This window comes from Quercus robur, chromosome 2 (genome assembly GCF_932294415.1).
Source record: "Quercus robur chromosome 2, dhQueRobu3.1, whole genome shotgun sequence".
Taxonomy (NCBI): Eukaryota; Viridiplantae; Streptophyta; class Magnoliopsida; order Fagales; family Fagaceae; genus Quercus; species Quercus robur.
In genome coordinates, this window is record NC_065535.1 from 17,117,711 (window position 1) to 17,235,965 (window position 118,255).

The 118,255-nt window shown below is 36.0% G+C and overlaps 8 protein-coding genes across 12 annotated transcripts; 4 read left to right on the plus strand and 4 right to left on the minus strand.

Moving 5' to 3' along the window:
• Positions 1-2,013: 2,013 nt before the first annotated feature.
• LOC126712691 (uncharacterized) lies at positions 2,014-7,156 on the minus strand. The gene is made up of 3 exons (XM_050412132.1): positions 5,864-7,156; positions 4,534-5,220; positions 2,014-2,928 (listed from the first exon to the last, which is right to left on the minus strand). Exons 1-3 carry the CDS (start codon positions 6,995-6,997, stop codon positions 2,344-2,346), a joined length of 2,406 nt encoding a protein of 801 aa, XP_050268089.1. The 5' UTR covers positions 6,998-7,156; the 3' UTR covers positions 2,014-2,343.
• An 18,354-nt stretch (positions 7,157-25,510) lies between these two features.
• LOC126702711 (indole-3-acetic acid-induced protein ARG7) lies at positions 25,511-26,547 on the plus strand. Its single transcript, XM_050401533.1, has one exon. The coding sequence runs from the start codon at positions 25,638-25,640 to the stop codon at positions 26,004-26,006; it is 369 nt and encodes a 122-aa protein (XP_050257490.1). The 5' UTR covers positions 25,511-25,637; the 3' UTR covers positions 26,007-26,547.
• Positions 26,548-31,577: 5,030 nt separating this feature from the next.
• LOC126712692 (UDP-rhamnose/UDP-galactose transporter 2-like) lies at positions 31,578-35,957 on the minus strand. 3 transcript variants are annotated; one of them, XM_050412133.1, is made up of 7 exons: positions 35,798-35,957; positions 35,225-35,689; positions 34,778-34,962; positions 34,314-34,514; positions 32,756-32,917; positions 32,259-32,601; positions 31,578-31,858 (listed from the first exon to the last, which is right to left on the minus strand). In XM_050412133.1, exons 2-7 carry the CDS (start codon positions 35,352-35,354, stop codon positions 31,800-31,802), a joined length of 1,080 nt encoding a protein of 359 aa, XP_050268090.1. In that variant the 5' UTR covers positions 35,355-35,689; positions 35,798-35,957; the 3' UTR covers positions 31,578-31,799. The 3 variants fall into 3 exon arrangements, with proteins under 3 accessions (XP_050268090.1, XP_050268091.1, XP_050268092.1); XM_050412134.1 differs by lacking the exon at positions 31,578-31,858 and adding an exon at positions 31,875-31,975; XM_050412135.1 differs by lacking the exon at positions 31,578-31,858 and having other exon boundaries at positions 32,001-32,601.
• Positions 35,958-48,434: 12,477 nt separating this feature from the next.
• LOC126712694 (chaperone protein dnaJ 10-like) lies at positions 48,435-65,559 on the minus strand. Its single transcript, XM_050412136.1, has 10 exons — positions 65,259-65,559; positions 64,353-64,412; positions 55,866-55,948; positions 55,545-55,704; positions 51,916-52,042; positions 51,150-51,308; positions 50,419-50,597; positions 50,243-50,323; positions 49,988-50,146; positions 48,435-48,956 (listed from the first exon to the last, which is right to left on the minus strand). The coding sequence occupies exons 1-10, from the start codon at positions 65,343-65,345 to the stop codon at positions 48,858-48,860; spliced, it is 1,194 nt and encodes a 397-aa protein (XP_050268093.1). The 5' UTR covers positions 65,346-65,559; the 3' UTR covers positions 48,435-48,857.
• Positions 65,560-67,777: 2,218 nt separating this feature from the next.
• LOC126695645 (uncharacterized) lies at positions 67,778-69,046 on the plus strand. Its single transcript, XM_050392476.1, has 2 exons — positions 67,778-68,116; positions 68,228-69,046. The coding sequence occupies exons 1-2, from the start codon at positions 67,778-67,780 to the stop codon at positions 69,044-69,046; spliced, it is 1,158 nt and encodes a 385-aa protein (XP_050248433.1).
• A 19,636-nt stretch (positions 69,047-88,682) lies between these two features.
• LOC126712695 (peroxisomal nicotinamide adenine dinucleotide carrier-like) lies at positions 88,683-99,971 on the plus strand. 3 transcript variants are annotated; one of them, XM_050412139.1, is made up of 12 exons: positions 88,683-88,809; positions 88,931-89,089; positions 89,168-89,281; positions 89,364-89,438; positions 91,673-91,803; positions 92,074-92,128; positions 92,816-92,968; positions 96,770-96,838; positions 96,919-97,026; positions 97,208-97,276; positions 97,583-97,637; positions 99,341-99,971. In XM_050412139.1, the coding sequence occupies exons 2-12, from the start codon at positions 89,000-89,002 to the stop codon at positions 99,529-99,531; spliced, it is 1,110 nt and encodes a 369-aa protein (XP_050268096.1). In that variant the 5' UTR covers positions 88,683-88,809; positions 88,931-88,999; the 3' UTR covers positions 99,532-99,971. The 3 variants fall into 3 exon arrangements, with proteins under 3 accessions (XP_050268096.1, XP_050268094.1, XP_050268095.1); XM_050412137.1 differs by having other exon boundaries at positions 88,689-88,839; XM_050412138.1 differs by having other exon boundaries at positions 88,698-88,823.
• Positions 99,972-100,927: 956 nt separating this feature from the next.
• LOC126712696 (protein ACTIVITY OF BC1 COMPLEX KINASE 3, chloroplastic) lies at positions 100,928-106,185 on the minus strand. The gene is made up of 7 exons (XM_050412141.1): positions 105,704-106,185; positions 105,396-105,623; positions 104,409-104,744; positions 103,744-104,299; positions 103,135-103,321; positions 102,660-103,026; positions 100,928-101,427 (listed from the first exon to the last, which is right to left on the minus strand). Exons 1-7 carry the CDS (start codon positions 106,043-106,045, stop codon positions 101,299-101,301), a joined length of 2,145 nt encoding a protein of 714 aa, XP_050268098.1. The 5' UTR covers positions 106,046-106,185; the 3' UTR covers positions 100,928-101,298.
• A 7,749-nt stretch (positions 106,186-113,934) lies between these two features.
• LOC126712697 (NAD(P)H-quinone oxidoreductase subunit U, chloroplastic) lies at positions 113,935-117,341 on the plus strand. Its single transcript, XM_050412142.1, has 5 exons — positions 113,935-114,317; positions 114,542-114,603; positions 114,699-114,788; positions 114,923-115,063; positions 117,088-117,341. Exons 1-5 carry the CDS (start codon positions 114,059-114,061, stop codon positions 117,181-117,183), a joined length of 648 nt encoding a protein of 215 aa, XP_050268099.1. The 5' UTR covers positions 113,935-114,058; the 3' UTR covers positions 117,184-117,341.
• The last annotated feature ends 914 nt before the right edge of the window (positions 117,342-118,255 follow it).

Consider the following 118,255-nt stretch of genomic DNA (forward strand, 5'->3'; position numbering starts at 1 on the left):
AAAAAGAATACTAGCCCAGTAAATCAAAAAAAAAAAAAAAAAAAAAAAAAAAAAGAAGAAGAAGAAGAAGAAGAAGAAAGAAAGAAAGAGGGAGGGAGGCAGGCAACGCCTGCCCAGTAAATCAAGAGTAAAAAGGAAAAAAGAAAAAGAAAAAAAGAGGCAGGCAACGCCTGCTCAGTTAAAAAAAGAAAAGAAAAAGGCAGGCAACGTAGGAAAAAAAAGAAAAAAAAAAGAGTGAAGAAAAGCAAAGCGAGTGAAGGTGCAATTGTAGACGGGCATTTTTGTCCAAATGTGATGCCCAATTTCTCCCTTTAGTTTTTTCTCCATTTTGGAGAGAATTTTTTGGTGGGGCAAGGAGAAAATATCTCCCTTTAGTTTTTTCTCCATTTTGGAGAGAATTTTTTGGTGGGGCAAGGAGAAAATACTTGGACCCTATTATTTATTTTCCTTTCTCCCCACCCAACCAAACACACTTTAAAAAAGTTTTCCTTCTTATTTTCTCTCCGAAGTTTTTCATTTATCCTATTTCACCTCCAAACAAACACAATCTAACAGTAAAACGAGGAACTTGCTAGCAAATATATATATATATATATATATATATATATATATATATTTATTGGAACTACAAAAAATACGAATTTTGATAATTTTATTGTTGTATATATTACACCTTGAACGTTGTGAAATAGTTCTACTAGACAGTTTCTAATCATCATTTTGTATTTTAAAGAAGCCTTAACAAACTTTCTTTCAGGACAATGTCCACTCTATTTGTGTCGAACTATCCCCACAGAACTGGGTTTGAATTTATTCTCCGAGGCCCTTCTTGTTAAGATCCAATCCCTATTTAGTGAGGCCTCATGCAGAACCAACAAGCTAATCGTGTCTCTCATCAAACAAAACGAAAAAGAGACAGAAAACAACGTTTAAGTGAAAGTTCCCCCAACACCACCCCCAAAACCAAAAAAAAAAAAAAAAAAAAAAACGTTTTAAGTGCGAGTTACACTCGTTCCTCAAAAAAGAAAAGTGCCAGACGGCCAGTTACACTCTCACGGATAGTAGCATCTAGCCAGCTTGAAAGAATCTCACAAAGGGAAGACTGAGGCTTTTGTTCTCAAAGGGTACAAATCTTGAGGGAAGCAGTGTAGGACTGAATTATTATTTACTATGCAAAGGTCCAGACTAGTGGCAATTTAACCAAGATTACCAGGCAAAATGGCCAAATATCACTATTTTGTAAAATATTTTACAATATACCACTATATGTGAAATATTTAACAATCTACTATCTTTTTTAAACTCGAGTTTGTTAAACCTAAGTTTGCTGTGTAACTCAAGTTCCATAAACTCGAGTTTTTTGAAAAAATAGCCTTCAAATTTGCCAAAAAAAATTTTATGGTACTTGAGTTCATAGAACTCGAGTACCATAAAAAAATTTCAAAATTTTTCCATGGAACTCGAGTATCATGAAAAGCTCGAGTATCCAAAAAGTGGTAGATTCCTACATATTTTCGAAACAATGGTAAATTGATATATATTTCGGTAAACAGTGCTATTGTGCCATTTTGGCCAAGATTACCAAGTGGAAACTCCTATTTCATGCAGATCTAAATTATCTAATGAAGTATGACCCGGTAAAGGACCGTCAATTGTAGGAAGGAAATTTGTTTTTTATTTTTATAATTCGATAATTATAATAATTCTAAGAAATATCAGGAGGTGCCAATTCAGGTAGAAGGCTCTTGGCTACAAGAAGGAAATTGGTACTGCTATAAATTTGAAAACAATACCCTTAAGCACATCGAAGCTGGTAATTCAGAGGGATAGGTGAGGTGGCCTGACATGCAAATGAACAAGTATTTGTTAAAAAGATGAAAGAATGAAATATGGCTTAGATGAAATTAATTTAAACTTGATCTCTATTGGAATGAAGTTCTTATTCATCCCAAAAAAAAAAAAGACTTTGGTATAAGACACTTATCTCGGCATAATAACTCAACAGCAAATAAATAGCGCACAGAAAATCATTCAAAATTAAAGATGAAAATAGACAGAAGGTCTAGATCCCAAACCTGTAATCTTCAAAATCGTAGTGATGCACAAAATCTCACATCTGAAGACATCTAAGGGTTGGATAAATCATGTATAACACAAAAGAACACAACAATCCCTATCATGCTTGCCAAAGTAGTTCTAGCTTCTCATAATTTTCAAAATTGCTGATTATCTTTGTTTATCAATAGCTCTTCAATTGAATATCACCAAAATCTTTGCATTGTTCCCGCTAATCATCATGATGTAGATTATCTCCAATAGTATTCACGTTGGTCCTTCTAATCATTATGATGGTGAAGAAGAAACAACCGCTGCTAATTCTGCTAACTGCTTACTGCCAAGATTGGATACAAGTTCCATGGAGATGAAGTGTTTTGGAAGATTTTCAAATTCTTCCACCTTGAAATTGTATATTGGTTGAAGTTTTTTAGCTTCAGAATCTGCTGCTTCAGCCTCTGCAAGTAGAAGGTTAGCTTCTTCAAGGTCACCAAATTCTAGAGCAGCATTTCTTTCTGCTGTGGCAGCACCGGCTATCAAAAGCAACCTCTGGAATCTAGCCATTGCTACCTCTTTTTCCTTGGATAAAATCTGCCCCTCAGTGTCCTGCAACCTGTTTACGGTGTCTTTAATCTCTTCCTCAAGCTTCTCAAGCTCTGAGGTGGTTGTTTCCATGTCATTCTGTATGCCTTCTTTTTCAACACTCAATGATTTTGCCTCAGCAGCTATTCGTGCAGCTTCCTTAAAGTTTCTCGCAGAAGCAGCAATTTTCTTTTCAGCTTCCACCTCTGGGACTCTTTTATTTATAAAAAGAATTCGCTGCTTGAAGGATGCAAGATCCTGCTGAATGTTTGACTTTCTTGCAGATAGTTCCTAAAAAACGTGAAGGAGATATGTTCAACAAATGGCATGTTGAAACAGGGAAGAGAGCACGAAACGAGGGGAGGGGAGGGGAGGGGGAGGGGGGGGGGGGGGTGGGGGAGAAGAAAGACGGAAAGAGTATTAAGTCGATTGGCATATGTTCATATATCAGAAAGCTGATAATTGAGTATGAAAGAGTATCTATGATTTGTGATGCTCTAGCAAATGCACAAGCACAACACTATTTAGCCAAAGCAAAAAGAAAAAAGAAAGAAACTGTAAACACAAATAAAAACAAACAACACCAATGGAAAAATGCAGTAACTCTCTAGGCCAAATTATTTTACAAGGACTATAAATCATTAGTTTATCACAATGTGGAAGGGATGCAACAACAGGGCTTCACCATAACAGCAACACCTAATCTGATAATGCAACACCATGGTGAATAATAGACAGTTCAATGTTTTTATGGAATTGGAATTTCCATGTAAAGGATGTGGTAGTTGTCTACAGGTTTGATGATGACAAAAAAAAACAATTTTTTTCAAAGACCAGTTAAGTCCATGAGAAAGGACAAACATCTAGATTTTAAACAAAATAATTGAAAATTGTCTCGAATTCCTATTTTGAATTAAAAACCTATTTGGGTTTTTTGGTGTGGAAGAAAAGTATATTCCTCATCAAAGAATTAATTTGGTATTCCTTGTCCACCAAGGAGTATGGGTCGAAACTTTATCTATAGGTTGTACTGTAAAAGGTTTGAAGGCTTTGGTCCAAGTGGTCCTCCATATGGGTAGAGGAAAACTCTTAGAAGAATATGGAGTAGGTTTTTTCAAACAGTATTTTGATTGTTCTTTTGGAGTTTGAAAGATGCTTGCCAATTTTTGGGTTGAAATACATGTATGTAAGTAATAATAAACAAAAGAAAAGTGCATGTGAATTAAGTGTTTATCTATTGTTTGAATGAAAAGTACTGTCGAGTGTATTTGTGTTTTGAGCTTGTGAGAGAGTCACGTTTGTGAGTTTATATTGAGAGTTTGTTGTGGGTGCAATGAGATTTGTGTTAGTTTGTACTTATGAGAGGTCTTAAGTGTGTGTTTGTGTTTCTGTTTTTAAACTTTATGAGTGTTGTTTGTGAACGTGATTTTGATCCATATTGCCAATAAAGGATTTTGGTTGGTGTTATCAATGGATGTAGGTACGAAGTTGGCTGAACCACGTTAAACTATATGTCTTGTATGTATGCTTTAATTTTTTGTTTGTGATGAATGTGCTCATGCTAGCCTTAAATTCCAACATAAATTTTTCACATCTAATTAATTAGAAAGGATCATTTGATGGTGTTCCTCAATCCTCTACACATTTAAGCAAAAGCCATATTCAGAAACAACAATTATAAGGGATCTAAGTTTCACACGTAAGTTATATTAGGTCTCAAAAAAATAAAAAAAGGGATATGTAAATACTATCATTAAGCTGTAGGTTTCCAAAGGTGAGAAGTCTGCCATTGATATATAAATGGGAAACATCTTCTAGGGTACTGATAGCCATAATAAAGAAAATCTAGAAGTGAGTTCTCAAAATAGAAATATAAAAGTAAGCTAGAAAATTAACCTGTAGAGAAGCTCTTGCAGTGGAAACTTCCTGTTGGAGCACTTGAACATCCTCAGAAAGCTTCTCCTCAGCTTTTACAAGCCTCATTTTATCTTCCCTCGAGTTCAGCATGGAGGACATCAGAGTTTTTCTCAGCTCCACAGTTTCCTGGTATGTTTGTGCTTCCTCTGCAGAAGCGCTGGCAAGTTCCCTCAGCTTTGCACCTTTTTCTTCTTCCTGCTTAAGGAACTCGTTAATTTCTTTCTTTTTCTCTGATAGAGCTTCACTTTCCAAGTCCATCGTGGAAAGACTTGATTGCAAGTTATCGCACTTTGCATCAATGTTTGATTTCATCTCCTGAAAACCCGAGACCACATTGCCGATCCTTTCCTCAACTTCTTTGATTTTAGAATCATTTTCTGAAATTTCCTTTTCCTTCTGTTTCACTAATTCAAGTAGTTTTTCCAGGTCATTTCTCAGCATATCCTTTTTACTACAAAGCAGTTCTTGCTCCTTCCTGTCATCTTCAATTGAATGCTCAATGGAATTATTAAATACTTCTCGAGCTTCATTTATTAAATGTGATTCAATTTCCACCTCCATCTTCTTGACTTCCAAGGCTTCAGTTGATGAAAGCCATTTGTCCATCTCTTTTGAGGATGCTACTTCTGCTGTCTTTAACACTAACTCCGCATTATTTGCAGCATCCTGCAAAAAATAGACTACAATTGTCATTTTTGTTTTCTCTAGTCAAACTAACAACGACAACAAAGCCTTAATCCCATCATTTTGGAGTCAGCTATGGATTCTCAATAGATTAGTTAGAGTCAGTCACATATATTTTTTCCATTATTCTATTCTATTTGAAGTCATACTCTCTGTTGCTTTAAAAAAAAAAAAAAAAATTTTTTTTTATATAAATAAATAATAAAGTCATAATCTCTACTACTTACTTAGGATTGATAGTTTATGAAACTATTTGACATGATGGTTAAATGTTACATATGGGATATTGGTACAAATAATCAATACAAAATATTGGGAGAAAATTGACACAAAGTGCAACAAAAATCATTTATGATGTAACAGAATGCTTTGCTAATTTTACTTGCAGGCTAGATCCAAGAGCACCAGAATGCATTATACACCATATTCCCATTTGTAATATTTAAGATCCATATTCAAGCAAGGTAATTATATCGGCAATGTGATTGGTAGTGTTTGTGGTCACTTATTATATCCTTAAGAAAGTGATGCAGATATTAGTAGGTATCCAAAACAAACATTAGAGTCATGCACATGTTTTTAGTAAATATGCATAGTTTGGGAAAGAAAAGAAAAGGGTACTGACTGTTGCGAAATTGTGGAGTAGGGAGACACAAAGTTCCTCAGCAGCAATCTGAGCTTGAAGAGCCTCCTGCATATTGGATTCATTGGCATCAGATTGTGCCTCTGCCTCTCTCAATGCAATGAGGGAACTTTGTTTCTCCTCCTCAGCAGCGGCCAGGGAGTCGCTAACACGCTCGGCCCTCTCGAAATCTTCGGCCTCACATGCTTCTTCCAACTCCTTCTCCAAATCCCTGTGCTTGATTAATGCCACATTCAAATTCTCAGCTGCTTTTCTCCTCCTCCTTATGGATTCCTTCCTCGCCGCAGATACAGACGCCACCAATTCTCGAGCACCCTTCAGCTTCTCAGCTATTTGGGCCTTAATATCCTCCAAACTCAACTCACCCTTTTCCTCTTGTACTTCGTTTGCTTCTTGCTGCTCTTCTTGTTCTTCTTTTGATTCTTGCTGCTCTTCTTGTACTTCTTTTTCTTCGTGTTGCTCTTCTTCTTGAACTTGTGTGGTAGATTGATTATCATCATCATCATCATCATCATGATCAATTTTAGTCGGTGTAGAAGAGACAAGGTTGTGATCTTCAGTATGAGGAAGATCATCGAGCGCATCGGATTGAATAGAGTGAGAATCCGAATCGAGATCCGACGGTGAAAAATGAGAATATGCATCTCTGCTTCCATCTCTGCCATATCCGATTCTCAAGCCAGCTCGTTTCTTCTTTCTCGAAACCTGTCGAGAAATCGAGGGAATTGCTCTTGTTGTTGTCGTTGTTGTTGAAATCGAAGGAGTAGAAGAAGAATTCTGGGATGGAGGAAGGGTTTCGAGAGGAGCTACGATGGTGAGATCAGAGAAGAGATTTTCGTCAAGGGGCTGAGACGTTGAATGTGAATTCGAATTTAATGATGACGTTGTACTTTCAGAATCAGCTGTAGTGGTTGGAGCATCGATTGGAATTGGAGGAGGAGGGTTTATTGGATCATGATGATTGTCTTGATGGTCTTGCTGTTGTTGTTGTTCTTGATGATGGTCTTGTTGTTGTTGTTGTTGTTGATGATGGTTTTGTTGGTCTTGGTCTGAAGCCAATTGGGAAGGGTTAAAGAGTACCATGCCCTCAAATAACGAATCCATTTCTTCCTCCATTTATTTTCTGGAATTTGGTGTTAAAGATCTCCCCACGTCGAATTATCTCACTTCTCTTTGGACTTCTATTGTATGCAACTTATCTATTCTCTTCTGAATTTTTGCATAAAAATAAGAAGAAGAAGAAGAAAAAAAAAAAAAAAACTCTTCTGAATTCTGATAAAATATCTAATTATATCCTTAAGTCTAATACCGGCGAGGGATGACCCCCAAAATTATACATTGACAGTACTTGACAATCGTTTACTTGCCATATTTGACCCGTTTACTCAATTTTAAAGAGATGACATTTCAACCCCAGACATCCAAAATAATTAACATTCTGCCCATTAATTCCGGCAAAATTTGCCAAATAGTAGATTTTTAGAAAAAATTTTGTTAGGTAGCATGCGAATGAAACATTTTAGTTAGTTGGACTGTTTTTGAAAATCGAGTTCCAACTCTTAGATGAAGTCTGAAATGGACCCAAAAAAAAAAAAAAAAAAAGTGGAACTCAAGTTTCCTAAACTCGAGTTTCTGTGTGAAAAAACTTGGAACTCGAGTTTCAGAATCTCGAGTTCCTTTTTTTTTTTTGAAAACAGTCTAACTAACTAAAATGTTTGACGTGCATACTATTCACCAAAAAAATTTCTAAAATCAGTCTGAATAGCAAATTTTGCCCATTAATTCCCCTAATGACAAGTTGACACACAAAGTATTCCTTTCTTATTGATAAAGTATAAATTCATCAGTCATAATGAACACGTCTAGATGGAGTTTGATATTCGTCAGCGTTGTCGTAGAAATAGCAATCTCTCATGATGGTCACCGGCGTGGTGCCTGCCACAACACCTCCGATACCAAAGTTAGTATAAGAAGTTTATAGTGAATAACAGAGAATAAAAATAACTTAGGATACTGTTTATGTGTCAATGTACCTTCTATTGGAGGGGTGAGGGCTATATATATACATTCTCTTAGCTCCTAGCCGTTATGGCTATTGTGGTGGTTTTAATGCTCCTTTGGGTAACGCCTCTTCCCCAGTAATGTGGATTTTAATGGTCTTCTAACGGTTTGCCCAGCTGGCCTCTTGATTGCCTGCCTTATTTATTAATCGTATTGAATGGCTTCTTTACCTTTGTCAGAGGTGTAGTTGTTTCGTCTGTCAAGGTTACTTCATCAGTATCAATGACTTCGTCCAAGGAGGTTGACTTCGTCAGTCCCGTCAGCTGCCCCTGAGGTTCTATGGTTGTCGTGACGTGTCATGACGACTATAGAAGATGAAAGGTTTTTATGAGCTGTCTATGACCCTTGGGGTTTCGCTCCATATCAAATGCACAGTGGCGGTGCCACACACATCGTGGCCACATGGCACATTCTGATCTATGGAGTTAATGTTCCAATGACTCTTGGGTTTCCCACTGAATTTCAGTTTTTTGAGCTTTGATTTTTAAACTTCTCTCCTTCTCATTTTTTACTTTTCTCAAAACTTCCAATCATTGCTCTGAGTATTTTCTTTCCTAACTTCCCTCTGCAACTCTTCTTCAAGCCGGTGTGTAGTGCGGTGGTGCCTCCCTCATCTGCCTTTTGAGGTACTCTTCTTCTCTTTTTCTTGCTTCCTTTTTCTTTTGTATTATTGCGATACAACCTCTGATCTCTTTCTTTCTCTCCTTTCCTTTTCTTTTGGTGTTTGTCTTCGATTTCTTGGGGATTTAGCTTTTATTTCTTCCCTTTGTGTTTTTTCTGGTTTTCCATGGTTGGTAGCTCCGAGGTTCGGATAGCTTGCCCCTCAATTTCTTTCCTTTTTGCGCGCTTAGGAGGGTCTTTAAGCTTTTTCCTACACCTTGAGAATTTTGTTTTTGATGGTAACAGTTTGAGCATTGCATTGGCCACTCTGTTGCCTTTGCTACGTCAATCAATTGATTGGTTCGAGAGTTTGGTTCGAGAGCGGGAGAGAATGTCTGAGGTTAGGTCTAGTGAACTCGAGACTGAGTTATCGTCTAGCGGTGATATAGTGGAGGGAGATACTACCTTCTCTACCCCTCGAGAGGTTAGGGCTTTTCGTGCCTTTAAGGAGGAGTGTGGACTGGATGCTGACACTCTGGGTAGATTTAAGGATAGATTCCAATTCCCGGAGCGAGTTAGGGTTCGTCTACCCATTGAAGAGGATCGGGCCTGTCATTTCCTCCCCGGGGAGGTATGCTTTTACGAGCCTGCCTTCATCTGTAGGTTGAGGTTTTCCTGTTCATCCCTTCCTCATGGAGCTATTGGACCACTTTGGTATTGCTCCTGGGCAGCTTATGCCCAACTCGTGGAGGATAGTGATCAACTGTATGGGGATATGGCTGGCCTTTACGAACGGAGGTATGCTCAAGGTAGACGAGCTTGTCTACTTATATCGCTTGAAAGAGTCTAAGGAGCATGGGTACTATGAATTGATGCCCTGGCAAAGGAAGACCAGGATCGTCAAGGGTTTACCTTCGTCTTTCAAATATTGGAAGTCCAAGTTTTTCTTTGTGTCTGGGGACGATTTTGAGACTCCCTCTGGAGAGGTTTGGGAGGATCTCCCGAGGTTGCATCATCGGTGGGGAACCCCGACCTTAGGTGCGTCATTATTTCTTCTCGTCATTTAAGTTTTGTTGCGTTTATCGTTACCGCCACTGACTCCTTTACTTTTTGCTTTGCGCAGTTAAGAGACGGTCTAAACTTAAGAATAGGTATAAGGGGCGTGTGGAGAACAAAGAAGGAAAAAAGCATAAGTGTTAGGTTTGTTAGTACTGATTTCCTTAGATATACTTGTTTTTCTTTTTCACAAGTGTTTTCTTCTTGCAGAAATGACGACCAAATTTAACAAAGATTTGTATGCAAAGATGAGAACAAAGAAGGACGAGCCGCTGTCCAGCCTCGGGAAAAGGACAGTGCGTATCACAGGGAAGGGCCCCTTGGTTACTCCATCGGCCTCCGTCACTCCCATTGTCTTTGGTACCGAGACGGTGAGGATGGCCTCTCCAGCCACTTCGGTTGAAGAGATCCCTACTCCTGCCTCTAAAAGGTCTCGGGTGACCGACAAAGGGAAGGAGAAAGCCGATTCTCGTCCGTCTTGTGTTTAGGATGACTAGGGTCTAGTGGTGGAAAGGGCGCACGGGGTCGTGACTGCCGAGGACTTGAAGGCCATTTCCAGTGTGTCCTTCAACGAGGTTGCGACTCGCCACGTCCATAAATTGGTTTAGGTAACGTGCTTGTGCAAGTTTTAGTCTTTTTTATTTATTTTTTATTTTTTATTTTTATCGTTATACTGACGGCTTCAATGCTCTTTCAAGTGTTGGGGGAGAGCTTTCATATTACCTCTGAGTACCTTACTCAAGAGACCAAGGTGGCGTCTCTAACATCCAGGATGGAGGCTTTAGAGTCGGAGAATTCCACGATGAAGAAGTCACTTATTGATTCTATGGACGAGGCCAACACTATGAAGGAAAAAATTAAGACCTTGAGTGACGACATCAGGGTTGAGCGTCAGTTGAACCTGGAGAAGGATGAGCAGCTTCTAGGAGCCAAGGAGAAACTCAAGACCATTATTGCTCGGTCCGTCGAGACATTTCAGCAGACTGACGAGTACAACACAGTGCTCTTCAGTTGGTACTTTAAGGGGTTTGAGCTTCTGAGGAGGTACCTCGTCAAGCATCCCACTGGAGTTGACTTGGAGAACTTGGACCTTGAAGAGGTGGACAAAGAGATGGCAATTGACGAGGCTGCCCAATCCTTGGCTCTTGAGGGTGACGCTCCTGAGAATGTTCCTATTGATGATGCCCCTACTGGTGACGATGCTACTGCTGACGCTTGAGCTAATTACTGAAAAGATTTTCCTTTTTTTTTTCTTTTTTTCTTTTTTTGGTGCCCATTATGTTTTGGGCCTTTTGTAAGTCTAACTCCAGAACAATTTCTTTTTCTTTTTAATATGTTTTGAGAACAATATCTTAGCCTAGTGTTTATGGGCCTTTGGTCTAGCTGTTTTTGGGCTTGAATTAAATTAGCAATTGCATACTTACTTGTTTGCCGTTTCTGTTCTTGTAGTTTCCTTTTTGTGTCAATGCTTTGTGCTTAGCAAAAGAATTTTTAGTTGAGACCCTTCCCCTTCTTCGTCAACAACTTTTAGTCGTGACCCTTCAAAAGATGCTCTCTCTTGAGCATGTTTGTTGCAAGATTCTTGTCTCTTTTGAATTCGTCAGTAACTTATATCCATCAAGACGGAATCTTGTTACTTAGCTATTTTTTGTGTGACTTACACCCATTTAAGGGATTTTGTCATATTTATGGATTTGTCAGTAACTTACATCCATCAAGGCAGAATCTTGTTACTTAACCAAAATTTTTGTGACTGACACCCATTTAAGGGATCTTGTCATATTTATGGTTTCGTCAGTAACTTACATCCGTCAAGTCGTGACCCTTCAAAAGATGCTCTCTTTTGAGCATGTTTGTTGCAAGATTCTTGTCTCTTTTGAATTCGTCAGTAACTTATATCCGTTAAGACGGAATCTTGTTACTTTACTATTTTTTTGTGTGACTTACACCCATTTAAGGGATTTTGTCATATTTATGGATTCGTCAGTAACTTACATCCATCAAGGCGGAATCTTGTTACTTAGCCAAAATTTTTGTGACTGACACCCATTTAAGGGATCTTGTCATATTTATGGTTTCGTCAGTAACTTACATCTGTCAAGGCGGAATCTTGTTACTTAGCCATTTTCTTTTTCTCTTTTTTTTTTTTTTTTTTTACTGGATCTGCTTACACTAAAATATTGGTTGAATAGTCCCTTTTATTTCTTTTAAGAATGAATACAATTGTCTGTTACATCTATTGGTGGTATTTCTTCAAGTGCTCAATGTTCCATGGTTGTGGAAGCCTCTGCCCGTCTATGGTTTCCAGGTGATAGCTGCCTTGCCGGGAGTAATTAACGACCCGGTAAGGCCCTTCCCATGTGGGGCCGAGTTTTCCTTGGGAAAGGTCTCTAGTTGCTGGGGTGACCTTGCGCAGGACGAGGTCTCCTATGTCGAGTCGTCTGAGCTTCACCCTTTTGTTGTAATACTCAGCCATCTTCTGTTGGTACTTCGTCATCTTGTCAAAGGTTTTCTCTCTTACTTCGTCTAAGCAATCCAGGTTGACTCGTAGCTGGTCATCATTATCTTCCTCATGGAGCATTTTTCGCTTGGTGCTAGTTATTCCCACCTTAACTAGGATTATTGCCTCATTACCATAGGTGAGTCGGAAGGGGGTTTCTCCTGTCGGGGTTCTTGCCGTGGTCCTGTAGGCCTACAAGACGTTGGGCAATTCTTCCGGCCAGGCACCTTTTGCATCGTCTAACTTGGCCTTGATTATCTTGAGTAGTGTCCGATTCATTACCTTCGTCTGTCCGTTTGCCTGTGGATGTCCTAGGGATGAGAACTGGTTCTTGATCCCTAGGCCTGAACAAAAGTCCTTGAAGCTTTGACTGTCGAATTGTTACCCATTATCTAATATGATCGTCCGTGGAATCCCGAACCTGCAAATTATGTTTTTCCACACAAAGTTCTGGATCCTAGCTTCAGTGATGGTTACTAGCACCTCTGCTTCGACCCACATTGTGAAATAATCAATGGCGACTAGAAGGAATTTTACCTGTCCTTTACCCTGAGGCAGTGGGCTAACGATGTTGATTCCCCATTAGAGCATCCACAGCAGTGGAGTTAAAAATTTAGCTTTTTAGCTCCACCAAAAGTTACTTTATCTATTTTATCTACATACATGCTGCAGCAGTGGATCTATTTTAGCTTTTAACACAATAAAATAATATATTCACTACAATAAAATAATATATCTTATACAATAAACAACAATCACAACCATCTTCAACCGCCACCGCCGCCGCCGTTGCTGCCGACTCTTTTACCGCCGCCACCGACTCTTCCGCCGCCGCCACATGATAGCAAATAATCGTCTAGTTTTAACAAGTGATTTTTTTAACCCCAAATTATACTTATACATTTTTTTTTTACTAAAACAATTTCTCAATTGTGAGTCAATTTCTATATCCCCGTTCATGATACCCGTGATAAATGTTAGGTCTCTACGTAACTCTGTGTCCCTACGTGACTCCATAAAATTAGAAAAAATATATATAAACTTCCCTGCACATAGAAAATTCTCAAACTAACATTTATATCAATACAACAAATTATAGAGACATTTATAGACATTTACAGAGACAAATTACACAACAAACTTACATTTATATTACAGAGACATTTATATTACAGTTATAGACATTTATATTACATTTATAGACAAATTACAGAGACATTTATAGACATTTATATTACAAATTACAGAGACAAATTACACAACAAACTTACATTTACAGAGACATTTATATCAACACAACAAATGTAAACTTCCCTGCACACAGAAAATTCCCAAACGTAACTCTGTGGTTTTGTGCAACACAACAAATTACAGAGACAACAAAACATGTAAACTTCCCTGCATAAATTACAGAGACCACAGAAACCACACAACAAATTCCTGCAAACAGAAAATTCCCAATACATTCCTCCATTTAGATGTTATACCCAGCAAAAACAGCAAAAAAATAACACCATTTGCCCAAAACAACATAGCGACAACACCATTTTTCACCACAAAATAACACTAAACCCAGAAAAATTAAGCCAAAACAACAAACACCTAGATGAAAAAATTCACTACAAAAGAAGAGAGAGCATTAACCTGAAGTGGATCGGCTGGGACGGCGTGGGCTGAGGCGTGGGCTGGGACGGCGACGATGTGGGCTGGGATGGCGTGGGACAGCGACGGCGTGGGCTGGGAGATGAGAGCTTGATGAGAGAGATGAGAGCTTGACAGACGGCGTGGGCTGGGATGGCGTGGGACGGCGACGACGTGGGCTGGGAGATGAGAGAGATGAGAGCTTGATGAGAGAGATGAGAGCTTGAGAGAATTGATGAGAGCTTGAGAGTGATGATGAGAGTGCACGGTGAGATAGGATAAAAGAAAAGAAAAAAAATAAAGTGAGTTGTATTATTTTAATCGGAGTTGGAATATATATATATATATATTTTTTTTAGATGTCTGCTACAGTGCACATCTATCAAATCAACTAAAATTTATAAGTTTGCCTCCATTGCTGCAAGCCTTTTTTGGTATATTGGTGGAGCTAAAATAGTATTATAGCTTTTTAGCTCCACTGCTGCAAATGCTCTTATGCAAAGGGCCAAGGGGAAGATATCGTCGTCAGTGTTTCCGCTGGAAGGCGTTGGACGTTCCCAAACCTTTGGCACTTGTCACATTTCTTGACGACCTCCCTTGCTTCTTTCTGCATTGTGGGCCAAAAATAATATGTTCTGATAATTTTACTTACCTGCGATCTGGGGCTTTCATGGTCTCCGCAAACTCATTCATGGATCTCCTCTAGAATATATTTGGCTTCTTCTTCGTCCACACACTTTAGGTAAGGCATGGAAAAGCCTCTCTTATATAGTGTGTCATTAAGAATCGTGAATCTGGCTGCTCTCTTCCTGATCTTTCTGGCTTTCTTGACATCTTGAGGGAGGTGCCCATCTTGGAGAAAGGATATGACTGGTGTCATCCAGCTACCTATGCTCTAGATTGTGAAAGTGGAGATCTCCTCAATGCTGGGGCGTTTTTGGACCTCCATCATCAGGCCTGTGCTCGCCGCTCATTCTTCCGACGAGGCTAGCTTTGCAACTTCGTCTGCTACCATGTTCTGGCTTCTGGGGATCTGCACAAATTCTACATTATCAAAGTCCTGAGTCAGATGTTTCATCAACTTGAGGTATCTCTACATTCGCTCCTCCTTTACTTCGTATTCTTCCTTAATCTGCCTTATCACGAGCTTTGAATCACTCTGGACTAGCAAGTTCTTAGCTCCGAGTGCCTTACCAAGCCTTAATCCTGTTAGTATTCCTTCATACTCAACCTCGTTATTGGTGGTTGGAAATTTTAGTTGAACTCCATATTTGAGCACTTCTCCGTCAGGGGTGGTTATGATAACCCTTACTTCTCCCCTCTTTTGGGCTGATGAATCATCGGTCTGTATTATCTACTGCTCTGTTTCATTGGTAAGGTTGTCCTCGTCCAGGAGGGTGAATTCAACGATGAAGTCCGCCAGGGCTTGTGCCTTAATGGTTGTCCTGAGGTGGTACTCAATATTGAGCTGGCTGAGTTCAATTGCCCACTGGACCATTCTCCCTGCTACTTCAGGCTTGTTCATGGACTTCCTAATGGGTTGATCCATCATCACCAGGATGAGGTTCACATTGCGCGAGGCTACTATTAACGCAAATGCAATTTTTTCAATCCTTAGGTATTTAGCTTCGGCACCTTGGAAAGCTTGATTGACGTAGTAAACTGGGAGCTTCTTCCTTTCCTCTTCTCGAATGAGGGCTACACTTACGGCCTTGGTTGAGACTGCCAAGTACAAATACAAATTTTCCCCCTCCTTGGATGGGCTCAAGAGGGGCGGATTACTCAGGTATCATTTGAGTTCCTGAAAGGCTACTTCACATTTGTCAATCCAAGCGAAGGCCTGCTTCAATGTCTTGAAGAAGGGCAGACATTTGTCTGTCACTTTAGAGATGAACCTATTGAGAGTTGCAATTCTTCTTGTGAACTTCTGGACCTCTTTGACGGTCTTGGGTGACGTCATGTTGAGTATGGCTTGCACCTTCTCCGAGTTTGCTTCTATCCCCCTTTAGGACACCATGAATCCTAAGAATTTCCCCGAGGATACACTAAAGGCACATTTGCTGGGATTCAACTTCATCTGGTATTGCCTGAGGGTGGCAAACATCTCCTTCAGGTCGTCTAAATGGGAAAATTCTTCTCTACTCTTGACGAGCATGTCATCCATATACACCTCCATGTTCCTGCCGATTTACTTGCTGAACATTTTGTTCACTAACCTCTGGTAGGTTGCTCTTGCATTCTTTAGCCCAAAGGGCATCACCTTATAGCAATAGAGACCCTGACTTGTGACGAAAGCGGTTTTCTCCTAATCTTCTTCGGCCATTTTTATCTGGTTGTACCCTGAGAAAGCGTCTATGAACGTCAGCAACTTATGCCCGCTGTAGAATCTACTAGCTGGTCTATTCTTTGCAAACAAAAATTGTCTTTCGGGCAAGCTTTATTCAGGTCTGTGAAATCCACACACATTCTTCATTTCTCATTTGCTTTCTTCACTAGGACAACGTTTGCGAGCCAATTAGGATAATAGACCTCCTGGATAAAGCCTGCTGACAATAGTTTGTTAACCTCGTCTGTAGTTGCTTGGTTCCGTTCTGGGGCAAAGACTCATCGTCTCTGTTGGACGGGCTTTCTCTCCAGGTCCACATTCAGTTTATGCTGTATAACTTTTGGAGATATGTCTGGCATGTCTTCGTGAGTCCAAGCGAAGACGTTCAGGTTTTCTTTAAGGAATTGGACGAGGCTTACTTTCATCTCGGGACTTAGTGTCGTCCCTATTCTTGTCGTCTTGGTTGCCTCTCCTTCGACCAATTCTACTGTTTCCAGGGCTTCCACTTTATCTTCGTTCTTCTTCTCAATCATCCATGTATGGTTTTCCTTTACGGCCAGCACAGCCTGGTAGCATTCTTTGGCTAGAACCTGATCTCCTTTTACTTTGCCGACACCGTTCTCAGTTGGGAACTTTACTTTTAAGCAATAGGTGGATGTGGCTGACTTCCACCAATTGAGCGTGGGTCTTCAAATGATCACATTGTAAGATGAGGGGCAGTCTACCACTAAAAAGTCTAACTGACGCGTCAACTGTTTCGGGTAGGTCCCCACTGTTACTGTCAAAGTCATTATACCCTTGGGATATACTATGTTCCCACTGAAACTGATGAGGGGGGAATCAAATGGGCGTAGTCTCTTTGGATCTAACTTCAGCTGCTGGAAAGCGGGAAGGTAGATGATGTCCGCGGAGCTACCATTGTCCACGAGGATTATCTTGGTATTGAATCCTTCTATCGTGAGCATTATGACCAGGGGGTCATTGTGAGGCTGCTTCACTCCCCTAGCGTCTTCTTCGCTGAAAGACATGTCCTGGTTCATCCATCTCTATTTAAACGGGGGTGTCGTGTGCACGCTGTTCACCTGCCTCTAACATGCTTTCTTGAGGGACTTGAATGATTCGCATGTGAATGGCCCACCTGTGATCGTCCTTATCTCCCCTATCATGGTTTGTGATCGTTGAGACGTGTGATCCTCGTCTTTGGGCGAGAACCTGCGCTGGTTTTTATCATCGTCTTTGAACTTGCTGGATTCTCCCTTCTTCACATACTTCTGCAACTTTCCTTTCCGTATCAATTCCTCTATCTGCTCCTTCAGGTCCCGGCAGTCTTCTGTGTAGGGACCATGGTCCTTGTGGAACTGACAGTACTTCTTCTTGTCTCGGACGTTGGGGGACGAATGTAATGGCCTTGGCCATATGAGGTAATATTTATCCTTAATCTGCGCCAAAATTTTGTTAACTGGCATAACTAAAGGAGTGAATTTTACCGTTCGAGGAGTTTTTTTGTCTCTCCGTTTACCTTGTCGCTGGTCCGGTAATTTGTGCGTTCCCTTTTTTGTCCTCTACGATCGTCCTCCTTTTTTCCCTTGTTTGTTGGCTTCTCTACGTCTCTTATGGCGGCTAGTGCTTCTTCAACATTCATGTACTTCTGTGCCTTTAGGAGCATCTCTGCCATCGTCTTAGGAGGATTCTTCGCGAATGACATCACGAACTCTCTAGACTTTAGCCCTGTCTTAAAGGTCGTTAACTGCACTTTGTCATCAACTTCGTCTACCTCCAAGGTTTCCCTCGTGAATCGCTTCACGTACGACCTAAAGGTTTCTTTCTCCCCTTGTCTAATAGTAAGCAAGTGGTCCGTTGGCCTTTTGGGGCATTGTCCTCCGACGAGGTGGCGTAAGAAGGTGTTGCTCAATTGCTCGAAGCTATCGATGGACGAAGTTGGCAACTTTGTAAACCACTCCCTTACAGCTCCTTTGAGGGTGGTAGGGAAGGAACGACACAATATTTCATCAGGAGGTTGTTGAAGGCCTAGTGTTATCTTGAAGGTGTTGAGGTGGTCCTGGGGGTTCTTAAATCCGTCAAACGGTTCAAGCTGGAGCAATCGAAATTTTGATGGCACTGGGCACTCCAGGACGGCAGTAGTAAAGGGAGAGTCTGTTGCCTTGACCATTCTATCCAGGCTCCAGTCTATCTTCTCCTTAATGGCGTTCCTCAACTCGTCTATCTCCTTCCTCATCTCTCGGAGAAGATCTGAGTTTTGATCATCTGGAGTAGCAGGCCGTCGACGGTCACTTCTTCTACAGCTATCTCCCTCCTCCTCCTGATTGACTCTGAATTAATTATCCTCATGTTGAAGCCGCAGCCTCATTTCTTGATTTTGCCTAGTGAGATCTTCAACGGTGGTCGCTAGAGCCTGGACTTGTTGAACCAATGCTGTTAATTCCTGATTAGACTCTATCTAGATATATAGAAGTTGATAGGAACTACGTTTTCGAATTGGAGCACGAAAATGTCACGTTTTCCCACAGACGATGCCAAACTGATGAAGTATAAATTCATCAGTCATAATTAACACGTCCAAATGGAGTTTGTTATTCGTCTGTGTTGTCGTAGAAATAACAATCTATCACGATAGTCACCAGTGTGGTTCTTGCCACAACACCTCCAATGCCAAAGTTAGTATAAGAAGCTTATAGTGAATAACAGAGTATAAAAATAACTAGGGATACTGTTTATGTGTCAATGTACCTTCTGTTGGAGGGATGAGGGCTATATATATATATACATTCTCTTAGCTCCTAGCCGTTGTGGCTATTATGGTGGTTTTAATGCTCCTTTGGGTAACGCCTGTTCCCCAGTAATGTGGATTTTAATGGTCTTCCAACGGTCTGCCCAGCTGGCCTCTTGATTGCTTGCCTTATTTATTGACCGTATTGAATGGCTTCTTTACCTTCGTCAGAGGTGTAGTTGTTTCGTCTGTCAAGGTTACTTCGTCAGTATCAATGACTTCGTCTAAGGAGGTTGACTTCGTCAATCCCGTCACTTATCATAAATTTAGTTAGAGGGATTGTCGTAAATGTGAGAGAGGAAAAAACTACTTCATGATATTCCATAATCACCTAATAATTATTCTTAATTTTAGTTAGGCATACTTAATACAAATAAAAAAGAAAAGGAAAAACACTTGATTAATTGGGTTTTTTTTGCTCGCTTGCCATGTGTCAAAAATTGGTTAAACTCTCCTAATGACTTGGATGATATTTGAGGAGTCAAGTTCACTACTCGTGTCCGCATGAATAATGAGGAAGGCTAGTGGTGCACTCTTCAATCACATAACAGCTAGGTCTTAAAAAAATATAAAAGGGAAGAAAGAAGTTGAAGGAGAAAAGGAGAATCCTTCTTTGTGCACCTGCTGAACATAACCAAAGTGTCTCGAGGTGCATAAAAAATTATAAAGAATCTCAAGTGTTTCAAGTGAGTGTGAGTGTGCTGTAGTTTTTCTTTCAAAGATGATTGCAATATCCCCTTGCATTGGGGGCGTTTGGTTCGCTGTAATGTTACATTATGCCGTAATATTACGTTATTGTAATCTTACATTAATGTAATCTCAATATAAGAATACAACATTACATTATTTAGGAAGATGATGAGATTAAGATAATGTAATATATTTTGTAATTTAAAATTATGGTAATGTTAGAAAAAATAAAATAAACCAATAATTTTAATATCACATCATCGTAATGTTCATCACATCAATGACACATCACAACTAGGGATGGCAATTTTGCCCTGTCTTGCTTGACCCACCCCTCCCTACTTTGCTCCACGCGGGTTTTCCTTGCCTCGCAAAGGTGGTGGGGCGGGGATGGAGCGAGATTTTAGTCCCACACCATGGGGCAGGATGGAGATGGGTTTAGACTTTTTAAACTTGCCCCGCATTGATAAGGATTAAATTGTAAATTTTTCATAACCCTACTATTTAAGCAAGCATATCATCAGCTTATTTTATTCTATCCAACAAGGCTTTCTACCTCTTTTTCTTCTCTAGCAAGGTTGGAAATAAGATACAAATTTTAACATTTTCTTGTCTTTATTATAAACAAATTTATATACTATTGAATTATTGATTTTGTATTATGAGATTTTTGTTTTTGTTGTGATATTGTTTTGTTAAACACTTTAATAATATTTTTCAGTTTTTGCTAAAAATTAGTTTGATTTGATGGGATAAATTTATTTGTAATTTCAAGTATATTTTTATTAACGAAATAGGTTTTATTAAAAACAATTGTAATAGTTGGGGGCAAATTAACAAGAAGTAGAATTTTACGGAGTGGAGCGGGGCTTCGCAGAGCCCCAAGGGGCAGGGATGGGGCAAAAAAAATTTCTCCATCATGCAGGGCAAGGTGGGGATAGGGTAAGACAAAACCATGCAGGACGGGGCATGAAGACCCCATCCTTTGGACTTGCCCCGCCCCACTGCCATCCCTAATCACAGTGAACCAAACGCACCCTGGGTCTTTCCCTTTTATAGTGATGTTAAGATTAGTTTAAAACATGTTGGATGAGTGGGACAACAAGAAGGGCCACTTGGTTGGTTTGTTGTTGAGGAGGTAGAGTTCCTCCTCAAAAGGGGTTACTGTCACTGTTTTTCCTAAAGAGGAAAGATCCTCATTGAAATTTGCTGGAGCTTTTAGCTCTAGTAACCCCTCATTAAATGTCATTTGATTTTTGACTTTAAGAGAGAAAAAGATGATGTAGGGTGGATTTTGTTATCCAGTAGGAAATATTTTGTTTTTACGAGTAATTTGTTTACACATGACACCAACAAGGATTCATTGGACTCTCAATTGTCCCAAGCTCTTTTGTAAGACTTTGAACAAGTCCAAATTGATGTAGAATAACCCTTTATTCCTTCCAATCCACCCCTCCTTACCATTTTCCCTTGGCTAGTTAAAAGACTTGGATTTGAACTTGATGCTCGTCTTAATCACAAGCTTTGATCAACTTCTTGTTGATTTATTTCAGCTTTAACAAGCCCAGCAAGTAGTTCTGTCATTGAATTTTCATAGGATCCATTTTTTGCTTCTCATATGTTGGTACAACCAGCCACACACGTAGGATGCACCTCACGGGCTGGACTTGACTCATACTGTTCCAACTTTCTCTTTTCTTTTGGGCCAACCACAAAAGCAACCCATGGGTATTTTGTCTAAGCACTTGTGGCCTAACTCACTTGAGTGTCAACCCAATTAATCACATAGCCCAGGTATGAACAAAATCAAGCTGTGAAGCTTGTTTAGGCCATCGGCATGGGCTGTAGGGCCTTGAACAACTTATGGGCTTTATTTTATTGAAAAGTTCTTGGGCTGAAATATGGGTTTTGATTAGTAAATTTTTGGGCCTCAAGAGATTAATTTAGTGAAACCTATTTGAACAAGATGTGGTGTTTATTTTCATGGACGTTGGGCTGTGAAGATGGGCTTTGAATTGACTGTGGGTTTTTAGCTTTGCTGGTTTTGTGAAAAAAAAAAAAATCTCTACACTCTCTACCATTTCCATTATCTCGTTGGACTCTCATCTACAATCCTAGAGATCTTTACGGCGACTATTGTGTGTTGAAATTGTAGATTCGCTGGCAGTAGTGATAAAAATCACAAAATTGATTCTTGACAGCTGGTCCGAATTGATCTATTTTTTTATTTTATCGAATCAAGTAAGAAATTATTAAGTAAACTTTTGGAATCTTGGTATCAATTTCAGACTCAGTGTAGAAGGAATGGAGCAGGATCGCCGAAGGCTGTTCCTTTCCATGGGCTAGTTCTAAATACTAAATAGTTAGCTCATAAACCCAAAGGTCTCTGTTTCCAGCCCCATAGGCCCAATTTAAAACCCAGCGACCTTAAGAAGAATTGTACTTTTTTTTTTTTTTTTAAGTAAACAATAATGTAAGGACCAGATTTGAGACCCTAGCCCAAAGGATGAACGAACTTAGGCCCAAAAAGCCTAATACAATGAATTTGTAGAGAGTGGGTTGGAAAACAGGGTTTTAATGAGTTGAACAACAAGTAAAGTGGATCCAGATGACAAGAAAAGTGTAAGTAAGCTGGTTTAATCTAAAGAAAATTGTTTTTAGTACTGTCCGAGGAGATCAATTCTTATATATTGATTCTCAAGTTTGATTAGAAGTTCAGTTCTTGATTGCTATAGTGTTTTTTTTCTTAATTTTCCGATCCCCCATTTCTCAAGGGTTTCTTACATTTTATATTTCCCTTTGAATGATCTTGGCCCTCCATTTGTCGATCGTCCAAGCCATTGTTCGAGTGGTTGTCCCACCGGACACTCTCACAGGCTCTTTGTGAGTTGGAGCTATCAAAGCAACACTGTTCAGTGGAGTCTTCTCCACATAAATGCAGCCAGAGAGTCCTCAAACTATTGAGCCTTCTCGATCAAGCCCAAGGCCCAACATATATTTTGGGCCCCTTGTCCCTACAAGTAATATTAGTATTTTAAACCGAGTTTATAATACATTATTTTAACCAGAGTACAACTACAAAAGGATCTAACCTTTCTAATTGTAGATTGGGATTACAAATGTACACACGAAGAATTTTAGGATTGTTTGTTTTTTACCTGTACAAGATCAAAACGATGGAGTGAAAAAAATAATTAAAGCCCCTTTCCCCCCCAAAAGAGAGATTGAATTATGAGAGAGAGGAGAGACATAATAGAAGGACAAGTCATCCATTAGCTAATTTCCTCCATCTATTACCACCGGGCCTTGTGCCTGAGTGGTACCCGGACCTTAGTGCCTTGTTAAGCTCGGGGGTTCGATCCCCCTATAAATCAATTACCCAACAAAAAAAAAAAATAATAATAAAAATAAAATAAAATAAAATTTCCTCCATCTATTTATTGGTGTCCCTTTTTTCGAGTTAAAATTGGTTTTCTTCATGATAATTGATAATTCTTGCTTGTACAGAAAGCTGACTCTCAGTTACAGTTGCCACCTGCTTTGCTGGCTGTTTTATGACCAAGAATTGACTGACTTGCTCATTTACAACAATAAGCCAAGGACATAATAATTTTCATAATTGCTGTGCTGAAGTGGCGATTAGTGTATTGTAAAGCACTAAAACTGATGTAAGTAATAATCGAAGTGATGTTACGCTTACCTGCCACCTAGTATTGGAATAAAAAATGTTATGAAATTTGTTGCATAAGTAGAGTTACAATTACGAGTGATAATAGGGATATTATAATTTTATAATGTAGATATAAAGTATAATAAACTAATATGTTACCAATCATAAGAAATAATTTAAATACTCATTTATTATCTCGTTGAGGTGGCACCAATTACATTCATATCAAGTCAGTTGGTGAGCTTAATAACTTTAGCATTTCCCTTAACTGTGTTTTGGTGTTTTGGTGTTTTGGTGTGTCTTCCCCTTTTGGTGACTGATTCAGTTCAAGGTGAAACTAATCAATTGATGGCAATCACCATATATGTATTATACATGGTAATAAATATTACTCCAAACAAATAAATAGATTAATAATTTGATTAACAAGTGTGGAAGTGCATTGACTAAGGTTAAGTTTTTTATTACAATCGATCAATTTTTTTTTTAGAGAATCCCATAATATTTAGTTAAAAATGTATTCATTTATTTGTTTTTGTTACTTCTCAATACAATATGATCAGTTGAATTCCTTCTTAACAAGTTCACTCAAGTACCGTTAATATATTCTAGTAAGTAAATAAATAGTCAGTCATCATCACTCACCAACCAATATCATATATGTTCATACCTGTGCAGTTTACATGCATGCATCATGCATGATATAATCTTGACCAGATCATCAAACTGTTTCATTATTGAGTGTAATGATAACAAATCAAACGGTTCTAACTTCTAACTGACCACACAAATGATTGTAGGGGGAGTTTCTTTTAAACTATGTAATAATTAATTAAGGAGCTTTAGATCACATGGGTGATGAATCACAACTTTTGACTTATGAAATGAATGATGATGATATTGCCTTTTTGACAATCGTATTATTTATTTAAGCAACTTATACACACAAACACAGGTATTCCTTTCATACAGTGTAGTTAGTATAGAAATGATGATTAGAGCCTTTAATGTGGACTCACCGCCTTGCTGAGTTGACCGTTGAGTACTGAAGCTGAGATAGTGCGGTGATAATAATTGAGGTTCCCGCTTCAAACGCGGTTTATTATAGCTGGCTCTGACTTCCGTATCAAGTTTCTTGCCCCTCCATAGCAAGTTCTGTACTTTGAAAAGTTCACACCTTGTGCCTTCCTCGTTGCCAATTTGTTATAATAATATTATCTTATCATGCATGGATCTATTATGCGAATAATGACAGCACATCAATTCAGCTCCATACTCTGTTCTGCCTCATCAGCTTGGCTCCTTCCTTCCTTGCCCCATGCATTTCCAATGTCTCCTTTGTCTATGAAAAGGTAGAGTAAAATTTGCGCCTAGCTCAAAAGTGAATGTACATTATATACAAATAAGTGAGACATGGCTTGTTTATTGAAGGATAAATCTTGTTACATACTTTTTATTGCATTTTTCTATACACACTTTATGAAATTGTGATTTAAAAATACAATTTCATTTATAATTGCGAAAATGGTGAAGTAGTGTTATGAAAACAAGAATTCACAATTTTAATTGAAATCATGTTTTTTGACGTGGTATTGTGTGTCTCATATATACAATGTATAATTAATTAACTATCACCATTCACCACTCTTTATCGAAAATGTTATTCTTTTGACAGAAAGAAATGTTAAGGTCAAAAATTTTTTTTCTTTTTTTATATAACTTTTTTAATAACTTGTTAAGAGAGTAAATTATGATGATTAGATTAATAATATTTTCAAGTACAGTGCTACAATATGTAGCACGCTATTTCTCATTTAGGATGGCCGCTCACCTCATTTTGACATAATACAATACAAAGAAAACTCAAATCATGTCTAACACACTTTTGATACTAACCTATTAATTATGTTTAACATAAACACACCATCGATACTATTTTTATTATATACTAATCACAATATATTATATTTAACTGTTATTAAAAAAAATTATGAAAAATATTGTGACATTAGATTTTTGGACTGAACTAAGGAAAAGGTAGTATAATTATTAGATGTCGGTTAATTTCACCAAAAAAAAAAAAAATTCAGATTGTCTTAATTTCACGACCCCCATTTCCCCGATAGCCAAGCCAGCCAGCCAGACAGCCAAACGCGTCCGCGGGCTCCACCTCTAATTCCATATTTCCTTCCCGTTTACTTAACAGCACACCATGCACGCAGTTCATTAATTGCTTCTTGCTCTATAAATGTACGCTCGTTATGTATTAGAGATATCTCATATCTGTTACATTAAGGAACAAAGCACAAGGTACATAACCAAAGACAAAGCAAGAGGATAAGAGATTGTTCCTCCAAGTCGATTTATAATTAAAGAAGATCAACAAGAAGCACGAGAAGAGGTTTATCAAGAGATATAAGAAACATGAGGAGTAGCATTGTAAAGAAGCTGTTGTGCTGTGGAGCTAAAAGCTTCCCATCAGAATCCTCATCAGACGACGCTGTCCCAGAGGGTCATGTTCGCGTCAACGTTGGAAAAGACATTGTTTGCAAATTCGAGATGGAAGCAAACTACCTCAACCACCCTCTGTTCGAGAACTTGCTTCGGCTCTCCGAGGAAGAATTCGGGTATTCCTACGATGGAGCACTGAGGATAGTCTGCGATGTCGATCTCTTCCAATACCTTTTACACCTCCTCAAGACCAGTAATCCCTCTGCCCATTACATGGAGCTTCCTGATCTCATTTCCAAGTTCTATAGCTCCAATGCCACACATTTACCTGCTGATCAATAACATACACATATATATACACTAAGTATATTCATATTTCTCTCTACTTTTTCCTGGGGGGTCATCAATTTTTTTTTTCTTCATTTTTTGGACTTTCTTTTTAGATAGGGAATTATATTCTGTCTTGAATACACATTCTTGGTATGTTCTTTGACATTACTTTGATGTAATTAATGCTCGAAATACAACGAGCTAACAAACAACAACCAGCATTCCTTTCGAATTTCGGGTTAATGGAAATTTCAAAGTAGATGATCATTATGATGGAAAGGGCATGAATAATGAATTGCCTCAAAATATCTGTTGTCCCATGTCAAAGACACGAGGATGCGCATGAGCCCTGGTGCTCGCAATGCAAGAGGGAAGTTTCTGATGCTGCAAATGATGCAATCTTCGGCACCCCTTCAAGAGGAATGGATGAACAAAGGCGAGGTTTTAGCAGTTAAAAAAGAAAAGAAGGAAAATACTATAGTCATTATAAATTTTTTGTAAAATGTTTATAAACTGATGTAACAGTAAATGTGATTTGTGAATTTCTTAACATCAAAATGAATGAATGTTGGAAATTTTTATTTAAATGAATGAATGTTGGAAATTTTTATTTCTATTTTTTTTTGTGTGATAAATGCCTCACATGTTTATAAGTTTTATGTAGTTAAATTTATAGTAACTCAAAAATTTGATAAAATGATTATAAAAAATAGTTATAGTCACTTTTTTTTAGAAGAATATATAGTTATAGTAACTTAGGGGCTTATAAATTCTTCAATTAAATTTAACAATATAATTGTATTGGCCAATAAATCACATGGTTGAATTTAATTGTCTTTTGGGAAAGATTCTCATTTTGAGTGTTTTCACTTTATGTTCTATTAATCACAAATTGTGGTATCTTATATGTCATTTTTCTTTCCTTATAAAATAACCAATATTTAAAATTAAAAAAAAAAAAAAAAACAAAAACAAACAAACACATGAGATATTGCAGTTGATGAAGTATAAAGTAGAACACAAAAAGTGAGACTAATGATTTTTATACATATTTTGACAATAGTATAATTTAACTGGCAACCTAAGTTATAACTTTAAAGAAAATGTAATTAAGTTTTATCTTATAATAAATAATGAAAACAATTACATGGAGTAATTAAAAAAATGATTATTTATGATAATGGGTAATTATTGAGTACTTCCGGAGTACCATAAATGCGTACTCCTCCCCTCTCACATAACTATGAGTCCCACTAATTAAATTTATGGTGGGACCCACAATTCATGTTAAATGGGAGAGTATGAATTTATGGTACTCCCGAAGTATTTAATAATTTTCCTATGATAAGGGGTTGTCCTACCAACCTACTTAAATTATCACTCTATTATTTAGATTTTAATTTAGATAATGGGATGAATATGTATAATTGTTCGTTTATGGGTACAATAAAATCTCACAACATTTTCATAATAACTCACAATGGGTCAAAATAAAATAAAATAAGATTATATTAGGGCCCACCACATGCTTAAAATAAGGGTACTGTGAAAATGTTGTGAAATTTTGTTATTTCCCCTAGGCTTTCTCTATTTCAAATCAATGTCATATTAAAAATTTATACAAAACCAAGAGTCTTGTAAGTCAATTGGCACCTTCTGGTATTTTCTAATGAAGATATTTAGGATTCAAATATCTTTTCCCTTATTGTAATTATTGAATTAAAAAAATATATACACACATATACAAAATTTTAAAATGTAAGTTGTATATTACAAATCCCTCTATAATTTTGATAAACTACTATCAATCTCTTAAATTTGTTCCCAAAAAAATCCAAATTGATTGTTGGTGAGGTCAAATTAAGGGTACGCCACCTCCTTTTTAGGGTAGGGAAAACTCACGTAAGGAAGGAGAAGTGTAAGTCAAGTTTAGGGCAGGTGAGATATATTTTGCCACCCTAATGGGGCATTTTCAACATTAATGAGATTGAGAGGAAATAGAAATGGAGGGGATAATCATGAGAGTGTTAAGAAAGAGAGAAAACTAGTTTTTTGGGGGGATAATAATTGAATATGTCAAAAATAATAATAAATAGGATATATATAATTACACAATTTACACACACACACCCATTTGGGTGGGGAAAACTTGTGTAGAACAGAGCGGGACAAGATGAGTCAAGCGAGATGAGAAATTTTTGCCATATGTGCTCATTATACATATATTAGTTAATGAATTTCCCAATTGCTAATTTTCTTTGCCTACCGTTTTCCTCAATCACATAGGAATATATAAAGTTTTTTATCCTCATCATCTTAAGAAAAAGGAAAACTACTTTAACAATATTAAATATACACAAATGTATAATTGAGATTGATATATTTCAAAATCAGATTTAAATGAGGATGGTATGTGTGTGTGTGTGTGTGTGTGTATAGAGGAAGGTAAAAGCATTTTATTGCAAGAAATTAAACAACAATATCATTGCTAAAGTTATGGTTGTTTTCATGTGTGTTCCAATAAATATTATTGTTTATTCAAAAAAAAAAAAAAAAAAGGTATGGTTGTTAGAATCTTGATTTTGTATCTTAGAATTCCAAGATCCTACGATCCTATCCCATAAAAAAAAATCTAGATAATTATAGAATCTTTCAGGGGGTAGGATCAACATGGAATCGTAATCTTGGATGATGGAATGTAAAATCCTACAATCTTATTCTATAGAATCTTTACAATCCTACCCCATAGAATCAATTTCAATTGGTGTAGGATCATTCATATAACCTTTAAACAACATAATTGACATCCATTAAAAGTTATTATAATTATTTGTATATATGTCTCTTTATGGTGAGATTAGGATTGTCCAACCATATCGATCAAGTTGTAATGGGTTTTGTAGGGTTTGCGGATGCAAAATCTTTGTAACTTTGGAGCTGGATGACTTTTTTTTTTTTGTTTGTTTTGTAATCAATAACAAATTTATTAATTTGGAACTTATATATATTTTTGGTGTTGGAAATTGTAACTTGTAAGGGTTTTTTTTTTTTTGGATGAGTTGTGACCTGTAAGTTTGAAATTTGAAGTTAATTTATTGTTTATAATTCATGTATTGGTAATTTAGTACTAAGTAGTTAGTACCATTTATGAGTAATTTGTGTCAAATTTACTTCTTTTTTCTTATGATCCTATAACATATATAATCATTTCTAATGATTTTTCATTATGTTTTTTTTACGGAAAGTAAAATTTTATCTAATCCACAAAACCCTCTCACCAATCCCATATAGGATACCTTGGCTAGAGCAATGTCTAATAGCATAAACTACGCCCATTGCATCTAGGTTTAGGTGCATTATTGCATTAATACATCAAAAGGAGGAAAATTAAAAAGAACAAATCCTACTTTAATTTTTCGCCCCACTTTACCCATGTTTGAAAGATCCTGCTGAGAAGTTCCCTTCAATCATCAATCAATGGAGAGTTACAACTCACAAGTCATAACTAGAGGATTGGGAGTTTTGTGCAAAAAAATCCACAACTATTTTAATATCTTTTTCTCTTTTTTTTTTTAAATTTTTTTTATGAACTTAATATCTAGTTCTACGTCCACATTCATCATTTACTGCAAATATTTTTTTATTATCAATTAATTAGATTAAATGCCCACAAGGGGTTACAAGTTCGCTAAATTAAATTCAATTAAGGCATTGCTTGTACATGTTACATCAATGTTACACTATGATATATTCAAGAACGGAAATATTTCGACCGTACATCTCATTTGGTCGGTGAAAAAAAAATCACTATCGAATATTCGTATGCTTGTGAAAAATTCCAAAACATTGATTGAGAAAAAGACCGGTCGGCAAGGTTTAGCAAGAAATCAAGATGTCAAAATCTAGAAACCATTAAAGTTCACAACAGTTAATGTACAAAAAATGTTTCATGGTGGGCCGTGGGCCAGGGCCCGGGACCATTCGATTTTTAAATACCGGACAGGTGCTTTTTTCTACTTCTTCTTCTTTTCTTTTTTGCTTTTTTTTCCCAATTGTTTTGACAGGTAATGACACAGGAATCCAGATGGATACTCGTTGATTAGCATAGTTTAGCCTTTTAATTTAGCCATCATCATGAAAAGGATATTATATCATCCTCTTTTAATTTTTATCAAAAAGAAGAAAAAAAGTATATCGCTTTAGGCCAGTGTGCATTAGCTTATTTTGGTGAGATCAAAATAAGGAGGATGACTTCAAAAAAAAATTATGTCAGATGACTTAGAAATTTTTTTTTTTTTTTTAAGAACATGACTTATATAGACTATCTAAGAAAAAGTTAGACATTCAAAACTATAACTAAAAAAAATTTTAACTAGATTATTTATAAATTAACTCATAACAAATGTAGTCACTCCGTTTGTTTTAATAAAATACCTTATGTGAAGATAGTTTTTTGGCATTTTTCTATGTTTGGTAGTATAAAAAAAATGGTCAAAATAAAATTATTTCATAACTTCCTTTATTTAACTTAGCACAAGATAGAGTTGTTTTCCACTAAAATTTTGCCAGGAAACAATACTATCTCACGCAAAACTAAATAAGGGAAGTTAATAGATAGTTTTTCAACTTATTTTAAGATTATTACCAAATATTAAAAAAAAAAAAAACAAAAAAAAAAGAGAAGAAGGAGAAGAAGAAGAAGAAGATAGTTTTCTAAAAAAAATAGAAATAATTTATTTTCTAGAAAAGGTTAATATCAAAACAATGTATAAGTGTGTTTATATAAGATAAAATCCAATCTATATTTCCTGTTTTTAGTCGTATAAAAAAAAATGGTCAATGACCTCATAAACTCCCTTATTTAGCTTAGCATGAGATAAAATTGTTTTTCACTAAAATTTTATGAAAAACAACACAATCTCATATAAATATAAAGTTAATTAAGGGAAGTTAAGAGATAGATTTTCATCTCATATTAAGGTTATTTTCAAATATAGGAAAATGAGATAGTTTTCTTTAAAACAAAAATTGGAAAGGTTAATGTCTAAGCAAAGTATAAGTGTGTTTATATCAAATAAAATAAAATTTATATTTCCTTTAAAACTTCACTTTCTTTAGGTATTGTGCTTTTATCTAGTTTATTTTGTAAGTAAAAAAAAGAAAAAAAAGAACACTAATGAAAACAACTTTTTCAAACAGATTCGATTTTTATGAGGTTTTGACGGATGTGTACAGACTGGCTGTGTTCTTTATTGGGCCCAGGCCTTTATGTTTGGTATAAATAATTAATTAATTAAAAAAAAAAAAAAAACCAAAAAATAAAAGAAGAAGAAGAAGGCCCAGGTTGGGGACGCTCTGCTTTTTCCTTTTTTTCTTATGTGACGCGGACAAAAGACTGGTAATTTTTTTTTTTTTTTTTTTTTTTTTATATAGATTATGTGTCGTAGAAAATAACTTTAAAGAGCAAAACGTTATTCTTGTCGTTTACATAAGTTGTAATCTTTTTTATTTATTTATTTTTTTGGGTAAGTTATTATGTTGTCGTTTATGTTGTCTTTCGTCGGTCATAATGACAAATTAATATTCTATCAAAAAAATATTATTAATATTAATATTAAATAATAATAAAAAGACAAACTAATACATTTATTTGGAGATCCCTTTTTTTTTGTTGTTTGGGTGAATATTAATTTGGAGATCCAATAATTCCAAGGGCACCAAGCTCACCGATAACGAATGTTGCTCTTTTGTGGGTCGCATCCTCTTTAATACTCTTCTTTTGTATTGAGCAAGCTTTTGTCCGCATCAGAAATCAACCTTGTAGGCCCGGATTTTCCTAAGAATCCACTCACTTCGGGAGAGTACTAAACTTGCCAAATGGAATGAGAATTAAAATACTGGATTTAAAAAGGCTATGAGCTTTTAACTAACATATGGATCTTACATTTTTAATTGTCACATCATGATTTCATGTCCTGATCCTAACACATACAAGAGTACAACAAATTTAATTTAAACAGAGCATAAGAATTAAATTAAAACTTATAAATTAAACATAAACACAATTTCTAAGATGGATGTGTATGGTCGGCGGACAAACTCCCGAGTCTTGCCGCTGGATGAGGTAAAAATAAATACAAAATAAAATGAATTGAAACTCATAAAAATACATGAAATTTCTAGCCACAAATAAGCTTTTTCCCCAAACCAACCCCCCCGAATGCTGGCCAAAAATATGTTTATTAACCTATGCTTTAGACTCACCAAGTTCAACGTCCTTGACAGGACCAGTTTCAACACCTTCCTTCAAAAGTCTGATTTCCTCCTCAGTTAGGCTGTTTTTCGTGTGGGGAAGCGTCTTGTTATTTGAATGCTTTTCAGACTCCACAGCCCAACTATAGATTACCATGCCAAGAACGGCAAGAAACATCCCCATGATGTTCTTGAAAGTTAGCTCCGAATCGAAGAGGAGCCACCCCAATGTGAGGACACACACTGTTTTCATGTGACCTAAAACCTGGAAGGAAACGGCTGAAAAGCGTCCAATGCAAAGGTACTGGCTCATGTTGCAGAATACTGCTAGGGAGCACGAAAGAAGTATGAATAACTGCACATATTCACAACTTTTCATTAGATACCAAATTTAAAAAAATCTGACATACGCATTAATGCATAAGATAGCAATTAACAGATGTAAATGGGGTAAAAAAAAGAAAAAAGAAAAAAGAAAAAAGAAAAAAGAAAAAAGAATGATTGCTTACAATGGCACCAGTAGACATTTTATAGTTTGTTACAAATTTGCCACTAAGGAAATAATCAACAAATGGCCCAAGAATAAGGAGAGAAGCGGCTTGAATTGGAGCCGTCTTACTCAACAATTCAAAAGATCCAATTGAGTACTTCTTCTGCAGGGAACCTATTGTCTGTTCCACAAAGAAACAAAATCAGAGAAAGCAAATAATAATTTATTTTCCACAAAAAGTATGAATATATGTAGTAAACTATATATGTGCTTCCAAAAATAAAAAATAAAAGAAATCACCAAAAAGAAATCATTATAATGGATTCCTTAACTTCATGCCCTGACAGAACAAATGATACAAATCCCACGATATTGCAACCAGAAATGGGGGCATCACTTGTGTCCCCAGTATAATAAAGTTTGGTTTCATACTAGATTTATGTTGAATTACAGCTTGATCATTTTCAATATTAGAGGATATGGCACGGTTCTAACAACTCAAAATGTTTCCACTAGAACTATTAAAAAATTTCTGTTTCCAAGTCCTAATTTTTTTTTTTTTTGGTTGGAAATGTCAATACCTAAAAAATATACATGTTGCAGTTGAAATTTTAAAAGTATAGTTAGTCCAATAAATTTCTTTATGTTCTTGCCCATCTATAATTGTAGGAACCACCTATAAAACTACTAGCTGATGAAAACTGACCAACATCTTCATTTCCTAGATTAAAGATTTAACTTATATGGGAAGAAACCCATATTAAATGGTCTATAACCTTAATTGATAACTTGATACCTATTCCCATTCCCAAGGCAAACTATTTGTTCATATAGTATTCAAGATGAAGATCATTCAGTCTGAACCATAACCTAGTTGATATTTTAGTTCAACAACAATTTTTTTGTTAGTTACACAAGCACCTAGTGGGCCTTAAAAGAGGAATCTCACCTAAAGTCTCTCAAGAAGCCCCCCCATCAAACCATCATGGCATATCTCAATAATATTAAAAACACATATGTATCTATACACAGCTTCTGCATTAGACTCCAGATTTGTTGCGTGAACCATTGATTTTTAAACATAAGTAGTTGCCAGGCCATACTAAATTATCTACTGCATGCCCTAGGCCCTGGTATGTAACATCTGTCAAAATGGCTAAGCAATGCTGAAGTATCACCAATGCAGCAAAAAGATAGGCTCTCAGCCAGTCATGTAGGTGCACTGCTTGGAAACATGTCAAGGACGATGATCATATCACATTTGCATTTCTTGCACGACAGAATGTACTCCTATGAACAATTTGTCATGTCTAGGGAGTATAATTATTATAGTTCAGAGATTGAGTACACAGATCCAAAGTTTCTAACAATTAACTAAATAATTTCATATGAATTATCTAATCAAGATGCGGAATGAAGAAGAAATACTTGGAAGGAAAATGAGACAACAGAAGAGAACAGATTTAACAATACTACAGAAACAATAAGAACTGCAAGTAAGTTCATGTCCCCATCCACATTGGAAGAACTTTCAAGAGCTAATGCAAAAATGAGTAATAGATCAAAGAAATACTCACAATTTGCTGCAAAGATGTAGACAAAACCGCTACGCAGGCACATATAAAACCTTTGACATTAACTTTCACATCGGTGACAGTGCAAACACCCACACCAAGGACCACAACCACAACAGCCATCTTGACTTCCCTTGAATACTGCTTGCTGTGAAGTATCCACTCCATGACGCATACCACCGGAATCATGCTAAGCTTTGAAATCTGTGGGCAAGAACAGCACGGTAGAGTTAGAGAAACATGGTTTCTAAAGAAAATAAACACCGACAGAAAAGTAAGATACAAATGTTGATAATTCGATAGTTGGGGGGTAGGGGGATTTGAACCCTGAACGTTTCGGATGGAAATACTAGGGGGTGCCAGTTCTATACAATTGGGTAGAGCAATTTCTGCCCAATATTTATACAAGAGCCAAAAAGACAAGGCATACATAGAAAATGAAAACCTTAAATTAAGTCAAATCGTACTTGGTAGAATCCAACAGAGTTGAGCATGAGACTGAAGTTCATCCCTGTGATGGACATGTTCGCAACAATTGAGAACCAGAAAAGCTCCCAAAAAGGAACATGCTTTGATGCAGAAAAACCAGTCGCATTTGAGACCAGACCCACCAGCGCAGTCACCGCGAAGTGAAACCCAGTTAAGGTTGTAGCTGGTAAAAAAAAAAAAAAAAAACCAAAACACCCTTTATTAAACTCAACGAAATCTTAAGGATTTACGAAAGAGATCGGACATGAATTATAGAGAATTTCAAGAACAAAAATGCCAAGTCAATCAAAATTGCATTAGCAAAAAAATGTGCACAGATCTAACAAAAAAAGTGAGATTAGGTAAGGGGTTGAAGATCTGAGATGAGATCTACAATATATAATTAATTAAAAAAAAATTTTAAAAAGGTAAAGAAAGAGACTAACCGAAACCGAAAGCATAACCGCTGGACGACATAAGCTGTTTGTTAGCCATGATAATTCCGACGGAGCTGACAACGTTCATGGCCCACGCTCCCACATCGGAAACTGACGAACTCTTCTTTTCACTTTCCATTTCTTCTCTTTTCTCTCTCTCACACAAATTACAATTTACAGCTATATGTATATATATAATTTGTGTGTGTATATATATATAGAAAGAAAAAGAAAAGGCAAGGAATTGAAGATCCACTAAATAGATAGCAGATCTCAGAAAGACCCAACACCAAAAATGAGGGAGGAAGAGGATGAGAAGGGATTATATTGATATATGATATGATACCAAATTGAATAATAATAATAATATTCTTATTATTATTATTATATGAAAATGGACCTTTCCTTTTTCTTCTTATACCTTCTTGGCTGGCCTCTTTTTCTTTCTTCCTCTTCCTCTTCCTCTGCTTCTATCTAAAATTTAAAAATTTTGAATTAGAAAAACAAAAAAGAAATACAAAAAGTGTGTTGTTTTTTTTTTGTGTGGTTTACACAATTTATATATATGAAATTGCCACTTACTGTTTCTAATTGCACATGAAATGTAATGAAAGGAAGGAAGGAAGGAAGGAAGGAACGTGAGATGTTTTCCACGCCTAGTTCGAAAGGTATAGGCCTCTTCTCACCTTAGCTCTCTCTAGTTTTTATTGTTGTTCCTAGTTCCCGTCTATCTATATTGTACTTAAAAAAATTTTTAAAAAAAAGTAAAAAATGTCAATGCTAAAAATTTGGGTAACTCCAATGCAGCTCGCGTCGTTTTCACTCGCCGTCGGTCAATATCTTTTAATATTCTTTCATGCCCTGGGGGCTGGGGGGAATAATAAACGGGTATACCTTCCTTCAACTCAGCACTAAAGTGTGTCTCTTTTTTTAATTTGTTACTTCTTCGGTTCTGCCTTATTCTTTATATTTAAATTATAAATTAAAAAAGAAAACGTATTCCTGTTTTTTTGGTAACTTAGTAAACGTCTCTCCCAGTAATAATGAAAATTAATTTTTCAATAGAATGGCGTTCCACTAAGTTAGTCAGGTTATTTACTCAAAGAAGAAGAAAAAAAAAAAAAATTGTTAATCAGGCTATGATTATGGAGAAATTAAAATTATATATATATAATAATAATAATTATAAAAAGGCGTCTGTTTGTCTGGTCATCCTAAGTCCCACAAGTCTTAAGGTTTTTTTTTTTTTTTTTTAAACAAACACATGCAAGGAATAAAGTTCTAGCACAAAACACATCCCGAATTTAGTTGATTTTCAAAAAAAAAAAAAAAACCCCTTTTATTTGTAAGTTGTACTGGTGAAATAGGTACTAGAAAAGCTCCTTATCAATATAACTCCAGTTAATTTCTTTTGTAAAAATTGACAGTAGTCAATTATAACAGAAAATTACTTAGGTAATCTAAGAGTATTAAATAATTACTCAAATGCTATTACTCAAGTGATTTTTTTATAGAAAGTATTACTCAAGTGATATTAAAGTGATCCTTTTTGGAATACTTGTGTATAGGTTCAATAAACTTGTTTTATGAGAGAAGTCCTACATTCCATCTATCACAATATCAATCCGTGAGATTTTTAAATTGCTTTATAATTATAGGTAAGTATTCAAACAGTCTAGCTAAAGATAGGGATTCCACTTTCTTATATAAAAAAATATATTGATATTAAGAGAATATAAACTTTAGAAAAAAGTTAAACTAATTATAAAATTAACATGTCATCTTTTAAATATAAAATAAAAACTAATTCTAACTGTGGGGGTGAGGGCCCAAAATAATATATTGGGTCTTGGGTTTTGTCCGAGAACATTGATAGGTCCGAGGAGTAACAAATAATTATTAGGGGTTCCCAGTTAAAATCTCATAAGTAGAGAACGAATGGAGGATAATCCGAGGAGAAATTCCTCCTCGGATATGATGAATATTGTTCAAAGTACGTATTCCAGCAACTAGAGTGATCCTACAAGAAGCTCCAATGATAGGGACATGCCTCATGAACATACGAAAAGGAAGGAAACCTAAAAATATCAAAGGGAAAGCTGCCACTATCGTATTAAATGCACCGCAGCTACTTTTCTGGCCACATTTATGTAGAGAAGACCTCTGAACAATGCTACCTTGGCTACCACAACTCACAGAAAATCAAAAAGAGTGTCTGATGGGACAGGTACTCAAGTAAGGGTTCGGATGATCAACAAGTGTAGGATGAAGATGGTCCAAAGGAGGATATATAATGTGAAAGGCTCTTCATGAATGAAGATCGGAAAAAAATAGAGAGAAAAAGACTGTAGTAATCTAAATTATCTTTATATCCGTTTGTGATTAATTTATACAAAGGACCTTTTCAGACTGAAAATATATTAAGATCAGATCTCTTATCTGTGTTTGACAGTCGTTGAAATTAAACCTATCCATTGTTCAATTCATTAGAACCTAGTTATTCAACCCGCTTTCTACAAATTTATTGTACTGGACTCATTATGCCAACATCCCATACGTTTTGGGCTTGGACTGTAAATCGAGACCCTACAATAACAAATATTTATTATATTTTTAATGCAATACCGATAATAAATATGACAATATTTGAAACTTATGATGTTTGTTACATGATTATCAAGTCAATACATCAATTAGTTTCCTTTTTGTATAGGTGTTTTCTAATGGAATTCTCTTATTAGACAATACATTACTTTACTCTCTTTTTTTCGGAAAGAAAAATATTTTACTAACTAGAACCACTAATGTAGCCAGAAATTTTAGTTTAGGAGGGTCAAGTTGTGATGCTAATACATTAGTTAAGATAAACCTCCACACACACACAAATATATATAAATATATATATATATATATACACAAATTAATTTACTAAGAGAATTTATCATCTTCTAAATTTTAATGAGTATATAAAAGTCGTGTATTTCTTATATTAGACATGTACAAAAATTTATCATTTTCTACATGGTTTAATTTGTTAAACCTCTTAAATAATATGATTTTAAATATAATTTTTCTTTCTTTTAAGAGCAACATTGAAATGACTCAAAATTTGGGGGGCCAACTTCAATTTTTACATGCTACATTTTTTAAATGTAAATAACATACACACTATAAAATGATTTTTTTTTTTAAAAAAAATTTTGTGGGGCCATGGCCCCTCCACCCTTGTGTGTGGCTCCGCCACTGACTAATGTAGTACTAATTTTGTCAAGAGTCTTATAACTTAATTGGCATATCTTCATGCACAAAGTGCTTAAGGGTCTAGGAAGGGAAAGAGTTCAAATTGCGGTATTAGTAACATATTGTAACTATCTAAAAAAATGTAGTATTAATACTACTTATATTCATTGTTATGGTAAACTTAATATAGTAAAATTGATTAGTAGCTTGATCTTAAAAAAAATTTAACATTTTATGATGATTCCCCTTTAATTAACAAACATTTTCTAATTTATTAATTATTTAATAAGAAAAATATGATTTTTTTTCTAATATTAGAATAGATTAATCTAATTGGAGAGGGTAAAGGTAAAGATCAAAATTTATTATTTATCTTTATTGTGTTTTTTTTTAAACGAATGGTTATTATTATACTTTTCCATAAATTTACACATATACAAAATTAGAATTTGTAGAGATGCCCTTGTTATTATAAACTCTATTATAAACCCATATCAAAATAATATTATTAATTGGCAATGCATATATTAGTCATAACTCATTTAAAAAAATGGTAAAATGCAACAATAACCCTCTAAGTTTCTTTAGATTTTATTTCAGTTTTCTAGTTTTGCTTTCATTCATTTTAGTCTTCTAAGTTTCAGATTTATTCAACTAAGGCCTTTCAGTCAACTTTTATTAAAAAAAATTTGAAAAAAAAAATATGAAAAATATTTTTCAATTATGTTCAACATTTATCAAAAGTTATTTTTCAAATATTTTTGAAGAAAAGTTTAAAATTTTGAAAAATTAATCACAACATATAACAAAAGTTGATAAAAAAGCCTTAATTGAATAAATTTGAAAAATTAGAGGACTAAAATGAACAAAAGCAAATTAAAGAACTGAAATAAAATTTGAGTAAACTTTTTTTTTTTTTTTTGAAAATAAATCTAAGTAAACTTGGAGAGTCAATTTTGCATTTTAGTCTTAAAAAAATTATGAATTCATGTATATCTGTAAACTTTTTTTTTAGAAAGTTTCAACTTATGACATCGGTTCTTGATGATAGCTATTTATTATCAGACCAAGATATCAATCAATTTTTAGTGTATATCTGTAAATTAATTTGTTTTCTTAACATATTATATATCTTCAACTTAACGGGAATTGAAGCAGGAAATAGAAAAAGAAGAACAAATCTCATTCTCCATGATATTTGGCGATGATTCACATGATCGCATCTACCATGTAATAAAAATCAACCTTTTTATTTTCTTTATGCTGTGTGAAATGTGAATATATAATTACCGATTAATTTATGTCAGCATGTCATTTATGCCACGCTCGCTTCTTATTTTTATTTTTATTTTATCGAACACTCGCTTTTCTATTCTGCTATTACATCTGTAATCTTATTCTATATATGATTTAAAAATAAAATATGTGTCTATTTATTATTATTATATGTCTTTTGTCAGAATATAAATACGACAAATTAACGCCATCTCATTGATTTGTCTCCTGCTGATGCAGTCCCAAATCCCAAATTCTTAATTTTCTCTGGCGTCATCACTCGTCAATTGATTCAATTCTCCTAAATTGTTTTCCTGATTCCTCGTTGATGCACTCGACCTCGTTCTACGAAAGAGGAAGATGAATAAATGGATCAGAATTAAATTAAAAATTCAGATTCCAAGAAACTATAAACACTTCATTTAAATTAAAAAGGAGGGGTGGCTGCTTTTAAAGTCAAAGTCCGAGTTATGTATTTTTGAAAATTTTACAAAAAAAAAAAAATTAAGACAATTGACCCAATTTCATGACTTGTCAAGATTAAACAATAAACACCGCCCTAATTTATTAGGGGTGACAAAATGTTGTATTATTTTAATAAAAATTGTTATCGAACTTGTTAAAGATCTTCTTCACTTCGTCCGTGGTCCCCAGAGAACTGCTGCTACTACGTTTAGAGTTTTTTGCAGCCATGGGAGAGACAAAAGAAAGAGATTATCTCTAGGGTTTCTTTTGTCACCCTAATTTATTAGGGGTGACAAAATGTTGTATTATTTTAATAAAAATTGTTATTGTGCCTAATGTCTAATGCCATAAAACTCCTACAAGGAATTGGTAACTCACTTCTTGTACCCGATGTCATAAACACCTATAAAAAGTGATAATAAGTTCTTTTTTTTTTTTTTCATTTTATTAAGCGTTGATTATCTTGTCTTATTCTTATGTTGTTAAGGAGTGTGAGTTAATGGGGGTCGATTTTAGTGTGTTTCTTTAGGTTTATTTCTTTCCTAGTCGGCTAGTCCTAGAATAGAAGGCTAGACCTACAAAGAGCACCCCCTATGGGATCTATTCTTACCACTGAAAGAACAAGTTTCTTTCTTACTTTCCTAGTCCTTCCATCGCCACCTACTCTCTTACATCATTCCACTCATTAAACAAAAGAAAATAAAATCCTTCATATTTTCTAGGTAAAACGATGGGTGTTAATTTTGTGGAGCTTCTACCCTATAAATTTGGGCAAATTTGTTTGGTGTTTAGTGGATGGTTAGGTTTATTGTACCATAGGAATGGCGAGCCAATAACCTCTTTGTACTTGTAATACTACTGAGAGAGCGCAAATCATCTCAAAAAAGCAACTTGATCAGCATTTTAATTTATGTCTCTCACCTCATTGTAACTTATTATTTGTGGTATAACTTTTCATCTTTTTCAATACCAAATACAATTTAAACTTGAGAAGACTTTGTTTTTTAAAAAAAAAACCCTGAGAAGACTTTATTAAGATTTGAACCTTTAGAATTATTTAAAGAAAAAATATCTGTAGTAGAATGAAAATAAGGGTCAAATATAATTATTCATCTTTAAACCATATGGGTATTTGTAATGTGTATCAAACTCTGCAATTAATATCCTAATTTTTTTTTTTTTTTGAGAAACCAGACCAAGCCTGGGAATTTTATTCAAAACCAAAATTAATGAACATCTCTAACCACCAAAGGGACAATGTCTTCAGGTAAATCTTCTAACCAAACCTGTTTTCAATTTATTGATTTTTCTTTTACTAGCCGTGTATGTAACTCTGTGGGAATCGCTTGGATAACTGATTTGATGAGCACTTCCCTACCAGCCTAAGACAAGAGTTTTTCCTTCCACCCTTGGAGTTTCTTCCACACTCTTTCCTTAATATAAATAAAGCTTTGTTTCTTTGCCCTACCTACAAGAGCTGGTAGACCCAGGTATTGTTCATACCGGCGAATGGCCGGAACACCCAGAATAGCTTGGATCCGATCCTTCATATTTGAAGTGGTATTGGAGCTAAAGAAAATATTAGTTTTGTCTCGATTTATTTTCTGCCCCGACCCTTTCTCATAAATAGCCAAAATATCCAGTATCTTCTGACATTCCTCCTCTTTTGCACGACAGAACAATATACTGTCATCAGCAAAAAATAAATGAGAGACCTTAGGTCCATTCCGACAGATAGCTACCCCTTGGATATGCCCTTCCATCTCAGCTGAATGTAGCAAACTTTGGAGGCCCATAGCACACATGAGAAAAAGGTAGGGTGATAAAGGATCACCCTGGTGAAGACCTCGTTCTGGTTTAATAAATCCCACAGGCTGACCATTAAGGAGCACGGAATAAGAAACAGATGATATGCAAGACATAATAAGATTCACCATTCTTTCACCTAGACCCAAATGCCGCATGATTCTCTCCAAAAATTCTCATTCCACCCTATCATAAGCTTTACTCATGTCAAGCTTAAGAGCCATATGACCCACCTTACCCTGGGTTTTTCTTTTAAGATAATGAAGAGTTTCAAAGGCCACAAGCACATTATCAGTTATAAGTCGACCAGACAAAAAAGCACTCTGAGATTCAGGGATAGCCGTAGCTAAAAATTTTTTCAAACGATTAACCACAACCTTTGAGATCAATTTATAGACTACGTTGCACAAGCTAATAGGTAGAAAATCAAAAGCTTTTTTAGGATGCTTTATCTTAGGGATTAAAGCAATGAAAGTAGAGTTAAGGGATTTTGGAACCACACCTGTGTTGAGGGCTTTAAGCACCACTGCAGTGACATCCTCCCCTACAATATGCCAGAAAGATTTATAAAAAACCGGTGACATCCCATCAGGTCCAGGAGCTGTCAAAGGAGCCATTTGTTTAAGCGCCAACCCAACCTCATCTGCATGAAAATCATGCCCCAACACTTCAGCTGCTTCCTCAGTAATAGTTGGATGAATACCCTGTAAAATACTGTCAAAATCCGAAGGGTTTGAAGAAGAAAGAATAGACCTGAAATAATCCTAAAAAATCCCACCCAATCGGCTTTCATCATCCACCCACACTCCAGCATCATCCTCCAAACCTGATATAAAGTTTCGTTGGTTCCTTTGGTTTGCTCGACAATGGAAATAGCGTGTGTTGCTATCTCCCTCCTTTAGCCAAGCATTGCGGGACCGTTGCTTCCGTATACTTTCTTCCCGATATTTAAGCTTCTGAATTTCATCCCTTAACTGATAAATCTTCCCTGGATTTGATACATAGCAGCCTTCCTCTTCAGCCCACTTTAAATCCCTGAGTTTCATAGCCAAAGTATTACGCATATGCCCGAAACAATTCTTATTCCAGATTCTCAAGTTCAATTGGCAAGCCGTAAGCTTCCTGTTAAATCCCCATTCTATGTTAGGGTCGGTCTCACCCTCCCAAGAGTGCTTTATTACTTCTTCACAAGTGTTATCTTTTAACCACATGGCTTCAAATCGGAAGGGGCGGCCTTTCCTGTAAAACCGCTTAAATTCAGAATCTGAACAAAGCAGGAGAGGCTTATGGTCAGAGTGAAAAGCATCCAGATGATGAATACGAAAAGCTGGAAATTGAAGAACCCAATCTACAGTCGCCACACCCCTATCTAGACGGATCCAGGTATTTTGGTCACCAGGTCTTCTGTTACACCAAGTATATGGGAACCCCGTATAGCCCAAATCCTTCAAAGCACAATAGTCCAAAGCATCCCTGAATCCCTGCATTTGCCTCTCCAGTCTGTCTAACCACCCAAGTTTCTCATTAGCAAACAAAATCTCATTAAAATCGCCTATGCACAACCAAGGCAAATTGAACCGATGGCTCAAAGATCGAAGTAAATCCCAGGAGTTTTCTTGGCTAGCAGTATCAGGGTCTCCGTAAAAACCCGTGAACCACCAGGCGTCATCCGCTCCTTGGTTAATAACAACATCAATGTGACGCTCAGATGAGATCTGAACCCTCGCATCCACATCAGCCTTCCAGAACAAAGCAAGACCCCCACCTGAATTAACACGTGGGACAAAAAATAGATTAGCAAAGTGTATTCTTCTACCAATTCTGTCCAAGACAAGTGTTTCAACCTTAGTTTCCATTAAGAAAACTATTTTGGGATCTTTTGTTGTCACAAGGGCAACCGGCTCATCTTCTGTCTGTGGGTTCCCAAGCCCACGACAGTTCCAACTTAGGCAACTCATAATGTTCGGTGGTGATGCGATGCAGCCACCACCTCAATAGATTGGTCATCCACACTTCACAAACATCCATGCATTGTTTTTTACTCTCCACTGGATCCTCTAAGTCAATACTCATACGGCGCTTCCCATTGTCCATTGTGTTCACTGCTGTCTTGAGCATACCACCTTCAACATTTTCCTTCTGACCCTTACCCACTTCTCTAGCTAGTCTCTTCCATGCCCTAGTCAACAAAGTTGGGCCTGGCAACTGAAGTGAAGGATCGGCCAGAGTGGTAGGCTGAGCATCTTGGGCTGAAACAAATACATGGCTGCCTTGTAACTCCATTGTTCCCATCCATTCCTTCCCCAACCCATTGAGCTCACTTACATCATCCTCACTTCCTTGTTGCGCTACATTTACTATCCCTGAAGCATTGCCATTCATAAACACTAAGCCAGCCCCTTCGTCCCCTTCTAGCCATGCTTCCTTATGAACACTTGCATTGGCCGGTTGGTTAAGCTTCTCACCCACTTCATGCGGCACTTTGGATTGAACATTGGAATGCTTCTTCCATGGTACTTTACTGCGAGCTGCCCCCGGAATAGTTGCCACTGTTTTACGGACAGCCCTTATTGAATCCGCTCGAAGCCATTCGTCGTACTGCTGATCTTCCTTACGCAATCTGCCCTTGTTATGCAGCCACATCTCGCATTCTCTTTCACCATGACTGACCCGACCACACCAATAGCAAAAATTTGGGAGCCTCTCATACTTTAATCCCACCCAACCCACAAGTTTCCCTTCTGCCCTTAGCTTGCAACACCTAGGTAATGGTCGTGAGATGTCCAAGTTGATTCGAACCCGCAAATATTCGCCTCCAGCCCCATCATCTTCTGGGTCGGCTACTTGAAGCACCCTACCCAACGTTCTGCCCACAGAATCACCAGTTTCAGTTGTTATAAGGTGTGCAGGAATGTTATGAAGCTGAATCCAAAAAGCTGAACGTGAATAATCAAGTGATGGAGCCGCCTCAGCCACCAAGGTTTTCTGAAACACCAACAGATGTTTATCGTAAGACCATGGTTCCAGTTCTAAAACACGCTCCATATCCAGACAATCCTCAAACTCAAACAGCAATATATTGTCTCCCATGTCCCGGATTTTTAGTTCGCCCCTAGGTCTCCAAAGAGGTTTGAATGTACGAGCCACGGCATCGACATTCAAAACACGTTTTGTGAAGAACTTACCAGCCAAACGGTGGATGATAGTTTCCTCTTGTCCATCAACATCAGCGCCCCTCTCTTCCTCCTCAGACAAAGAAAACCTAGCCCACATCTCCTCAAGACCAGCCATAACCTCACAGTACGCCAAGACACAACCAAAAACGAAACGGACCGTTTGCCACAACACAACCAGACTAAACGGAACACACTCACCCTCACAGAAACACACCGTCCTAAATCCTAATTTGAGATAAATTTATGATGTCCCACATTTCAAATTAGTGCATAAACTAATGTATTAGTGAGCAAATTAATCTTGAATTAAGTCATTGATTATGAGAATTTTGTAGTTTATGGCATAGATTGCAAATGCTTCTATAGTTGAGAGTCAATAATTGCCCATTAACATGTTGATGTGGACAATGATTTGAATAATGTTATACAGATGTTTTAAGGGTGCATTTGTTTCAACATAAAATGTTTTTTCGAATGAAGTTGGACATATTTTTGTGAAAATAATTTATTTTATGGTGTTTGGTTACACATTGGAAAAATATTTTCATGTGTTCATTGGTGGTGAAATGCACTAGAAACACAGCTAGAAAACGCCACTATCATAACCCAAATTCATCATACACAGAAACAATTACACATAATAACCTTGTTTAAAAATTTAAATAGATCAAAATATATCAAAATTTGATTTTTAATGGGTGGGTTGCGTGGCAGAGTTGAATCGGTATGTGACAAAGGTAGCTTGATCTGAGAGGTGAGGAGTAGCAATAGGGTTAGGTGGATTTGCAACAAGGGTGGCTTGCGTGGCGGAGGTGGGTTGATTTGCCCATCCATGAGGTGAGAAGTAGTGACGAGGCAATCAATGACGGTGAGGATCAACGATGAGGTAATATGCAATAGTGGAGCAGCAATGAAAATGTTTTTGGGTTATTTAGGGATGACTAGCGACAATGTGTGGTTGGGTTGTGTGGGTGGAGAGTGACAATGGCGACTTGGTCAGGTTCTATGGTCATGGCAGATTGCGTGACTAGGTTCTATTTAGGTTGTATGTTGTTTTACACCCTTTAAGAACATAAAACAATTTACGCCCCTATGGCTTATATCTTACAAATATTCAATTGGGCCAGACATCTTAAAATGAAGAAAATAATATTATCACCCGAAACTAACGTAGCCAAAATGAATATAAAAATAGAGTAATTGTAGTTTATGATGCACATCACAAACACTCTTATAGTTTAAATGGAACAGCCTACAATTAGAACTAAGGCCGGCCTTAGACATTTTGGGGCTTAAGGCGAGAACTAAAATGGGGCATTTTTTATACTTATATATTAATTAAATTAATATTTTTATATTATAATATATTTCATTTAAAATTTATTTTTCTTGCCTTTTGAGATGCAAATTGATTAATTAAATTTTTGTATTCAAGTTCTTCTAACATCTCCTGGATCTTAAATATTTGAAGGAATATAATTCAACATTTCATTATTATTTTCGTTTTCTTCTAGTTGAACATCATTATGGTGAACTTGTTTATTTGTGACATTTTCATCATTATTTTCATTTTCTTCTAAATTCTTTTGAAGTTCATTGTCAAGATTTGTTGTATTGCAAAATTGAACATTATTATTATCTTGCAATTGTATCATTTCATTATCTTCTAACTCTTTTTGGTGAATTTCTTGCTCATTTGTGATAGTTTCATCTAAATTTTGTGTTGTATTTTGTTTATTACTAATAAAAAATTTATCCATTGATCCTTTTTGAGACTCAATTATTATTTTTTCTTTTTTTAAGTTTTTCATATTTAGATGCATATTTTCTAGTAGACATTTCTAATCAAACAATATATTTATAAAGACTAAAATAAAAAATAACTTTTAAGTGTAGAGCAAATGAGAAATAGAATCTGATTGATATAAAAAGTATTGTTGTAGTTTTACTGAACAATAACAAGTTTTTAGCAATCTCAACCTATATAAATAAATACTTATTCATTATATTATCAATAACTAGAATATATATATATATATATATATATATATATAAACACAAGATTAAAATTAAATAAAAAATTAAAAAAATTAAGCACAGCCATAACAAAAGTACAAGCCTAGCCAAGATGGCCACACAAGTCTTATTAATAAGACCCACCCACCAAAAACATAAAACAAATCCTATTACACCTATAACCCCAAAAAAAAAAAAAAATTGAAGGCCCAAACGTCCAACCATAACTCAATATAAACAGGCACAGTCTTAACAAATAAAAAGTAGAGAAAGCCAAGCCTTATACCTCAAAAGTCAAAATCAAAATCAAAACGCATCTACAACCAAAAAAAAAAAAAAAAAAGGCAGTTGGCAATCCTCACTCCTCAGTTCAGAGTTTTCATATCAAATGTGATCAAATAATTTAGATCGGAGGAAGCTTAAGCCAGGCAACCAACAACAGTGGAGAGAAAGAATGAGAGAGGTAGAGAGCAAGAGCTAAGAAAAAGAAGCAGAGCAAGAATGAGAAAGAGAAACATTAAAATTTTTAGGGATTTGAGGTTTTTATTTGTTTTGATTGGTGATTGTTTTGTGGTTAATTTCTTAGACCGGATTTGTAATTTATCTTGTTGAATTTTGGTTTGTATAGAGGATAATGATGTTGTTTTTGGGACAATTGATTTTATTTAGACCAAAGAATTTTTTTGTGCTACTAATGTTTAACCGGATATATCAAAATTTTTGTTTTTCGGCCAAAAAGATGTGCCAAATTTTTTTAGATTCATCTAAAACTAATTTTTTTCCCCCTACTATGGTACTACCCATTCTTTTTTAAAATTTTGTGGCCCCCCTTCCACTTGGGGGCCTTGGACAATTGCCTAATTGGCCTAGTGGGTTGGCGAACTAAGTTATTTATGAATAACTTGGACTTGGATCCATAATAGATTTGTTTATGTTCATTTATTTAATAAACCAACAAATCTCAAGCCTTGATTTAACCTCGACTATTTAATGAGTCCAACTCAAACATAATAATGTTTTTATGTTCAAAATTTTTAAATTGTACCTTTTAGGTATACTTATATTTTATTAAATATTTCATCGGTCTCAAATTGTTAAAGCCTCTGTTCCATTTTGAGATATCCCAAAAATGAAGTCCTTATAAAGTCAATAAATGAATTTTCTAACAAATTCTTTGATTTATTTAAAAAGTCAATACATCTCTCCAATTTCAGAAAAGCAAGACAACTTTAAGCACCACATTGATTTATAAAAAGGCAAGAGTCGTTTATGATTTCTTAATTTCTTTGTCTAAATCGTCGGGTAATACATTGATCTACAAATGACTAAAATAAATATTAAGCAAAGCAACATCTTTGAAACTAAAATTGAAACTGTGACACCAAAATACAAGAATGCCACTCCATCAAAAAACATCATTCACATTAAAGTGGCAGCCAATCGCAGCCAGCAGTGACAATGAAAAACTACCTTCTACAACCATCTCCTCCCTCACGTTCTTAATTATTTGTCTTCCATAGATACATGACAGCACGCCTGCTCAGCCAGAAGCGGGATATGCTTTTTGGCACAATCATCTACTCATACAATCACAACATTGATACACATGATAGGGTATTTATACACGACAAGCACTTCAAACGAGATATCAAACCTTTCCATCCTCAATCCTTGCCAGTTGAAGGGTGTCTTAGCGCACCAGGTGGTGCTGCTGGCATTGGGAACCGTGAGTCTCCAACGTTTGGGGTCTGCACATAGGGGCTCTAGCACGTCCAATTGTTTCAAAAGCAAAAGAGAGGATAATTAGGTGATACAGATTAAGACAAGAGTGGATGCACAAGGGTTTTCATCTTAAAGAATTAAGTTAATTGACACCATCTTTGACAAAATTATGATATTGTGTGTTCAATCATATGATCTAAAATCATCATCATTTTCAATTTGTTTATTGTGTGTTCAATCATGATCTAAAATCACCGTCATTTTCAATTTGTTTAGCTTTGGCAATCATTATGTTCCTAATAAACAAAAAGCTCTTTGTTTCTTGTTGTAGTCTCCATGACTTCAGAGCATAGAGTCCTTTTTTCTTTTTTTTTGGTATGATACACAGAGTGGGTTTTAAACCCACAGTCTAACCCTCCATCTTGATCTTGCAAAAGGAGGAGATGTCATTTGAGCTAGAACTCATTGGCATAGAGTCTATATTTTCTACCATAGAGAGCTTATCAATTGCCTGAGTTCAATTTCTTTCTCTTGGTAGTCTCATTAAGAAACAAATTGGACAGCTAACTACTAAAATAACAGAAGTTTATGCACCAAGAATTCTGCCTACTTGATGGGGAGCAACGTCAGATTCTGTAATCTTCTAAATTCCTGAAATTCTATTTCTTTTTCTCTTGGTAGTCTCATTAAGAAACAAATTGGACAGCTATCTACTAAAATAACAGAAGTTTATGCACCAAGAATTCTGCCTACTTGATGGGGAGCAACATCAGATTCTGTAATCTTCAAAATTCCTGAGATTTTATCCTCTTGATTTTGCATCAGAATCAGTTAACCTTGATTATAACTTCTCATTTATTTGTTTTCTCATATGCTACACAAGTTAACATCCTCTGATATTCAAAAGTTGAAAAGATATTTCATGAAATTCTACAAGAAAAACCATAGAAATATATATATATATTTTTTTCCATAGTTACTATAAGTCGGTCTTATTTGGCACTGAGCCTGAATTGTATTGTATTCATTAAAAAAATTTGAATGAGCTTAGTTGTGGGAGAAAGAAAGATACCGGTGATGATATTGTGGAATAAGATGACTCTTCCGCATTTGAAGATTTTGGTGATGTACTGGGAGAAGTAGCATCACAACCTGTTTCGCTTCCATTCAATTTATGTACTGTACCAGGTGGCACATTTTCACTCTCATTCCCATTGGTTAATTTAACCCTCTATAAATGATACCACAGCTTCTGTTAGCCATCTAATATAAGAATTTTGATAATAACCACATGAAATTATGGAAAAAAGGCACCACAAAAAAATACCTGGAAGATTTTACCAAGAGTTTTCAACCCCTTAGCTCGTGCACGGAGCTCCTCCTTCTTGGCAATGCTGTCTTGAAGAACCTAAGATAAAAAATGTACAGATTACACAAAACAAACTTCAACCCAGCATCTCGGTGTCAGCCAATTGCCAAAAATAACAAGGATAGAAAAACAACCATCTGACAAACGCGGGAAAGAGTGGCCTCAATATCAGCTACATTCAGCTTCCACAGGGAATCAATCATCAATTTTTTGTGTGACTGTAAGTATTCTTCAAGCTCTTCCTCAGAATAGTTTCCTTCTGCACTGAGTTGCTTTTTCATGTCCTCCTGCAGCTGAATTAAAGCAATTGCACCTAGAGCCACCAGCAAGAAACAACAATTCATCAGCATATACAAATATTTCCCTAGGTATAGTGATCCTAATGCACAATCAAGCACATACACACAGACTAATAGAGTTACCAAGGCATTCTAACAAGGCCCAGATGTAGGGTTTTTCAAGAACAAATAGTAATCATAAGTAAAAATAATGCTAATCTAATGGTTCAACCTTTAGCCTATGTCCACAGAAGGAAAATTTAATTGATTTCAATTGATCAACTAATATATTTCCGAAAAGTCGAAAAACTAAGTGATTGGGGTTTTGTGAAATCTTCTAAAATATTAATGGGTAAAAGGATTGGAGTTGGTTGAATGTATTTACCAAAATAACCTAATCCTTTTTTACTAAGACCCGCATAGAAATATGCTATGGATTGGGCCACATACATTCAGGTCAGATTAGATTTGCCCAGGCTCCCCAGTGAGTATGACAGAAGGATCAAGTCAAAGGATAGAACTCAAGACACCATCACACGACATTTAGACATGGCTATTGGCTATAAAAGCCAGCAATATATACTAACCTGTTGCTGCTGTTACTTGGGACTTAATAAAATGCCCTTTGTTTCTAAACCATTCAGCAATAAATGGCACACCCAAATATATAGCTTTCTTCCCTAGCTCTTTAGCTCCCTGCCTTGCATATATATAGCCAATTGTACTCAACATATCAACACCATAAGCTGTAGGAAACAGAAAATACAATGAATCAGGAAGAACCCTTTTTAGTTGTAACAAAAAAGATTAAAAAAATGCTATATAACAATTTGTAGAAACCAGACAACAAAATGAATCAGAAAGAACCCTATGCAATTGCATCAATAAAGATATAAAAATTAAATACAATGAACAAGGAAGTATATCCTCAAATTGATCTTATCCATATGTACCCTATGCCAATGCGAGAATCGCTTGCTGATATTAAAAGCTTGCAGAAAAACCTCCTTTCAAAGTTAACCAACAGGCCAACAATCTAGCATATATATAGATTAATTATGCAGATACTCAAATACATGACAGATGTAATTTTTTTTAATGGCACCTCTTCGCCTTGCAAGTCCTAGGTGGAGGTTGAGGTCGTGGATTCAAGACACGTTAGGTGCGTAACTTTAATATGTGTGTGTGTGTGTATATTCACAATGAATGCACACCTGACTTAACCTATGGATAAAATTACCCAATATACCTAGTTGACTTGCAAGTTATCAAATAGCATAATGTAGCATCATAAATAAAGACCAGCACTTGCACTAACAAAGTACCCATCAGAAGAATAAAGGCAAGGATTACCTGCATTGGATAGCCTTGTCACTTCAGCTTCAGCATGTCTGACAAACTCCACTTTGTCTTCTTCATATTTTTTTAGTCGATCTTTCAGTATTTGTGCAAGCTTTTCTTCTCTTTCCTTCTGAACAACCTATAGAAATGAAAATTTTGGGAAAATAATCCAAATGAAGATCAGGCTTTGTAATTTGCATATCTAAAATTGAACAGCCATAAAACAAACAGCTCTTTAAGTGTTTTTTTCTTTGGGGGGAAGGGGGGGGGGGGGGGGGTGTTGTGGGGGTAGAAAATTCACACACACATTGGACCAGGACCCATGACCTCACCAACAACCCCTGATAAATTACCAGTTATCCCAATTTTTTTTTTTTTTTTTTTAACCAAATGGTGAATTTAATCATTTAATCTAATATTCCCTTCCTTCACATGTGGGCCTAAACTTCCCTTATTAAGTGGGGCTCAACATATGAAAATTTTTTATAATGGGAGGTAAGGTGGAGACAAGATTTAAACCTAGGACCTTTTGCTCTAATACCACAATAAATTAAAGGTTGTCCCAAAATTTTAAGTTGTTAGAAAATGGTAAATTTAATCATTTAATCTAACAACACCCGTTATAATGAAGGGTGCAAGTGTTGTATGGTAGAAGGCCCCTCGGCCTCTAGATGTACAAATTTCAAGAAACCAAATGAAAACCTTCAATGAACATATATCATATACCAACACATAAGGGAAACAAGGGTTCCAAACATTTTACTTTTTAGGAAGTTTTTTTTGGGTGGGGGTGGGGTTGAACCTTTTAGGAGACCTATTGCATTGTTCTCCACAAAACCGTTACTCTAATGCAAACATCAAAGGAAGTTGTCAGCTCTAAAATGTTCCCCAGGCATGTGATTACACATACACATTAATTAAAGGAGAACATACAAGGAAAGGAATCATGTAACTGCATGTCTCTAAACCAATTACCATTTAACAAAAACTAAATGAAAAAACACATTGAAGAAAGAAAAAAAAATATTAAAACTTATATATATATATATATATATATATATTCATGCCACCAATCTGATAGAGTTCTTTTACAGAAATCTAAAAGGTACAAAATTGAGAATTCCAATACTATCCAACAGACATTAAAGGACTTTAATAGGAGAAAATTGCCTTACTTTATTACCCGATGAGGACAAGGAAGAGCTCAAGGAAAAAAAAAAATTAAATATACAAAGATTCAAGAATTGTGGTCTAGTTTTGATGTCGGACCTTCTTAGCACCTTTGATAGGTCATTTTAGTTATTAGTATTGAGTCTTTTAGGTTGAGAAGCTGTTGGATCAATTTTAATTAAGTTCTATTAGAATAAGGGCAATTTGGTAATTTCCAGAAATTTGGAATGGGCTGTCCTTGGCAGTATCAAAGGCCCTTGAGTCTTATTTTATGTTTACGTATTATTAAGCCTTTTATTTAATTATTATTAGTATTCCTATTAATTCTAGGAATAGGTTATTTAGAGTCCAAGCCCTACTAGGAAAAGGATAACTATAGCCTCTATATAAAGGCTCTTTTGTAGTCATGTTATTTGATAATATATTGTGATTGATTAATAAAATTCAGCAGCTTATTTTAAGCTTAGGTGTGATGCTTAGGAAGACCTAGGTGTGATTGCCTAGTGTTTTATTTATGTTATTTTCTGTTTATCCCCTGTTTCAGCCCCAAACAGCAGTCAACATTCATTCTTTGCTAACCTAAACTCTAAAACATCAATACTTATTCAAGAATTCATCAAGAAACCTAGTATAGTGCTGAACTTCTTAACGGTCCTGCATCATTACCCCAACCAAACCCATGTCTTTCTTCTCTATCCTTTTTTATGTTAAGTAGCAATTAGCATAATCCCCAAAAGGAACAAGAAGATGCTAGAAGAGGACAATAATTATTGGGATCATCAATGCATGGCAGCCTTACGACCTGTATAGGGACATAATGGCATATGTTTGCTGCTACAGCAACCTCAATTGGGTATTGGTTCAAATCCTCAGGGTGTTTTATTAAAGAGAGAAACCCAGCCTTACGATTCACCACAAGTCCAACTTCAAGAACACCCAAAGGAATCCATTATATGGACAATGGAGACCACAAAGGAGAAAACTGAGCATAAGGTTAATCATTTTAATGTTACTACTATAGATAAATTCAAGAAGGAATTCAAGTTGAAAATTCCTCTAGTCATTGATTTCATCATTCAGATAAATTTAATAATAGGGTGGGAAAGAAAACTTTGTCATCCTTAATGTTTCTGACTGTGATTGAAGAGTTGGTGCAATTTTCAAGTTTGAAGGTTCTTATACCCTAAACAATTTAAAAATCGAGGTCTAGTTTTTTTTTTTTTTTTCCAAATGAGGGAGAATGATGCAGCTATGAAAGATTGATGATTTGATATTACTTTGCAAATTTGCCCATTCAAGAATTATTTTATGGAGTCTACATGTGAAGTCCAATTGAAGTAAAAGTTGTTTGGTTTTAAAGGTGTATGAGTCTTTTAGAGTTAAAACAGTTTTTTATTTGGGTTTTTATTATTAGTATGATCAGTATTGTAGTCAAGGGCAAATCAGTAATTTCAAAAATTATTGAGAATTATAGATATCATGATCGTTTAATTGAGTCTAGGATTGTCTACAAGACCTTAGGTTTTATTTTCTTTGAGTCCAAATTAGTCTTTTATCAGGTTTTAGTATACTAGTTAAATTAACAGCCCTAGTACTACTAGTACAAAAAAGTGTATCATACCTATTTGTGTTCAATGTATTCAAAGAGAAGTTGATTAATAAAATTATTGAGAGTTTTGAACATAGAAGCATGTTGGTGTTTGTGTGTTCCTTCCTCCATTTCTCCTTTCTTTTCTTCTTCTTCTTCTCTTTCTTGTGTGATTGTTCACAGTACTGTACAGCCCCTGAACACAATAAAAACCTCTCTTTTTCTTCTTCCTTACAAACCCAAATCAGGCCTTTTCTTTTACCCATTAAAACTGTAAACCCCACACACTTTCTTCTTCCAAATAGCCTCAAATAACTCGTCAAACCACCTTTTAATTCTTAACAAAACTCCATAACCCTTATTTCAACATCTCTAAATCCTATTTCCATATATCCTCCTAATCCTAATCCCATTACAACCACACCTAGACAAATTCTCCCAATTTATCCTACATCAACTACCCTTGAATAACATAAAATATACCATATTAATACCACCATATGGTGTAAATGAATAGTACTTAAGCTTTTTTCCCCTCTCCAGATCTTATCCTGCATCAATCACCTTCGTGATGCATAACTAATGGGGTTGATCACAAGCACAAAACAAATTTAACCATATTTTATTCATAGATTTATGTCAAACACCATCAGTTTTGAAAGTAAATCACTGTTACTAGCTTTCAAACTCTCTTTCCCTTCTTTTTGTTAAACCATTTTCAAGCCAGTTGCTATTATAGACCTAACTTTATGTTTCTGAAAGAGTAACAAGATCTTAGAAACAGGCACAAAATAGAAAAGAAGTGCATAAAGTCCTGTAAAAAAATGTTAAAGAGTTTTAGTATCAAACTGTTCACAAGCACAAGATCTTAGTGAAATCATACTCTCATTTTCTCTTGCAATTTTTTAGTATCTAACTGTTCCCCTTCCGTGAATATGTCTTGTGAAGCCATTGATGCCATGGCAAGCTGACCTATGTATTCCTCAAAAAGCTCACTGCCAAAAAGCATTGCAAAGATTGCAGCAGGATCGATAATTGTATCACTGCAATAAGAAGGAAGCATGCAATTCATATCAGAAAAAAATATATATAATAAATTTTGACAAGAACTTCTATTAAAATCTATGTGTATATCGTACAAAGAGTCAGACACCCTATCAACCTTGAAATTTATCTATTAATAAATTAAGAACAAGAAACTAACGTTGAGATTCCTGATTTCCCGTAAGTGTCATACGCTTGCCGTTGGCTGGGATCACTCAGGACTTGGTATGCCTCACCCAATACCTGAATCCAAATAAATGACATACAAAATATAACTAATGGTTCAAAATAATAACTAAACACATACTCAGATTGTAACAATTCCATTTCCTAACGTTCCTTATGAGAATCCATTTTGGATCAATATTACAATTTTAGTTATTTGTTAATGAGCTTTAGTTCAAATGCTACTTCACAAATCAACTGTGGATGGGATTTGCTTGTAGAATGTTAAGCGAATTGAGAGGCCCAGCTACCTCAAATTAGTGAGAAAGTTTGTTCCCGGTTAATCTTTACTTCTGTTTTAGATCGTTATGGGTGGATTTCGCAGTTTTTTTATTGAATCAAAGTTGTTTCAATTGGTGGTTGAGGAAGGGGGGAACTTTTTCTCCCTTAAGATTTTTGAAAGGGGGAAGTATTTCATGCAATCAGTTTTTATGGGTAGGAATGCAGCACGATGGTTAATGCAAAGCTTGGAACACACGGTGATTGGGGTTAACCCCAAACATTTCTTCACGCTCAAGGAAGGAGACACTGCATACACAGTGCAATGGGGCTCTAACTCATTTGGGCAATATTTGTTAGTAACAGAGTTAAAAGTTGGCGGGATGAGAAGGTCGATCATTATTCTGGCAGGCAAGGCACAACAAGGTTGGAGGGCCTTTGGAATTGAATTAAGGAGAATGTTGGATCCTTCTCATTATGCGTTGGGTGGTCCAAAAGCTTTACCGTCCAAGTCTAAGTTGGGTTCAGAGATTCACCCTTCTCGGTCCTTTGTTCAAACGGTAAAAGCGACTGTACAAGTGAGGAAGCATTTGCACCAGCCCTCCATTAGAGAGACAGAGAAGATTCAAGTAGTGGAGAACACAATGCAGCCTCCGAGAGACGAAGCTGGGATTTAGGTGGTGCCTGTTGAAGTTCCAGCAGTTAATGCTATACCAATTGCCGTGGGTGGTGTGGAGGGGAGTCACCGGGGTATTAATGGAGTTGCTAAGAGTAAGGAGAATATCCCGGAACAAAATAAATTCAGATTGAATAATTTGAATTTGAAAGATGTTGATTCTGGTAGGGAGCATCAATTTAGGAGGTCTAGCTAGTTAGGGAAAGGTTTGATTGTGGAAGTAAATGAATTTGGTAAGAGGCGGGTATCTTGGCAACGTTATAGGGGTGATAAGCAAGCTGGAAAGTGGGTGGCATGTGAGGATAATTCTGCCCAGGCTGTTGTTAAGGGAATGGACAATGGACCTTCTGAGGCTCATGCACCTTGGTTGGGTAATGTTAAGGGTTGGCCAGGCCCACTGTTGACAAGCCCATTTGTTTTTGAGGCAGGTACTTGCTCCAAGCAGTCCCAAAATAAACCCAGCCCAGGTATTACGGGCCCAATTGTTGACAATGGGAATTTAGAGTCAAGCTCCTCAGGCCCGAGCTCAATCTCGTCTGGTGCGAGTCATAAGGTGCTCCCCGCGAGCTCACTGGGTGATTCTCTACCACCAAGGGCGACGGCGATGGCTCCGATGGTCACCTTGGGCTCAAATTCCTCCATATCGGCACCAGAAGTTCCAAGTGGGAGTGGTTTTAGCAACCAGGTGAGCCTGAGCTGGCATACCCAGTCCCTCACCTTGCCGATATTGACAGCGGAAGTGGTCCAGGCTGCATGCGAGCTGGGTTCGTCTCCCTTAGATCCGATATGTTCATCGTTGGAGCCGGTGGGGATGAAGGTGCAGTCATCAGGGGATCCGATAGATATTCCAGTGGAGAAGTCGTCATCTCCAGCGGCGACGAAGGATGAGGATGAGGAATTGTTGGGTCCGGAGGTAAGGGCGACAGTGCATGAGGGTTCTGATTATAAAGTGGTATTTAGTTCTTCTCCCACTATTAGGGAATTGGTCAGTGATTTGGATAAATCATGGGGTAATTCCAAAGAGTGGATGCTACAATTGAGGGATGGTCGACAAATAGTGATTCCGCTATCTCTATATCGATCTCCAGAGAGTGTGTCGGATTGCTCAGTGTTGAGACTGTAACAGGTAATGATTCTTTTATCAATGAAGGTCAGATGGTTAGCTGGGCAGAGGACTGTGATGGGTTAGTTGATTCTTTGTCTATTGTTACTGAGGCAGAGGAGGAGTTGTGGGATTTTGATGAGAGGTCGATGACTTGGGAGTGTAGTGGCAAGCCTTTAGTTGTGGTTCCTTTGGCCACAGAAGTTCCTTTGGAGCTGGAGTGTAGTTCTGAGCTGGGGGTTGGGTGTAAGGAGTCGGTTGATGGTAATAATTTATCACAATGGATAACAAATCAGATTAAGGCCTTTAGAAAATCAGTGGGCACTTCTTTGGAAGGTTTTGAGGAGCAAATTACGGGATTGTTGCTAGCTATAGAGGCTAGGAAAAAGAGTAAAAAGCTTAAAGCAGTAGATGATCAAATGAAGCACGGCAAGTCGGGGCAGAAAGGTCAGCGGGAGTTGAAAAATTTATTGACCTCTATGAATGTCGAGGTTGGTTCAACGAAATCAAGGAATGTAAGTAAGGAGCGGGCTGTGGTGGTTCATCAATGAATTTGAAGATTATTTCTTGGAATGTTCGAGGGCTGAATGATAGGGATAAAAGGCTTCGGGTTCGTAGTATGGTTAGGAGATGGGGGCCAGATGTTATTTGTCTTTAAGAAACTAAAATGGAGTTGATAACTAGAGCTGTGATTCGCAGTTTGTGGAGGGGTCAACATGTTGATTGGTCTTATTTAGGCTCTTGTGGAGCTTCTGGAGGGGTGCTTCTGATGTGGGATACACGGGTTGTGAATAAAGTGGAGGAAGCTGTGGGGTGATTTTCGATTTCTTGTAGATTTACAAGTGTGTCAGATCAGTATGTCTGGGCGTTTTCTGGCATTTATGGTCCTAATTCTATGAGAGACAGAAGGTTATTATGGGAGGAATTAGTTGGTTTGAACAGTTGGTAGAATGTTCCATGGTGTGTGGGTGGTGACTTTAATGTGGTAAGGTTTCCTTCCGAGCGCTCTAGTTCTACCTCTTTTACTGTTGCTATGCGGGAGTTTTCTAGTTTTATTTTTGAGCAAGGCCTCATTGATATTCCGCTACAAGGGGGATCTTTCACTTGGTCTAATTCTCATGAAGTTGTTTCGAAGGCTAGACTGGACAAATTTTTGTTTTCTGCAGATTGGGAGGATAAGTTTCCTTCTGTCTCTCAACAACACTTGCCTAGGCTGTTATCTGATCACTTCCCGATTGTTCTTGAGGGGGGTTCATTTCAAAGAGGTAGGAGGCCGTTTAGATTTGAGAATATGTGGCTTAAAGATGAGGGTTTTGTGGAGAGGGTGCAATCTTGGTGGGATTCTTATAATGTACTAGGAGCTCCGAGTTTTGTTTTGGCCAATAAATTGAAGCTCTTGAAAAATGATTTGAAGAAATGGAATGTGGAGGTTTTTGGAAATGTTGAAGATCAGATGAGAAAATTGTGGCAAGAGCTTAGTGATTTAGAGATTATTAAGGATAGTCAAGCTTTATTGGAGGAGGAAAGGATGGAGTTGGAGAGAGTTCGAGGTGAATTAGAAAAAGTTACTTTGATGGAGGAAATCTGTTGGAGCCAGAAGTCTAGAGTCCTTTGTATTAGAGAAGGAGACAGGAATACTAGATTCTTTCATCGTATAGCTAACTCACACAGAAGATTTAATTCCATTGATAGGCTTATGGTGGATGGAGAATTGTCTTCAGATCCAGAGGTTATAGCAGGTTGTATTTCTCATTTTTATAGGCAGCTATATGCTGAAACGGTGACTCATAGACCTTTATTAGATGATGTGGAGTTCTCTTGTATCTCGGAGGAAGATGTACGTTGGCTAGATAGGCCATTTGATGAGAAGGAGGTGTTTGGGGTGATTAGTGATTTTAAGGGTGATAAGGCTCCTAGTCCGGATGGCTTTTCTATGGCGTTCTTTCAGGCTTGCTGGTGTTTTTTGAAGGCTGAAATTATGGCAGTGTTTCAAAATTTTCATACTCAGGCTGTGTTTGAGAAGAGCCTTAATGCTTATTTTCTTGCTCTTATTCCCAAAAAGGTGGATGCTGTGGAGATCAAAGATTTTCGGCCTATTAGCTTAGTTGGTGGGATTTATAAGATTATTTCTAAGGTGTTGGCCAATCGTCTTAGAAGGGTGGCTCATGGGCTTATTTCAGATTCTCAGAATGCATTTGTGAAAGGTAGACAGATATTGGACTCTTTTTTAATTGCTTCAGAATGTATTGATAGTATTCCAGGAGTGTTGTGTAAGTTGGATGTGGAGAAGGCTTATGACCATGTGAGTTGGGGTTTTTTAATGTATATGCTTCAGCGATGTGGGTTTTCAGAGAAATGGAGAAAATGGGTAATGTGTTGCATCTCTATTGTTAAATTCTCCATTCTGATCAATGATAATCCTTCTGATTTCTTTGGTAGTTCTAGGGGGATTCAGCAAGGGGACCCCTTGTCTCCGTTGCTATTTGATATTCTTATGGAGGGATTGAGTCGTATGTTGGATGTGGCTGCTACTAATAGTCAATTCTCAGGCTTCTCTGTAGGTAATACGGCTGGTAACTCGGTGATAGTGTCTCATCTTTTATTTGCTAATGACACTCTTATTTTTTGTGATGTTGATCCTACGCAAATAGCTAGTTTGAGAGCAATTCTGGCCAGATTTGAGGAGGTCTCAGGTTTAAGGATTAATTTGGGGAAATCTGAGTTGGTTCCTATAGGGGTGGTGCACAATATGGATGTTCTGGTGGGGATGTTGGGTTGTCGGCAATCCTCTCTTCCATTGAGATATTTAGGGCTACCGTTAGGAGCTAAATTTAAGGAGTTGTCAGTTTGGAATCCTATTTTGGAGAAGATGGAAAAGAGATTAGCAGGGTGGAAGAGGTTGTATCTATCTAAGGGGGGTAAGGTAACTCTTATTAAAAGTACTCTTTCCTCCTTACCTACATACTTCCTTTCCCTTCTGTCTTTACCTGGGAAGGTGGCTAATCATATGGAGAAGTTACAACGAGACTTTCTGTGGAGTAGTATTAATGGTGAACCTAAATTACACCTAGTCAGTTGGGCTCAGGTTTGTAAGCCGCTACAGGTTGGAGGGTTGGGTATTAGACGATTGAGGAGTTTTAATTCTGCCTTGTTAGGAAAATGGTTATGGAGGTATGGCATGGAGACCGAAGCTCTATGGAGGAGGGTTATTGAGGTGAAATATGGGAATGATTGGGGTGGTTGGTGCACGAAAAAGGTGACCAGTGCTTATGGTGCTAGTTTGTGGAGACATATTAGGAGTGGTTGGATGAGTTTTTCTAAGCACCTTTTGTATGATGTGGGGGAGGGTACTAGAGTGAAGTTTTGGAAGCATGTGTGGTGTGGTGATTGTACTCTCCAAGAGGCTTTTCCAGAACTTTATTGTATTAGTAGGACAAAGGATTCTTCAGTAGCGGAGGTTATGTGTTGGTCTGGTGGGAGGATTCATTGGGATGCTAAATTCCGTCGTCCTCCACAGGATTGGGAACAAGAATCCTTTGATATGTTTATGGATATGGTCTACTCTACGACGGTACGAGGATTGGGTCCAGATTGGGTTTGTTGGAAGCCAGCAAGGAGTAGAGGTTTTGAGGTTAGAGGATTCTATCTTTCTTTCTACCCTCCTACCATCTTATCCTTCCGTTGGAAAATGATTTGGAAATCGAAGGTTCCTCCAAGGGTAGCTTTCTTTTCATGGTCTGCTTCCTTAGGTAAGATTTTAACAACAGATAACCTTCGCAAACGACGTGTGCTAGTTCTTGATTGGTGCTATATGTGTAAGAAGTGTGGGGAGTTAGTTGATCATCTTCTTCTTCATTGCCCCGTTGCTTGTGAGTTGTGGTTGTTGGTGTTTTGTTTGTTTGGAATTCATTGGGTTATGCCTCAGAAGGTTATTGAGTTGTTTGAGTCTTGGCAGGGTAAGTTTGGACGGCATAGAAATATAGAGTTGTGGAGAATTGTACCTCATTGCTTGTTATGGTGTATTTGGCGCGAAAGAAATGCTAGAAGCTTTGAGGGATGTGAACGCTTTATGTTAGAGATTAAGTCTCTTTTTTTACACACTCTCTTAGATTGGAGTGTGGTCTTTTGTCATTTTTCTTGTTCTTCCCTTCCTGTTTTACTTGATCGTTGTAATCTTGGTTATTGATTTATGCCCCCATAGTACATTCCCAATGTACTCGGGTTGGCTGTTTTTGTTTTTTAATAAAATTTTCGTTACTTATCAAAAAAAAAAAAATAATGTAACTCTTTTAAACTTTAGTCATATGAAGATTGAGAAAGTCCAATTGAGCTAAACAAACTCCAAAGGTCCAAGGCCTAATATAGCATTCTTACCAAACTTTAAGTTTTTCTTTTTATATACACATGAGCATGGAACCTAAAGAAATGCATGTATTGACAGTCCCAAATGCCAAGAAGTTGAATGACATTTCCCAAGATGCTAACAAATATTTAAAATTAATTTTTGTGATTAAGGAGACATTAAGTTGTAGCATTCCACAACCATGGTAGAGACCTAAAACACACCCTAAACTTTACACAAGCATAAAAACAAGGTCTCAATTCCAAATTTTCATATTCTCTTCCCATGATAGTTGAAAACACACATAGTAAATACCTAAAATTCTACAATACTTGACTGATGCTAAATTGAAGGCAATTTAAAATGCCTAGAGGCATTAATATATATATATATAGACACGCATATACAAAATGGTGCTGTCTTGTTTGGCATAGAAAACATGAGCCAGGGCAGTTTGTTAGACATGCATCCACGAGCCAAGGCAGTCAAATTTGTGCTTTAGCTCGTGAGACGTAAGCCTAATTGGAATAAATTTTTCAATTCTCTTTGATTTCAAAATGTTGGGTGTACGTCTGTGCACAATTCTCATATAAATTACTTAATATATTGATAATCACTTTATTAATGGTAAGCATACTCTTAGCAGAAGTTTCAGAAATATGAAAAGTTAACATGATATATATATATATATATATATATAAGTCCAAATGATTTATACTAAATTAAGCAATGCTGATTATCTTTCTTCTGATTTAACTTTACAAAATTCAAATTAAAAGTCTCACACAGTATTATTATCTTTTGAGGGATAAGGGGACCAACATGCATGATGATCTCAGGAGACTTTTTTTTAGTAACAATAACAACAACAAAATAAAAGAAAATAATACTGTATTAAAAGGCTACAAAACTCATGTCCTTAACTACCAACCATACAAGTAGGTGGAAGAAATCAAGACTATTCATTGAAGTGACAATCTTTATGCTAAAATAGATTTATATTAGTGTATGCTCTTGATTTTTATAGTTAATTTGTTCATCTATTTAAAACCAGACTCTTGATTTCAGAGAGGTTGAGCTTATGATTGTCCGATGGTGCAGACCAAAAAAAGTAACTTGGCTTATTTGGAGAGCTTGGCATAACTAACATTAGGTCAGTGACAACACCAAGTTGTACCAAAATATGTTTAAACTTCACTATAGTATTCTCTTGATTTCAATAGTTAATTTATTTGTTTCTTTAAAAGTAGACTTGATCTCAGCAAGGTTGAGCTTATGATTGTTTGATGGTGCTGACTAAACGAAAGTAACTCAGCTTATTTTACAGAGGTTGGCATAACTAACATTAGGTCAATGCCAACACCAAGATGTTCTAAAATATGTTTAAACTTCACTATGCTTGTTATATGAAAAGAGATAAAGATGGTTCTAATTGATGTACTTTGCTTTGTGGGATGATCATTGTCGAAGTTTGAAAGCCATAGCATTCAAACTCCACAACATAGTACGCTTTCTAGTTCTTGTTAATCTTTTTTTGTAAGTACAAAAAACATTCTAAAACGATGGTAACTCTCTCTCTCCCACACACACACACACACACACACACACACACACACCCTTTGGATCATGAACCCATGACCTTACCCTTCTTCCCCTTATTGGGATGAGAAAGTGCCAGTTCAGATAGAGATCATTGGTGAAATTTTCCCTCTACAGAACATTCATGTCATCAAATGATTTGGACCCTTTATTTATTATATATCATTTTATTGGAGAAATGGGTATTTCAACACCCCCTCCCGCCTTCTACCTAAATCAATACTTACAAATAATAAGAAGAAGAATTATTTGGATTGAAAGAAAGGAATAAAAGAAGAAACCGATATTGCTGAGGATCATTTGTTTGCTCAGGAGAGGCTGAGATTATGAATAAAAAGAACTGTGTTTGGTTCGATAAGAAATCATTGAATTTTGGAATCTGTTCAGACACAAGCTTTTGTTTCTTGCAGGCATAAGTAACACCACTTGCATCAAACATTTTTGATAAAATAAAATGTTCAATAATGAGTTAGTAAAATCTTGCCTGAAAATTTTGCGCTGCAAGAGGATCATTTGGGTTTTTATCAGGATGAACCTGTCGTGCCTGCAAGCAAGAAAGAAATATGATCCACAAGAGGTACAGAATCCATCCATTTCCGGCCAGTGATCTTTAACCGTTTAACATAGCATGTCATGACTCAATTATCCGCAAGCACACACACACGCATGCATATAGAGCAAGTAATTCATGATGAGATAATTAGTCTAGAGACTAGAGTCACAGCATATGAAAACATCAGATAACACGCTCTTCCAACTGCATTTTTTTGCAACTCTTATACACTTCAACAGTTATGGCCAAATTAATGAAAATATCCCTATCAAGTAAATCGAACATTTTGAACGCATATACATTCCTTTTTCTGCTTTTTGAAACTTGCTGCTGACATATCAAACCATTTTACCAATCAAGCAAGGATGAAAAATTTCAGGCCAAGAAACTAAATAAAATAGAATGAAAAAAGAAAAAAAGAAGAAGAAGAAGAAGAAGTTAATTAAGCTATTAAATTAAATTGCAGTGTTTCACAAGAAAATTAATGAGTCATTAGATCAGATAGTTTAACTGCTACTCCAAGTAATTAAGAAAGCTGGGAAAGAAAATACTTAAAGAACAAGACTTAAAGGGGGAAAGTCAACTCTGGGAACGTTCAAGGAAAACAACTGAGAAATTTTTGGAATACGAAACACCATAGCAGCGTGGATCCATTAAACTAAAAAAAAAAAAAAAAATTAAAATCAAGATTACTTAGACAGCCCTAAAAATTCTATCTGAGAAAAATCGCCGATCGGTAAAAAAGAAATTGGCAAGTGTAAATTGAAATAGCATTACAAAATATGTTAACACTGAAAAAAAGAAGAGGAAGAAGAAGAAAGGAAGAAATGATTTGACCTTAATGTAATAGGCTTTCTTGATTTCGGTCTCGGTAGCGATTGGACTGACTCCAAGCACGTCGTAGTATTCTGTCTCCTTCACCATCTCCGACTTTCTCTCTTTTTTTTTTTTCTTCCGATCTGATCAGATCAGTTTTTGGCTATGGAGTATGGACTAGTATCAAATTTAAATTTCAATTCAAATTTCTATCTGTGTCCTCTCAACTGAGGAACACGGAGTTTCACACAACCCGAACAGAACGTATCTGCGGATAATTTTATATTATTTAAAAATATATAGTAACTAAAAAAGATTTATAGAGAGAGAGAGAGAGAGACAGAGAGAGCGACTGTGAGAATGAGGACGGGAGAAAAATAAATACGCTCCCTCTCACGCTTTTCACGTCCGTAATGTTTCTTTTCACTCCTACGTACTTGTTTTTACTGCTGATAAAAAAAGACTTATTTTCTTGAGAAAAAAAGTTGAATTTGTTTAAAATTTTTGAATGGCTAAACTAGTACCGTACTACAAATTTTTAACAACAAAACGACCCGATTTTCAGGTGGTGTCATTATTAATAGGAACATACGTAATAATTCAAATTCTATAAAAAAAATTAAAATTAAAATAAGCTTTATTGTTATTAATTTTTTTTTAGAGAGTTTCAATTTATGACGTCCACTTATGATAATAGCTTATTATCTTTTTTGAGTGACTGATAATAGCTCATTATCAACAAATCAAGATACTAATAAGTTTTCTGCAATAAAACAAGTTTTATCATCATTCATAAGAGCATCCACATCGGTGGAGGCTTGGAGGTGTGCGCAGGTCGAATTGGGTGGGTAAAGACCAATCCAATCCAGGATTAGCAGGTTGGAAAAATTCCAATTTGTTATTAACCCACCGAAATCTAAAGTCGACAGATTGGTTACAGATTTTGGCGATTTCAACTTAACAAGTTGGGCGGGTTGACATTATTCTTTTGACAAACTAACCAAATTACGAAGTATACGAAGTTAAGAACCACTAAGAGTATTACACATGTAAAACTAACTCTATTATTAGAAACTAAATGACCTTTAGCTTTTCAATTTTATGTTACATGTCATTTTATATTTGTTTGCATCTTCAATGGATTGATTTGAGTTTGTAGGTATAGCTGGCTTTATATGTTGATGGTATACTATAAATTTAACTCCAAACTCATCCATGAGAGTCATCCAAGACAAGAATGGAAAAATGACCTCATGAAAAATGCTCGACCAGATAAGGTCGTCCATCCAAGAAGTTGTTTGGACAACCTCCATACATCCCAAAGCATCTCTCTATATGCTTTGGACGACCTCCATGTTCTTATCGCGAAACACAAATAAAAATCAAGTTCATTACTACAAAATGCTCCCAATGACGGTTATGGAAAATAAGACCAGAAAATATAACTTCCATGGCAGTTACAGCAGTTAACTCCGAATCTTTCGACCTCCACAAATGTGGGGGGGAGTTACAAGACAAGTAACTGCTTCCATATCATTATATAAGCACTTATCCCTAACAAATAAAGGTAAGTTTTTTCCCTTTAACACAAGTCCTAGAAATTTGGAATTCTAGATCTCAAAGAGAGAAACTAACTTCATCATCGGAGGATTTGTGGCTGGTCAACCCTAGTTTCCTTTAATTCTTTGTTTTCCTTTTTTAGGCCCTCCAAATCATTCAAGTCTGAAACATCCAGTCTACTGATTTTCCGAACATCATCAGTTAACGCCATCTGTAGGAACGTTCGATTATCTTACAATTTGTCTTTCTATGACAAAAGGCTGAATGGTTCAAACTAGATCGAAAGCTACTAGCCCAGACCATCAGGAGAGTAGGGATGCTTTAAGCAATCCCCATCACGATTGTCAATCAGCCCCAGTCATGCAACAGTCCTCTATTCAACACATGTAGTCCATGGCAGCCGCCATGGCAGAGTTAACCTGTCAGAATCAGGAATTAACCAGGGAGATTAATTTGAGGAAGCAATGCTACGAGGGGTACACTGAAGGTCAAGCCCAAAATCAAGAAGATAGAGGAAATGTTGAACCTGAAAGCCAGTCAAGGGGTACCATGTCAAGAAGGGTGCCACATTTGGAGAAGGAAATGAACCAGATGGGGAAGGTTATGGGGAAATAAAGGAGAACATAAGAAGGGCAAATCCAGTAGAGGATTTAGTCCACTGAATAGATTCCCCTTTCACGGCTTCCATCAATGATCACCCCTTGCCACCGAAGTTCAAGATTCCTTCATTGGATTCGTACGATGGAACACGTGACTCATTTGATCATATTGCTACTTTCAAGACTACCATGCACCTTCAAGGGGTCCCAGATGAGATTATGTGCAGAGTCTTCCCTACCACTCTCAAAGGACCGGCACGAGTGTGGTTTAGCAAAATACCCCCGAATACAGTGAGTTCTTTTGAAGAATTGAGTAAGTTATCTGTTAATAATTTCATCGGAGGGCAAAGGCACAAACGTTCTTCATCCAGCCTGTTAACCATGGAACAAGGAGAGAATGAAAGTTTGCGGTCCTTTATCACTCATTTCAATAGGGAAGCCCTGACCGTGGACGAGATGGATGACAAGCTACTCTTGGCGGCCTTCCATGATAGGGTTAATTATGATTTATTCATCCATAAGCTTTATGAGAAAGAGCTTCGATCCATGGCTAAACTCGTCCATTCGGCCCAAAACTTTATGAATGCAGAGGACGCAATCATAGCTAAGAAGAGGAAGAGAGCTGAAAGAATGGAAGCAAACTCCATGTGCCACTCCGAGCAAGGTCCCCATCCAAAGAAGGGACGAACGAAAGATAAGAAAGATCGAGATAACAAGAAGGTAGGCCCTTCGGCACGGAATCAACAATACACGCCATTGAACATGCCCCTTGAGCAAGTTCTCATGCAAATCAAAGATGATCCTTCCTTGAAGTGACCGGAGAAAATGAAGGGAAATCCCAACAAGCGCAATAGGAACAAGTATTTCCGCTTCCATAAAGACCATGGGCACGGCACGGACGAGTGTTTCGATTTAAAGCAGCCGATTGAAAATCTCATCAGACAGGGAAAATTAAGAAACTTCCTTCGACGAGACAATAAGGACAAGAAGTTAAAAGGAAAAGTAGAAGAGTCATCATGCCCTTCGCTCGGAGAAATAAGAGTTATCATAGGAGGAGGTTCAATGGGACAATCGTCCAAGTCAAGGAAAACATACCTGAAGGTAGTACAGAACGTTCAACTCTCTGGACGATCGCCAAGGATGAAGAACACGGACAAACAAGCCATCACATTCACGAACGAGGATGCTGAAAGAATTCACCACCCTCATGACGACGCCATCGTCATCACTCTGCTCATTGCTAACTATACAACCAGGAGGGTGTTGGTGGACAATGGAAGTTCCACAGATATTTTGTATTACCCTGCTTTTCAGCAAATGAGGTTAGGACGAGATATACTTCATCTAATGAATTCACCCTTAGTGGGTTTCGGAGGAATGAAAGTACAACTTGTAGGTATCGTTACATTACTTGTGGTGGTGGGGGCGTACCCACAACAGGTAACCAAGGACGTAAATTTCCTTGTGGTAGATTGTTCGTCCTCCTATAATGCTATAATCGGGAGACTAACTTTAAATAATTGGGAGGCAATTACATCTATTTACCACCTGTCAGTCAAGTTCCCTACGGAGTATGGAGTAGGACAAGTGCAGGGAGATCAGCTAGCAGCAAGAGAATGCTACCTGGCCATGTTGGCCATGGACGAATAGGTTCAGACGATGAACATTGAGGAAAGGAAAATTGTGGCAGAACCCACTGAAGCGTTGGAAGACATTCCCTTGGACGAGAATAACCCTGAGAGGTACACCAAGGTTGGAGCGGATTTGGGAAAGAAGGCAAAGTAGGATCTCGTCAAATTCTTAAAGAAAAGTATTGATGTGTTTGCTTGGAGTCATGAGGATATGCCGGGTATAGACGTTGGTGTCATTACCCACCGTCTAAATGTGTATCCTTCCTCTAAGCCTGTACGACAGAAGAAAAGAGTGTTTGCTCCTGAAAGAGACAATGCCATTAAAGAAGAGGTTCGGAAGTTAACTGTGGCAATGTTTATTCGAGAAGTTTATTATCCGGACTGGTTGGCTAATGTAGTAATGATCAAGAAGGCAAACGACAAATGGAGGATGTTTGTGGATTTTACTAATCTAAATAAGGACTGCCTTAAGGACAACTATCCATTGCCGTGTATTGATCAGTTGGTGGATTCTACTGCAGGTCATAAGTTACTAAATTTTATGGATGCTTTCTCTGAATACAATAAGATAAAGATGGACGAGGCAGACCAAGAGAAGACATCCTTTATCACCAGTCAAGACTTGTTTTGTTATAAAGTAATGTCCTTCGGTCTGAAGAACGCAGGGGCAACATACCAAAGGTTGGTCAACCATATGTTTCATCCACAGATTGGATGGAATGTAAAAGTCTATGTAGATGATATGCTGGTGAAGAGCCTAGACGAGGAGAAACACTTGGATGACTTGCAAGAAACCTTTGACACACTTAGGCAGTACAACATGAAGTTGAACCCTAGCAAATGCGCTTTCGGAGTTTCATCAAGAAAGTTCCTCGAATTCATGGTTTTGCATAGAGGAATTGAGGTAAATCCTGATAAGATACAAGCGATACTAGATATGAAGCCTTCGTGAAGCATCAAAGAAGTCCAATCTCTTACCGGACGAGTTGCTGTCGTTAACAGGTTTGTCTCTAAAACTACTGACAAATGTTTACCATTTTTTAAGGTTCTTTAAAAGGCATTTGAATGGACGGACGAGTGTCAAAAAGCTTTCTAAGACCTGAAGACATATCTCACTACGACCCCCTTGTTGAGTCCGTCTATGTTGGGAAAGGAATTGTACTTATACTTAGCAGTGACTCCACATGCTGTAAGTTCAGCATTGATCAAAGAAGAAGGAAGGGTGCAGAAGCCAGTCTACTGTACAAGCAGAGCACTCAGAGGAGCGAAAGGACGGTACCCACTGATAGAAAAATTGGCCTTTGCACTAATAACAGCTTCTAGGAAGTTGAGACATTACTTCCATGCTCATGTCATCAATGTCATGACAGACCATCCGCTCAAGAAGGTAATGAATAAGTTGGAAGCTACAGGACAACTGATCCAATGGGCTATCGAGCTCAACGAATTTGACATCAGATACCGACCTAGAAATGCAATAAAGGCTCAAGCCCTGACAGACTTCATTGCAGAATTCACTTCGAGTTATGATGACTTAAACGGGGTGGAAAACAGCAAGAAGTAGATCATCCGTGTGGACAGATCGTCTACACAACATGTAAGAGAAATAGGAGTTGTTTTACAATCTCCGGAGGGAGATAAATTGAAGCACAAGGTTCTTCTGCAATATCAAACAACTAACAATAAAGTTGAGTATGAAGCCCTTCTTAAAGGGCTGGAGTTGGCTAGGTTTGTGGAAGCAGAATTGATACTCGTCCTGGGAGACTTTCAACTAGTCATGGGCCAAGTAAATGGGACATGTGAAGCCAAGGAAGAACGAATGAGGAAATACCTTAATAAGGTGGTATGCCTTGTAAAGAAGTTTAAGGAAGCTGATTTCGTTCAAATCCCAAGATAAGAGAACATGGAAGCAGATATTTTAGCGAAGGAAGTCTCAGCGAATGAAGCCATAGACGAGTTTGATGAAATTCAATACATGCCAAGCATAGATTTTCCAGAAGTACAACAAATAGAAGGTGAAGGAAATTGGATGACTCCAATAGTATCATACTTGAAGGATGGAAAGCTTTTAGAGGGGAAAGATGAGGCCAGAAAGCTCAGGATCAGATCGACCAGGTACATCCTCATGGACGAGGTACTATACAGAAGAGGTTTTTCACCACCTTATCTGAGGTTTTAGCCCTGGACGACGCAAATTATGTATTGAGGGAGGTTCATGAAGGAGCATGTGGCAACCACTCAGGAGCCAGCTCACTTGTCCACAAGGTCGTCCGTGCAGGATACTACTGGCCAACTATCCAAGCTGATGCCAAGGCATATGTCAAGGTCTGCAATCAATGTCAATGATTCAGTAATGTCTATAGACAGTCCTCAGAGTATCTTACCCCAATGATGGCCTCATGGCCCTTTGCACAATGGGGATTAGATATCTTAGGTCCCTTTCCTCTTGGAACCAAACAAATGAAATTTTTGGTGGTGGGGATAGACTATTTCACCAAGTGGGTGGAAGCGGAGCCCCTAGCAAAAATCACACAACAAAATGTCAAGAACTTTATCTGGAAAAATATTGTGTGCAGGTTTGGGGTGCCTAGAGTATTGATATCAGACAATGGACGACAATTCGATAATGCACTTTTCAAAGACTTCTACGAGCACTTCGGAATTCAGAATCGTTACTCCTCACCCGCCCACCCTCAAGCAAATGGCCAAGTAGAAGTGGCAAACCGATCCTTGTTGAAAATCATCAAGACTTAGCTTGAAGGGGCAAAGGGAGTATGGCCAGATGAGTTACCAGGCGTTCTATGGGCCTACAAAACGATGATAAGGACCCCTACAGGGGAAACTCCTTTCAAGCTAGCCTATGGAAGCAAAGCAGTGATACTTGTAGAAGTACATATGGCCTTGAACTCTGCAACTGCGTTTCCCTTTGCTTTTTCAAGAAGGGTACTCAACTTGTCATTCCTCTTTTGGAGGTGATCAAGACGAGTGTCCTTCTCTATGGCATCAGTCTTCAACTCCTCAACATGGTTCTGCAACTCCTTAGCTTCTTCCTTGGCCTTGGCCGCCACCTTAGCCCACCTCTTGCACTCATCCCTCACCTTCTGGACCTTCGTCTCCAGTAAGATCCTCGTCTTGTCCAACTCTGTGGCCTGCCTAGACGCCGCAATGAATTTTGACATTCCCTACAAAAAGGTAAATGACAAAAAATGACGGTTAGACGAGAAAAGTATACAGTAACAAAGATGAAGTAAAAATGAAATTACTTACTTTAAAAAGATCATGAACACCAGAGTATTCAAAGTCCTTCAAGGACATGTCATAGCATACAGCTATGTCCTCATTAGACACAACCTTCTCAAAACGTTCCCTGCCTGAGTCGGGTTGTAGCGGGTTGGCAATGTTTCAATCCGTTACCCAACCCAATCTGCTATTTTGGGAGGTCTAAACTACCAATCCAAACCGCCTAACTTAAGGCGGGCGGGTCGGTTGCGGTTCAAGCGGGTTGGCGAGTCAAGTGGATATTTTGCACACCCCTAGATGGACTAGAGCTAAAAAATTTAGCATTTAACACCTTAAAAAACTATATATTTTTTTTAACACACAATTTCACAACACACCTTACATCAATGATCTTATTTTTACCATCAACCAAACACTATTCATTTTTTTATTAATTTATTTCTCACTTCTTCTTTGTCACGGAACCCAACTAAGTGATAAAATACTTCTTCTTCTTTTTTAGCATTCTTGCTATTGGCAATTCACCGTAGCAAGGAGGCAAAAAAAAATTTCCTTTAGCTCCACCAATGTTAAAGCATCAGCATTGGTGGTGCCAAAAATTTAGCAATTTAACACTATAAAAAACTATTTTATCTATTTTACCATCTCACTTTACAAAACATCTAACATCAGTGGTTTTATTTTAGCATTCTACAATAAAATAATATATCTATTACAATAATCAACAACCACCACCACCAACACAATAAAATAATATATCTTTTAATAAAACTAGAGCGCGTGCTCAGAAACTTTTCTATTTTTTGGGGGGTAAATATTTAAGGAATTACTACATTTTTGGGCTAAAGGTTCATTTTTGTGTGTTTCTTTTACACCATTTGATACTTATCCACATTGCATAGTTTGTGTTCTAAATTCAGTTTGTGTTCTACTGTAACAGTAATCAAAGAAAAGCACTGTACTATTGTAATCAAAGAAACACAATGAGTAAGCTTTAACCCACAAACACATATTAAAAAAAAAAGGATAATCATAGGAAAATAAAGAAATGAAGAAGACCCAAAGTCCAAATAACTAGAAGGTTGTTGATTTCTTTATAAAAACAAAATAGAGAAGAGCAATGTAAATGTACATTAACATACCTGTTGAACTGAAACAATTATAATTGCACTTTTGTTTTTGTAAGTAAAGTTTTCCCTTTTTTGGGTTTTGAATTTATAAAAGATGATGATGATAGTGTAGAGAAAAAGAACATAGAACTGAGAGGAATTGAGGAAGAAATAAATTGAAGTAGTTGAGTAACTAATGTGACAGTTGTCCTATTTTGTAGGCAGTGTTTTACATGAGAGTTAGAGATTATTTTTTGCATGTTATCCTTAAGTTTTATCTCTACTTTTTAGTATATTTTTTTCTTCAAAATCAAAATAAAGAGATTTGAGGGGAAGAAAAACCAAACGTGAGATGAGATTAAGGGGCAAGGGAAATTGGGTATTCAAAAAAGATAGTATTTTGTTATGGAAAAGAGAGAGAGAGAGAGAGAGAGAGAGAGAGTTAAGTCTTGATAAAGGAAAAATGGAAAGAAAAGAAAAAAAGAAAAAAGAAGAAAGAAAAGTGAAAACGTGAAGTAATGCTTAGTTTGAAAATCAACTTGCATAGGAGTTAAATATTGCCTATTTTGTAGGCAAGGTTATACGTGGGAGTTAAAGATATAATTTTATTATATTATCCTCAAGTTTTATCTCTACTTAAATTTAGACTCTAGGGGTATTTTAGAACAAAAAAAATGTCTAGTCCAAACAAGGAGAGCCCCTTAAGTACTAGCATAGATATTATTTTTTCTTTTACCATATAGCTCAAAAGCCAAAAAATTTGGCTTTACCTCCACTGATGTAGCCTACTTTTGATATATTTTGATGGTAAATTTAGTATTTTAGTAAAATGACTACACCAATACTAATGCTCTTAAATTAGAGTTTGAAGTGGTAAAATAGCTAAAAGGCTATTTTTTGGCTATTTTACCACCACCAATGGCGATGCTATGTTCTACAACCTACAAGTTATTTATTTATCTATTTTTACGGGAGGTGGTTTCAACCTACAGCCTACAAGGTAATTTGTGATGTATGCATATATTGAGATTTAGTATGCGTTTGTCAAATCACATAAATAATTTTAAATGAAACGAGATTTAGTATAAAAATAAATGTACACACCTACACATGAAATGGGCCCTTTAATAACATTTTGGTGTTCCAAGTTCGATTCTTTTATTCTTTAAAAGTGGTATGGGATGCTTACGCGTAATATATGTGTTCTCTTCTAGTGATGGTTTCACACTCGTACATGAAATAATACTTTTAATACTATATTAGTGTTTATTTTGTGTGCTAGGTCTGTCTCGTCACATTTTTAGTTATTTCAACAGTGGCAAATGCATGAATCTCACTTAACAAACATATAAACCATAAAGCGATAAGAATGAAATTTTTAAGATATATATATATATATATATATATGTGTGTGTGAGAGAAAGTAGAAAATAATTATTATGGAGAAATGTTGACATGTACCCTGTTAAGGATTATTTATTATGAGATCTATTTAATAAAAAATTTGTATAAATTAATAAAATGATTGAAAATATAACAAAATGATAAGTGAAACTTAAAAAATTAGTTTTATTAGCTCTACACCTTATAAAATTAGTAAAAAATCTAACATAAAATACAACAATGTGGTATAAAGTAGTTTTGCCATTATTATATTATTGACATTATTCTTTTTAGTATGTGCAAAATGAAATGATACTTTCAAAGAACAATGACGTCCAAAATAAAAATAACGTGTTATTATTAGTTCTTGAATATGGATTTTGGACTTTTGAATTAAACAAAACTTGACAGACAAGATTCTCTTGTTGTTCCAATGTTCCCAAGTGGCGTAGGCCGTTTCCATCTAGGACGGTGTTATTTTACGCGCAAAGAAATTATTATATACTAGTAGAAAGACCTGGCGTTGACTACGAATTACACGTGGCGTTGTTTTATTGGTTGATATTGTCCCCTCATTTTCTTAAAGCAGAAGTCACTTTGTTCCTTCCCAGCAAGAGCAAGATATATATATATATATATATATATATATAATGTTGAAGACGTTGGAATCATCATCTTTTGACTTTTCGAGGTGACCGATGCCGATGGGGTGGGAAATTCGTTTCGTTTTGTATGAGAAGTTACGTCGATTTTTGTCTTCAAGTGTTCGTTTCCAACTTGCTTTATCTGAACCGCAGATGAGTGACGCAATTTGGAAAAATTCATTTGGACAAAAGAAAATGAAAATATAAAATCACATACTTTTTTCTTCTTGATATATGCTTAGCATATATGTGGGCGCAACATTTAAAGTGATATTCCTATCGTTTTGACAGGACAAACACCAAAAATTGACATATTAGGGAGGTGTTTGACAAAACATAAACCCCGTTTTTCTTAGTTTTGAATCAATATTGAAAAATAAATCAATTCAATTTTGAAGTAGTTTAAGTTTAATTGCAATTTGTCTAAACTTAAATTTAAATTTTGCTTCTTATCTCTTTACATATAATTGGAATTATGGCTCTTTTTTATCTTTTTTTTTTTTTTTTTTTTCCAAGACCATTCTTATTATTTAGTTCAAATTGATTTTCTCAAAACACATTAAGAAAAAAAAAAAAAAAAATTTTTACAAATCTTTAAAGACAATTCGGAATCAAATAAAAAGGTAAGAGATATAGTCAAAATGGAACACACTTTCCCACCCCCCCCCCCCCCCCCCCACCCCCCTCACAAGTTAGCTTTGGCGGTTCTAAAAAAGAGACTTTGGGGAAAAGAGGAATCAAGAGGAGAACATTTCAAAAGTCGATATAAACACAATATATAAAAATTCTCATCAACTAGTGAATGTGTCCAATATATCCTAATTCCTAAGGTCAAATTAATAAATGCCCTCACCTTTGCATCTCCAGGTAGAACCTCCTTAATTGGTTGAAGTTGAACTTACGTATGTTTTATTGGTGAAGGGAGCCATTTGTATTAATTGTCAAATGCAAACGTTATTTCCTGACTCCACACTCCATCTAGGATGCATTTGATGAGATTGGTGTTTCAAGAAAAGTAGTTCGAAAGTATATAGCTTTTTAGGACTCGAAATAGCAAAGAGTTTTGATTGTGGACAATCCTCCAACATTGTCATCATAAAAATGTTAGATTAATGGTCCGTTTGAGAATAACTTAAAGTTGAAAACTTTTTACTGAAAGTATAAGGAAAAAAAAAAGTTGAATAGTACAATAAAACTTATAAATAGTATCAAAAAGTATAGTAAAACTCATAAATAATAGGAAAAATAAACTAAAATTACAAATAAGCTGAAAATTTCAGCCAATCTGAAACCTAGACTAAATAACTTCAAATCTTGAAGGCCCATTCCTCCTTCATTTTCAAACCAACACAACTTAGACCAACCCATCTAATCAATCTTCATTTTCATGATTTTTTTACCCCACCAAAAGTTACTAATCATAGAATTTTTAGTTCATAATGCAACCCCTCTAAGAGCTTAAAGTGGCCAGTGGCATATGTGGAACAGCCTGTGCCACCGCCTAAATTAACACTTTTGTACTTGCTTTATATAACAATTTCACTTTCCAACCATGAATCTTTATCCACGTACGCCTAAGTTTTGATATCCTCAAAAGCTTTCTCTCTTGCCATGCCTATTACAGTTGGTAAACTCATATTACTTCTCAAAATTAGTAGTTCTCATGACATCCATGGTATAGGTGATCTTCTCTGCAATCATTTACCCAACACTTTGACTAAAGAACAAAGTGATTTTGTATTTTTTTTTTTCCAGTTTTTGACCTGAAGCTTCCTTGTAATATATTAAGAGAGAGGGAGAATATTCATAAAACACCGTAAAGAAGGGAATATGTTTTGAAAACATTATTTAAAATGCTCATCATCGTTAATTATGGACTATTGTCTAAGAAAAATTAAAGTGATTTGTAAATCGTTGGTTAATGGGTTACTACTTAATAGACAATTTTAGAAAAGTTTTGATACAATTTTTATGAAAAATATAAAAATTTGTCAAAAATATTAATTATTTTTTTCTTTTTCAATAGTAAGTTTCTAAAAATATTTCATAAACTAATATTCTTAGGACATTTGTTAATTTTTTCCATAACTAAATTATAAGTTATTAATGAAACTAATTAAGATAGAACTATGTGGTGGGCCTTTTGTGATTTTGGACTGGACTGCCTCCTGCTATATCGGGCCCAAGTGTTCTGGATAAGAGAGTCGGGACTGGTCCAGTTGCAACTCACTCTAATCCGGCTTGTGCACAAACTATGCCCCGTTTGCCAAAACTTTTAGTCGCATGCCCATGGCAGGCGAAGTTTGTAAGGTTGAATTTAATCAACCATTTTATTGGCTTTATTCCGTGCCAAATTTGCTTGTATTTCAGCATTTAGTAACCCTGTATTTAGGTGGGTTTGTTGTAAGGGTAGTGAGTGAGATAGAGTGTTGAATGCTCAAGAGTGTGCAAGAAAACAGAGACTCGCGGCTGGATTTCGCGGGTGACTCGCGGCTACAAGCCGCTAGATGCAGCATACGTGCCAAGCATGCCAGAAGTTGAACAGTCATGCTAGCTGGAGCACTACAGGACAAAATAGGATAACTGGCCATTCGGTTATCTCGTGACCGAATCTCGCGACTCAGTCAAGTCGCGAGGCCAAGCCGCGAGCCACCCCTGTTTTGAAAAATCTGACGTTTCACATTCTCTTCTCACCCCAGTATAAATACCCCTCATACCCACAAATGAAAGAGAGCTTCTAGAGAGAATTTTGAGAGAGAAACCCTAGAGTAAAACAAGATTGATTCATCTACAATCTTTACATAAGAGTCTCTTCAAATTCCTCAACTCTCTTCCTCTCCATTGTCAAATCCTTGAGAGGCATTTTTACCAAAACCTTTTCCTCACCATTTCCATTACTGTGAGAGGGCTGTTTGGTGTTTTGGGAAGCAGTTAGGAAGAAACCAATTTACATTGGTTGATACTATGGTCAAGTAGCGGAATCCGGGAAGTTAGAAAAGAAATAGGTTCGGCGCAACCTCGTTGGAGCAAGAAGTTTGGAGGGCTTAGGTGCACTGGGTAGATTAGGCTTGGAGGGTCTATTGCTGTCCATGTATCCCAACTACATTTTATAGTGGATTGTTTACCGCTTGGAAGGCGGCGGAGAGGTTTTACGCTGAGGGCTTTGGTTTCCTCTTCGATAACACATTGCGTGTTGTCCTTGTGTTTGCATCTTCCTTCCCTTTTATCTTTGCCTTTTATTATCTGCTGTAGGTTGTGATTTTAATTTGGTTTAGATAGTTTTCCAATTTTGTTTTATAACTTTTGTTCATTTTCCGCACACTAGTTGTTTGACATAAAGCTTGAATTGGTTAATTTGTAAATTGAGGGTCTAAACGTTCAAGAGTGTTTTTACACTACTTGAATTTTCAATTGGTATCAGAGCGGGTACACTTCTAGTAGTTTCATTACCATTGTGTGATCCTTGACTCCCTATTGAGATGGATCGGTCTCAATCCCTAAATGCACCTCCATATTTTGATGGTAGTAATTATATTTTGATGGTAGTAATTATGCTTTTTGGAAGGTTCGCATGAGAGCATTTCTATGTTCCATTGATGAATCAGTTTGGGATGCTGTTGATATAGGTTGGACCAGGCCTGAGGAAGCCAAATCCACATGGGATAAGGCAGCATTCGCTGCATCTAATGCTAACAGTAAAACACTCAATGTTATTTTCTGTGGTGTGTCTTCAGATGAATTTCACAGGATCTCTCACATTACCGTTGCCAAAGAAGCATGGGAGATATTAGAGACCACTTACGAAGGCACAAAGAAAGTAAAAGACACTAAGCTGCAGATGCTAACCACTCGGTTTGAGGAGTTAAAAATGAGTGAGGATGAGTCCTTTGACTCTTTCTATAGCAAGCTGAATGAGGTGATTGTAAGCAAGTTCAATTTGGGAGAGAAAATAGAGGATTCTAAAATTGTAAGGAAGATCCTTCGATCATTGCCGAAAAGTTTTCGTGCCAAAGTAACAGCGATTGAAGAGAGCAAGGACCTTGATGACATCAAAGTCCAGGAGCTGGTTGGTTCTCTTCAGACTTATGAAATGTCGCTGCCCAATCAACGGAAGAGTAAATCTCTTGCTCTTAAGACCATTAATGAGAAGGTAGAAGACCATAACTCATCGGGAGAAGATGTGGTTGACAAAGATGTTGCATACCTTGTAAAAAATTTCCGAAAATTCTTGAAATTCAAGAATAATGGCAAATTTGGTGATAAAGGAAAATTCCAAAGTTCAGGAAGAGAGAAAAGGGAATTCAAAAAGAAAGATGGAAAAGAATCCCAATCTACACAAGGTGTCATTTGTTTTGAATGTAACAGGTATGGACACTTTAAGAAAGAATATCTGAATTATTTAAAATCGAAAGGCAAAGTGTATGCCACGACATTGAGTGACTCAGATTCATCTGACTCAGATTCTGAGGAAAGCTGTGACGGAGAAGGGAATTATTTAGCTTTTATGACTATTGCCCATGTTGAGTCTTCAGACGAGTTGAATCTGCTTGTACAAGAGCTTGGAGTACATAGTGATGAAGAATCATTTGGAGCTGTTGAGGAATCAGATGCAGAAGAAGATGAAAACACAGCCAATCTTCAAGACAATTATAACTCACTCTTGGAGAGGTCGGGTGAGTACACAAGGGTGGCAAAGGCAGCTGTGAGAAAGATGAAGAAGTGGTCGGGTGAGTACACAAGGGTGGCAAAGGCAGCTGTGAGAAAGATGAAGAAGGTAGAGGAGGACTATAAAAGTTTCCTAATTCGCTATAAGGAAGCCAAATGTGAGATAGAAATACTGAACGGTGAGCTGTCAGAAGCTTACACAAAAGTGAGATTTCTTGAGCAAGAGGTTGTGCAAGCAAATGCTAAAATAGAGAGGGCCACCACCAAGAAGCTAGATGATGTTATTTCATCTCAAAAGAGCTTTTCAGAAAAATCCGAATTGGAATATATCGGAGGAAGTAGTTTATCTGGAAATGTCACTAAAGAAGTGAAATTTATAAAGGCCAAAGAATTAGCTGATGTTGGCCCTACTGTTGAGAAGCCCAAGATAGAGGAGATGAGGAATGTGGGGAACGAATGGTTGTTGAATTCACGTAATCAATCTGTGGGCAGGTCTGAATCCCGAGCCAAGTCTCGTCCATGACCACAAAGAGGTCCTAGATTAAATTATGTGTGTCATCATTGCGGACTTCAAGGGCGTACTCGACCAAATTGTCAAAAGCTAAGAGTAATGAATAGTGCAACTCCTCAAAGGTCACAAGGACTTAGAAATGATAGGAGAAATTGGGCTGGTGAACCATCAAGAGTTCAAAATGATTATCCCGGAATGATGAACGTGATGAAGATGATTGGTGCATTCACCAACTGCTTGGAAAGCTTCACACGAAGGTTTGAAAGCCCTAACTCCTGTACCCAATCCTATAAGGAAATCACCCGAAACGCAAGTGACGTGTGGGTGAAAAAGGGTACTTATGCATAAGTATTACAACATGTCCATGCATTAATACTTCCTATGCTTTGTGACGGTGTTTGATTGTTTGCTTATTGTTTATGTTAATGATTGTTTGTTTGTCTTTTTGTGCATACTTTTGGTCATTTTGTGTTTGATCAATCTTTCTTCTTATGTGTCAAAAATCCAAAAATCACATAAAAATTAGAAAATCAAAAAGTTTGATTGACATTGTTGAGTTTTGTCTCATAACTTGTTTTGCTTTGTACCTTTGTGCTAATGGCTTTGTGCATTTTCGAGCATAGCTTGTTTCTTTACACTCTTATCACTGTGGGAGAAATCTTGAAATCTATGTGATTGTTGTAAATAGATCTTCAAACTTGTCATGAATGATTAGTGAATGGTTATGATGATCTTGAGACATGCATAGACTTGTGTTTATATATCTTCACACTCTTTATTTTTTTGCTAAAAAGAGCTCACCAAATGTAAATCTCCAAATGAAAAGAGATATTGAGCTACAAAAACCTGTCGCACATACTAGTATTCGACTAGGAAAAAGGGAAAGCGACCAAAAATTAAAGTGAATGTTTATTCAAAAAACCAAAGGCTATCTCATCAAAGTAAAATACCAAATATCAAACATCACTCTCACAATGAGAGGTGATTGTCTCAAAAGGATCAAATAAGATCAAATGTTATGATTGAAAGTGGAGTCAAATGTAAAGCTCCAAGTTATGTTATCAAGTCTTGTGGGAGGTCATATATGCATTCTTCTATAATTGAGATGGGTTTCATGATCTAGTGCTAATTGTGTATGCCTTGATTGAATTGATCATTGAAGTTTCACATTAGACTATGGATTATCTCATTGTTGATATCCACACACAACACACAAGTTTATGTTCAATAAATGTCATATTCATTTGTGTGATTGTACTTGATGAAATATGTTTTCACATGCTCAATCTTTGTTGATTCAAGCACAAAATTTTTTTTGAGTGTTTTAAGTGTTTTTGGAATGTATTTTGTTCTTCAAAATCTGAAAAGTTCAAAAAGCATTTTTGCCCTGTTTTGGTGACTTAGTCGCGGGTAAGTCAAGTCGCAGGCCTCAGTCGCAAGTTCGCGGGTCAATTTTGGCGACTTGTTCGCGAGTGGAAGGTCAAGTTGTGAGAGTTACACAGAGATTTTCGCGGCTCAGCTCGCGACTCCCTCGCAGGTAGACCTTCCAGTCGCGAAAAACACTTAGAAAATTTTTTCAAAATTTTGTTTTTGAGTGTTTTGGCGGCTTGACCTGGCGTCTTGTTGGCGACTCACTTCAGTCGCGAAAAACGCGTGTTTTGCACATTGAGGGCAGTTTTTTAAATCTTTTTCAGTTTTCCCTCGAACTTTTTGTGACTGTTCATCTTCTCTCTCAACTGTCTCCTTCCCAAACGCTCCGTGTAACCCATTTTGAACTCCATTATTGCTTATTTTCAACTCAAAATCTTCAAGTAATAGGTATGGGTTTTCTTTTTCGAACTCTGTTTTACTTGATTTTGTGTTTTTCCCTCTTGAATATTCGCATTTGTGTTTGTTTTGAGATGAGTTTTTATTTCGGCTGTTGCTCTTTGTCTATGCTTAGGTAGTGGAGGCTATTGATTTAGTTTGAACTTGATTAAATTGTTGGTTTTGGTCTTCATCATGTGCTTAGCTAGGGTTTGTTATCTGTTGGTTACTCATCTTGTCTGATCTTATGTTGATGTGTTGATTCAAAATGTTCCTGTTTTGGTTGTGGGGTTTACTGTGCTGAATATGTGCCTGTTCATCTAGTGTGTGCATCTGTCTTTTGTTCTCTGGGTCATTTCATACTCATCAAAATGTATGTCTCATTGACATATATTTTTCTTTTGGGTGTTTTCAATCTCTGTTGCTTTAATACTCCCCTGCATTATACTAGTTGTTCTTGTGTATCCACCTTTAGGTTCGTTCATCTGCGTGGTTGATTTAAGTAGCATGAGGATTAAGTGTTTTAAGTTCATCTTTGTGGTTGCATTTTTGTCTTTGTTACTAACAAAGTACTGATTTGTTCTCATTTTTGTGTGGTTTTAATCTGATCCACTCTATTTTGTAGCTACATTTGGGTCATTATTGTCCCTCATTGTTATTTTCTGGACATTTCCATCTAGCTTTTAGGGTTTCTTCATTATCCCTAATTTGACACTAACCCACTGCTAATAATGTCTGTTGGATTGTGTTCTTTCTTTTCCTCTATTCATGATACAGACTGGAAATGTCTCCATTCAAGAAAGCAGCTGTGAAAGGAGGTAGTTCCAAAGGAAAGGAACCTGTCATTGATGTTGATGACTACTCACCTCAAACAAAAGGGACTCATTCTTCATCAAAAGGGTTCGATCCTAACAAGTTCAAATCCTTTGCTGCCTTTCAGTCTCATAAGAATTATTTCCGAAATGCTACACCATTACTGGAAAGACCTGTTGACCAATCATCACTTCATGACACTGACATTCCGAAATGGTTTGCTCACAAGGATTGGAATTACCTTCTCTCTGATTTGGATGACGCGTATGAGAATTTGGTAAATGAATTTTATGCCAACGCGATTGTGGACGAAGATGAACTTAAGTGCTGGGTTAGGAAAAAGAGTTTTTCAGTCTCTCCTGCATATTTGGCAGAGATCTTTCACATTAACCGACCAATGCTTCGACGCTCACTGGTTTATGATGACCTTTGTCCTGATGAGGAACTTCTTAAGGAAGGTCTTGGACAAGACTTAGAATTCTCATCCAATGGAAACTCCGTCAGTGTTTCCTCTCTTCCTCCAAAGCTGAGAGTGCTTACAATTGTGATGTGTCACAATTTGTACCCCCTATCAAGCACTGGGTATATGAACATTGGACGTGCCTTGTTTCTTCATGATCTAATCTCTGATGCAGAGATTGACGTCTGTGCTCATATCTTTCATGTTCTGCGCAAAACGGTTCTACGAACTGAGTCCCGAATATGTGTTCCCTTCTGCTGTCTCATTTCAAGGATCTTGAAGCTCAAAGGAATCTATCCAACGACAGATGAATCTCCTTGCCCAAAACCGACTCCAATCAACATGCGTACATTCAACGCAAGCATTGGTCATAGTCGAAAGAGAGCCAAACCGGAAACTTCCACATCTCACAGTGGTTCGCATTTCAGTGACGAAAAACTTGATCACATTGTCTCGTCTGTACATGAGTTGAATACCAAGATGTCCGGACTCACATCAACTCTACACCATCACAGCACTCGATGGGTATGAAGTTTACCTCTCTCCAAACTCAATTGGATCAGATTCAGAGGAAGCTAGAAGAGAATGTGTAGCTATTCCATGACAAAAAGGGGGAGTGATAGCTTGATCAGAGGGGGAGGAAATTTCCTAAGGGGGAGTGTTCCTGCAAGTTGTTTCAATACTTTAACTTTAAGTTGTTTTTCAGTTTAAGTAGTTATTCTGTTTAGAATGTATTTGTACCCATGTTACTCATGTAAGCTTTTAGGGTTATGTTTTATGCATATCTGTAGGCTTTATGGTATGTACCATACTTTATGCAGCCTTTTATGCTTTGTTTAAATCATTACTTCTATCTAAATGTCTTGCATTTTCTTTTAAGTACTGTCACTCTTGTGCTCTTGTATGAATGTTCCTAGATGCATATACTTGATGTATTATGCATTGGTTGAGTGTTGGGCATACAAGTAACTTGTATTGTTCTTGTTAACTTGTATGTTCAAGTGTTCATTCCAAGTGTGAATGAGTACTGTGATCTCTATCTTGTAGTGATTACTTGTTTGATCAAGCCTTGCTTTGGTTCTTAACTTCATCTTTGCTTGATCACTTTATGCCTGTTTCATATGCATTTCATATTTTCTACATACAATGATCATGGTGTATTGTTGTATTTCAGGAGTTTCATGTTCATATGATTCAAGTGCTTCACAATGTCTAGAATTGGGTGTGAGTGAGTTTTGTTCAACTGTTCCCAACTCACATGTTAAGTCTAGAGTCTGTTTTAGGGTTTTGTCACGGAATAGCCAAAGGGAGAGATTGTAAGGTTGAATTTAATTAACCATTTTGTTGGCTTTATTCCGTGCCAAATTTGCTTGTATTTCAGCATTTAGTAACCCTGTATTTAGGTGGGTTTGTTGTAAGGGTAGTGAGTGAGATAGAGTGTTGAATGCTCAAGAGTGTGCAAGAAAACAGAGACTCGCGGCTGGATTTTATGGGCGACTCGTGGCTGCAAGCCGCCAGATGCAGCACACGTGCCAAGCATGCTAGAAGTTGAACAATCATGCTAGCTGGAGCACTACAGGACAAAATAGGACAACTGGCCATTCGGTTATCTCACGACTGGATCTCGCGACTCAGTCAAGTCGCGAGGCCAAGCCGTGAGTCACCCCTGTTTTGAAAAACCTAACGTTTCACATTTTCTTTTCACCCCAGTATAAATACCTCTCATACCCACAAATGAAAGAGAGCTTCCAGAGAGAATTTTGAGAGAGAAACCCTAGAGTAAAACAAGATTGATTCATCTACAATCTTTACGTAAGAGTCTCTTCAAATTCCTCAACTCTCTTCCTCTCCATTGTCAAATCCTTGAGAGGCATTTTTACCAAAACCTTTTCCTCACCATTTCCGTTACTGTGAGAGGGCTGTTTGGTGTTCTGGGAAGCAGTTAGGAAGGAACCAATTTACATTGGTTGATGCTATGGTCAAGTAGCGGAATCCGGGAAGCTAGAAAAGAAATAAGTTCGACGCAACCTCGTTGGAGCAAGAAATTTGGAGGGCTTAGGTGCACTGGGTAGATTAGGCTTGAAGGGTCTATTGCTGTTCATGTATCCCAACTACATTTTCTAGTAGATTGTTTACCGCTTGGAGGGCGGCGGAGAGGTTTTACGCCGAGAGCTTCGGTTTCCTCTTCGATAACACATCGCGTGTTGTTCTTGTGTTTGCATCTTCCTTTCCTTTTATCTTTGCCTTTTATTATCTGCTGTGGGTTGTGATTTTAATTTGGCTTAGATAGTTTTCCAATTCTGTTTTATAGCTTTTGTTCATTTTCCACACACTAGTTGTTTGACATAAAACTTGAATTGGTTAATTTGTAAATTGGGGGTCTAAACGTTCAAGGGTGTTTTTACACTATTTGAATTTTCAAAGTTGCTACAAAATAGTTATGACAGATAAATGCAATAAAACAATGATAAAAGAAATAAATTTCTTATTAGGCAAAACAAGTAAGGGATCCTTAGTTAAAATAGGGAAAATGAGCACATTATAGGCGATATTGCAAAGACAAGATAAGAAACAATAGGAAGAAGTGATAAAATCAAAGAATGAAATATCAGTTTGCCGTGTTCAATTGTATTATGGGGCTGAGGCCAAGGAGGGAACCATTTCCTCAACGCGGATAACCTCACAGGATAATCCTGCCGTATAAATTACCCACTTTAAGAGAACGGGACTAAATGGCTTGTGCCCAAATGAGTTCTTTATCCTCAATAGAGGGTAGGTTTTTAGAGGGAGAGAAGAGATTAGCCTATTAGTGTATGTTTGTCATTCTACACTCTATTTCTTTTCTCTTTTCTCTCAGTTTTGTTACTTTGATTCTTTCCCACTCTTTTCTTTTCTTTCTTAATGCTTACTTGTGTGGTGTTATGGTGATGGTGGTGCCGTGATTCTCTCCTAGTGGTTGCTATTGTTCCAGTCCTAATACTGTGCACAGCGGGGGCCTTTTATATACTGCCTGTCGTGATTGATTTTACCATTTTGTCTTTTAACCACTTTTGTTTAGTTTAGGGTGTTCCTCCCAACCACCTACTGGTTTGTTAGCTATCCAGTCACCACCACTTATCTCTGTGCTGGCTGTGCCACTCCCCATTACCAGACAAAGAAGACTATTTTGTTTGTTTGCTCACCGTAGCACTCTCTCCTGCTATCCTTCATGGCATGCATATAGTGGTTCCAACTCATCCTTCCTTCTTTTGGGTGGTATGTCATCCCAACAGGACATCATCCCCAAAAGAATATGAGCGGGAACCCTAGAATAGGCTTTCTCTTCTCCCTTTTACTAGACCATACCCTTTCTTACCTCTAACCCATGACCCACCACTCCTGTATTGGTTGGGTATAGGCTGGTGGTGCCTGGGCCTTACGGATGCTCCACTTCCCATGTATCCCCAAAGCTTGTCCACTGCTCATGTGCCTGCTGTGGTTTGGAGGCTCGTTTGTGCATTCTGCTGCTCATCTTTGACCTCTTTTTGCGTGAACTATTTTTTGATTTTCCATTCTTTATTAGCTTGTTCCTTTCAAGGGTTGTGCGTTGCTTGACTGTGGGTTTTCCCCCTTTCAGCCCATTCTTTACTCCTTCCGCAATCTTGTTATCATTCTTGCCATACCACTCTACTATTCCTGTCGTGGTGTCATTTGACCCGTGCTTACTTGTTACCTATTCTTCTCTCAATGACTTAATATGGTCATTGGACTTATACTTATGCTTTTTTGGGCTTTTCTTGACTCATTACATTGCTTGTGGGGTCATTTGTCCCATTTCTTTCTTTTTGGGCATCCTTGGCCCATTTGCTTTCTTTGTGCATCCTTGACCCAATTTCTAATTCTACATACCCATTGGCTTTTATTAACTCTTTTGGGCTTCCCTGGCCCAATTACCTTATCCTTCATCCTTGGGGTTTATGGCCTTTCCATCAACCCCTTACTTTCTTACTTTATTACTTCAGCCCTGTTGCGGCCTATTCTCACTTTTCTACATCACATAATGGCCATGGGTTTACTATTTCTCTCTCCCGGTTCTTTTAGGCCCGTTTGCTTTCCTCAAGGCCCATTTATGTACTTAATGGGTTTATGAATCATTGTTCATGCCATTCGGGTTTAATGGTTTTTCTAACAATCCACTAACTCTTCTCTGCCCATATTACTGGGCTTCTTCCTGGTACTGGGCCTCAAAATAAGCATCAACAAACTACCCTATATAATCTACTTTAGCTAAAAAAGGGAAATAAGAAGAAGAAGAACTACCCCATATAAACATTCTACAAATTATAGGATTTTTTGGAAAAATAATATTACTTTATTTACAGTTATTAAAAATAGCTTTGGAAAATAGCTTTTATTTGAAAATAGACATGATTTTTTATGTACTAAAATTAATTTTTTTTATTGAAATTGTGTTTCTAAAACACTATCTTACATTGAAGTCGTGTTTTCAAAACACAGTTTTCAAAGAAAGGCTATTCTCCAAGATAAATTTATCACAACGCTACCCTTATCTTTATCTTTAATAATTTACTAATAAATAATATTATTTTCCCAACCTCGCCCACATAAATCATATTATATATAAATGAATATTATACTTATTTGTTTGGGAACAACTTATTTAGTTTTTTTTTTTTTTGAAAATATGTTAAAATATTCTTATACTTTAAAAAAAAAATAAAATAAAAAAATGAGTGAAAAAATAAAGTTTTAAAAAGTTGTATATAAAAACTAAAAATAAAAACTCAGCCTATAAACTGATAAGCTGATGCAAACTTACCCTTAAAATTTTTAAGTTTAATGGATTTAATGTTTTAAGAAAATATTAAGAAGATATGATATTACTTTTAATGTTAAAATATATTACATTATGATTCATTTATAACTAAAAACAATTTCCTAATAAAAAAAATTCCATTAAAAAAGAAAAAGAGAAAAAGAACGTATTAAATCGTAAATGTAAATTATGTAATCCATATTGTCAGGATTTGTTATCTACTCCTGGCAGTAGAGTTAAACAACGATGCACTCTTAGTTGGATTTTTACAAACTCAGCTTTATTCGTCCTTCCTTTCCTCCGAGCTTCGACTCGGAATTCGGAAATTCTGAACGGTTGGCCGATTCGTGTAACTGTCCTTTTAAGTCAGTTAAAATCCTAACCAATAGTAATAGTAGTAAGCAGGAGTAGTACTACCTACTAAGAACTAAGAACATAGCTATTTTCTATATGCAGGCAAAGAATATCGGTCGGGCAAGATCTAGAAGTATAGATAGATAGATATAGAGATATAGTGATATAATTATGTCGAACAACTCAAACGCCGTTGCGAATGGGCTGGCCGGAGCAGGAGGTGGTATCATTGCTCAGATTATCACTTATCCCCTCCAAACGGTACACACTGCACACTCTCTTCTAGAAGATAAAATTCAAAATTCAAAATTCAAAATAGTACTTTAATTGGAATTGCAGGTGAATACGCGTCAACAAACAGAGAGAGTAGCCAAGAAAGGGTTACGTAATTCCCATGGGAACTTGCCCGCTTCCAAAAAACCTCCACCTGGCACGCTTCGTCAAATCCTCCAGGTTTCTTTTTTATTTTTTTATTTTTTACTTTTGATTATTTTTATTATTTATTTAATAATAAAAGAAATGTATTTGATGTCAGGTCATTAGAACTGAAGGTTGGGGAGGACTTTATAGTGGCCTTAAGCCTTCTCTGTTCGGAACTGCTGCTTCACAGGTTTCCCCCTTTTGCTTTTTTTTTTTTTTAATTTTTAAAATCAACTATTCGATACTTTTTTTTAATAATTGTATATTGAATGTGTAAATGATGAATAAGTGTGTGCCACTGTAGTTATTCACTAATTCTTATTAGTTTTTTATTGTCAGAAGATAAGATAGTACACAGTACACACTCAGGCAACTGTAATAATAATTATTAATTATTTGTTGTCGAGGTTGTGGCCTTGTGGGTGTTGGAACCCACCACCTAATAACTCAGTACTATCCTATGTCATTTGAGCTGGAGAGCTCACTAATTGCCTCTTTATTTAGTTACAATAGTAACGTGAAAAAGTTTCTTGATTCTTGATATCAGGATTAATAAATCTCGACAACAAAGTTGGTAACTGTTTTGATTTCACAGTGGTTATGGATAATGAATGCTTTTGCAGAATAATGTAACTATGACCACTTATCTTTCGGGACAGAGAAGGGCGTTTAGATGTCAGGGGACGGGCACCTTCAATTAGAGTGTTGTCTATTACACACAAACCCGCTAACACACGCGTGATTTTAAACTGAAATCGTGAAATGGCTATTTTCCTTTCTTTAAATTGCTTAGTAAAATGAATTATGGAGTAAGACTGAGCATTTTCAACAAGAGGATATTAGCCTAACTCCCAAGATGGGATCACAAAGATGGATAAACAAAAAAGACTAATGGTGACCTTTTATTTTTATCTGAAGGCAGGCCAATGGGCTCTTGCTTAAATGACACCTCCTCCCCCGCATAAGAAAAGTGGAGGGTAACGTTGTGGGTTCAAAACCCAGGATGCATGTGTAAACTAACCAATAAAAAAATTCATGTGAAACTAGCAACTGATATTTTTCAAAAGGTTAGATAAAAGAAGATGGGCACACAAATTGAGGAGGAGGGAGTAATGCAATTTTCAGGTGAAAAACAAGACTAATTGATGATTACAATTGATTTCTAAAGCGAATTCAATAGCTCAATGTAAGGGCTCAGTAATATAATCATCATAATGCTTCCAAGGATGTCAAACTATCACTATTGAAGAAGACACTACTCAGTGGCTTTTCATTTTACCAAACACACACACACACGCACCCTGCCACATCCACACGCACATATCTTGTTGCTCATTGGCAGGCATGTGATTATACGACCTGGATCATGATAACTATAGGGTAGTCATGGTGGTATTCAAGTAGTAATAATGGTGTTAGATTTATAGCTCCAAAAGGTATTCAGTACTGCTGGTCAAAAATAGAGCTGGGCTTGATCTTTGACTTTGATTCAGGACAGCCTAGAGCTTGATGTTTAGTGATGTCTCCTGTCTGTCAAGGTTGGTTTGATGGTAGTATCTTGGTTAGGACTGAAAGCACTATGGTTTGAGTTGATAGTATGGATTAAGATGTGAGTCAGCCCAACTGGTTTAAGATTCCAAGAGAAAGTAGTCCAAGAGAAAGTAGTCCATGGAGTCATTTAATTAGAATATTAGATACATTTCTATCATTACAAGTTCGTGGATTTTCATGTGCAGAATGGGAACTTAACATACTATCAATGTCATTCAGTATTATCTTGATTTAGATACTTAAGATTACTAAGCTTTAACTGCCTAGGAACATACGAGAGAAGTTATTATCTGTCTAGAACCTGTAAGCATCATTAAATCTGAATTATATGAATGGAAAATCTGAGGTGAATACTTCTTTTGGTTACCAAAAACTTCTATTTGCTGTGAACACTCCTTTTAACAGCCTACGTAGTCTCTGCATATTGTTCAACAACGAGTTAACTAGTTTTGCACATTTCTTGGCTGCATAAAGCTGGCTGATGTAGGTAGGAAAGCATTATGGTTGAAGAAAGTGAGGAGGTTCCTTAAGGATGAACTACCCTAACTCCCTAAGGCCTAAGCAATCTACTCAATGAGCAGCAAGCAGCAGGCTGTTTTAGAGCCAATTCTAGAAGTTAAAAATGTCAAGAAATCCACATTTTATGACAATATAAATATTCCTGTGTACCCCAGTACATATACATCCGACCCTAGCTAATTTTTTGAGGATCCATAGCCAACCCCAAATTTTTGGGATTAAGGCTTTGTTGTTGTTGTTGTACCACAGTATACATACCTATTAATAAAGAATAAGATTGTATCCATGTCTGTGACATTATCAGTTTGCCTATTCTTTTGCCTTGATCTAACTATTTTCTTCTTATGCTGCCAGGGAATTTATTACTATTTTTATCAGGTTTTCAAAAACAAGGCAGTGGCCATTGCAGCTGCCCGTAGAGATAAAGGACGTGGGGATGGTACTGTTGGCATGTTCTCTTGGCTTGTTGTGGCAGCTATTGCTGGGTATAGAATCCTTTCTTATGGCATTGAAACAGAAGTAGTCCCTTACTTTACTTTCTCTTCATAGTAATTATATATTATGGGAGTTTGGAGGTTTATGTGAGAGCTTTGTTGAGTCAAGACTGGGAGTTAATCAGTGCCTGTCTGGCTATAACATGAGTGATAGTTGAAGTCAGGATTTAGTTTGAACGGGTAGAGGTAGTCCTACCTTCTTATTTATAATGACTAGGTTTTTCTTTGAATAATAACTTCTCAAAATGTCTTATCTTGCAGCTCCTTGAATGTGTTGTTCACAAATCCTATCTGGGTTCTTGTGACTCGTATGCAGGTGCCTTCAAATTTTTGAGTGCTTATATATACTACTGGTTTAAAAAACTTCAATCTTAGACTAATGCTTTAAGTTAAAACCTTGAATATGGTGTTTGCATTGATTTATTCATAGATTCTACTCCAGGGTACTTTGCTGCTCATTTAGTAATTAAAATCTTATAGGAGCAATTAAATTGTTAGCCAAGGTCTCTAACTCATATGGCACACTTTTGACCTTTCCCTCCATAACATTGGGATGGAGGATTGGTTTGAGACCCACTAGATGCATGTGTAACTTACCAATAGAAAATGAAAAAGAAAAAAGAAAGCAATTAATAGCTAAACCATGGTCATGCTGCAAACAGCCATTTGCATTTATCTGTCATTATTTTATTGTAAGTATCATTATGGAATTTCAAGTTCATTGTCAGCCTGTTTCATAACTACTGAAAAGCACAGACACACAGGCAGACACATGAACACACACACACACACACACAGTGTTTTGATGGATATGAGAAGGATAATTTTTCTGAAATTGAGTGCTTCTATAGAATCCGTTATAACCTTTAATTGATTTAATTAGATTATGGACTCCTCAATACAAGCACTTTAATATGCTTTACAATGCTATAAAGACTCAATGAATGACTCTCTCTCTCTCCCCTGTATCTTTTATATTTTTCCTTCTTTGATATGGTTTTAGACACACACTCAAGCTGAAAGAAAGATTATGGAGGCAAGAAGGGAGGCCATATTGATGGAAGGTTCTGAAAGTGGTTTGATAGACTCAACTTTGCAAGAAAAATTGGCTGAACTTGATTCAGAAAAACCTTGTCCATATGGAACTGTACATGCGGTTGGTTCTTCCTTCCCATTTTATTCTTTTGGTTTTTTGGTTGCAAGATGACCTATCTTTTTGAATTTATGGTTGCTTCTAAATCGATTTCATTAGTGATTCAACCTCTAAGAACACACTTCAAATATTTCAAAGGTGCAAAATGGTACATAATATTATCTCTGCCAGTGCTGAAATAATTCTGTTTTCAGTTAGTTAAAGTTTCAGTAATGAGGCTAAGCAGACTTGTTGCAGGGATATGGTAAACAGGAAGAGTAGTTGTGTCTTGAGATATATTTTGAAAGATATCATCTCAGGGAATGGAGTCCTCTGACAATCTTGCTTTGCTTGCAAGCTTAACTGTCACGTTTAAGCTCTCAGCCTGAAATCTATTAGTTCTAACTCTATTCACCTAAATAGATCATTGATAGATATAGACTCATAAACAACTCTCTGATTGATATTCAGATAACTCTGTGGTGCTGTTAACTCTTCTGCTTGGATTAATTGAACATCAGTGTGGGCCAAGGCCTAAATTTTCAATAATTGAGATAATAATCTCTCCCAAGTAAGATACACATGCTGGTCTTTGAAAATTACAACTTACTATTGACAATTAGAAAATTGAAAGATTGATATTCACAAGCTGATACTGGTGTTGACTCGAAGATTAAATTATTTAAATTGCATGACATTGGTTACAGTTTTACAAAGTTGAAGCAACTGTAATATTCCTAGTACCATTTACGTTGAAGCATAAGGTTTCGATATCTAGTAGAGTAAAACCAATATGTAAAAAAGTTTGTGTGTCCATATTTTGGAGCTTAGGTTAGCATGGCTTGGGATGTGTCAGATCATGAGAGTTGTCACATAAAGCAGAAGGTTGTCAGCTTGCTATTGATTATACCATTTGACACAAAAATGTTCTGGAGAGCATTTAAATTTTTAAATAATGAGTTCTTTGAAGTCTAAATATTACTTGATAAATCTTTTCCATTTATGATTTGAATTATTTAATGGGTCTAAAGAAGTGGTGGTTGGATATATTGTTTAGGTTTGTTTTCCTAGTGTCTGAGGAATCTCTCATTCTCTCTCTTGTGTGCCACTTATTTAGGCTATAAACTCCAAAATTTTAACATCATATCAACCTAACAAATCTCATGATATTTGTCAATGACACGTCATTATAATTTTTTTGGAAATAGTTTTTGCTAAATTAAGTTTCTTGGAACCATTAAATTTCCCTGTATGCTGTAAAATGAAAATTAGAGTTCAACATTCATCAATAATATTTATATGAGAATTTCTCTTTCTTCTTGTGGATTATAAAGTTTTTTGTGTGAATTCCAGGTTTTTCTAGAGTTTAGTCAGGTTCCTTCCTCCATTTTCATGATTTTTTAGGTAGTATCAGACCTTGGTTAGCATGGACTGGTAGCCAAACAGCAAAGCTGATGACAACTAATTTGTTGAAGATAATCAAGGATATAGGCTATTTAAGCTTTTATGAAAGTTTAAAAGGTAGCATTACGATCCATTGGATGGCCAGATTTGTTTATTGGTCAAGAATTATGCAAATAGGAATAGTGGAAGCAATAGGAAAAATCGTACTGAAGATTTCACTCAGTCAACTTCGTGACTTGTTCCTAGACGTGAAAAAATTTCATTCTTTGATGAGATACAACAAAAAGCCTTAGTCCCAATACTTTGGGTTGGTTATGAATCCTCAACAGACTAATCAAAGACAGCCATATGTATTCTTCTCTACCAATATATCCTATCCAAAATTATACCCTCTATTACTCCCTTAGTTAGTATGCTATTTTTACTCCTCTTACTCGTGATATTTAGGTCATCCTCTCTTTCTCTATCTTCATTTCCTTAACTTGAATCAAATCATTCTCCCTGATTTGTGTATTAATTGCTCTTCTTCGCAAATGACCATATCATCTAAACAACTTTTCATCATTTTTTCATCAAAAGGAGCTACCATTATCTTTAAACAAATTTATTCATTTTGTACCCTATCTTTCCTTGTATTTCCACTTATCCACAATGACTATCCCCATTTACTGCTGTGAGAATTTTCCTTAGAGACGCAATACATCCAAAAATTACTACCTTCATTCATTAGATAGCCTTCCACTAAGGAAAATCAGAACTAGTAGTCCTTCCCAAAACCTTACATGTAGATGGTAAAATAACCATTTCTATTTAGTTTCCAATACTCCTTATCTTCCTTCAGAATATGGATCCTAACCATATAAAATAAATAAAAAAGGGCATTGACCGACTCCAATTCCCAATCTTGAATTGGCCTCGCAAAATAGGATTCCAATGCATTGCTCCACCTATAACATCTATATAATAATCACACACCTTTGCAGTTTTATCAATTAGAATCTGAAAAGTTTATAAAAAAGAATTTTGACCCCTCATCTGCACATCATATTGTCATGCTGAAAACTCACTCTTTCGCTGTCACCAATGATAAATCTAACAAATTTGGAGAAATAATCCCATAGCTTTAATCCATTTCCACTCCCACCCCATGCATAGTATGTGAAGCGGTGTATTGAGAGATCCATGAAGAGGATAAAGTTAATCTTGTGTGCAATACATTAAAGAGTGTTTTGGCAGAATGGTGTTATGAAATATAAGGTGATTCAAGTAAGTACAAAATTCATTTTTAGCAAAGGATGAAAAAAAAAAAAGAAGTCTTTTCAATTTCTTTTTCCATGTATTATTATTTAAATATTATATAAAAAACACGTGGGGATTATGGGCAAGTGAATTCATATAAAGGGGATTATATTGGAAATCTTCACTCACGCACCAAATCAAGATTATTGACCAAAAAATTTGTATGTAAATGAGTTATGCATTCAACCATCAAAATAAAATATTATAGAAGATCAAGTCTTACCAAAGTCTGAAGAAGTCTTGTCATAAATGGAAGGTTGTAAATTATAATGACATCATAGAGAAAAAGATGGAGGTTATTGAGAAGATTCATGAAGATTTTGCTATAGAAAAAGATCATGATATTGAGATTGTTGAGAAAATTGCAAGATTTTATTGAAATCAAGTCCTTAGGTACGCCTATAACCCTACAAGCCCAAGGATCCGATTGATTTTGCTAACATAGTATCACATCATATTGATTCTGTCAGGGTTGAAAGATCTGATTTGGTTGTTGAATCCAATTTGATGGATCTTCTCAATTTCGAATTCTAGTTTAACTCAACTGGTGGATTGTAAGTTTGGTAAGAAGATGAAAGGATTAGGATGCAGCTCAAAATGTTTATTTTGTTGGTTAGGACAAATTCAACTGTCACTTTTGAATGATAACTCAAGGACAAGTTCGTTTCAAGCGGAAGGGTATGAGGAAAGATGTACGCATCATTGGAAGCTTTTTCCTTTTACTTTTAAAATATGTAATTTTTGGAATAAGGTTTTGTTTTCTTGATTTTAGTTGTTTTTAGGTTTCCCTATTTAAAACCAGAGTCCTTTTATGATATTGTATTAATTGGGGGTTGTTTAGATATATTTTTAATTAGAAACTAAATTTTCTTGTCCTATGTTAAAATAAAAATTGCGGCTTAGCATTCATCAATAATATTTCTTTGTTCCAGAGTTTTTCTTGTGGATTCAAGGATTTTATTATGTTTAGCTGTGTATTTGCCCTTCCTCTTCTTTCAAGCTTTGTCATTAACCTCTTACCCTTCATTGCACTAGTGCTTTTGGTTTTTATATATTTTTTTATCCATTTATTGATTTTTATATTGCTTCTTCTTACTGTTCTAAATGTGCATTACTGGCTAGGCACGTGAGGTTTATAACGAAGCAGGAATTACTGGATTCTGGAAAGGAATTGTTCCAACACTTATTATGGTTAGCCTTTATGGATAGTTGAATAAACTCAACTTGCACAATTGAATTACTTCAGGTGTAACAAGTAATCTTGTTTTCAGGTGTGCAATCCTTCAATTCAGTTCATGATTTATGAGAGCTCGTTAAAACATCTAAGGGCAAAGCGTGCTACAAACAAGCAGGGATCAACAAATGTAGCTGCTTGGGAGGTATAAGATCCCTTTCAAATGTTTGAGTTGGAAGATGCAAAGTACCGTCTTTTGCTAATTGGTCTCATTTTTTTTTGTCATTTTATGGAATTAAGCCCCCCCCCCCCCCCCCCAACCCCACAAAAAAAAAAAACTTTCTCTCTCTATATCTCTCTGTTAATTTTAATTCTCTTGTGAAAAGGTTTTTCTATTAGGGGCCATTGCAAAGCTGGGAGCAACTGTCTCAACGTACCCCTTGTTAGTTGTCAAGGTGAAGTCCACTAGTCTGCTTTGTAATATTACTCTGTTGAGCAAGATAAAGAAAAAAGTTCTTCATGTAAAGTTGGTTTGGCTGAAAAGTCTTCTGTATCATATTATCTTATATCAGATTGAAATAAAACTCTCAACATGTTCATTTCTCTCATTTAAATTTGTATTACTTACCTTTCCATTAGGCTTGTCAATCAAAACATTGAAATTTTTTCATTACTTGGCATCCAGACTGCCATAGTATGCTTTTGCAATAACTTCTCCTATTTGAAGCTTCTTGATTGTGTCACTTCAAATGCCTATGCAGTCGAGGCTGCAAGCAAAGCAGGAGATTGGTGGGAATATCTCATTAAGATACTCAGGTTTGCATTTCAATGAAGAGCCATATTTTTTTTTTTCAATTTCCCTCCAAAAATTTTCAGTATCTGTTCTTCATTCTCATTGTTATCTTCAGACTGCTAGCTTGGTCCATATATAAAATAATACACCAAAATTGAATGATGGATTGAGCTTCTTCTGTCAGGTGGTACACACTTTTCTAATTTTGCCAGAGATGTTAGTATTACAATTGGCTGACTTTAATTTTTTCATTTTATATATATATATATATATATATATATCTTGTCTGGGGCATTACTTCTATTATGGATGGGCTTGTTGGGTTTCAGTTTTGAAGAGGCGAGGCAAGATGATTTTTGTCATTAATATTTGGTTTTTACCTCCTTTTCTCGGATGTAGGCACACAAAACCTCATAATCTGTTTGTCCAATTAGTTTTCTTAATTGATATCTCCTCATGCCTGCATCAAGAAATAATTTGGATCATAATGGTCTGTCCAAGTTAATAAATGGATTGCAAAAGATTTACTTAATCGATTGGTTTGACCTTTCTTTTGTTCTTGGTTGTCCAAAAATTTGATGTGTTTTTTAAAATATTCTACAAAATTGATCAATTAGAATATAAATTATGGTAAGATAACAAAGCACTACCTACTCTTACATTACGAGAATAAAAATTGTTGCAATATCCCAAACCAGGGAGAGGTTGTTGTAAGATCATCAAACATAAGGGAGGATGCTGTAATTTTCTTTGGTCAGGCACTAGATGCTTGAAATACTTCTATGATAAAAATTGAAATTTACTATTCATTGAAAGTTATATATATATATATATATATATAACTTCAAAATTGATTCTGGTAGAGTAATATTGGCTATGCTGGTATTTATTAGGCTTAGGCTACATTCTGAATCTGTTTAATGGGAAATATTAAATTGTAACGTTTGGTGAGATTTATACTCAACAACAAACCCTTATGAGTCTCAAAACTTTGAGGTCAATTATGGATTCTCAATAGACTAATCGAGGTCGGTCACATGAATTTCCTTTTGCCATTCCGTCCTATCCAAAACCATCCTCTATGTTACCTCTTTAATTAATATGTATTGGTTTGGTAATAGCTATGATATATTTTGGCTGAAATGGTATGGTATTTATAGCTTTGGTATACACACAAATCTAAGTATTCAGGGATGTGAAGATAGAGGAAGATGACAGGTGAAGGAAATACTATGGGAACAACTCTGTACTTGATAATGAGCTGTAAATTACAACTGTGTTCTAGTGTAGGTAAGAATTATCATGGTTTTGTATTCTCAAGATTTTTCTCCTAAAATTATTGGGATTTGAGTGCCCCCACTGTCTTTCTACTTCTATTTAATTTCTCAAGTGGGGATAATAAAAAAAAATGGCTGACCAACCCTTGTACTGATTAGACATACCATTTTTTACTAGTATTATTATTTGCAAAATATTTCCTGGTTCACTGTGATTCCATTTAAGTCCTTATGTGTTCAGCTTCTTGTTGGTGTTCTAATTTATTCAACAATAGGTGACCTGGATTCTTGGGGGAACAAAAGAGAATAAAATTACCTAGCATACAAAGAGAGAATTTTAAATTTCAGCTTTAAGAAGCACAATTTTTGCTATTCTCTACATTTTAAATGTAAAGAGACCATTAGTTCTTATGGTACGCAGAATTTTAACTGATATCTTTGTAGCACAGGTACTCTTGATGCAATCATTAAAATGATCCGCTATGAAGGATTGCCTGGCTTTTACAAGGGAATGAGCACTAAGATAGTACAGAGTGTTTTTGCAGCTTCTGTACTTTTCATGATCAAGGAGGAACTTGTCAAGGCATACATGCTGCTAGCACATAAAAGCCAGAAAGTAATATATAGCTTAAAGAAATGACCACTTCACTGAGGGATAACTCTTGTCCTTGTGGTTTTCCTCTTTGTTTACAAGTTGCTCCAATAGTGACAGAGGGTTTTATTTTTTAAATATTATTTTTTTAATAGGAAAAAGTGAAACAAAAAATAGTGATGGAGGTTATTATAAATCCATGATGCACAAATTGGCACTAAAGGCCTGTCTGAAGATGGTGCACCTAATGACACTTCATATTTTTCTCTTTTTTTTATTATTTTTCCTTTTTCTCCTTTCACCCTTTTTTTCAAATTAATGATGTCAAGTAATGTAGTCTGGTTACTATGTTACTTGGGACAAATTGATTTTGAAGTTAAACTATGGAACTAGTGAAATTAGTTATGGACAATGCGATTTAATGATATTCAATTTTAGGGATGATTCAACCATCAGAATTTGAGAAATGGATCTGATGGTATTATTTATGTAATCTTGCACAGCCCTAGTTATTTTCAGAGAATTTTTACGAATTATTGAGAATGACCTTAAGTCTCCTTGGTGCATAGCATTTAGAAACAGGAATAATGGGGGGTTTTCCCCCTTTATGCCTTCATGGTGCATGCCTGAGCTTGAAGGGTCTGTCTTAAAGAACAGATTATTTGAGAATAGAATTTTACTTGTCTGCATTTGCTTCCTGATCTTATTATGATGTTATCAACTTAAAGTATTCATTTGAAAAAAAAAAAAAAAACTTATATGAGGGAACTTCTTGATAAATGAACTTAAAGAGTCTCAAAGAATTATTTTGATGATGATCTGGTAAACAAACTTGATGTCAAGAACCTCTTAACTTAGTGACATTGTTTGTTTTCCTTTACGAGGAGAAGCAAGATTTGAATCCTCTCTTTCTCATTGTAACCATCGAATTATCATTAATTTTTTTTTTAAGAAGAAGAGAGCAAACAAACTTGATGGTTGAAAAAGAGCATTGTCCCAAGATAGAGCTTTTGAGAGCTTTGATGGCTTTTTATTTATGACTTGAATTACTTTCAAGATTTTTTATATATTTTATTCTGGACTTTTTATTATTTTCAGGGGTTTAATAACTTTATTTGCCATTGGTCATGCAGTTAAATTCATATTATACGGGTTTGAATTGTGACATCCATCCTCATTAAAAAAAAATTAAGTTTAGGTCATCAAACAAGAATCCTGTTTTATGAACCTTTTTATGCTAAACAAGCGCACTTTGTCATATAATTCGTGTTATAAAACTATGACTAAGTTTGTTTCCACGTCCATAGAATTGTTTTGTCCAGAACTTTACTCCTCTCAGATAATGATTCTCATTTGTAGCCAGAGGTGAAACCGTGAGAGGCCAATTTTATTCTATCATCAAATAACTGGTCATGCTATCTTGTAAAATGATCATAACAAAGTGTTAATATAAAAAGTCTTTAGATAGTCTACAAATTAAATTAAACTAATTTCAAATGCTACATGGAATGTAATACAATGGGTTGACATCCATGCATGTCTACACGTTCTGTAAGAGAGCTATGAAGCAAAAATTTGTTTACATGACAAAATTAATTTGAAGAACTTTCCTGCTCAACCCCATATACACATTTTTACATCCCAGAAGTGATTTTTACTTTTTCATTTTATCAATTGATAGTATTTATTTATTTTTATAAGTATTGATAGTATTTAAGTATGGGAAGAAGATAGTGGCAGGCATTTTTTTAATCATGGTTGACATGAAATATATTAACATACATCTTCCACCCCACCCAAAAACTGTTTCAATTGTCACAAGGTTGTAGCAGAAGCAGTTGTCGGAACCCGGAGTACTTGTTGCAGTAAGCGTGCAGCAAGACGTTGAGTGATGCCACCAATAACACGACCCCCTAGACTGCGTGCCTCAGGTTGCTGAAGCACCTGCTCACATATGCTTCAACAATTAGCTTTAAAAACAAATATAAATAAGTTTTTCTAAGATATTAATACATAGATAGCATTTGTGTTACAAAATGATGATTCTAATGTAAGTGCTATAAGGATAAAATTCTAAACAAAAATGATATGATTTACTTAATCTATCTTTTTGAGGTGCAAAAGATGAGAATAGATCTATGTTTTACAAGTAACAAAATAAATTAGATGCCTTGTTCATAGGAGGTGAAAGCCACAAACTCACCAATAAAGAAAAGAAAGAATGATCCAATATAGAAGTGTGTTCTTTAGGTTAGCTTATATGTATATCTGCTAACAAAGCACATAGTAATTGACCACTTTTTGTGGATTTTCGCGGAAGATACAGTAATGACTAATGACACTAGGTCACTAGAATAGATGTGGCTGACCCTTTTTAGTTTGTTAATGATCCATAGCCAACCTAAAATTTTTGGAACTAAGGCTTAGTTATTGTTGTAATAAATTTAGTTTGAAGAGTCTAATTAAAATTAAATTAATGATTTGGCCATTTTTCAAAAGCCTTGGATCAGAATTCTTTGTAGTCATCACCACATCTAATCTTAGCTATAAACCAAACTTGAAGACCTCAATCCTTGCCCCACCCCCCCCCCCCCTCCCCCCCCTCTCTCTCTCTCTCTTCCAAAGTCTATTCAAGCTACTTGATGTAGGCAAGAAAAGGCTCAAAAAAGCTGAATTCACTGATTAAATCATCTAAAAAATAGGAGTTAAGAGAGATAAATTGCAGATGGTAGGATATATGTTTAAAGTTCAGTAAAAAGGGTTGTGATGGTAATGAATATCTTAATCATCAAGTGAATTTGGCAATGGAAGATAAAGGAACATGAAGCCTATGTGCTGACGACAAAGCTAACAAATCACATTAAAACAATTCTAGTGATACATATGGAGAACTATTATGCCCACTAGATATAAGTTTTAGGGATTGCTGTGTGTCCTAATCATTAATGGTGGAAGCTTCAAAAGTTTAGGATTTGTTATCTTTTACCATTGGTGTGTTCTAGTGTGGTTATTCCCCTTTTCAACTGTTTTGATGCTTACGAAGCATTTAAAAAATAAAAAATATATGTTTATGAACCTATTATTCTCAATACCATATCCGACCAAAACTAGGAAGAGTTATAAAAAAAAAAAAAAAAAAAAGACAAGACAGTCATGCTGCAAATTATGGTTTGTACCTGTAAAATAGGCTGTAAAATTGCTGGATCAAAATTTTCAGAAGATTGCAAAAGAACCCATATCCTTAACACTTGATCTCGAAGCCCTATCATGCTTTCCCGTTCAGTGTCACTCATCATAAGAGGTCCAGTTGCATTACCATTAAACATTAGGGTCCTCATAAGATCAGGGATAGAATTGTAGGTATCAATAGCTGTGCCTAAAACAAAAGCTTCATTCACACGGACTGCTTCTTTAATTACTAGTTTCCTTAGCTCTTCACCATCTGGACCCAACAATAGCTTCAACACTGGTTGTAAAGCATCTTTTGCAGAAAAATCTCTATCTTTTCTTCCCTGTACCAGTAGATTTTCAAGTCTATTCCACCTGCAATGAGCCAAAATAAAACTTGGTTTCAGGTGGGTCTATAAAACCAAACAACATCCAATCAAACCAGAAGAAGTACAAAGTTAAGATAGAAACAAAAAGGCATGCCTAAACTTCCCGTCCTTAAAAAGCAGCTCAATAAGAGCATCTCTGAGATATGGGTTTGGATCTGTTAAAAGCCTTTTAGCAAAGTATGGATATGATGCTGCCAGCACCTTGAAATTAGGATCAGCATATAGTGCTAAACCTTCCAGTACGGTGAGTGACCTCAATATCAATGCATAATATGCTGGGACTGCAATAACAAGCCATGGCATCAAATTCCAGAGAAAGAAAAAAGAAAGAAAGAAAAGAGTAGTGTGGAAAGCTTTAGCTTCTTTAAATCAGTACAACTATGCTGTTCTCAGATTGCAAAAAATAAGATCTTGTGAACTCAAAGAAATCAATATTATGTTACTTTTTTCCCTTCCAAATAGGAGATAATTATTAATTATTTCCAGGACAAGCAAGGAATCAACAAAATGGAGCACAATACCCACTACATCAAATTCTAGAGTATGAATCATAACCAAATCAGCTACAAGATCCACTACATTCGTTGGCTACTTTGAAACTAATTAAACAGGGTTCATTGCCAAAGTCTGTGTAATTGTACAGATTTAAAGAAACTTACAGATTAAGGCTTTAAAGTCATTGACAAGACCAGTATTGACTCACCATTAAATGGATATTGATATAAAACAGCACCCAGACCATCCACTATCGTTTTGAAGTTTAGTTCACTCACAGTTGAATTAAGTGCATCATCAAAGAAGTTTCGAAGTGCTGGTACAATTGGAGAAACATCTACATCACGTGACAAGAAATCAAGAGCATAGTAATCACGAGCCATAGCTTCATAATCTCGATTCACCATGTGAACAACATGACCAATAATAGCAGATCTTGCTACTTCTGGTGTCTCACTCATCATTCCAAAGTCCAGAAAGGCAAGCTTTCCATCCGGTGTTGCCAAGAGATTACCAGGATGAGGATCTGCATGAAAATATCCGTACTCGAGTAGCTGTCTGAGGCTGCATTGTATACCTGTGTTCACCAGATCTAAAACCTTCAATCCTTGTTTCTCAATGGCAGCTTGCTCATTTAATTTGACTCCATCAACCCAATCCATTGTCAATACTTTGCCACTGGTATAATCCCAGAAAATATCTGGGACAAGGACTTCTTCCTTGTCAGCATACAATTTCTTAAACCGCCTTGCATTCTGACCCTCCTGCAGTGACCTGTCAAAATTATCATTCAACCCCGAAAGAATCTTATACAAATACGATATCAAAGGCTTTAGTGACCAAATGCTGTGTCTTTTTAACAACAATACTAACCTGCACATAGTTGAGCTCTTGATAAACTCTGCTCGCAAATTCATCAATAAGTGCAACGACATCACTGGAAATTATGTCAACATATTTATTTACTAGAAATCCTAGACCTCTTATCAGGTAGAAGTCAAGTCCTATAGCTTCTTCAATACCCGGGCGTTGCACCTTTACAGCAACAATCTGTCCAGAATACTTCAGTTGAGCTTTATAAACTTGACCTAAACTTGCCGCTGCAATTGGTTGTGGAGATATGGATGAGTAAATGGAGTCAAGTGATAGTTCCAACTCCCTCTCAATGCATGCAAATGCCTCTTCGTCTGGGAATGTCGGTAAAGCATCCTGCTCAGTCACAAATAAGAGTGATATTTGTCTTAGCATCTAATATAAATCTCAACATATTTGTCTATGGAGTAGAAACCACGACAAAGGATTTCACCACAAAACTCAAATTCTTTGTTTAATGAACTTTCACCTGATTTGCATAACTTCGTCAAATAAACGGCACAAAACCACATAATTTTTTCAAGACTCGGGGACTCGGAGAGGTAACTGTTAGGCAGCCGAAGAAGCTGATTCCCAGAGTCAAACCCACGACCCCGTTGCTTTTGGTACAAGGCACTTGCCATTGAACCAAGTCTTGACCTCTAAGTTATGGCAAGATATATTTCTTAATTTTAACCTAATCTAAAACATACAATTAAATGAATTTAATAGAAATCAACATCATTTAGACAAATTTAAGAGCATCATATAAATAGAACAATGTCATTATGCCACTGGACCCATACATGAAAGAGTAATGTGAGTTACATTTCTTTAACCAATAAATTAGATTACTTTACAAGATCACGTGAATTTAATACCATAAATTTCACTTATCCTATGATATGTGAAGCCTAAACTTTAAAATTAAGTTAATTACGTAAAGTAAACCAACAGAAACAAGCTTTCCTCAAAATTGAAAAAGGAAAGAATAAATTTTCATCATACTTGAAGTTCAGAGAGCTCCTCGAGATACTCAGGTGGACATATATCAGGCCTAGTGGACAAGCCCTGACCCAGTTTCACAAAAGTAGGACCCAATCGAGTGAAAATTCGTCTCAGCTCAGTGGCCCTCAATCTTTTATTTTGATTCAGCACACCATTCCTTTGGTCTATCGCTAGCTTTAACCCAAACGAACCCATCGCAATCAAAATTTGCAGAGTCCTCCGCAATACCTAATCACAAACAATCATAACCAATAATCACATAGTATTCAGACAATATATATCACATAGTTGACGAAATTGAAGAAAACCTTGATTGGGCGAGTGTTGTATTTGAGGGCAAGAAGTTGGGGGCTATAGACGGTGGCATTGGCGGCACGAGCCATGGCTCTAGCCTCGGCCTGAATATCTTTGGCTCGATCCAGGCCTTTTCTATAGATAAGCTGTGAGTTATCGCTGTTGCTGTTGTTGTTGTTGTTGTCATCTCTCACAGTAACAGCAGCAGGCACAATTCTTGGTCTCGATTCAACCAGAGCTGCTCTAGTCTTAAATAACCTAACTCTTCTGCTTCTGCCTCTGCCTCTGCCTCTATGAAAAAACGGTTGACCAGCTCCAATTCCAACTCCAGCTCCAACGGCAACGACGAGACTCATGGCTGTGTGGGGAACTGGGTTGGAAGGCAAATGGCAAGTGACTAATGGATGAGTAGAAAAGCCAACCCAAATTTAGTCGCTATTAAGGCTGAGTCGGCTTCGGATGTCTATTTTTTTGTTGGTGTGTAAGATTAGTTAAGCTGCCGAGTGGTCATGTCATGTGGTAGTGGTGTTTTCAATTTTTAATTTTTTCAATAAATTGACCAACTACCAGTACCACCCATGCCCATGTGTATGCTCCAGCCTCCAGTGGATCTGCTTGACTCTTTGGCTCGTTCCATACCACAAAATTGTAGCGTGCGACTCTTTCTGTTTGTTGTTGAAAAAAAATTTAGTGTGAAACAGATTTTTGAAGCAATCTTCCCATTAAGTGGCGAGACTAGATAGTTTTATAATTTGTGCATAGAAAACCATTTTAAGAAATTTTTTGTGAAAAAATAAAAAAAGTGATTGAATTTTTTTTGACAACTTTTTTCAATTTCTCATGAAAAAGTAACTATATAATTTTAGTTAGATAACTTGCTTAAATAGTAAAAAAAGTTTAGCTCAAAACATATTTAATAGAGATATTTTGCATCAACCTATCATGTGACGATTGAAAAGATAATTTATATGTAATTTTAGTCACATAACTTGTTTAAATAATACTGTGGATAGTTTTATAATTTGTCAAGCAATAATTTTGGAAACATCAAACTTTGTCCTTAAATAATGGGTAAAGTTAAGGAAAAGAAGAAAAAAAATTGATTTTTTAAAATAATTTTTTTTATATTTTCTATGAAAATGATATAAAAAATTTCTTATAATAATCAATTAACAATACTCTAAGGGTCTTCTAAAAAATACAAATTTCTTAAGGGCATTTATTAACAGGATTCTTAAATAATACATATAGATAGTCTTACAAACTATTGTTGTGTCTAATTCTTACTGATTTTCATCTAAACCCACCATTCATATCACTTTTTCACCTACCAATAACCACTCACCATATATCAACAATTTGTAAAAAAAAAAAAAATTGGTTACAAACCTAGTTGTAGTCTAAGACTACAACTCTTACTAAAAAGATTAACGTGACTACATATTTTAAAAATTTAACCGTTAAATTGCATGTTTTTTATATTCTTAACACACTTGTTAGATTTTTTGTCAATCAGATACTATTTACTATTCGATTCATAAACTTATTTTTTATGAATAATTTTAGACTACAAAAACTTAAAATTTAAACGTTTGATTGGTGATATAGCTATTGATATTTGATTTTTTGGAAATTCTGTAAGTATAGATTATATAAAAGGAAAATGTAATCAAATAGTGGATTTGTTTAAATTTTCATCCAATAAAAAAAATTAAGTAGAGTACAACCTAATTTGTAGCATTAGGTTGTAACCTAATTTGTAGTCAAACTTCGGTTATTTTTTTTTTGAAATAGGACCAAGCTTGAAAATTTTATTAAGAAACTGAAGAATCCGCAGAAACAAAAGCGTCTACATCAAATCAAATGGAACAGATTCCATCCAAACTAACAAAGGAAATAAAACAACCTAATTTGTAGTCAAACTTCGGTTAATTTTTTTTTTTTTTTTGAAATAGGACCAAGCTTGAAAATTTTATTAAGAAACTGAAGAATCCGCAGAAACAAAAGCGTATAGATCAAATCAAATGGAACAGATTCCATCCAAACTAACAAAGAAAATAAAAGTCTTGCTTTCTAGATCAAAGTATGTGCAATGGCATTACCTTGCCTAACTGTGTGAGAGAAAGAAAAACTCCGAAGGGGGTTAACATGAATTAAAGTGTCCCTAACTAAATGGCCAAAGAATGAGGAAAACACATCACCCGTTTGAAGAGCCTTGATACCAATTTCTGAATCACCTTCAAATTGGCACTGTTGTAGGCCGATTTTAGAAGCAAAAATTACCGCATGTCTAGCTGCTATCATCTCCAAGCTCTCCACATTATGTGGTTTCCGAATTTTTTCAGCCATTACTGCCAAAACCTGACCTGAAAAGTCTCGAACCACAATACCAATTCCAGCTTCATCGCTCTCATTGAACATTGCGCCGTTGAAGTTTGTTTTATACTCACCCAGTTCAGCTGGCAGCCACTTGCATCTTCGAGTTTGATTTCCATTGCAGGGTTCTTCTCGGCTTGACCGAAATTGCTGCAGAAATTTTTTTGCAGCATATCCAATGCTTCCCAGTGGTAACGCCTTCTCCATCAGCCTGGTTTTGTTTCGGTGTGTCCAAATGAACCATGTCGTAGTTGCAAACAATGTAACTCTTGGTTAAAATAGTTTTTGGTTTTAACAATTTTTTACAGGGCATGACTTAGATATAACTTTTTTATTGACTTATTAAATGAGGGCATGTCCTTTCTCCCAAAAAAAAAAAAAAAAATGAGGGCATGTCGGTAACTTTCAAAAATGTAATTATTGACTATTAGTTAGCACGTTTTCCAAATGATAATTGGAACTTGAGAGGTGCAATTAGGGGTGTGCAAGTTTTTTGACCTAACCCACTATAATGAGTTAAAAAAAATTTAACCCAATCTAATCCATCATATAAGTCCAATCCAAACCACATGAGTTAAGTTGAACACATAGGTTGGACAATTTTTTTTATTACTATTATTATTAAATTGAGTAGAAAAAAATATATCACACATTTTTTCAAAAAAAAAAAAAATCACACATGTCACCTGAGTTGATAAACAAAATATACATTAATATATGAACTAATATTCCAAGTCAGTTATATATTAATATATGAACTAATATACATTAATATTGACTTTTATATAGGATAAGAGGAAAAGCTGGTTATTTAAAAAAATTATTAATTATATAATATATTTTAAATATATATTAAATATATGGGTGGGTCGGGTTGGGTTTGGAATTTTATGACTCAAACCCAACCTGAGTTGCTATAATTTTTTTTTTTTTTTTGGTAACCCAACCCAATCCACCAAGCCCTAAAAACCAACTCAACTCTGTGGGTTGGGTTGGGTCGAGTTAGTTTTGGCGGATTGGCGGGTTGGCTTCACACCCTTAAGTGCAATGTTGAAAATGCAATTAAGAGACCAAATTACTCTCTCTCTCTCTCTCTCTCTCTCTCTCTCTCTTTGATGAGAAATAGTCTAACTTTACTAAGAAGAAGAAAATAGTACAAAGTATCTTGAGTCACGGACAACTTAATCAATGATGAATTTTGTTTCGGTGTGTCCAAATGAACCATGCCGTAGTTGCAAACAACTCAGTAACTCTTGGTTAAAATAGTTTTTGGTTTTAACAATTTTTTTAGGGCATGACTTAGATATAACTTTTTTATTTTCTTATTAAACGAGGGCATGTCCTTTCTCCCAAAAAAAAAAAAAATGAGGGCAGGTCGGTGGCTTTCCAAAATGTAATTAGTGACTTTTAGAGCATCCACTTCAGTTGGTGGATACTTTTCTATAATACAAAAACTCCTTCATTTTACACATTTTGGCCAAAAAAACACCCACATCAGTGGGTGTAAAGTTGTGCATAATTATACAAATGCTACAGTGACTATGCATATATGCACGGTCACTATAGCTCGTGTATTTACTATTTTAATAATTTCTTCTCTCTCCTATGTCTGACTCTCATCTCAACTCTCTCTTTCTCATTTCATCACAGCTCTCTCTTTCTCTCATCTCAACTTTGCAAAGCCGATCAACTTCTCTTTCTTCTTCAAAATCTCAGGCTTCGAAGACGAAGACGACAATAACTCGACGGAGATCTCGCGCGACACAGATTGAGTTCGATTGGCAAGTTTAGGCGGCGAGTAAGTTGGGAACGCCGATCTGCCTCTTTGATCCAACAATCTGTTTGGAAATGAAGACGGTGATGGAGAATTGATCAGACATGGAGGGCGAAGCTCGTTACTACCAAGACAGCTCCAGCACCTCCTTCGATGCCATGGGGTTTTTGTGTGGGACTGACGTCTCGAACTCCAGCATCACCGAGGATTGAGACGATGAGAGTCATTGATGAGGGGTTTAGGGGTCTCGATTTTTTGTGGGGTTTGGAATTTTTGTTTGGATTTTCTGTGGGGTGATGGTGGTTGATGATTGTGGGTTGATGGTGGTGGGTGGATGAGTGGGTTTGATGGTGGCTGTTGGGTGGCTAGTGGCTGGGTGTGGGTGATTTTGGGTTTGTGTTCGGTCTGTGAGAGGGTTCCAGAGAGGAGGAGAGGGAAGAAAATAATAAAAAATGTAAAAAGAATGAATATTTTATTGAATAAATGTGTAGAATAGATAAACTGATGTGGGTGTTTTGTAAAAGTGAATGTGTAAAATAGAAAAAGTAGGTTTTTTCTTGCAAAATAGACAGAAAATTTGCACGAACTAATATGGTTGCTCTTAGTTAGCACGTTTTCCAAATGATAGTTGGGAATTGTGAAGTGCAATGTTGAAAATGTAATAAAGAGACCAAATTACTTTCACTTTTTTTTTTTTTTTTCTCATTTCTGATGAGAAATAATCTAACTTTACTAAGGAGAAGAAAATAGTACAAAGTATCTTGAGTCACAAACGACTTAATCAATGATGAATTTTCTTCTATCTAAATTACAAAATTATCAAAATTTTTAGCATTTTTATCCTTAAATTACCCTTACTTATCATTATATATAACATTTATTATGACACATATATACAAGAAGTCATTAATAATAATAATAATAATAATAATAATAATAATAATAATAATAATAATAATAATAATAATAATAATAATAATAAAATAGCCATTTTTTTTTTTTGAGAAAGTTTCAACCTATGATGTCCGTTCCTGATGATAGCTCTTTATCATTAGACTAAGACACCAATCAGTTTTTGGTATAGGTGGGAATTGAACCCCAGATCCCTTATACAACCATTAGAAACTTTACTAGTTGAGCTAACTGGAATCCACATAATAAATAGCCATTATTAGTATGACACTTAAGAGAATAATAATTAATATTATTAAGAGTGTAAAACCACAAGTTATGGTGTGGGGTCTTAGTTTGGGAGCAGTTAGGTTGCTATTATAGTCACACTTAGAGCATTCTTATCAAACCTTTCAAATGCTAAAAATCTTATTTTTTTAGCATTTTTAACCCAAAAGCTTGCTCCATCAAATGTTCTAAATGGTATAATTTTTGCAATTGATGAACAGTGCAATCTCATATTTGAGACTGCACTGTTCACCAATGGTAAACCATATATTATTTTTTTATTCAGTGGGGTCCACTGAGAAGAAATAGAGGAGAGAGAGGAGAAATAAAAAATTATTAAAAAATAATAAAGAAACATTATTTAAATGAAATGGTAAAAAAAATAGAAGTTTTGATATAGGTGGTATTGTAAAGTGGTGTGTTAAATGTTATAAAATTGAGTTTTGAGATGCTAAATGCTATATTTTTTGACATGTTTGATAAGAATGCTCTTAGGTAGGAAAGCCACACTAATCACCTCTCCCTCTAATTATTTTTTCATTTACCAAAAAATAAAAAAACCACAAGTATGATAGAATTTCTATTTATATGTACTGTCAATTTTGATAATTTATACCTCAAACAATACTTTTGGAAGCTGGTGTTAGTCAACTACTTAGATTATTAAAACCGCACTTTTTAATAGCTATTAGCCTTTTACCAAACACTTTTAACTTTTTCAAAAAGTTCGTTTTCATTCTACAATTATTAAAATCACAATGTTTTTCTTTTCAAAAAGTACAGTTTCAAGAAGTTTTGCATAACTCATCCTAACTCCTAAGTTGTTTCTACAAGAGAAAGTATATATCGATTAATAGGGCTAAGGTTTTTTTATCAAGTTACTTTCTATGTGTAATTATGGGGAAAAAAGTAATAAGTAATGCTACATTGGATGGTGTCAAAATTATATGTAAACTTAAAAAATATTTTAAGAAATTAATAAAATTATATGTAAATGCTACACTTTTTTTTTTTTTTTGAGAGAGTTTCAACCTGTGGCGTCCGCTCCTGATGATAGCTCTTTATCATCAGACCAAGACACCAATCAGTTTTTGGTGTTGGCGTGGATTGAATTTCAAATCTCTTATACAATTATCAGAAACTTTATCAGTTGATTTAACTGGAACCCATTATGTAAATGTTACACTAGATCCTTAATGATGTGAGTAGAATAGTCATTTCACCCAAGGGGCCCATGTGTCCAAAGTATAACTAAATCTGAGTTGTACATATATCCTTAAAATACTATGAGACTATAGGAGCAAATCTGTAAAGAGTGTGAAGGACCTGAGTTGAAGGCATATATATATCGTTTGGAAACAGTTTATCTATCTTTTTGCTAAAAGCTTTTTTTGAAAAAGTGTGTTAAAGTATACTTGTACCTTGAAAAAAGTAAGAAAAATGGGGAAAAAAATGAAAAAAAAAAATGTGAGAAAAAGTGAAGTTTTAAAAAACTGTACATAAAAGTTAAAAGCTAAAAGCTAATGTTAAAAGTTAATGCTAAACTCACTCTAGTAAGCTCCAAAATGTTGTAACAAATCTTGTAGTGTAGCCAATGACTAATATTGAGATCTTCACACGAGTAGAGGAGCCAGCCTTTCCCTTAGCCTAAATAAAGAGAAGGGTTGGCCTTGATGCACAACACAATCTTAAGAGGAAGAGAGCATTGCACTTGTATAAGGATTTTCAAATAGTGAAGCGACTTGAAGTAGAGTGGCTCTCTACTTCAGATCGTAGCTTTTCACCTCTCTTTTACTAATGCAAAAGGGGTTTTCCACGTAAAACTAAAGTGTTTTTTCATCTTCTATGTTTACTCATCTCTTTTACGTGCCATTAGCACTTATTAGTCGTCCGGCATTGATACAATTTGATGGCATCAAATGTACGGGTACTTATGCCAACCTAAGTCCAGTGCCTAATGGCTTCCACCTAAATAGTAAAAATAAAAGAAAACAAAATAGCATTAAAGCTAGGATACATAGTACATTGTGCATGTATACTGTAGACCTAGTTTTCATTGAAAAAGAAAAGAAAAGAAAAGATTATTATGTTTTTTTTTTCTCCAAAATAGATTATTAAAATAAGCTAAAATAAATAATGATACTTTAATTTCATTGGCCCAATTGAAAAAGATTCTTTGATCTTTCAAGTTTAGGAGTGTTGAGTGCGTATGGATTTTACTTATTTTTGGTAACTTATTTGCATAATATTTATCAAAATATATAAGTTTTTGGTAATTTTTATGTTAAATATGTGATAAAAAACTAAAAATTAGTTTATTTCAAAAGCTAAAAGTTAAATAATTGGCAAAAAAACTGAGATAAAACAGCAAAAATCTTTTAAGCAAAACCCAATCGCACACTAGGTTAATTGCAGACAAACTCTTTGTACTTTTGATTTGGTGTTATTAACCTTGTGGTTGGTACTGGATCAATGTCATTTTGATCCCTTTTTGCAATTAATAATCGCAATGATTCAAGATCCTTAAAAAACTGGACCAAATTGAAGTTTTCTCTACTAGTTTTGATTCGGCATTTTGATTTTCTCCAACGCCCTTAGTTCTTGGTTATATTTGGCACAATGTTGAAAATTAAGTATGGGATTTATTGTGACCCATTTAAAGTCTCTTATTTTTTAATAAATGATATAAGATTCGAACCCTACTAATTGCAAAGATTGATTGATGTCTTAATTTTATAATAAGTGCAGTTAGTATAAAGTGAATGTTATAAGTTAAAATTATATTTTTCTATTAAAAAAATTAGCAATTATTATAGAATGTACACTATAAGTTAAAATTTCAATTTAAAAAAAATATATATATATTACAATGTTACTGACACCTACACTTCAGATTTCTTATGATACATTAGTCCAAATTTAGTCAGATAATAATTCAATGATGGGAAGACCTTGCCTTATCTTCTCCTAGAATAGCAACCAAACAAACGAAGTCCAGAAAAAGATCCAGGAGATAACAGAAAACGGTCACCCCAGCCAAATGGCTGTGTCATCCACCACCGCAACAGTGTACATTTCCCGAAAAGATTTCCTGACTCAGACGCCAATAAGTGGTGCTATTTTCACAAATTCCATAGCTTTTGCAACCAAGCCACGCAGATTTCACATTAGAAGCTCGAGTGAGGTACCCGCCGAGACTGTTGCAACAGAGGCAGATTCAGAAAGTTCCATTGAAGCTCCAAAAGAACCTCCATCCTTGATTTCTGCTCTTAACGTCGAAAGAGCTTTTCGTGGCATACGTAATCATTATCTGCCTCATCAATATTTGATTTTGCATTTTGCTTTCTACTTGGACAACTTTGAACTCTTTATACGTTTATGTTTAACAGGATGAGAGAGCACTTATTAGTTTATCTGTGAAAAGTTTGAGCATCACATAAATTCTTTGTTTTTGTTTATGTTTTTGAAACCTTAATGTTTTCTCATGATGCAATTATTTGATTAAATTCAATTTAGAATGCAGCAATAACAGATGTGGATCACTATGGTCTACTTGGATTACAACGTGGATGTTCTCTTGAGCAGGTCATAACTCAAATACCTTTTTGGATTAATATCAACTTTTTTTTTGGGCAATCCAAATTGATAACTCTCTCTCTCTCATGTTTTTGATTATACAGGTTCAAGTTGCTTACAGAAGCAAAGTTGAAGAACTGACGAAACAGGAATTAGATGAAGAAGAACTCAACAAGAAAGTGGAACTTCTAAAAGTTAGTAACTGGAAATTACCATTTTATTAAAGGAAATCCAATATTTGACATATTTATTTGAAAGACATTTTTTTTTTCCCTTCCATTAAATTGGGAGGGAAAAGCAGTTCTGACTAATCTGATAAAATTAATAGGAATCATACACAATTTTGTCAACTGAGGAAGAGAGAAGGCTGTACGATTGGAGCTTGACTAGGAGTGAAAATCCAAACAGATATGCTTGGCCCTATGAGGTTGATGAAACACCAGCTACTAAAGACCCTCCTCCACCGCAGGTATCCGTCTACTCTTCTTACTCATCTCGGTCGTTATTGTCACTTTTGAATGAATTTTTACCGGTTGGGCATTGATTATTGCACACTCATTATCGCACATTATTTGTACACATCACCCTTTCATGTGTTAAGAATAAGTAACATATGCAAAATTATAGACATTGTATGCACAGAGTGTGAACTACCGAATGTACACTAATATTTTCCCATCTTATAACAAGGGCAGAGCCTTCAAAAAAAAAAAAAAAAAAAAAAAAACAAGGGCAGATATAGTTTCAATTTTAGCTGAACACCCAATTCAAGCCCACCCTTTGTTTTAATTCCTTTTAGATGATGAGACAATTCGAGGCATTTTGCATGTGTTCCTTTTTTGCTTTTTCAAAGCAAGGGACTGCAGCCACGGGCATCCATGATTGGTATAGGTCATAATTTAGCATACATTGATCTAAAGTTTCACAGTTAAGCATTGCTTTATCCAGATAAATCTTTTTTAATCAAACTAAAAATTAAAACAATTTATTCCAAACACACTACGCAGGGATTGGTAGCAATCTAATAATATATCCTTAATTAATATCCAAAATTTCATAGGATTTCAAGAATGTGATGTCTAGGAACTTAAATGACCGGAGTGTAAGCATAGTCATGTTTGTTTTGATTAGGAATGTGATTAAAGTAATTGTTTTATTCTTTTTATGGTTAGTGCATTATGTATTTTCAATCAAAATTATTTCTATTTTTTTAAAATTAAAATAACTCTCAATATGAGATAAAAATTAAATAATAAAAAAAAATCCTTAAAGGTGAACATAACCATGTTATTAAAAAAAAGTTGAACATGTAGCATAGCTGCATAAGCACTTTATTATAAAAAGGTTTGGCGAAAATTCAATAATTTAGTCTAGTGAATTTTACTTCAATTGTACAACTAGTTCCTAAAATTTAATTTTGTCAATTTAAACACTCACTTTATTAAAATCAATCAATTTGGTCCTTCTGTCAAAATTTGTTAGCAAACAATGTTGTTTAAATATATATATTATATATATTTTTAAATTTAACTGAAAAGATTCATGAGATAAGCCATTTAATAAATGTTATTTTTTGATGAGTAGTATACTAATTTTTTTTTTTTTTAAAACAACTTCATTTGCTAACATATTTGGACATAAGGAATGTATCGACTCATTTTGACAAAGTAAATTGACAACAATTAAAGCTTAAAAACTAATTTTGACAATTAATGAAGTAAAAATCAAGGGATTAAATTAAATTTTAGCCGAAATATTTTATTTGAGTTACTCAATGGATATATAACTTTGGGTATAATTGTCACTTAAAAATATAGAACTTTCTCAAGTCCGTAAAACAAGAATCCATTTTCCTGTGAACGTTTTCCCTTAAGCTATTTACAACCTAACATGGGATCCTTACAAATCTTGAGAGGATTTTTGGGAATTCTAAAAAATTACCACAAATCAAATGACAACTAAATTAACATGTCATTTATTTTTCTTGTGTTGATTAGGATATAAAGAAAGAGTCTATTGATACACCATTTTTCACAACTATGGTGATAATAAAATTGCAACTTATGAACAATAAAACTATATATTGTTCATAAAACTATATATTATTTGTAACCCCTCTCACATGGGGTGAGTGTAGAATTACCCCATATGAGAATGATTACACATATCACCATTACATCGATAAAGGGAACAAATGAAATTTGACGTTCATCACTCATCATGTTAAAGGTGAAAAATAGTATCTCATTAGTTCAAATTTAAAACTATGTTTGCCATTATTTGTTTTACATACCAAAACGTATTGCATGCATTGCATATATACATTATTTCTCTAAAAAAAAAAATTTTTAAATTTCACATAGCTGTAAAACTCACACAAGGTAATGCATATGTCCGGTGCATAGGATAATGATTGGTAACACAATCTCTCACTCTGTCCTAAACCTAACTGTAATAGTGTAATTTATTATTCTGTAAACTTTTACCTGGCAGGAACCAGAGGATGTGGGACCAACAAGATTGGTGGGATACTTCATGTTAGGGTGGTTCATATTGTCAGTCATACTATCTATTGGCCTTAATCGATAGATCATGAATGTCGCATGGGAGATGCATTTATTTCAGTTTGGAGGAGGAAAAAAGAAAAGGGGCATAAAAATTCTTGAAGCCCCTCAAGATTATTATCAGTATAAGGTTTCTTGTTGAAAAACAATTTTATATGCATATGAAAAGGCATTTTTTCTAAAGGATTTGTTTGTTTCAACATATTTTCTAATTTATTGACTAGTTATAAGTTTATATATAGTTAGAAATACTGGAAGAATGTATTGTATTTCATAATGAGAGAATATACATCAGAGCCTTATATAGGAGGCGTAAGTGTGCGGTACAAGTAAAGTGTAGTACAAGTACAAGTGTGCTATACAAGAAAGGTAATTGGGCCTAAAGCCCATAATATAATATAATATACATTAACAGCCCCCCTCAAACTCAAGGTGGATGTGAGACCAACTTGAGGTTGTCAACCAAATCACAAGTGCGTCCCTTAGGAAGTGACTTGGTGAAGATATCTGCAAGTTGATCTTTGGAGGAGACGGAGAAAAGCTTAAGAGCACCATGGACAAGATGATAACGGATAAAATGACAATCAATCTCGATGTGTTTAGTCCGTTCATGAAAGACATCATTATGAGCAATATGAATGGCACTCTGGTTGTCACAATAGAGGGGAGTAGCAGAGGAGGTGGACACACCCAAATCCTTAAGGAGCCATCGTAACCAAAGGAGCTCAGATGTGGTATCAGCAAGAGCACGATACTCTGCTTCAGTACTGGAGCGGGCCACAAAAGTTTGTTTCTTACTTCGCCAAGAAATCAAAGAAGAACCAAGGAGAAAACAGTAACCTGTAGTAGACCTGCGATCAGTAGGATCTCCTGCCCAATCAGCATCAGAGAATGCACGGAGTACAAGAGGAGACTGAGCTGAGTAGAAAAGGCCATGAAAGAGGGTGCCCTTCAAGTATCGAAGAATGCGCAGAACAGCAGCATAGTGAGTTGATCGTGGAGCAGACAGATACTGGCTCACCTGATGAACAGCATAGGAGATGTCTGGACGAGTAACTGTGAGATAAACTAGGCTGCCAACCAATCGTCTGTAAAGA

Bases quoted from the DNA above. Each gene is read 5' to 3' on its own strand.
- LOC126712691 (XM_050412132.1), bottom strand. From the start codon at position 6,997: ATGGAGGAAGAAATGGATTCGTTATTTGAGGGCATGGTACTCTTTAAC. The intron at 5,221-5,863 runs GTCAGTACCCTT...TATTTTTTGCAG, and splicing joins TACTCCACAATTTCGCAACA to GATGCTGCAAATAATGCGGA. The intron at 2,929-4,533 runs GTTAATTTTCTA...CACGTTTTTTAG, and splicing joins CTGCAAGAGCTTCTCTACAG to GAACTATCTGCAAGAAAGTC.
- LOC126702711 (XM_050401533.1), top strand. From the start codon at position 25,638: ATGAGGAGTAGCATTGTAAAGAAGCTGTTGTGCTGTGGAGCTAAAAGC.
- LOC126712692 (XM_050412133.1), bottom strand. From the start codon at position 35,354: ATGGAAAGTGAAAAGAAGAGTTCGTCAGTTTCCGATGTGGGAGCGTGG. The intron at 34,515-34,777 runs GTACGATTTGAC...TCTTGCCCACAG, and splicing joins ACTCTGTTGGATTCTACCAA to ATTTCAAAGCTTAGCATGAT. The intron at 31,859-32,258 runs GTGAGTCTAAAG...TGGCAAGTTTAG, and splicing joins TGTCAAGGACGTTGAACTTG to TACTCTCCCGAAGTGAGTGG.
- LOC126712694 (XM_050412136.1), bottom strand. From the start codon at position 65,345: ATGGTGAAGGAGACAGAATACTACGACGTGCTTGGAGTCAGTCCAATC. The intron at 55,949-64,352 runs GCAAGATTTTAC...ATTTGGATTCAG, and splicing joins TTGCAGCGCAAAATTTTCAG to GTATTGGGTGAGGCATACCA. The intron at 51,309-51,915 runs GTAATCCTTGCC...TGTTTCCTACAG, and splicing joins GACAAGGCTATCCAATGCAG to CTTATGGTGTTGATATGTTG.
- LOC126695645 (XM_050392476.1), top strand. From the start codon at position 67,778: ATGGAACAAGGAGAGAATGAAAGTTTGCGGTCCTTTATCACTCATTTC. The intron at 68,117-68,227 runs GTAGGCCCTTCG...GAGAAAATGAAG, and splicing joins AAGATCGAGATAACAAGAAG to GGAAATCCCAACAAGCGCAA.
- LOC126712695 (XM_050412139.1), top strand. From the start codon at position 89,000: ATGTCGAACAACTCAAACGCCGTTGCGAATGGGCTGGCCGGAGCAGGA. The intron at 91,804-92,073 runs GTATAGAATCCT...CTTATCTTGCAG, and splicing joins GTTGTGGCAGCTATTGCTGG to CTCCTTGAATGTGTTGTTCA. The intron at 92,969-96,769 runs GTTGGTTCTTCC...ATTACTGGCTAG, and splicing joins CATATGGAACTGTACATGCG to GCACGTGAGGTTTATAACGA.
- LOC126712696 (XM_050412141.1), bottom strand. From the start codon at position 106,045: ATGAGTCTCGTCGTTGCCGTTGGAGCTGGAGTTGGAATTGGAGCTGGT. The intron at 103,027-103,134 runs GCATGCCTTTTT...GGCTCATTGCAG, and splicing joins TTTAAGGACGGGAAGTTTAG to GTGGAATAGACTTGAAAATC. The intron at 101,428-102,659 runs GTACAAACCATA...ATATGTGAGCAG, and splicing joins TTTTACAGCCTATTTTACAG to GTGCTTCAGCAACCTGAGGC.
- LOC126712697 (XM_050412142.1), top strand. From the start codon at position 114,059: ATGGCTGTGTCATCCACCACCGCAACAGTGTACATTTCCCGAAAAGAT. The intron at 114,604-114,698 runs GTCATAACTCAA...TTGATTATACAG, and splicing joins GTGGATGTTCTCTTGAGCAG to GTTCAAGTTGCTTACAGAAG. The intron at 114,789-114,922 runs GTTAGTAACTGG...TAAAATTAATAG, and splicing joins AGAAAGTGGAACTTCTAAAA to GAATCATACACAATTTTGTC.